The following is a 144,179-nucleotide window of genomic DNA, read 5'->3' on the forward strand; positions in this document are numbered from 1 at the left end:
TGCATAATATGCATGTACATTGGACAGGAATGAATTGAATGACCAGATAAAAGCCTTTTATTATTTATATAGAGGGCACTAATGAAAGAGATTTCACATAAATATAATCAATAAAGGCTAAATTTAGTATAAGTAATCAAGACAAAACACAGAATACACACAGAAAATAATATAACTAAAAATGCTTTAAAAGTTGTTTTTTGCTTTACTTTGGCAGAAAGCACATCATTGTGTATCTCAGCACATTTAATACATTAATATATGTATGCGTGAATAGATCAATATCCAGAAGACTCTTGTTCTTAATGCATTACAGATGGCTCTCCTCTAATTATTTACATATTGCTATATGGAGGCTATGATGCTTACTGCTTTGATGGTACTTTCAGTTACTGTTTTGATGACTCTGGATAACTTTGAAGCACTTCAAGGTGATTCTTTGTTCCACTTACAAATCCTCTCTTGTCCTTATAGGTGTGCTTAGCATACAAATTGGTGGGTTTCTATTTACAGATCAGAAACTCAGTTAACAGCATTTTGTATCAGATAAAGAGCATACTAACACGTGTTTCTTGTTCATTGTTTCTATAGTTGACCATTCAGCCTAGTGATTTGAAATTTTGGATTAATTTCCCTGCTTGGAATGTTCATATTCCTTTTTTACACCTTTTTTTTTTACTTATTTTCAAAATCCTTTCAGAGTGCTTCAGAAATAAACCTCTAATCTATGTCATTCTTCTGGAATGACTTTAAAAATGCATCAGTAAGGTTTCTTCCCTATCCTATATATGTATATATATAATATCAAAAGATACTTCAGAAGATAAATATAATTCAATGACTAAAAATATTATAATAATCAATAAAAATACAAATAACTAATTTCAACATTCAGAATAATCTTCCAAGCACATACATTTAGACATACAGTATATAGAGCTTCCATTGTTAAGATTTAGTTTGACTATGAAGTCTATTTAGGTTTACATACTCGTTTTTGATCTTCCTGAAGGCAGAATGATACAAATCAGAAGAGCGAAGCACCTCAGAAATGGCCTTGCAGGAGTGGAAGAGGACAGTTTTTGTAGTCTGAAGGTGGAAGAAGGCTTCTGCAAAAAGTCTTCCAAATTACTTTGTTCCTCTGAGTCAATTTAATCCCTTGGAGAGAATAACTTCTGGAGTGACCTCCTTGAACCTTTGCAACTAATGCAATGAAACACTAAAAGACTGAGAGATTAGAAAGGAGAGGCTTGAAACTAAAAAGACTGTTCCTTGGGGCTATAAGTTACACCAACAGAGTGAGAATGAATCCCAGTGGGAAGGGAAGATCCTGTATCTGTACCATAATTATCTGCCTCGTAATCTACTCCCATTATAATTGTAATACTTTCCAAATACAGCTCTCCTTTCTCATGCCTGCAGCAATACATATTGTTCCCTATCTGACAAAATCCCTTTGTTTGGGAATCACAAGCTATGTAAGCTATATAATAGTCTTTAAGAAAAGAATCGGATCTTTGTTGTGTTTATGTTACACATTTCTCTTGCACATTTTATACAAATGATTTACCCGCAGAAATGGCAAGGACATTCAAGTAGCATGGGATCTGAAATACTGATCTACATGTTTAGATACTGTTTTCTTTAGCACACAGCTGTACTCCCTATATGTGTTTTCATTAATTATGTGTTTCCTCTTTCTTGTTATTTAAAAATAAAAATACATATATTTTATTCTTGGATACAACTAAGGACGCCAAAGGCTTGTTCTGAATTATCCACAAGAAGTAGTCATTTAGAAGATAGACAAATACAGGATATGAGTTTCAAAAACGAGGACTGTGTTTATTCACATAGAACATAAAATTTACCTCAAACCCATACTGGAAGCATCATTCCTTACAGCAAAACAAGTAGTAAACTCTACACTTATGCACAAGCTGGTCAGAGTCACTACAGACATGCCCCTTGGTTTACTGCCTGGCCATCCCATACTGTTCTCTGCCTGAAGCCAGAAGCCAGGCTCCTGGAGCAGAGATAAAACTTTGTGGTCTTCAGTAGCAGAAGACCTTCCTGGTCCTGCCAAGGTTGCTCTGGTTCTGTTACCACACACACACTGATAAACATATCACTTCCCATTTCCTTGTGGTCTTGGGATCAGAAAATTACAGGACAAGGGAGTCCTTATCAAGGAATATAATAGAACATGAAATGTACACCTGTAATTTGACAACAAAGACAAATTATATTTAAAACTACACGTCTACATATATATATATATATATATATGCTTATACTAATTTTATAGGTGTTTGTTATTTTTGCTTCTTCCAGGAGCACAAAATTACCAGAGCACTGACTCCCTCAGTTAGCTTTGCCAAGTAGAATCTTTGAAAAGCCTTATTCCTGATTGTATAAAAACAATTCAGCAATAGTTCAGTTGTTAATTAAATGCAAGAAAGGTCCCTAAAAAACACAATGAGGTCTATATTTTATGAAAGGATTTGTGGGAATTGGCGAACAATTATCATTCACCAAAACATTTGCTTTGCCAGCTGCGAGCATGTATTCTATCTCTGAGAACACCCTAATCCACAAAGCAGAAACAAACTTTCCAGGAAGGCCAATATTTTGAGGGCTTCATTGTAACAAAGGCAAGCAAGAAATCAAGAACTAACCATTTATAGCAAGAGTTTTTAATAATAGATATATTATTATCTATTATTAAAATACATTGTTTTGAATAAGAAATATTTCTAAATTATTTCCAGATATTCGGTATCTTTTTTCTTCTTTGCCTTGATTTTTTTTTTTTTTTTAATATTTTCATCATATTTTATCTTAAGCATTTACTGCTTAATTTTCTAATACTTATAAAACATAGAAGAAAAGTGGCAATAGAGTAATCATTTTACATTAAGGAACAGCAGAAGAGTAATGAAGTGGAATCGCAGTGTTCAAGTTTTTCATTTACAAAACACTCTTTTATCCCGAACACCTGCATCTTTCCCCAGGCCGAGGAAGCATTTTGACTTGAAACAGAATGTTTAGCTCCAGTGCATTATCGCTTCAGATCACCTACAGCCAACTGATTCTGGGTGTCAATTAATGTTATTACCACCTAATCAAATGCTACTTAATGCAAACTGTGGGCTATAGCTTCGGCTTTGCATACAGCTTGGGATTCACAGCTGAAGAAAAGAAGCTGTTTGCAAGGAGCTGTTCGCAGAAACCTGAAATATTAAAGAAGTTTCTAAGCTAGACAAAGATTTTAAAAGAGTCATATGTATTTCAGCAGGAAAAATTTAGTCTAATTACTCTCAATTTATTATTTGCAAAGGTCACTCTGTCAAGAGTAATACAAATTCAAAGGTTTCAAAAGCATAAATGTTTTATTTTCAAGTGAAATATTCTTTGCTCTGTAAAAATATTCTCTGAATTGGAGTTGGGATCAAGGTGGACAAGATGATTTCCAGAGACACCTTCCAACCCTGGCCATTCTGTGATTCTATAATAAGAAGGGTTAGGTTGTCATGATATACAACCAGCAATGATATAGAACCATGCACCTTCTCACAATTATGTGAGTGGTAGCTTACATATTAAACCCAAGGCATCTTCCTTTTATCCTCATCTTCCTGAAAAAAAAACACTGCAGTCAGCAGTTTGTAATCTAAGGTGACATCTTCTGAATTCTCCCCATATTTATTGAAAATATTAATGAAATATTGATAAGAAAGAGAACATTAATGCAAGCACAGAAACATTACTGTTTTCTACTATTATAACCTCACATGAAGCACCAAAATATGCACTGCAGCATGGTTTGGAACTCAGGAAATGCTAAAGTTCAGAAAAAACTTTCTGACAAACATTGATGCCATGTTCTTTGCCCTGAAAGAGGAAGCATGAAGCTAGCATAAAATATTAAGTCTAAACTCTGTGTTGCGTGCTTTGGCAAATTTAGTAGAAATATTCACATACTTGTTTTAGATTTAGATTAGATCTGATTTCAGTAACAGACTGGTTCACCTACCATGCAGCCACCATCGCAGTGCAGAGTAGACACTTCTTTACTTTCCCAACAGCCACCAACCTATCAACCCTTTGGTCAGTTTTTTTGGTTCAGCACAACAGTGCACTTCTCCTCTTGCATTGCAATATTAGAACATACTGCAAATGAAAGTACCTGAATGCAGATGCAACTCTTTCTGCCCTCCCTTGACGTTGGATGGGAGCTGAGCTGCTATATCTGGGTAGTATAGTGTGTTGGGTTAGTTATAATCCTGTTATACAATATGTGATCACTAGCTGATAAATTATTTGAAATCTTGTCAAAACTTACTTGAAAAGTAAGTTATCTTACAAATGATTTCTGAAGAATTTATTTTCTATTATAATTAAAAGCCCACTTTATATACAGTAGGCATCTTATTTCCTTAATTATTTTCAAACAGTTCCTGAATGGTTTATGCAGTCATCCCCGAACACACCAGCCTGTTATTCCCCACTGGAATATAACATATGCTGACAATTAATTCTTTGAATATCTAAATGATAAATATTCTTTTCCAATATCTGTTTGCTGACCAAAGTTTCCATTGTGAATTAAGCATGAATAGGAAAGTTGCCTATTATAGAAAGAAAATAGTACTGACGTAACACAGACAAAAACTAGTTTATATGAACTATGTCATTGCTCAGGTATAAAAACCCTTCAGACCATACGTGCTCAATAGCAGCTGATTTCCACTTGAGATTATTGCCCAGGGTTCTCCAGCTGGAAGTGTATGTCCATCACTCAACAGTATTCGTGCTCCATGCAGGATCCTTTCTCTCAGAACTGCTTCATAAAGTCTGTCATGCCCAATTCTTCTACCACCCTCCTAGTCTCTGTGGTCTTTGTTCGCCTTTGAGATGCACCTCGAACAATTTCTCTCAGCAGTGATCTCACCATGTCCTGAGTTTTAATGCCTACTACTTTTATTTTTCTGTTTGTTTGTTTGTTTTTCTCATTCCCCCGGGAAATAATAATTAAGAGACTACCTTTTACAATTAATTAACATCATCATTATTGTCTTTTGAAGAAATTTCAAAAAGCTGTACATTTAATGGCATTCAGTCTCTGTATATCACATTTCTGCAGACTTGCACACGGCAAAGAAACATTTTGAGGTTGAAGTTTTAATTGCCAGGGTTTTGTTACTATGTTGCATACAACAACAAACGATGAAATAGGAAAATAGATTTTTATTACATAATATTTTCAATTTTTGACAAATCAAATCCTCATTGGTAAATGATCATGCACCTACCAGGAATCCTAACACTTACTTTGAGTTGCATATAAAATGCAGGAATTACTGCTTATATAAAAAGGCAATAAAAATGCTGGGAAGGCTGTCTGTGCTCCAAACTTACACAGAATGATACAATCATTGGAATTAAAGTTATCTAGTTCAACTCCCCTGCAATGAACAGGTATATCTACAGCTCAGTCAGGTTGCTCAGAGCCCCTCCAGACTGACCTTGAACGTCTACTGACGTCTCCACATCTGGATGCAGTACTCCAGGTGAGGCCTCATCAGCACAGAGTAGGATCACCTCTCTCACCCTGCTGGCCACATTACTTTTGATGCAGCCCAGGACCTAGTTGGCTTTCTGGGCTGCAAGGGCACATCGTTTGCTTCTGTCCAGCTTGCCATCCACCAGTACCCCTCAAGTGATTTTCAGCAGGGCTGTACTCTATCATTTCATCCTCCAGTATGTACTGATAACAGAGGTTGCCACAACCCAGGTGCAAGACTTTGCACTTGGATTTGTTGAACCTCATGATGTTCACCCAGGCCCACTTCTTGAACCAGTCTAAGTCTCTCTGCATGACATCCTGTCCCTGAGGTATGTTGATTACACCACAGATGGTGTCATCTGTAAATTTGCTGAGGGTTCCCAATTTCATTGCATGAAGTCAGTGCCTTGATTTGATTCTTCAAAGAGGACAACAGTCATTTTCAAATTAATTTCTTTCTAAGCAGAAACCACCAATGTACCTGTGCTACCATTCATTAAAACTCGCTGTAAATGGATGTTGCTATAATGAAGGTTTCTGAAATGTGAATTCTGAATGAAGAGAAGAAGAAGAAATGTGAAGAGAAATGAAGAATTTGTGGAACAAACTCCCAGAAAACGAACAAATGTTTTTGAGCATTCAAGGACTTTTTGGCTCAAGCCAGCCATTTTGAAATGATTTGAGAGGCATCTATATGAAAGATTTGAGCCAGGAAAACAGAACTGGACAGTATGACTGATTAAGAAAAAAAAGGGAAAGTGAAAAAATGGTTCTTTATATGGCCTATATTTCAAACAAACAGTATGTTGGTAATGCAAACCATAAAGCAAATTTTCCAGTGTTGCAAACCATTTTTTTAAGACTCAAGTTGCAGCCTATTGAGGAAGAATGGGCTTGCTCTAATTTTACATTAAATTCTAAACCAACTGCTTTTTAAAGTAATATAAAAGACAGGCCTATGAAAAAAAAATACCATACTTTTATGTAATAGAGTATTGGCTGCAGCATTTTTAAGAGAATGCTCAAAAGCAAAGAAAATCACTTGGAATTTGAATTTATTTTAATGAGCTTCCAGAAACATTTATGACATAGCTACCCAGTGACCACAGGTGGATATCCCTGCTGGGTAACACTCAGCTGCTCCTGAATAAAACAGGAGAGAGAAAACAAACAGAAGAAAGCAAATAAAAAAGGAAGATATTTATGTCAGGGTACACTTAGTGAACACCTGCACTTCACAAGCCTGGGTAATTATTTACCAACTTCTTCCCTTCAGATAAATATCTACTAAGAAATTGCTTCTCTTCCTCGATCACTGACAAGTTGAAAGAAACTCCTGAAGAGGGATTGAAAGCAAGGTACGCATAGGTTAATTTTCCTTTTTTGTATGGCAGGAAAATAATAATCATGGGAAGACCTAATTAAAAAGGACTCAACCCTTTGTGCATGGTCATGCTGCTTGCCTCCTAACAGAATGACTATTGATCCGGACATAGAGAATGCAGAGTTAAACAGAGCTTCTAATTTCAGTGCTCCAGCTGCTGGAGATCAGGAGTGCCCTAGCAATTATCCACCAGGGCTTCACCTGTATAAACTTCAAGCTTGCCACAGTGAGAGAAAGCACAAGGTACTCTTAGCCATTGTGGAAAGGTCTCAATGTCATTTGATTCATTGCCAGCTTAGGAACTTGTCCCATTTGTCCAGATATGTCTTCTCTCCTCTCTTCATTTGTGATTAGGAATTGATCACGGTCATGCTGAACCTGTACAAGACATTTATAAGCCTAAGGTGAGGTATCCAAAGGGGCAAGAAACCTGCAGTCAGTCTGTGGCACTTGGTAACATATGTACAAGTGGTATTTGCAGTTCACATGCCACAGCTGAAAGGAACCCTGATGCGCAAACAACCCACTAGTAAGAGCGCTCAAAAGCTAGTTCTGCAGGAGGTATAGATGGGAAGCAAAATATGTTGTACCTGTAATGTGCCTAAAGAACCCTGCTTTCAGCGTGGTAAAACCACCATTCTCCATTGCATATTGTAAATCAACCAGTAGCAATTCAGGAAGGTCATGATGGCAATTCCTCTGGAGACGACTGTTCCTGTTCAATGAGCATAATTGAAATTAAACATCAGTTTGGAATAGCCGTGGAATGACAGACCTTTTTAGATTTGTTTTAGATTAAGACATTTGTATTCAGGCACTTAAATGTGCATGTCTTATCTCAGACTGACTCCTGCCCTGAAATTCTTGTGCAGCCCAGGAAAATACTGTCCTCACAGGCTGAGAATAAGATACACCAGGAAGAATGTTCTGCAAGAAGTGCAATCAAACAGAAGTGTGTGCAGTAATAGTTAAGATCTTCCTCATGTGTCGAACTCCTAATAATTTTGGTTTTCCTTTAAACTATCCCAGAAGAAACGATTTATTTCTGGCAATGTTAATGCTCTTTCCTTCATTTCTTCTATGTTTTTAGTCCCCACTTCACTTTCTGCTTCACTGAGAATGATATCATTTTCCTTTATCTTCTCTTCTAGATTCATAGCCTCAAATAGCTTGTTTTATAAGTGGTTACACAACCTGCTGCTACATTGCCCTGGATGTGAAGGAAACAGACTTTGTATTCTTCATTTTAAATGCTAAGTGAGGAGAAAAAGGATCTAAAATCAATATGCAAAATATTCCTTACTCAGATTCTGAATTCTAACTACTGAACATGCCTTTTTTTTTTTTTTTGCATTCACAGCTTTTGGCTGCATAGGGCTGGGAGTCAGAGCACAATACTAAGAGAAAATACCAGTTCTAGTATTATCACATTAATGTCAAAACAAATGTTCCATGCTCCGATGGCAAGAAAGTTAGTCCATCACCAAGGGTCAATTGCTTTTGCTAAAGGTGGATTAGTTGTCATTAAAACAAATACACTGTTGTGACAAAAGCATCATAGGAATTATGCTCTGTGCCCCTTACAAAAGGAGCCTTGACATCCTACAACAAAACTGGACCTTTAGCACAAAAGGCCAAAAACTTCAAATACTCTGTGTATGACAGTAGAGAACAGGAGAGGTCAAAGTGCACCTCCTGGTGTCTTATGTCCTCATAATAGCAGCTAGTGAAGAAATGGATTATCCTAGGAAATGGACCATATACTACAAAGAAAAAGAGCTCTCAGTGTTATTTGCCAGCCAGGGGAAACCTTGATCCCAAGTCCTGAGTGAGCAGCCACTATCTCCTGTGCCCGGCCCAACATCCCAGCACTGCCTGTAGTCAAATGCCAATGCTGCCGGAAAGTGCGTTTTGGAATGTGAGATTCTGTCTCATTTGGGCAGTGCAAATTTACAGATTCTTAGCAGACATACTGCACGATGTTTGTCTTACAGTATACCAGAAGATACCAGCTGCACTATAGTCTTCATAAACAAAACAATATATTGCTGCAAACAGAAAATAAGACAGTAATTCAATAGAGAAATTTATAGACAACATACAGCACTTCAATTCATTTTAAAGAGTGCGCTTACAGTCCCCTTGGGTTAAAGCTTTTCTAACACGTTGGGGAGAATCAAGCAAACAAAGTCTCTATTTTTGCATAGTTTGTTTTATGTTCAATACTTCAATATTTATGTGTGGCATTATTTACCCTAAACAAAAATATAGGCTTTGTGGCTTTCATTTATTCAACACTTCAGAACTGCCAATACCCATGGGTATATTACACCCACAGGTTTATTCCTCTGACAATCCTTACCTCAAGAAAATGAAATTTTTTACATTTTAAATTAAAGCTAGTTCTAATTTGCAATTGTAATGTACAGTAAGGGATTATTATACAGCATGTGTGCCAAAGGATCTGCCTTATGCTGGTAAGGTGCATTATAGTAAGGGCTGCTATGAATGAATGTGGCACACGAGAACAGGAAAAAAATAAACCAGTAACTGAGGTTACTGACTAACAATTCTGCACTGCTGAAGTAATTTTAGATGTGGCTGATAATCTGCTGGAACCCACTAATCTCTCGAGCCTGGCAAGGAAACTTCACTTACATGCTGCTCACCTGCAAAACAAACATTGCCTTTGGAACTATGCAGGAAAAGTTATATCTGCAGAATATCCTCCCCTTTTTTCTTGCCTTGACATGAGTTCTTCTATTGTAGGCTGTCTTATCTAGGAATCTTTAGGGATATACTGAGTAACAGAAAATCCTCAGTGCATTGGTCACAAATGTCCACCTTGCTACAGAGCCTAAATCTATTCTAGGCGTTGGTGAAGGAGTCACTCTGAAACAAAGCTGCTAATGGTCTTCCCAGATCCATCTGACATGGTAGCCTACCATGCAGTCTTTGTTTAATTCCTCTACCTCATAAGGACAGTCCTCCTCTTCCTTCAGAGCCATAAGCAGGGGAGACATGTGCAGCTTGGTTGTACCATCTTCGGGACACAATTTTATACCGAGTGGTGAAAAAAGGAAAGATTCACTCAGTACAGATGATGCTGTACTACCTTATGTAGAGCTGACTGGTAAGTATTAAACCTAAGTTACTTGCTCCCTGCATCCCATAGATCACCTCTATAGCTCTACTACAGGACACAGGTTAATAAATCTTCCAAGTCCTACCATTTCTCAAGGTGCAGTTTGTTGCCTGTAAGGCAGCAGGAATGTCAGAGCTCATGCTCCCTGACAGCTTTAGGTGCCCTGCAGACAGGGACTGCACATCCCTCATGAACAATGCCCAAAAGCCCATAGGGTCTGTATTCTGAGGGAAGCCAGATGCTCACCAGAGTACTTCCAGGGGCTGGAGAAGGATGCCAAGTGCCCTCTTACACTGGGCATCAGCTGCTCTTGCAATAAAAGAGTCTAAAAACCAATGTGAAAGCAGATCCTTTTGCCATCCTACATTTTTTTGACAGCCATTGACTGTGCTTGTGAATTACTCTCCCTGATGTGGTCTATCAAGTGCTCACTGCTTAAAACCAATAAGCTGTGAGAGTGTTATTTGTTCCCCCACCTCCCACTTTTTTAATTTTCACTGCAAACACAGCTTATTTACACTCTGTCTCTTTTAAAAATCAAGTGTCAACCGAGTGCTAAACTGCTGCTATTTGCCAATGTTTCATTAACACCTTATTAGCTTCCAACAGCTGAAGGTGACTGGACCCTCACCTCTGTTTATTTCCTTGAAGTAACAGTTAACTGAAGCATCAGGATGGAGGCACCCCTGTAAATATGACTGAAAACAAATATGCACATGGGATATAATCACACACCATTTCAGCCAGATCTGCTAACAGACACATCCAGTTAATTTTATGCACAGTCACAAACTATGAAGTTTGGAGCTCAGATTCGAATTAGAGATGACAATAAAGATCTCTGTACTTTTTTTTTTTTTTTTTTTTTTTTTTTTTTGGTCCATATCAGGCTCTGGCAACAATAGGAATAAAAAAACTGTGCAAAATTATGCCTCTCATTGTTTCAGTCTCAATGCCAGGTAGGAAGGTGATGTTCTTGTCATGCAAATCAGCACAGCTCCACCAATTTGCATAACACTGTAGCGGTTTACACTGATAGAACTGAAAAATCAGAGAAAAGAAATCAGAAAGAAGGGAAAAAAAGCAACACTCCAAAAATGGGACTCCCAGAGAAGGGAGACTGGAAACAGCCCCCTCCAGAGGGATGCTGGCAGTTAAAATCTTCCTTCAGTTTTCCCATATTCCCTGGACCTACTCTCTCCTTCCTTCCTTCCTTCCTTCCTTACTTCCTTACTTCCTTACTTCCTTACTTCCTTACTTCCTTTTCCTACCCAATTTGAAAGGAAAGGGACAGGACAATGTAGATATCTCCTGCTATTCATTTTATGAAAAATCTTGTCTGCTCTTTTTCTCCCACACTCACAGTGCAGCATTCTGTACACTTGGAAAAAGGAGCCATCTTGGTGGAAGGCCATTTATGTAGGTTTCTGTTCCCTTGACCCAGAGGGCAGTGTCTTTTGAGCTACAGACTGTCCCATTTTGCAGGTGCTGAAGGAGCTAGAGCTCTTGCTGTTCTCTAGTTCATGCTTCTATTTTTGATGGCACGTTTGTGCTATACAGCTGCATTGCACTTACGTTAACTTACACCATGAGCTTGACTATCAGAGTGGTAATTACCACTTTTCATCATCCAACAGGAAGAATTCTGATGTTTCCAATGAATAAGAAGGTGGGAGATCTCCTCAGTTATAAGTAGCGTTCAAAAATAACTCAAACCAATATTTTTGGATTTTTGTAATCATTATCATATCAGCTATAATTTTTTTCATAATCTTTTTCATGGGCATAATGAAAAAAAAAACCTCCTTTTTGAAATATTTTCTTAAATACAAAGAAGAGACAATGGAGATAGTAAAATGAAAGGTATTGCCAGGTATTTGGGAATACAAATAGTCTTATAGGTGATCAAAAACATGAATAATGTAAATGAGATTGTTACTACCACTAACAAAATTAATGTACTCCAGTTTTTGCAAGGCTTGGACTTTGCATTATCCTTCTCATCTGAAAATATTGTGTTAATCTAGACATTTAAAAAATAATTGTTAAGTCATAACCAGAACATTCATGTAGTTTATCTGAAGTAATCAGCATTTTTTGCATCTGCCCAGGAACGTTCCCAGGATTTACTATCAGTTAGAGGATAAATTTTAGACTAATTCCTTTGATATGACTTCTGTTTATTCTTCTTGTTATAGAAAGTTCAAAGATTTAAAAAAGGCTGCAGGGTGATATATTTTACTTGAGGAATGAAATGAAGGCTTTGCTCTCTGTTCTTTCTCTGCAAGCGTATTGGACCAGATTTTGGCCTCATTAGCACCAATATAAATCTGGAAGAGTTCCACTAGTCTGTAATGTTACTTCCAATACATGTTGATTTAACTGAGATCACAAGCTGGTCCATTGACCTAAGTGGTGTCAGTGGGGATGTACTGAGAAGAAAATTTGATCTACTAAATTCAAATCCTTGAGGTGTTGTTTGAGCAGCCAAGTTATTTAGAAAGAAAACACTGAACTTGAATGTTGACCCTCCATCCCAGCTGGATGTCCGTGTAAACTGTGCTCCTGCTGTACCTTTTAAATAGATCAGCAATTTACATTCTAAATAGATGAGCAATTCAAATTAGTGAAATGCCAGAATGTAGGCAGTGTGTAGGGTTGGGGGTGGACATGACACCTAGTACTACCTGAAATTTCATTAGCATTCAGTAGTGTAAGTCTCCTCACATTTTCTGAGAACAGAAACTGGATGAGTTGTAAGGATTCAATTACTTCATTTCTGTACAAATCCTGACTTTAGAAGTGGCTGCTATGTACAAGAAAAGCAGAAGAGGTTCAGAGTGACCAGTTCAACTTTGGACGCTTGATTTAGTTGTTATAGCATCTAAAAATAAGCCCTCTCCTTGCTACCCTCAGCCTGTCAATCACCCAGCAGCAAGAGAGTTGGTTTGAATACTATTTTACTTTATTTGATTTGGTTAGATTTAGGTTAGATGTTAGGAAGAAATTCCTTACTCAGAAAGCAATGAGGCCTGGCACAGCTGCCCAAAGAGGCTGTGGGTGCCCCATCCTTGGAGGCATTCAAAGACAGGTTGGATAGGGCCTTGGGGAGCCTGAGCTGGTGGTGGCAGCCCTGCCACAGCAAAGGGTTGGAACTGGATGATCTTTAAGTCTCCTTCAACATATACCATTCTACGACTGAAAGAAATTTCTATGACCTTGTTCCTTCCTGTATCACCTGTTGCCTCACTGGAGTGACTGAGTGACACCTGAAGCGATATCAATGGGAGAGGTTACTAGGACAGGGAGAGGAGAGCTGTCTGAGGTGAAGGTGAGGACAGGGAAAAGGAAAGAGAACGGGGAAGGAGGGATGGGGAAGGGGGAAGAGCGAAGAGGGAAAAGAGAAGGGAAGGGAAAAGCTGTTTTCCCTAAATATTTAAACGTTTTTTTGGTGGTTTGTTTTTTTGTGTTTCTGTTTTTTTTTTTTTTTGTTCCACAATATTTGAATCAGTAATTGAATATTTAAAGTAAATTAAATTCTCCAAGTCATGTCTGTTTTCCCTGTAGCAATAATTGGTAACTTCCTTGTCTTTATTTTGGCCCAGGAGTTCTTGCCATAATTTTCTCTCCTAACCCATGGGGGAAGCAGGAGAAGCAAGCAGCTGGGTGAGTTCTTGGCTGCTGGCCAGGTCCAGCCCCCCATGGGGCCATCACAGAAAGCAGAGAGCAGCACTAAAGCAGAAGCTGGGCAGGAGAGGGATGGATGCACCTGCGCTGTCAAGAGTACAAATTGAAGGATCATCTCCACACTTTCAGGCTTCTCTGAAGCTTTACAACAGGCTGTATTTCAGGCACCTCTATGAGTTCACTGCTTTAAAAGTAATCCAGCAGTTATAGATGATGTTCTTGTATTAAAAAGGTATAATTGGGATTACTTAAATAAATCAAGACATCAAGACTTTGTCCTGAGAGCAAGCATGCTGTAGCTCATGTCCAATATAACTCATCCCTCTTCCCATCTGAAAATGCTACCTCAGCTGCTGCATCTGCTGGACAGAAAGTCTGACCAGTGCTCTTCCCAGGCCTCAATCAGACTTTGTCTGGCCTTAAATGGTGGGCTTAGGCCAAATATTTCTGGGTAGTGACCTGCAAGGAATCAGTTCAAACAACTGAGGGAGAGACTATCCTGTTCTGGCCTGGTGTGAGTAATGAGTACAGGTGTGGCCCTTGCATCCCCTTCAAAAAGCAGGGTAACCTGCAGGGAGCCCACACAGACCCATAGTTACTTGTGCTTCAGCTTCCTCTTGGCTGCTGTGCCCAAATACAGGATGATGTTTTGTGCTCTGATTCTTGCTCCTCTAGTTGCATGAATGTTTCTGAGCAGGAGCTGCTTGATCCAGGGGATTTCTGGCCTCTAGCATGAATAAAAGTGCCCCTAGGATTAAGCAGTGACAGACTGTAGGGTTCTAAATCATATTCTTGGACTTTAGCACCAAAGTAGGTGGTCTGAATCTCACTGAAGATAAATTATTGGCTGTGTGAGCAAAGAATAAACAGAGGAAGATAAAAAGGCTCATGTAAACCTGTAGGACTGTATGGCATTTTCTTCTTTAGGCTCTGGTGTAAATCGGTCTGTCGCACACTCATCAGGCACTGTCAAACAGTTGTCTATCCTTCCATCTTCCTTTGGAACCAGAAACACAATGAGAGTGTTATTTGTTAATGTGTGTCTCAAATATGCTAGTTACAATAGGACTGTGGGACCATTGAGGTGCTGGAAGCACCCATTCCTGAACTGGTTGCAGGAATGTACCAGACCAACACAGTGAGTGAGATTTTAATCAGAGCTTTTGTTTGTTTGCTTCTTTTTGCCTCTTTATTCAGTCATTTAACTAATGGCACAGGGTGCTGATGTGACTTTGATACATAATTTCCACCTTCAACCTTCAGAGCTGATCTTACTTCAAAAGGCTTTTGAGCAATACAGCCCTGTTGCAGTTCCCCTGCGTGGGATCATTTCCCTCTCAAGCAGCAGCAAAGCTTCAATGCTTATGTTCATCTACAAGTGTACATCAGTCATTTCACACACATAAACATCCTTTAATTGCTGCCACCAATTAAAAACATGTAACACAGGCGTGCACACCTTGTCCCCCTGTGCTGGGCTCAGCCTCCCATTCAGCTGCAGTCTGAAGGAATAGCACTTTATTCATCTCCCTGACACACAGCAAATGGCAGTGTCACGCACTTCAGTGCATGCGCAAAAAGGCATCCACGCTGATTGCAGTACAATGCCTCTTCATCTCACCAGCCCTGACACTGGTTCACGTCACACCAGGAGGAAGAATAGGGGGCAGTTGTTCTGGATAAACAGGAAAAGCTGTGGGAGATTCCCTCAGGAGGAGCTCTGTCACCTCAGGCCTTTCCCTGCTGACCGTGCAGCCTGTCACTCCCTGCAAGGGGAATGGCAGCGGTGCAGGCTGCTCAGGTGTGACTGATGGGGGCTGGCAGTCCCTACCTGTCACCTCATCGCACCGGTGAGGGTGAGCTGCCCCCTGGGAGATAGACTGACACAGTGCAGCCCACCCATCTCCTGCAGTGAGGCTATAATAAGCTGCTGCACCGCTCCTCGCAGGTGGCAGCCTGCTCTGCGGGCTGGGGAAGGGCAGGCAACGGGCTGGAAGCCCTGTTTTTATTGGCAAGGGCAGTGACACATCTCTCAGAAGTACCTGGAGAGTCCAGAAGAGTGCTAGCTGCTGCCGAGAGGCGGTTCAGCCCGGGGTTAGGAGATATTCAGCCACAGCTGCAGGGACGTCAGTGGGAGAACTCGTGGGATGCTGGCACGGCTCCATGGCTGTGCATGTGCGATGCTGAACACGTGCAGAGGGCTTCAGTGTCTGCTGTGAGCCCAAGGGATGACAGAGGTGACACAACCGTTCACCCCTGCCTGGGGCAGTCCCCTGTGTGTGCACGTGGCCATGCTGGCACACGCAGGTGTGAATTCCTCACCCAGAAGGAGCCAGCTTGACTGCCATCTGACTGTTGCTCTGGTCTTGCAGCAACCTAAATGAAAGCGTCCAGGCAGAATAACAATTCAGCCTAAGAATCAGGGATTTTTTTCTATTTTGTGTTTGCTAGCAGGAGACTTAAGGCATTTTTTTCAACATTGCTGCCTTCCAGCAGCCCCCCTCGCTTCCCTCCCCTTCCCCCCCACCTCCTGCTGCCCCCAGTCCCCAGCCACACCGACATCTGGGCAACTCCTTGCAGCTGCTCCCCGCAGCTCCCTTGCTGGAGCTGTCAGCAGGACATGGGGCCATGAAACCCCACTGATGTCAGTGGAAACACTCCAATGGGAGACTCTGGTTGAAGCAGAGCTGTCCTCCCTTCCAAACTTTCCCTTGGCAGCTCACAGCCCAGCACTATGTTTGAAGACTTTGGGGAAGAGCGTGTGCTGCTGCACCACCAGTGAGCAGGGCACTGATGCCTTTGCTGGATCTCTCCTTTCATCCAATGTCTCCAATACATCTCACAGTTTTCCTTTACCCTCCAAATCAAAGGCAATGACTGCAGCTGCACAGACCGGCCGCCTGTTTAGTTTCTGTGGGCCAACACCCACCAGCTGTAGAGGCTGCTGTGCTTTTTGCTAGATGGGCGTTTTTAATTGCAATAGACAATGTGTACAAATATTTCTCATATCAAAATTGTTCCATATCTTCCTAAGTTAATTAAATGCTAATTTTCTAATGAGGTGACAACAATGGCAACAACCTGTTATCTGTGTGCTAGCTAGTGTCCGTAACCAGCGGGCAAGCACAAAAACCTCGTGCTCTTATTAAACTTAATTCCTATATTAATTAATTACTTTCACAGCTGTATTATTCTGAAGCTGGTCAGAAATGTGGATAGCAATTAAATGTAAAAAACATTTACATTGTGTGGAGATTTAGAGTTCCCTTGTGGGATTTATTATTTCACAGTGTTGTTATAGAAATCCCTCACATGTTTTCATGCCCATCACCTGTCAGTATATCACAGAATCACAGAATTGCAGGGTTGGAGGTGACCTCAAGAGATCACCAAGTCCAATCCCCCTGCTAAAGCAGGTATTGCACAATAGATTGCATAGGTAGGTGTCCAGATGGTCTTGACTATCTCCAGAGAAGGAGACTCCTCAACCTCTATGGGCAAATTTGTTTCAGTGCTACATCACCTTTACTGTAAAGAAGTTCTTCCACATGTTTCTATGGAACTTTCTATGTTCAAGTTTTAGACCACTACTCCTTTTTCTATCGCTACACATCACTGAGAAGTGATGTGATCACTGGCCTCATCCAAATCTGGTAAGAGATGGAATTCATGCGCCTACATCTATCCCAGAGATTCTGCTGTCTAATCCAGGAGGTTTCTGCACCTCCACCAGTTCAGCTGCCATCACAGAAGATCTCCAGACATCTTGAATCCTGCTGATATCTAAGAGCTCTTCAGTCTTAAAAAGGTCAAGTTGCCCAACATTCAGTTCATGCACCAGCTTGACTGACGTGAGGCTCCATGCTCTGTCCTCATGCACCTGACATTCCCTGTGCGGTGTTCATGGAGTGTGGGCACCCAACCAAAGATAAGGAAACCAGGAAACTGCATAGTTGCAATGCCAGATTGTGGTGGTAGATAAAACCTACTTCTTAAAATCTGTGTTTCGTATATTGGAGCTTCCAGATGTTTTTCTGCCATCAGCCAATATGGTTCAAAGTTACAAAGGATGCATTTCCCCCTATTGTTGGGGAGCAGGTTACACTGATAAAGACTGCTCTGGATTTTATTAGGAATAAATGGTATATACCATGTTCAGATAAACAGACAGCAGATTTCCATGTAGAGCATTTTGCAGCATTTTATTTAATGCTATGGAGTTTCGTCACGATGAGCAACACGTGTGATGCACTTGTAAACCATTTCTCTGAGTGCTTCACACAGCATAAGAATGTCCAAAAACTGCATGAAAAAGCCTGCCAGGAAAATGAAGCCATAACATGAAATTCATGTTCAAAAGTGTTTAAAACTATTTGTTTATTGAATTCAGACAACTACCTCCGAACTGTTTTCATTACATTTAGTGCTAGCTGAGCCAAGACAAAAAATAGAACGCTGATAATAAACTATGTGTCCATTCACATTAAGTATTAGGTAGACAAATAACTTTTCTGTCTTCTGCGGGCTCCTATTCCAAATGCAGGTAAGTAAATCTTTATTATCCATTCCTAGTATTAGATGGTGATGATGACGATGATGATGATAATAGCAGAATAATCCACATTTGAGTATTTCTTCACAAGTAATTCAACAAAATTTGCAAAATGATGCTGTGGGACCATTTTACCCAGTTACTGAAATGCAGTCACCTCTGGAACGAATCGTAACATCTGCTTAAACCAAAACAATATCAACACCGTGTGATAGATTAGGATCAGGAGAAGGGGAAAATGCTGTAACTAAGTAACAATAAAAGGAAAATTATTTGAGTTGCAGTTTGTAGGAAAGCAACATTTAAAAAAACCTAGTCTTTGTTGAAAATTTCTACGGGGTATTTAGTAATAATTGGTTTCTGAGATTTGCCTCACCCTAAAGGCAAAACCTTAATCAGTACAGATATTCTCATACCTAACTTGAGGAGGAACCTGGGAAGGAGAACTTTGCCTGTGATGGGCCCAGATGGGCTGCAGTTTCTTGATGGCTGTGTAATAGGGTCTGAGCAAGTCTCGGGCTGGAGCATGCTGGCATCACACCATCAGAGAAGTGAACTGCTGCTTAAGATGCCTATTTCATCCCAACCTATCACGTTTATTTTAATGAATTTAGTAGTATTCCAAATCAGGGATTTAATTAAAATATTTTGAAGTATTTTAATTATTAAAACATTTAAAAGTCTTTTAATTATTAATGAGTTAATCATTAGAAATAAGTACCTTAGGCTGTGACTGAAGAATGTATACAGCTATTCAATTATTTTTTGGAAATGAGAGTCTAGAGTTTTTACCTCCCCTCTACATTTTCATTTCAGAACTATGTTGGGAAGTTGCAGCTCTGCCATGATGGCTTTCTACAAAACATAGCAAATGCTCACCACTTGTTTAGTGCAAAACCACACATGCGTGAAGCAAAAAATAATCCTTCTTCCCAAGGGGAAAAGTACTTGTCTTCTGATTTAACCAAAAAGCCCTTATTGGCCTAGTCTGATCTAAATGTAGGCATGTTCTGAGTTATTGTTTCCAGTGTAAATTGGAGCACAGGAGGTCCCTCTGAGCAGCAGGTAGCAGTGCTGTGCTGGGCAGTGCTGGAAGTGGCACTGGCACAGGTCGCACTTCAGAAGCCACCTGGCCATGGGCCTGGGCTCCCTGCTCTGGGTGTCCCCATTCAGGGGTGGGCCTGAGGGACCCAAGGGCCCTGCCTACCTTGTCCATTCTGATTCTGTTTTGTCATAACCTTAAGTTTACAGAAAATGAATTTGTACAAGAACATAGTGGGCTTTGGTCTGCTCATTTACTACAAAGCTAGTGATCCAGAGAGTCAATGAACACACTGGGTCTACAGTACATGCTACCCACATCTATGTTGCAGTGTTTTGCTTCAGTTTCTTAAGATCTTCATAAGTTGTAAACAAAGAGGATAAATCGATGCTACAGCAAGCTTAGAACATTATATAAAAAGCTGAATTTGTCATGCACGTCAACCCTTCATATACAACAAACATTGAGTAACCTTTGTGTCCCTTATGAAGCCCCATATCGAATACTCTGGGGTCCCCAGAATGAGGATGTGGAGCTGTTGGAGTGGGTTCAGAGAAGGCCACAAAACTGGTCAGAGGTCACTGCTCTTATGAAGAAAAGTTGAGGGAGTTGGGCTTGTTCAGCTTGGAGAAGAGAAGGCTCAAAGGAGACCTCATTGTGGCCTTCCAGTACATAAAGGGGGCTGATAAATAGGATGTAGACCGACTTTTTAATCAGGCAGAAAGTGATAGGACAAGGGTGAAAGTTGTAAAATAAAAGAGGGAAGATTTTGATTAGATATTAGAATGAAATTTTTTAATCAGAGGGTGGTGAGGCAGTGGAACAGGTTACCTAGAGAAACTGTGGATGCCCCATCCCCCATCCCTGGAGGTGTTCAAGGCCAGGTTGGATGAGGCCCTGGGCAGCCTGGTCTAGTGGCTGGCAACCCTACCCATGGCTGGGGATTGAAACCAGAGGAACTTTAAGGTCCCTTCCAACCCAAGCCATTCTATGACTCTATGGCTCTATCCTACGCACAGCTGGGGACATGGTTCTACAGATCATGGTCCCCAAACCTGAACACACACAAATTTAGTACTAGTGTGTCATGAAATGGCTCAGCCTGTCATCTGGTTGTTGCAGAAGTTACCTACAAGGTTCCTTTGTGGACAGGACAGACGAGCCAGTAGGACAGCACCCTCCAAAGGCATGGTCACACATGCAACTCCAGATTGCTTTCTGCTCACTAGTAACTTCTAGTGTGAACAGTTGTTTATTATACAGGATCAGCCAAAAAACAACTGTAAGTCAGCCCAACCTAAATTCCCTTCATTTATGACTAGATCTGGATTCAGACACTATCCTCCTGACAACCTAACATATAGGTTCTGTGTCCCCTGAGGCTTCTGCTCATCCTTACACCTGCATTCCTGCCCTGGTTTTGCCTTGAGGATATCTCTTGCTCAGTACTGCTTCCTGGATAAGCCATGTCAATGTTCACAGCCACCTTGGCCCTGCAGGGACTCCAGACTCCTGGAGCAGACAATTCTGTGGGGAGAAGTGTCCCATGAGGGTGTAACTGAGAGCAGACTGGGGTCTTCTCCAGCATGAGGTGCCTTGCTGGACATGTTGCACCCATCTCAGTGACCAAGGGCAATCTGTGCCAGCCAGAGTGAATCAAATCACCATCTGTGTGGGCTTTTTTTTTCTTTTTTCATTCTATTTTTTTTTTTTTTTAATGGATTCAGCTACCATATATCCAAAAAAAAAACCCATGTAATTAGGGTCATTAAAATATTAGTCAAATCAACTTTGTTATGCAGAGGGATGAATGCCAGCAAAATAATTCAGAAATAGCGGGTGTCGATAGCATTACACAGAAGCTTTCAAGTTCTCTTCTCCTATGTGAGCATTTTCATTCTTGGGTAGACATCATGACTAACTGCTGTTGAGTGGCCACCACACAAGGTTTCATTTTCCAGGCTCCCAGGTAGGGTGAGCTGGCCAAACATTTGGGTTTTGGATGCAGAGGCAGAGCCTCTCCATTAGCCAGCTCCTTCGGGCTGTGGATTTGAGGTTCTGGAAGAAGGGACTGCACTGTTTGCTGTTTGCTACCCTCATTTTAGGACCTTACATTCAGCCTTCCACATCACTGATTATTTGTCTGCTGGGACATACAAGGCCCAAAGATTGTTCTATTGTGGATTCCAAAGAGGTACAACAGTGTCTTTCCTGGAGTACTTTACCCCAGTTTCATCTCCAAGGACATCTGTGATATCTGCTTCTAAACGATTAAGCATAAAGCGGAGGTTTTACAGAATATCATCCTTTTCTTCCTGATTAGCCTGCCAACTTCAGCTCACAGCCTATGCTAAGGTCAGAGAACACCTTATGAGAGGAGCAATATAAGACAGAAATTCTCACACATGTGCTAGTCTCTGTATTCCTTAAGACACAGAAGATCTTCACAGCACATGCCACCAGCACTTGCTGGTGGATTTGTTTTTGGTATTTGTCTGCGAGGCCCATAATAGTGGGGTATCTATGCAAGTTATAATTTAATGAACTTTATTAATAGTATTTATATTTATAACGAAGCTTTATTTCTGCGGCTCTCTAAAGTGGGGCAGTTAGGTAGCTTGGTGTCTTGTAATCCTGTTAATTAAAGTATTTGTGTTGGCTGGGTGGAGAGATGTGTAATACTGTTACTTGCAGACGATGAAAGAAGGCAGTCATCATTAGTGTGAATGACTCCTCTTCAGTTTCCATCAGAGATGGGCTTCTATAGTTCCTCGGGAACAGAATTGTAGTATTTCTCGTTGAAATGTTTTTTCTTTTTCAGCTGCATACATTCCCCATTACAAGTATTATAAACTGTTTGGTTATCTGTAAGGTGCCCAGACTTTTGCAAAGATTCATTCACAAATGAACCCCTGCTGTTAGGTCAAGGAAGGTTTATTTTAGCACTTGCAGATCCTATAATATTAAGCTGTTACTGAAGTGACCAACTTTTCATCATACTTAGCATGAGAGATGCTTCTCGTGGTCTCAACTCTGACTCCTGGAGAGACAGATTTCACAAGAGTCCTGTTGTAAGTTTTCTTGGGTCTATGCCATCGTAGGAGGGAGTGCATAAGAAGCAGCATCTGGCAGTGCATCTGCATCCAGTCCCTGATGATGTCCTGGGATCCATCTGCCTGGGCTCCCTCCTCCCTTCATATGGAGCTTGACATATCTGGTACCTCACTGCCAAACAACCTCAGCAAATACTTCTCGCTCCAAGGGACACCGAGTCACTTTTTCAGCATCTTCATCTTTTGTTATCTCTGTGCTAACCTGACGCAAGAGTACACGGTGTCTTTTCACATAGCTCTAGGCTCTAGTCTCAGTTGCATTGCCTCTCCATCACCCTGTAACATCAATATAGCCCAGTCACTGCAGTGTGAATACAAGAGGTGGAGAGTCTCTTAAGCATTTATTTTCTTTGTTTTCAGCTGCCCTTCAGGAATTACCCACTTCATCACAGTATCAACTTGAAAATTTCCAAATATGGAAAGTAAAACTAGCTGACAAGGAAAAATGGCAAAACCTTTGCTTTTATTAGTCATAGACCTGAGGTTTCTAAGAATTTATCAGATTTCAGCATCAGTCTTTGAAGAAATTCATATATACAATAAGTAATTCCTGTTTTAATGCAATCAAAAGGGGTAAATTATCGTTCTGTAACATTTCAGATGAGATGGTACATTTGACCAAATGGTATCACCTACAAACACAGCGTTTCTATTAATTATGAGCAGTTGCTGACTGTCTATGAGAAGAAAAATCTGAAGTGCCGTCATGATTAACACACGTTTTTAACTCATTTCAATGCCACATATCTTCATGTATAAGGGCAAAGACTGTCAAATGGCATTTATGGGAATACAGTAGGTTTTAAAGGGCTGTTCTTCATACTCAAAATCTGCATAGCACTCTTGGAAATCTTTTCTGACATATATTGCCCAACTTTAAATGAATTTGTGGCTTTGGTAATGATCTGAAGAAGCCCCTCTACTGTTTTATCTTTTCAGTACATTGTGTTATTATTCAAAGGGCAGAGAAACAGTGGCACAAAGGTAAGTAGTGCCTGAGAAGAGCAGATTGAGAATAGCTACAATTAATGAACAGACAAACACAGATATGATCATCTACCTTTTAAGAAGGAACAGTCACGAGCTCATTAGGGCAGCAAGAACCCATGATACAGTTGTTAAAACAGCCCTTCTTTAAGTAGAAAACCATAGCACCTTAGCTGTCTTTCAGAATGAAAAGCTGAAGGAAGTCATCAAAAGACACAAAAGCACATAAGGACATAAAAACTCTCACCATGTGGGCCGGTGTGAAGGCTCCCTGAGGTAAGAAAGCTAAATAAAACCTTCCTGACTTCAGATTTTGCTGTCCTTCCCAAAGCAGAGTATGTCTTTCTGTATCATAAAGTAATAGTTACATGAGACAACTTCAGCTTCTGCCCTGCAAGAGCAAGGCAGATGGAAGGGCATCCCCTCTTGCAAAAGGATAATGCCTATAGCTTCCTACCAATAACAGTAGGCAGCCCTACAGACACCAGGCAAAGGAAACAACTACGTAGAAACAATTTTCAAAAGGACAACAAAAAACAATTATTCTGGCACCTCCCTGAGAAGATAATAAATAAAATTAAAAAGCCTCAACATCTCAGCTTCTATTTATTTGTGGTAAGAAATCAGGCACCAGTGATGGTAGGAGACTCACCCTGTAGGTTAAGCGCTGCTCTGTTCTCTTTTGTAGCCTGTCCAAAGCAATGCAGGCACGCAGTCCTACTCTAAACACCAACAGCTCCCCTCTGAGTGAGGGTGATGCTTTAGGACTGCAGAATCAGCAAAAGGGCTCCCCTGCCACTTCCCTCCCCATCTGTCCTCTCTGCTGTTCGTGTCACAGGAGAAAGTGTCTCCAGAGAAATGAAGATATTGCCAATATCTGTAAGAACATTTACATTTAACTCAACAACACACACACAAAGCTATTCTCGCTTGCAATAATGTGAATTTTTTACTTGAAAGTAGCAACCATTAGCCAGACCTATGCTTTGTATAACTACCCCAAACCCAGTTTATTCCTTAATTACATAAATGAATCATTGATTTACAGAGAAGCCGCTTTTTTTTTTTCTCCCAGACATCTTTATCATTTTGCCACATGAAAAATAAAAAATTCGAGGGAGCTCTGATTTGACGTCAGAATTCAGCTTTCTTCCACTCTCTTCTCCAGCAACGCGACGAGTTGCAAGGCAGCTGTCTGCTGTAAGAATTGGCCATTTAAATTCTGTTCCTTCCACTCTCATTACCAGGCAGAATGTGATCAGTTGGTCACCGTGTTCCATACTCACCTCCTGTGGCTCTTACAGAATTGTAAGTTCTTACAATTTCTTTGCGACATGGCAAGCACTCAAAGATCTATATGCTGCTTAGTTATTCTACAGTTCATCAAAGTGAAGTTCTTCATATCATTCACTTCTATTACTGACCTGAACGAACACCTTTTTGGGAGACTGAGATTTGAGAGAACTGAGGCTCTTCAGCCTGGAGAAGAGAAGGCTGCGAGGAGACCTGCTAGTGGCCTTTCAGTATCTAAAGGGCAGCTACAGGAAAGAAGGGGACAGGCTTTTTAGCAGGGTCTGTGATGATAGAACAAGGGGAAATGGCTTCAAACTCAACGAGGGTAGATTTCAGTTAGATATAAGAAAGAAGACTTTTATGGTGAAGGTGATGAGGCACTGGAACAGGTTGCCCAGAAATGTGGTTGATGCCTGTCATGGTTTCATGATTTTTCATTATCTGTATTCCACATCATAACATCATGCAATGTACTGGGGGTTTGACTGCTGATGCTCAAGTTCCGGGTGCCTGTCCAGCGGAGAAGAGCAGCTACGTTTCCCCAGGGGGCTTTGCGGTCAGCGAGGAGATATAACTCCCGGCAAGGTCACCTGATGCTCTCTTCTCTGCCTGCGCTGCTTCGCTTGCGCTTCTCTGCCTGCGCTGCTTCGCTTGCGCTTCTCTGCCTGCGCTTCTCGCCTGCGCTTCTCTGCCTGCGCTTCTCATCTCAGCGTTGTGGTAAGGCCGATCCACCATCAATTTCACATTCTCTCTCCTTATAAAATTCTGTTGATATCATATTTAGTAAATTACTTTGTTTTACCTCAGATTGTTGCCACTGTTTTCAATTATTTCGGGGTCCCTTATTTTTTTTTTTTTTTTTTCCGGGGGCGCGGATCCGCGGATCCCTCCGCCCTTCTAGTCACGGAACCGGGCCGAACCAGCCCGTAAACCGTTGACATTCTTGGTGGAGAATGCGGGCAACAGTTGCTTTTTAGCTTTTTGAACAAATCTCTCTCTCCGCTCTCAGACAGCTTCATTGGGAAAGTTTATCTGTTTCACCAGTACTGTCTGAAAGCGTGACCTTGAAAAGTCCAGGCGGACGGCCAATACTCTAGGATATTTGTAAACTTTGAGCCTTGCTATCTTGTTTCTGTAAAAGAAAAAAAAAAAAAGAGAAAAAATGCTTTCTCTACTGAAACTGCCTTTTAAGGGGCTGCATGCCACTGTCTCTTCTTTCTTAATGCTAAAAACATACTGGGCCTTAATTAAGTTCACCACTTTGCTCTATGGAGCAATAGGTATATATAGCCAATTGAAAACATGGATGGAAATAACTATGTGGCATCTGCATATTATGTGGCATACCATTCCAGAGGGAGCTGCTAATTTTACAGGGTTGGGGATTTTTAAGCAGGTTTCCAGCCTCTCCTTTGAATTCTTTATGCGGATTTTCAATGCTCACCTGATCACGTTATTAATCTCCGTGAATGTACTGCTCACCATTTCACTTATTATTAGTATTTATTATATTTTGAGGAAGTCTGCCCCAAAACCAGTAAATACTGAGTGGCAGGGAATGTGGAGAGGCCTGGGTGAGACTTTAGAGAGATGGAAATCTTCGGTGTCATGGAACTTTACTCCAGAACACCTGAAAGACCCTGAAAATTTAAACAGATATTTGAGACAGGAATGTCGCGGCTCAGGAAGATCTGAGGAGGCCCAAATTATTTGGGGCCTGGCTAATGCTTACCGGGCCTTATTCAATACTATCCTGGAGAGGGAGAGAGTTTGTGAAATTGAAAAGGAGAGTCTCAGGGAAACAGTGCAAAATGAGCGAGAGAGTCTCCTGGTCGAGAGAAACAGCCTCCAATCTGAGAGAGATGCCCTCCGAATTGAGAGAGACTCCCTGCAATCCAAACTCAACAGTCTTCAATCTCAACAAGACACCCTCCAATCTGAGCTAGATACTCTCATAATCGAACGAGACAGGCTCCGAGCTGAACTGGAGGATGAGAGCATTGGAACTGACCAACCTGATCAACTACAAGAAGCACCACAATTGATGTCACTTGCCCCTGTAAGAGGACGGAAAATGAAACGAATCTCGACTCAGTTAGAAGAGAAGAAAGAAGAGGAGAGAGGTCCAGAGGAGTGGCTCCAAGATCCACAAGAAGCACCCCTAAGTCCAGGGGAGGGGCCCTCAGTAAGACCACGGTCACCGGCGCCAATGAGGGCAACAAGAAGTCCCGAAAGAGTAAGAGGTGAGCAAGATATCGTTACTATTGTTGATCGATCTCTGAAAATGAATGAAATTCGAAGTCTGAGAAAAGACTTTTCACGTCACCCAAATGAGCCTATTGCCACTTGGTTACTTCGATGTTGGGACAATGGGGCCAACAGTGTGTGGCTGGATAGTAGAGAAGCTCGCCAACTGGGTGGCATTGCTAGGGACTCAGCCATTGACAGAGGTATTAGTACATGCCAGAACCAGGCCTTTACCCTCTGGAAGCGGATGTTGTTAGCTGTAAAAGAAAGATACCCCTTCAAAGATGATCTGATGCCTGAGAAAAAGAAATGGGCTGATATGGAAGAAGGCATCTGTTATTTAAGAGAATATGCTGTGGTGGAAATGCTACATAGCCCCGATTTCATTCCTGACGAGCCAGACCAAGAGCATGATCCCGAGAGAGTCAGGTGTACACCAAACATGTGGCGTACATTCACAAAGACCGCACCAGAAAGGTACGCCAGCACATTTGCAGCAATGTATGGCAGAGGGGAAAGAAGACCCCTTATAAGTGAATTGGTTAATAAACTTCAAGACTTTGAGTTACATTTAAGCCCTCTGCGAGCTTGTGTTTCAGCCATTACAAAGGTAGCTGAAAAGCTGGACAGAATGGAAAACAAACAAGAAGATATAATAGACAAACTATCAACCGTGCCTGAAGCTGATAAATCCATGAAGGTAACAAATAGAGGGGCCCTGCCCCCAGCCAGGGGGGGGAAAGGGATAATAGAGTTTATTGGACTGTGTGGATTAGATGGCCTGGCACATCAGAATCACGAAAATATAAGGCCCTGGTGGATACTGGTGCACAGTGCACTCTAATGCCCTCGAGTCACCAAGGGACAAAATCAATTTATATTCATGGGGTGACTGGAGGTTCCCAAGAGCTAACTATGTTGGAGGCCGAAATCAGCCTCACTGGTAAAGACTGGCAAAAGCACCCTATTGTGACTGGCCCAGGGGCTCCATGCATACTTGGTATTGATTACCTCAGAAGGGGATATTTTAAGGATCCCAAAGGGTATCGATGGGCCTTTGGAATAGCTGCTGTAGACACAGAAGGTGTTAAGCAGTTGTCTATTTTGCCTGGCCTGTCAGAAGATCCATCTGCCGTGGGGTTGCTACGAGTGAAAGAGCAACAAGTACCGATTGCTACAAAAACGGTGCACAGACGGCAGTACCGCACCAACAGGGATTCCTTGCTCCCCATTCAGAAGCTGATTCACCAACTAGAGAATCAGGGAGTGATTAGCAAGACTCACTCACCTTTTAACAGCCCCATATGGCCAGTGCGTAAAGCCAGTGGAGAATGGAGGCTGACGGTGGACTACCGTGGCCTGAATGAAGTCACACCCCCATTGAGTGCTGCTGTGCCAGATATGTTAGAACTCCAATATGAATTGGAGTCAAAGGCAGCCAAATGGTACGCCACCATTGATATTGCTAACGCCTTTTTCTCCATTCCTTTGACCAAAGAATCTAGGCCACAGTTTGCTTTCACCTGGAGGGGCATTCAGTATACCTGGAATCGTTTGCCCCAGGGGTGGAAACATAGCCCAACCATTTGCCATGGGTTGATCCAAGCTGCACTGGAACAGGGAGGTGCTCCTGAGCACTTACAGTATATTGATGACATCATCGTGTGGGGCAACACAGCAAAGGAAGTTTTTGAGAAAGGAGAGCAAATAATCCAGATCCTTCTGCGTGCTGGTTTCGCTATTAAGCGAAGCAAAGTGAAAGGGCCTGCCCAGGAAATTCAGTTCCTAGGTATAAAGTGGCAAGATGGCCGTCGTCACATCCCAACAGATGTGATCAACAAAATCAGTGCCATGTCTCCACCCACTAATAAGAAAGAGACACAATCGTTCCTGGGTGTAGTGGGTTTTTGGAGAATGCATGTTCCAAACTACAGCCTCATTGTAAGCCCCCTTTATCAGGTGACACGGAAGAAGAATGATTTTATGTGGGGTCCTGAGCAGCAGCAGGCTTTTGAGCAGATTAAACAAGCCAAGAGAATGAAACCTCTCTGGGAGGAAGGGCGATGGCAAAAGTACAAATATGGGGAGGCATGGCAGGTTGATTATATCACCTTGCCACGATCTCGTAATGGTAAGCGTTATGTGCTCACCATGGTGGAGGCAACAACTGGGTGGCTTGAAACCTATGCAGTACCCCACGCTACCGCCCGAAATACCATACTAGGTCTTGAGACACAAGTCCTGTGGCGACATGGTACCCCAGAAAGAATTGAGTCAGATAATGGGACTCATTTTAAAAATTCTCTTGTAGGTACCTGGGCTAAAGGTCATGGTATTGAGTGGATTTACCATATTCCCTACCATGCACCGGCCTCAGGTAAGATTGAACGATACAATGGGTTGTTAAAAACTATGCTGAAAGCAATGGGAGGCGGTACATTTAAGCACTGGGAGAAGCATTTGGCAGAAGCCACCTGGTTAGTCAATACCAGAGGATCTATCAATCGTGGTGGTCCAACCCAGTCCAGCTCCCTACATACCGTAGAGGGAGATAAAGTCCCTGTTGTACATGTAAAGAATATGTTGGGAAAGGCAGTTTGGGTTATTCCAGCCTCTGAGAAGGACAAACCTCTTCGTGGAACTGTTTTTGCCCAGGGACCTGGGTCCACTTGGTGGGTGATGCAGGAAAACGGGGATGTTCAATGTGTACCGCAAGGGAACTTGATGTTGAGGGAGTGCAGTCAGTAATTCCTAGTGCGTGTGTTTATATTTTGTTTGTCTATATTAAGCATGATGTAGTGATGTGGAATAAGGGGTGGAATGTCATGGTTTCATGATTTTTCATTATCTGTATTCCACATCATAACATCATGCAATGTACTGGGGGTTTGACTGCTGATGCTCAAGTTCCGGGTGCCTGTCCAGCGGAGAAGAGCAGCTACGTTTCCCCAGGGGGCTTTGCGGTCAGCGAGGAGATATAACTCCCGGCAAGGTCACCTGATGCTCTCTTCTCTGCCTGCGCTGCTTCGCTTGCGCTTCTCTGCCTGCGCTGCTTCGCTTGCGCTTCTCTGCCTGCGCTGCTTCGCTTGCGCTTCTCTGCCTGCGCTTCTCATCTCAGCGTTGTGGTAAGGCCGATCCACCATCAATTTCACATTCTCTCTCCTTATAAAATTCTGTTGATATCATATTTAGTAAATTACTTTGTTTTACCTCAGATTGTTGCCACTGTTTTCAATTATTTCGGGGTCCCTTATTTTTTTTTTTTTTTTTTCCGGGGGCGCGGATCCGCGGATCCCTCCGCCCTTCTAGTCACGGAACCGGGCCGAACCAGCCCGTAAACCGTTGACAATGCCCCATCAAGGCAAGGCTGAATAAGGCCTGGGCAACCTGATCTAGCTGTGGCATCCTTGTTCATTACAGAGGAGTTGGACTAGATAGCCTTTAGAGGTCCCTTCCAACTCTAAGGATTCTATCATTCTATGATTTTGGGCAAGACATGAACTGTGCTGCAGGGCCGCCAGCTTTTATCTGCTTTTCAGTGATTAAAAATAAGACAAAGGAATCAACTATTGTTTGATTGGTCATGTATTTATTTGTGGCTTTAGCACTCAAAACCAGTGTAAATTATTTAAGTTAGAAAAAATACAGCAATGCAAAAAAGTAGGCACGCAAAATGAGGCTTCCACTTGAACTTTTCTTCACAATCACCGGTTAGTTGATTTGTCCCAATATTTATAGTTCATCGTTAAAACTGTCAAAACTGGCAGCCACCAGGATTGTTGTCTCAATTAAGGACAGTAAACAGATTGTCCCTTTTTTTTTTTTTTAATGAAAAAAATCTAAAATTTAATACTTCACAGTTTTACATGTTTATTCATTTAAACGAGCTAAAAAATAGCGGTGTGACATCTGCTTGAGAGACACTTGTACCTAACATTTTGGCTGTCTCCCCACCAATTTGGTTGTGATTAAGGGAGGGGGGAAGAAAAGCAGAGGATTCTACAACTTAAATGCAATCATAAAGTACAAAAAAACCCCTATTTTCTGTTCCTGGAAAAGTGTAGAAATATATCCACAAAAGTTTGTAACACAGCAAACAAAGAGGACGGTGAGGAAAAGTGATGCAAAATATCGGCATGGGCCCTTTCAGGGAAAAATACTGTAACTATATAATCACAGAGCATCTTTGCCAGTTTATTCATCTCATGGATTAATTTCCCAAAGCGTGGGCATAATCCACTACAAAATCTTTTAAGAAGCAGTTCCAACATCACATTTCAGCTGTCTTATTGATGTGCCATAGTGTTATTTTCTTAGTCATAAACATCACTAATTATTATGCTACTGTAAAACTTGAAATGTGATCAAGACCTGTAATAACCTGTTTGTTGGCACCCTAACTTGCATAGTCTGCATTTCAAGTTCAGTACTTTACAGAGAATTGTCCTGAATGCATTTGACCATCACCAGTTGGCTCAGTTGTGCCTTTTATAGGCACAATTCCATATCAAAGCAAAATGAATCATCACTCTACTGGGAGCTGCTAGCAATGTTTTCATCCCTGAATGGGCAGCATTTACAACTTCTTAAGTCAGCAGATTAACTTGTTCCTACATAGCAATTTTCCTGGAAATGGGATGGGTAGTTTGGTAGGACTTTCACTGTGCCTTCATTTGATTGGGTTTAAAAGCTGTTTTCAAACACGACTTGTTAGGTCAACTATTCTGGAGTACACCTAAATGAACATCTGAGTTTGTTCATGTTGTGTATCTCTGCAGTTATGTATGTACATGTTGTCCCTGCTGCAGCTGGTCTGATGAATGGAAGGAGCAACGACACATCCCGAATCATATGACATCTGTATGATACGCAGCAGTGAACGTTAAATACAGTGTTCTTCAACAACAGTTTAAATATATCTCTGGGGTCCATTAGGGAAATGCTTAACATGCTTCCTAAACTTCCAGTAAAATGTATTTATGGACTCTAGGAAATAAGAGTTAAAGCCTTTCCTTGGCAATTTTCACCAGTGGCACAAGTAAAATTAGTTTGAGGCTTCTGTCCTGAGATGGTCAGTGTCCTAGTTCTGCTTCTAAGGGAAAAGCAGAACTGCTGAGGAAATATTTACTGAGCAAAATCACTGCTGGAATGCTGTAGTGCCTTCCTAGCCAGAGCCATTTCCAGATGGGACATCCACTCCTGTCCAGTGCAGGAGAGCCCTGCACAGGCATCTCCTGCGCAGCCTCTGCCTCAAAGAAATTCCATGTACTCCACAAGCAGCCTGAATTCCACTCTGTCCCCAAAGGTGAATTTCCTTGAAAAAAACTACCCAGTCATGCCAGAGCTCCTTTGTAAATGATTTGATCAGCAATCTGTCTTTGAAACAACAGTATAAAAGCATTATTTTTATAATAAAACCAATCCATCTGAAGTTGATGGTAGGTACACAGAACAACTTCATCTGCAGAAAAAGATCTGCTGTACTGATAGGATGCCAAGGAAAGCTCTCTTTTACTGTCTTTTAAGTATTCATAGGCGACACTTAGTTTTAATATGAGCTCAGGGGTTAGAAATGCTTAGAATAATCCAAATATTCTAAAACTGGCGAGTATCACTGCTCAGATTGGAACACTGTGCTACCTAGATTGCCTTAATGTCTTTTATAATTTATATATAATTCAGTGCGACACATCCAACATTAACAAGAGCACAAAGAGAGTAAAAATCCATTTATTATTAAAACAAGCACTAAGCAACTCATACAAAGATAGATGGCCCCAAAAAAATGCGGAGGCATGTTTCAATCTGAGATATAAGCAAGGTAAAATAAACCATATATTTGCAAGACATACCTACAGCTATGGACACAACAGTGCTCTAGAAAACAGAAATAACTTCAGGCTGGATTATGATCCCCTTGGAGTAAATCAGATCCTGAACTCAGGATACTCATGAATGAGAAAGCTCACAATGTAACTTCAATTCTAATATTGTTGTGTCTGTGCCTTTTAGAACACCAAGGATGAAGAATTTGATGAGAGGTAGAGGCTTTTAGCTTTAAAAAAATATTGACATGGTCCCATTAGAAATTATTGTACTGATAAGAGAATCACTGTATTTGCTGCAATATTTACCAGGTATTTCTATGTACACTGAACAGAAATTTATCCAGTTTATCTAAGCAACAGAAAAATTTCTCATTATATTTATCTTTCATGTAAATGAAAAGGTCTAACTGAAATGAAGCCAACAGTGCAAACTATGGCACTTGTGGGCACTGTGGATTGATACGCCACAAATCAGGAAAGCTGCTTCAGTCACACACATACGCACACTGATTTTGTCTATGAGTCATAATTATGGGAAATCAGATCTTCTAAGAACATCATGTTCATAAATTTGACAGTTGGAATAGCATGCTTTTTAATATGACTGATTCAGAAAGCAAGTTACAAGACAACCTGTGTGATGGTGATAACCACGCGTCATTCTCAGACCACATATCACCCAGGGAGCTACACACAAACATTAACATAGCAATCCTTCCAGTATTTTATGGAGCAGGAAAATTGCTCATGCAAAGTAAAAGGAGAGGTCTGTAGCTTCTATGACATGTGGTGTGCCATTGGTGAAACAAACAGCATGTCACATCCAAGAAGACAGTTTGTGACGAGCATTTCTCTCCACTGAAAAGAGGGCCATGTGTCAGAAAATGCTTCGCCATAAATGCAACATGTCGGTAAGAGTTTGGTCATCTATAGGAGCATTAGCAGACTATCAGGCACATGAATATCTGTAAGAGTCATAATTAGAAAATAAGAAATAATTGCATGTATGTATTTCTTTTTCATATTCTTCTTGGAAGATGGTGTACTCTATATTTCTAGAGGAGCTGCTTTGCACTGCATAAAGTGAATGAGGAGTATGACAGAGAAGTGTATCCTTAGAGACTCATGGCATATAAGGTCATAGTTACTGTATGGTTTAAAAACTAACTGTATTGAGCTAAGTTCCTTAAGTGGTGATAATGGGACTGTGTCAATTTAAAATAAACATACTTTCCATTACAATAGTTGCTAGACTTTGGTATGCCCTTGTCTCCAGAATCACTATATGGAAACTCAGTGAAGTGTTTCCAGAACAAGTCAGTAAATGCCACAGTTGCAACTAAAACTGAAATGGGTACCTAAGATTAAGAGAAGCTGGTTTGCTAATAAAATTTCAAAATTACATCAACTTTTCCGGAAGTCAAACTGCCTAACTCCCTTACACATTCAGCAGCAGTGGGTCCATGCTTTTCTTGGTTTCAAAAATAAAAGAAACTAGAGAAAATCTGACCAGATTTTTGAAGGATCAGAAGAAATCCTTTACAACCACAAGCTCAGTAATATGCCAAAACTGAAGCAGAACAGGGTAAAGCCAAAATTTTAAAGCTCCCTGCAGCTGCTTTGACATACCAACTTCTTTAAGTTACTTTTGGTTATCAAAGGCATCAGAAATGATATCCACACTGCATATTCCAAAAGATACTTTGCAAGAACTAAAGGATGACGTGGAGCCAAGATTTTCCCACTTACAAGAAGTATACGTGAAAGGATTCTTAATACTCACAACTTCATACATTAGTTTGATGATAAAAATGATTTTATAACTGGAAATACACATTTTTTTTTACAATACCCTCCAAACAGGTAGAACAAGTTGATATCACAACCAGCAGGAAGATTATAATTAAAATACAACTTTGACTTTATATTAATAATAGAGCAATATACTAATTAAGCCCAACATCGATTGAACTTTCTATTTACACTAGTTCAGACAGCACAGGAGGCAAAGAACTGTGTTTCAGAGGCATATGCGAATGTTAGAGCTTCTGTCATCCAGGTGCCATTTCTGACAGAACACATGTGTGCTGAACAGTTGGCAAAAGAATGAAAAAGATTACTGTAGATATATGGGCACACAGAATCTGGGATGACATAAAATTAAGTCCATATAGGAGGTGACAGACTGCTTCTAAAAAGATAATTTTTTCCTACAATTTCTTCCATCTTTGGGAGCGCATTTGTGCATACATGTTTAAAAGAAAGATAAAAAGGGAGATAAAGAAAGAGGGGGGTTTGATATACTTTAAATACAAATCAATAAAAGATTTTTTTTTTTTTGTATGATATTTCCGCTTTCTTTTGGGAAAAGAAAAAGAACGTAATTCAGCTATTAGGAAGCTTTGATTCCTAAATTTAGTCAAGGCAGATTCTTCTCCTGTGAAGTCAGCATCAATACCCAAGATAATAATAGCACCTGTCTTTTGACATCAAAGTTCTCTGCCTGAGAAAATATAATGTAAACAATAAACTTCCTGTATTGTGCTGCAGCTCCTGGTTTTGGCGTTAACCAAATATGCTTGCAGGGCATGAGTGTGCTTCCTTTCTTCTGGAGATCTGGAATGTAGAAGTAACGTGTTGCAAAACTTACAAATTTGGACTGCAAGAAATGGCATTGTTTACTGTCTCCCGGGAAGGGACTGTGTGTTCCTACGTAGTCTTGTTCAAGCTGAAGAAATCTTGATAATAGATTCATTGCATCTGCTAGTTTTCATCTGGATCCAGATCAAGGTCAACTTCATTGGAAATGTTAAGATAAAAGAAAGCATAAAAAGCCAACAGAAGTACCAATATAGCTGCAAGGACAAGGGCAACTTCCTGTAGAAGTAAGAGAAAAAAATTAAGACCGAAACTGTTAGACACAGTATCATAATTTAAAATAAACCAAGTTTAAATGTTATGTCCCTTCTACACTGCACAGCAAAATAACATCAGACTTTGTGTAATGATTTCTTCTTGATTAGATTTCAGAGTGTTATAAAATCCATTTTACTTAGTAAACATTTCTTTAAGTTTGATACACTTCCAGAAATATTTGGCCTAAAGATCTTTGGCTTGACCTAGAAATGGGAGCTTTTATCCTTTTATTATTTCATCCCTTCCTTTTTAAAAGAAAACACGGAACTCATGAACCACAGTTTTGAACACAAATTTAAGTTATGAATTTACACTGTGAATTTTGATGTTTTCTAGCAATATGTTACTGCTTTTTGCCAACAAATTTGTAATTTTTTAATGAAGCAAACACAGTATGTTGGAAGTCAATGAAAATTGCTACCTCTACCTCCCAACCTCCTGGCATGCATCACAATATGGATCTACAAAATCCTTCAGAATTGGATGAAACTTTTCTTCCTTCCCCTCTGCAATAAGGCAAAAAGCACAACAATTCGCACTTGCACTTGCCTCTCTTCCCATAAAATATTACAAATCGCTGCATCTTCCTTAATTAATATAAAAATGTCTTCCAAAGTATACATGATTTCAGCAGCTTTCAGAATCAGAAAAATGTTTTTGTACTAAACATCATACTCATTATGTGAATGCCTATCATCATATTCTAACTTAAGGCTGGACTCAGTTAAAACTTCAACTTTACATCTAAGATATAACAAATCAGAGTGTGAACATCCTCTTTTTAACACTATTTCCAATGTCACAGTGTTTCACATTTTTAAGTTTTTATTTTCCAGTAAAGCACCACACTCTCCTTATAGTGTTGACTGTCATTTTGTTAGACAATAAAAGCAGAAATATAGATTTGGGAAAAAAACCTTATGTTCCTTCAGATGAGTTTGCTCACTTCCACAAACTATCCTCCTTCTTCAAAAAAGAAATAATAATCATCTCTCAAAATCTCAGCTTCATGCTAACCTACAAATCATCTGCATCAGAACAACACACCCATACACTTAAAAAGAGAGGAGTAAAACAGTTCAATGCATTTATAGTAAGTAACCTGAATTGGTATAGAAAATGGTGTGTCAACCTTACTCTGCGAGTGGGACTGAATGGAGACAGCTGTAGTTCATCTAGACTATCAGACAACCTTTTCAGTTACAGGAGAGCATCTGACCCTGTCCAGTGTAAGATTCCTTGTGTCCTAAACAAGACGTCAAAAAGAAGTCACACAAATACTCTTTAAAAATGCCTTAGACTATGAGTGGAGTACAGATCATCATCACAGGTCAGGTGTAGAGGTCTATACCACAGGATGGACTCCTTCAGGATCTCCCAGTTTGTGGTTGCTTTGTGACTGACTTTGCACATCTACTGCCATGAAAGAGTTAAAAGTGTGTTAGTTTCACTTCTTAAAGTCTAGCCCATTATCTGGCATTCTTCTAGAGAACAGCATTTCATTTGCATTTACATAAATGCATTATATAGTTTATCAGAATGTTGGATCAATAATTCAACATATGCCATCTAATAAACTTTGAAATACTACTGCCTTGGTGTATGCTCTATGGGAGTCTTTGTTCTATAGAAACTTTTGCTTTACATTTTATGTGGATGATTAATTGATGTGCACTTGGAATTTATTTTACATGAAAATTGTTCCTGTAAATTGGCTGAGGCTGTTTGCTGGAGATTTCAACAACATTTTCCTCTTAGAGTTATACCATCCTCTGAGCCTTCCTTTCCTGTTTTCATATGATTTGATTAAAGAAAATGCATCTAATTCACTAAAATATTAAAGAAAGTGATTTTGCTTTGTTGCAGTTGCAACACGTCAGTATCTCACAAAAGGGCACGGCAGCATCAGACAGGTTTCATTTATTTCCTTGTATCCACAGCTGTGCTCCCAGACCCATCTGGCCACACAGCTACTAATCTTAAGAGGATGTAATAAACAAGTGACATACAACTGCAAGCTCCATCTGCTCAGCAGAGTGGACAACAAAACCATGCAATGCAGGCACTGTTCACACTTGACACAGAGAGCAAATTCATTCCGGTATTAAAAAGTTTTTCCCTCGTTTGGATGCCATACTTGCTGTCCTTTCTGCTTTACAGTAAGTCCTCTGCCCCTCTCCCTTCTGTCCTCTTTCCCCTGCGGAATTTTGTGGTAGCAGCAGCAAAATTCTGGGAACGTCTGCACTAAAGATTTGTATTCTGGGAAGTGGAACAGGGACAATTTTGATTTTATTCTCTGTATCTGCTTTGATGAGATTCCTCTCTGCCTAAGTTTTGCAGCGAATAATGTGAGAGAACATTACTTTCTTCAAACAGGCATTAGGAAGGAGGTGCCTGGAACAGTATTTACTAACCCTGGGAATGACAGGCCTTATTGAAATTCCTAGTCCAGAACTATGCAAGCACCCTAATTCTGAGTTACTGAAGAAGGCCAAGAAACAAAAATCTAAAATAAATAGTCCAACAAAAGATGCCTGGCTCTCAGATAGGGATATACAGTCTCCTAAGAATTGTATCCAGTTTATGAACTTTTAGAAACATAAATTTTGCAATGTAAGTAGCAAATGAGATGCTACACCACTGCACTGTATTTGCAACAACAGTACATATTGTCATTCTAATTTGTTTTATACTTATCAGGCTTTGCTATTTGTATTTTAAGCCATGCATAGAAATGAAATGTTAAAATACTCCCTGCTCAGCATATATAGTTCCCATTCTCTTGCACGTTATGGATCATCCCTATCACCGCTCTGCAAAATCCATTTACTCAGAGGATTTCAACATGAATAATTAACCAATACAGAAAAAAGTCCAATATAAATAAACTTAAAATGATCACAGGGCTTTTTCTCCCTCTTTTTTTTTCTTCCATAAGAATGTTAGGAAATAACATCCCTGCTCTCAAACTCCAAAATACGCTCAGACACCTGTAAAAGGAACACAATTTTCTACTATATTTTCTCATACTTTGAATATTTTCTGTAGAACTCTTTGTCAGAAACTTTTTCCATAAAGGAAACACGTGCCATTATGGGATACCATAGTTCTCCTATCATTTTTTGTCAGTTTTATGTCTCTCATGCCAAAATGCTCAGATAATGTCCTCAGATTTGCTTTGATGGAATAAGTTGCAGAACTGGGATCTAAATGAGAATAAAAAGGTATGAAAAAAATGAAGGACCTGATGTGGAAAAAAATGCTATGGCAATGCAAACCTGGATGCTGTGTATGACACTATCATATACCACAAGAAAAGAGTAGTGCCACACTCAGGAAATTTTGGAGTTTTTACATCTTAACTTACATTTTATTGTCCTCCAAAGAGAAACATACCTTTTTTAACTGACACCATCTTAAATCCAGGTGAAAGATTACCACAGATTTCTGTCTCTGAAATGTTTAACTATCCCAATTAATTTCTGAAAAGGGATAAGAGGAAAAGCATTCGGACCAAGGATACTTATATAGAAGTAAAAAAATGGTACCTGGATTTGAAAATAAATCTTGTTATTATTTCTAAGTGGAAGGATTTATTTGGGCATTCACTGTAAATATTTTTACAAGGTTAAAAATAATAACTAACAATAATTGTTGACATTGATGACATGGCAGCTTCAGAATCATAGAATGGCCTGAGTTGAAAAGGACTACAATGATCATCTAATTTCAACCTCCCTGCTACATGCAGGGTAGCCAACCACCAGACCAGGCTGCCCAGAAAACCCAGGACCTACATCCTGAATGCAGGAGATTCTACATCTAATACAAGGTAGCAAAAATTAACTTTTATCAGTAATTTTGATCATTAAAATTTTCAGACGGCACAAAGATCATTATGGCCTCAAATAATGAAGACAAACTACTATTGCAAAGTCACCTAAAACATCTGGCTATGTGATCACAAAGCAGCAGGATTCATTTTAACACAGCTAAATAAAGGCAATATATAAAGTTATCGAAGATGTAGGCAGTACACATAGAGTGAAGGATTCTGCCTTGAAAACCTCTGACTCTAAAATGGTCTTATAATTTAAGGGGTAACCACTCCTTCGGTGTGATTCTCTAGATGTGGAACGGGATTTCCAATAGGGAGATGACTGGTATTTATTTTATTATAGAGAAGAATGAGAGGTAGCTTGGTTACAACATATAACTATATATTCCATATACCTGTATTTAAGTAAGATGCTTCACAGTGTGAGGTCTTTCTACCTTGTTTATAAGAACCTCTCAAGGTCCAGCTGAGGTTAGATAAGCTCTGAAGCTAAGTCTTGAAATAAGATGCCGTTTCCTAGGAAAAGGAATGATTGAACATTTGAGTTGCCTCTTTGGGAGAATATTGGACTTCTATGGCTGTACATCTTTTATAATATTTCTCAACAAAATAAAATAGCATGAAATATATATTCTTTAGCTATTGGGAAGAATACTTCAACTTGGACAAATGCTAAAGGAAATCCCTGCTGCTAGTCTTGGGAGCTGACTGCTTTCCTCCTTCAGGGTCATGGAATGACTGGGATTGCTGACATGGTCAGTGCTGTATTTGCAGCTTCTGGAGTACTAGACTGTTCAAAATAATGATAGTTCATGCTTCTGTGCTTCAGACTTTTCTATACAAGATCAGTTTCCTTCTCTTCCAAGAAATTTAGACCTGATGGAGAGGATCCAGAGGAGGGCCATGAAGATGATCAGGGTGCTGGAGCACATCAGTATTAAAAAGGAGATCATAAAAATGAGGGGAAATCAACTTTTTATAAGGGTAGACAGTGATAGGACAAGGAGGAATGGTTTTAAACTCAAGGAGGTTTAGATTGGATGTTGGGGGAAGTTCTTTACAGAAAGAGTGGTGAGGTGCTGGAACAGGCTGCCCAGACAGGCTGTGGATGAATTGAATGGGGCCCTGGGCAGCCTGGTCTAGTACCAGACTGGAGGTTGGTGGCCCTGCGTGGCAGGGGGACTGGAATTTGATGCTTAGGATCCCTTCCAATCCAAGCCATTCTGTGATTCTATGATTTCCCTTTAATTGTACCGATTTCATTCCTGAGATATGAAGTTTTTCTGGTTTTCCTTTCAGTTATCCTTTGAAGGGTTAGAGATTGATCATAACTGAGGCCAAAGCCTGAGAAAGATAGACCACTGCTCCGAGACAGTACAGAAAATCCTCCTAAGCTTCTGCCTGATGCATCTTGTTCAAAGTTGAAAGCCACCATGATTACTGTGCTTAAGTGTACAGGTCAGGCCAGGGTCAGATGGGAGCAATCTGATTTTTCTTTTCACTTTGCGCATTTTTCCTCTCTGTCCCTTCCATTTCAAGGTCAAGGATCAAAGTCTGACTGCTGGGATCACTGGGACTATCACGCTTTGTTCACTGGTGGCACATTATGCTGCCCTGCTCTTTATGTGAGACACATAAACCAGTTTGGAGACACAGCATTTTGGCCATACAAAAGTGCTTGGATTTCCTTGAAGGTATCTGGATGAAATTTTATGATCTGTAGCACATAGAAGCCAGATCAAATGATCTAATAGTCCCTCGTGCCCTTAATTTCTGCAAAGCTATGAAACTGTATTCCCAACATATCTTGGCAAATGTAGTCCACTAACTTAGCAGATTATGAACAGCGTGAAATTAGAGAACACCCTTTGCCAAAATACACTAGGAATGTTTTGTTATCTGTTCGTACATAACTTATGCCAGATGAGATAAACTCTTAATAGTGAGCTAGCTAGATAAACAATAGATTAAGCATATATGCAAAAGAATGACAGACAGTAAGCTCACACTTTGCTAGGAAGTATTTTTTCCTTAGTGCAATCAATGTACTGTATTGCTAATAATTCTCTATGGAGTGCTATTCTGCAGTTGATTATGTCTTTGCAAGTGGGTGTAACACACTACTGTTCAGATTTGTGTCTGCTTTTCACCAAGAGAGAAAACTTCATCATTTATCCCATGGACCACTGATTCATTCTTGCAGCCTGTGAAAACAATCTTCCCTCAAGAATTCCCATTACTACTGGCTTCTGCCTACAAAACCCCAGCTATTTAGGGCTGAACTTGCACATTCCTCAAACTATTTTCTTCTCACCACCCTCCTGCTGGCACCTCTTCACTCACAAAAAGCAGAGTTAGCATTGACAATGTAGAGCCCTTGCTGGTTCGCCTGGGCAGCACGCCCAGGTGGGCTTCTACCAGCACCAGCTGAAGGACAACAAAACACCCACATAGAGAAGGCCTAGAGGCTTTTTTTGTGTTTTTTTTACTGCTACAAAGAATTTTGCCATATGCTAACACCAGGAGACATCCAGCATACCGCTTTCCCTCCAAGTTGTTTCTTGAGACAGGGTCTCTTTTCCAAGAGACACCATACATTTGGAACCATCTGCAATTAGCATCATACATACAAACAGAGCTTGTACAATAGCTCTGTTACAATATCCAATTTTTAAACATGTTTAAAGAACAAACATTATACACCACATGATAGCGTGGTCACCTTGCTTGAACTAACTTTTGATAGTTATTAGTGCTTAGCTACTTCTTTGACATTATCAACATGTATAAAATCTCTCATTGGGGAAATTAAAAAGTACTAAATGGCAGTGACTGAAAGAAACTTTGTTACTTTAAACCTTGCATTAAAATGACAAGGCAATCAAAGTTTGACAAGACAAGCTAATTAGTATGCCAGCAATGAAATGTGAAGGATCTCCAGGGGATTGGTTCTCGAAAGTTTTATGTCATTTATAGGGACTTCTTAAAGCAAATGTTGTCAGCTCTTGTGGTGAAATACACAACAGCTGAATTTCATTATCCTGATAAATATTGAGGACTGCATTCCTCTGTTTTCCAGTCCTCTTCTCTTTCTCCCTAAATACTTGTGCTTACAACTAGTGGTTGTTCTCCCCGTGAATTAAATCCTAGTGGAAAACAGTGCTAGAGGTATCAATGGTGTAAATGTTGTAAGTGGAATTTTCAAAGATTTGTAAAAATATCCCTCTTTCCTAGAGAGCGTCTACTTCTACATATCGTATGACAAACATATATTTCCTTTACAGTAACTTAAAAAGCAACTTAGGTTTTTCTATGAAAGTGTTAATATATTTTGAACTGCTGCATATTGCATAGTGTAGCAAATACAGATAAACAATAAAAGGTGAATACACAAATATGTGTTTTTTCAAACATTTAACAAGAACCTTGGACATTTCTATTTAAAGTGCTGCCTACTTATTACATTGCTCTGTAATTATATCACTTTTCTTTCCTCAACACAGACTGAAGTTAATCAACTGTCACAGAATCACAGTCTGCATCACATAAAAATACAAAATTCTCACCCTTAGGAAGGTGAACCATGCTAACTTTGCTAACGTGAAGCGACAGCTATGACAGTATCTTCCCAAATGAAGAGCTCAGGCACACTCAAAGCTTGGAATATTAGGAAACAAACAATTAAAGTAACATGCATCTAGCCTCAAAATAGTTTCACAAATGTATATACCATGAGACCTCAAATCTTCTGCTTTTTCTAGTTGTCAGAGGCATAAGAATGGTTTAACACCAAGGAGATTTCAAGAAATTCTCATTTCCAAATTTATCCAGATGACAAAATAGCAGTATTTTGGATTGGTGTGGAGGATGAAAATATCTGCCATAAGATTGCTCTTGGGCAGAGAGAGGAACTCAAGGATGGATGGAGCAAAGCAATCCTTATCTGAGAGAGGGTCAGCTTGGGAGGGTGCTCCCCAGGGACACAGAAGCCACATCACCAAGCAGCCTCTCCCAGCTGAAGGGATAAAGCAAGCTGAAGTGTTGTCACTGAGAAACGGAAAGAGCTGTGAGTTTACCTAATTGCTGCGCTGAGCACCATACGTTGGGTCAGTGGAAGGGCAGCGTTTTAATCTACAGGGACTCTCATTATTCTGGTGAAAGTATTTTAATACTTAGCAAGTCTAAGGCTGTTTGCATTAAGGCTCAGTGAGAAGGTCTTGCCTTCCTTCCCCATAAGCACATCCCTGGTGTCCACCTTCCCTTCCCTTTTGCTTAAGCTCTGTCAGCTTTTCTCAGCAATTAGGAAGCAAGGCAAATGACTGTGATCTGTTTGAGGATGATCAATCACATTTTAAGGCCCACGTGTGCAAGAGACTTTACAGTCAGAAGACATCATCTTAAACAATCTTTTTTCTTCCTCTCTTCCATTCTTTCTCCCTTTCTCTCTTTTCCATCCTTCCTTCCTTTCACAGAGGCAGAATTGCAAACCTAAGACATTTCAACTAGGATAACCCCAAGAACACAACACCCCACATACTGGAGAGCATGTTGATGGCAAAAGTCATTCGTAACTGCAACAAAGCTGGCATTCTACTAAAATATGCCGGAACACATTTGTACAGAATAAACAATTCTTGTTCTTCTTATTCACTAATGTTTCAGTTTCACTATACATATGATTACACATATGCTTTTCCATTCTCCCTCAATTTGCTTTCAAGAATTAAGAACAAAGGAAATAAACATGTTTTGAGGACTAAGGCTCCTACTTTTCTCACTTGTATGACATATGCATAAAACTTGTATATTTCTAAAGAACTAAGCTGTACCGTAAAAGTCTCCAAGTAGAACATCACTTTTAAAAGGTCAATGTATTGAAAGTAAAATGAAAAGAAAAAGCAAAATTTAATAAGAGAAGGAAAAAAACATCAAACACAAAAGGTTAATAATCTATCCTTTAAACAAAAAAGGCAATCTACTTTTTCTCATTAAAACCTGACACACAGCACTAACTGAGGAGATTATGTTGTGAAAACATACTGCATCGCACGGTAATGCTTGATCGAGATCAGCAATCAGGAGCAAAAAGAAAGCACTGTTTCATGATTATAATAGCAAATTCTGGAAGACAACCAAATACATCATCTGGCAGCTCAACAGCTGTTACAGCTTGGTAGTAATACCTTGGCATTTGCTATAACTTGAAAAAACTGATTTCTCATCTGCCAGATACAAGAAAATGTCCTCCTTTTAACATTTCTTTACTTTCTTTCACTAGAAAACCCAGCTATCTAATCTTTTTTAATAATTATTTTACACTTTTTTTATCCTTGCTGCTAAGTTAATTGGGCATCACTTTGATTTAAAAAAAAAAAAGTTGGATGGAAAAATATCAAATGCAACCTAGATAAAACAACGTTTTACGTTCAGCAAAATTCAATTTTGATGATATAGGATAGTAGATAGCATAGAGTATTCCTATTTGTCCTCCTTGTTCACATTCACAGTCATGATCAATTGGCCATTATTATACCTCATAACTTCCTGAAAAAGAGACATTTCCAAAATAAAGCTCAGTATCTCTCCAGGTGTTTTGTTCTTACTTAAGCCTATTGTTTCCAAGTCAGAGGCATTACACACGGATGTAGACTAAAATAATGATGCTGTGAATTTACAACATGTGTCTTTAAACCTTGTCTTTAAATTACTCCTGGGTATAGGGAAGGAAGAGGAAGAAAGAAGACATTTACTGTTAATTTTGTAACAATATGAACTAGTCAAAGCATTTGTTTTGTGTGTACAGTGGCACCCCAAAAAGATCAATTTTCTAAGTGCACAATATTTTGGCATTTAAGTAAATACGCATCATAACAAGAACTTGGACTATCTTTTAGTGTTTCCAGTTTTCTAGTTATTTCAGGGTTAAGTAAAAGCAATTCATCATAAATATTTTAGATTCTGGCATTCCACTTAGATTTTGAAGTGTCATAAACAATATCTCTCAGAAATCAATATTCATGCAGCACATCTATGGGGAAAAGAAACAACAAATACACAAAGGTGGAATAAGCTATCAAAGAGAATTCTACCTTCACGCCTAGTGCAGTTTTCTTGGCCTCTGCTTTTAATCTTGTTGCTCTTAACATAGGTCTGGTTTTCTTATAATCTTGCTTTCCTAGAGCAGAAGAACACATTTATTGAAAATGATGCCAAAAAAGATAAAGAACGTCAGCAATTATCTCAGTTTGAAAGTCAGCTCTCACATTTGCAAACATCTCACAGTTCAGCACTTTAAACAGAAGCCGCTTTATAGGACAGGGGCCCAATCAGAAGAACAATGTTCCTAAACTCAGATGATGATAGCAACAAGCTGATAAATCAGTATAGAACCTATTACTTCAGAGATATCCAAATACACATACTGACAGCCATCCACTAGTACAATGCTTATTAAATTGTTCAGTAAGCATCAGACTGCAAGTAAGTAGATTAAAGGAGGATGACGTTTTACCCCTTGCTTTTCAATCAAAGCAAAATTTTCATTATAATTTTTGTTGGTTAGCCACCTCTAATGCATTTATAAATGTGTAATACGTGACATTATGGAGAGCGTAAATGTTTCATCATTCTGAACTGGAACATTATTTGTGAGCAGCAGAACTCAGAGACATGCAGGTCAATCCAAGTAAGCATTAATAAAACCATCGTTTCACACCATCTGTTTATAGAAACATGTTACACGGAAACTTCTAGAAGTGTCTTAGATGCGCTTTTAAAAAATTATGAGAACCACCTCTTACAGCCACTACATTGTGCAGCCAAGTGCTTCAGGACTGAGTCCATATGAAGTGAGTTCAGAGGAGGACATGAGAGTACTTAGAAATGGTATAAATCATTTATCTCAATTTAATAATAAAGCATAAAATGCTCGATACCTCTCAGGGATATTTTTGCTATTTAAAGGACATGCTACCGCTGTATTGCACACTATTAACCAGAGCCTCTCTAAGCTGCCAGAAGTCAAGGTACTGATACAGTCAGAAAAGGAGGAAAAGAAAAAGGGAAATCCGTGAAGAAATAGCTGAGAGGGGTAGAGTCCTAGCACAACTCTTTCCTTTTTTTTCCCCCAGTGCATGCCTGAATTTTGTACTTTTTGTCTATTTTCAAACCGTATCCACATTGCTTAAAGAAGAAATCCTATATTTTTTTTCACCACTAGTTTTACATCTAGGTTTCACCATTATCACATTCAAATCATTTAACCTTTTGTCTAGAGCTGTGCCCAGTATTTCTGTGCATGTATCACTTCCATTTAATCAGCCAGATGGGGGACTTGCATTTATAAACAATAGAGCAATCTTCAGACTGAGATCTTACAATGCAGTGGTGGAATTCTGCAACATTAGTTGGAAAAGAAAGATCTTCTCCAGTGATACCCTGGATTCACACTTGTATCATTGTCCAGACTTTCTGTTTCATTTCTCTGCTCTTATTCAATGCAGAGCTCCTCTCTGTGTAGCATATGCTGTTTGCTCTCATAGTCTAATCTCTCCTCAACCCTAGGGATTATACACTGCAAAGGTCTCCGTATTATCCGTTGGTCAGATATTATTTATTGAAGACCTGAAATAACTTAGAAAATACTCATTGACAAAGGGAAAAATAACTGATATCATTTGAAAAAAGCATACATCAAATGGAGCGAAGAAAAGATGACAAAATGATTATTTATGTCTTACATTCCAATATATTCATCCAGTCAACATATCTCGTTTACAGGAGGGGATGACTGCAGCATTATTCTTCAGAAGTGAATGATATCTGATAATAGGATGCATCAGAGAGTTGACTGCTGTAACAGTCCAAACAATTATGGAGAGATATGCAGTAACAACCAATACAGCGAAGTCATGACATGAAGCCAGACTGAAAGAGAATTGTTCCCCCCTTAAAGTACTGCAGACGTACTTTTGCAATGAAATAGTTAAAGAGCTGTCAGAATTTCCATTATAAATGGCAGGAGTTTATAACTCATAAAAATTCACTCCAGGGTGAAATTTGGCATTAGATATACCCCAGCCTTGAATTTTTTTTTGTTTTGTTTGTTTGGAGCCAACTTTCAATAAAATGATACAGCTGTTCTTACTTACTCATGAACAAACTATAGAAATTTATCCATTTGGGATGTTTTAAGTACGACAAAAACTTTCATTTAGAAGTATAAAGCTGACAAGGACTAGGTTCAATTTCAGTTCCCATAATTCACATTCGCTGTTCTCCCGTCTGGGGTAAATAAAGCAGGATAGTCAGAGTTTTCCCTTCCAGTGATGCAATGGCATTAGGTAATGAAAACTAGGAAGGACTGCAAGGCCCATTAGGGATGAGAAAAAATAGTTAGATGCTGTCCCCCACCTACCTTTCCTCTCATTGCCCATTCTCCCTCTTCTTCTCCAAGGACTAACTGCGAAGGTTACTAGAGCAGAGGTAAATACTGCACAGGAGACAGTCTCCCAAAGAAATTAATCAGGAGTACCAAGCCTATTTCTAGCAAAGAGTAGCTGACTGGTGTGATTTCCCTCAGTTTTAAGCACTCCAGTTATGGTTAAGACTGGATTGTAATTTAGAGAATACTTCCAGATTTATATTAAATCTGATATGAACAACTACCCCAACCTTTATAACGAATAGGCTATTTAAATAACTACTCCGGAGCTGATGCTTCTCCAAATCAATGTACCTGTCATTAATCCACCATTCTTCTTTCAAATACAAAAGCCAGAGAAAAAAACATATGGGAGAGAAACAGTCTGAGTCTACCAAGTGCAAAAGTTTAAAAAGGGCATCTGTGGAGTCCTTCCTAATGAAAACCAGATTTAGCAATTGCACTAAAGGACTCTTAAAACATATGAACTTTCTGAGGCCTTGGGAAAAACATCTGCAATACAGGACTATAAAGAACTCTGAAATGCAAAGCCCCAGCCACGTGAACACTGATCATTACCACCTGGAACACAAGCAGAAATAACTAGTTCTAGCTCCCTATGTTCTCTCTGAGCCTTCAAATTCAACCAGTTGGAGTATGTATATTCACACTTCCAATTTCTTACAGTTTTATCTCACTTATCCTGGAAAGCTTTGTACATTTATCCATCAGAGTCCTCAGCTAAAGCTGTTTCTTCATCCCAAGAAGTGATCATCAAAACCAGTTAAGATGGACTCAGCAAACAAAGCCCCATTTGTCTGCTCTACCCAATGTCTATTCAAGACAGTTACTGAGTTTTCCTGGGGGAACTCAGGAAGGCAAGAAAAGAAGCCAAAATCATATCACTGGAAAATTTCCAGACCAAATCCTACTTTGTGTATTACCTAAGCAAAATCCTTTCCTTTTTTTTTTTTTTACTTTTTTTCTCATTGTCATTACCATCAATTCTTCATTTTGTCTGTCAAACTCGAGTACCAGCTTTCCTTTCTTTTCTTCTTTTTCTAACTACCTCACTTTTATTTATTTTTTTTTTACAAACTCAGTACTTCTATCTCTACAACTTATCCAAATTCCATCATTTTCGTGCCATTTTTAAGTCCAAAGCACTAGTCCATGATAAGAAAGCTATTCTTATCGTCTATTGCCATATCCTCCCTTGATTGGAGGAACTGGCCATAGGCAAGACAAAGACCAGCTGCAAAGACTACCCATCTTTTCATTTCAGCACTTGAGGTTGCCCTAGCCCTTCAGAAGTTCTCCAGAGCTCATCCTTCATCCCATCTCTTTATCCCATCCTTGTTTGCCCAGTTTTTTTTCTACTGTTTTGGTTGCAATGGGATCTCAGTGCCAGCTGAACAGAGCTGCCCCTATTTACAATCCTGTTTTGAAAACTCCCCAGAAGTGGAAATGAAAACTCCTCTATTAGCAGTAGAATAAGTAAAGCATGAAGATAAGAGTGAAAGATAGGGACTTTTTCAACTACTAAACTGCTGTATTGTGAAAAATGTTGGCACCTCCCATAGAGCAAGCGTTAGGAATTCATACAGTAGGCAGGATAAAGTTGTTTCTTTTCAAGATATTAGGATTAAAAAGCTATTGATTTCCAAAAAAATTTACTTCTATTAATATTGGAGAAAGGGATTCTATATATCTTCTATTCAATAATTTTAATAACAGATTAGATATGATCTGATCTGGGATGTTCTGTATTCTTTTTAACTAAGCCTGAAATGGTATCACTGTTAATGCAAAACTTAAACTAAATAGCAACTATGGGCTAGACAAGTTCATCAAGGTCTGGGTGACCTTTCCTATTTACTCTGCAGAAACGTGGTGACATTACCAGGTAGTATGTTAGTATGCAACCGTGCTTTGCATACATACCAAGCTCTGCAACACCAATAATGCAACATGTTGAACACTGTATTTTAAGAAAACTGACTACATCTCAGATTTTGTTTAAAGATGCTGCCAGTTACCACACAATCTGAACCTATATCATAACTTCTTAAAAAAAAAAAAAAAATTAGATTCCTGACCTTTCTAGATGTCTATTTTGTCATTCTAACAATTGCTCATTACTGGATTTGAATAACTGACTAAAGACTGCCTCTCTGTTTTTCAATTCATCAGGCTTAAGCAGAAACAGGACTGCATCTTTGGCCTTTGTTGATACTGTTGTCCAAGCTTATTATCATATGAATATCTGGTTATTGTTTTATAAATGTTCACATTTCGGGAGCTCACTGCCTTCTTTTCTCTCAGTAGACTTTACAATATCCACCTTCATTATCATCATGCGGCAGCACTGCTCTTCGTCTGCATTTTCTACTTTAAAAATTAATGCACTGCTATTTTCTGAATACTGTACTGTGTAAGCTGCTTATGAGTACATTATGCTATCAAGCGAGCACATGCAGAAAAGCTTCCTAAACTGTTATTCTTTCAATGAAAATACAGCTGGTTCTGCTTCAAAGGCACTTCTTTTCACCTGCAAATGGACTTGCTCCTACACTTATTCCTCAATTCATTGTCTTTTATTTGTGTCTGCAAATCTTTAATTGCCTTTAATTAGAAAAAAGTAAATTCAGTGCTTTAATCTTGCAAATACATTCAATCATAATTCTGTCTGGGATGAATACCAAGTTCTATTCACTGACTGATCTTTATAACAAAGGTATATAAATTTATTGTCCGTTTATATAGACCACAGCAATTAAGCCACAATGGAAAAACAAATAGATAAGAGTCAAAATATTTGAAACGAGAAATGTGCAATCTAAATTTAATTACTCAGACAAATTATTTGAAGATGAGTTATTTACAGCATGCCAAAAAACCTGGCAGATAGTAAAATTTGCTAATCAACATTACAAATTTAAAATTCCTTTCAACACTTTCAGCATAATTCGTAGCAACCAACAAACTACTGTCTTGAATCTTTCTCTGTTAGTGTTATAATCAAAACATTAGTCAGATGTTTTCCACGTAGTAGCAATCCATTTCATATGTTAAAAGTATTGTTTGAAGCAAAATAAAACCACAACTCCTGGGTAAATTTTAGTTACTGGTAGTTGTTTAACTAAAATATATTAATGTACCTCATGTTGAAACCCAGACTAAAATGTATAAATATCTAATTAGAAACTAGAAAAACTAGAAACAGGCTAAGACAAGCTTTGCTGTCTAGCTGGTAGTGTGAAATTGTACACCTAGTTAAGCTGAAATTAATGTTCTTATTATTAATTTGAATTATTGAAGGTTCCAGTTAAATCCTACTGAGCAAGCACAGAAGAATAAAATAGTCTTCTGGATTTTTTAGGGTTTCTGTAGTCTGACTCGGAGCAGGACCTTGATTTCCCCACTGTAACAGGTAGAGAGAAGCTGGTCTTTCTAGCAGGGGCAAGGATTCAATACAGAGGAATGCCCAGTCACACTATTCTCCACAATCTACAAGACACATTACAGTCATAAGATTTTTAGGAGCTTGCCTGCTGTAAGTCTCTTTGCATCCCATAGAGAGACTTCTACAAAAAGTGAGTGGCAGCCATGTAAGACAACCAAAACTGCCCTTTGGCAGTACCTATTTTACTGTTAACAACAACAGAGAGATCATAGAGTTGTTCAGCACCCAGATCATGAGCTTTGGTTTAACCTAAAGTTAGGTGTAACAAATCAAGTCCAAAGAGACTACATCTAAAAGAGAAGCAGAGAAACAGAAGAAGTGTCCTACATGTTTTTATTTGGATGCTTGAGACATTTCCAGACACGGTCAAATTACCTTTTAAGTATTAGGTAATATTAATATTATTAGCTTAGGTATGACTAGTACCATACAGATCCACAGAGAAACTGCAAGCTTAACTGGTGGTTCCTAGTGAATTCCATCCATGATCAGCTATTCCATGACAGTTCCCAAGCCATTTAAGCTATGTCTGTAATACAGAGACAATACTGTGCTGATGTACCGTAATTGTTACAGTGCTTCATCAGAACTTCTCTTGTGTACCAGCTACGTTCCTTGGAGTTTCAAGCTACAGAGTCACAGGATAATTAAGTTAGAAGGGATTTCTGGAGGTCATCTGGTCCAACCCTCTACCCACAACAAAGCCAGTTTCGAAAATAGATCCAGCTTGAAAGTTAATTCTGGTTGCTCAAGTCTTTGTCACGCTAAATTTTGAATATTTCCCAAGGAGGAGATTCCAAAACCTCTCTGAGTAACCTTTTCCAACATTTTACCATTTTAATGGTAAGAACAGTTTTCTCCTTCCTAATTAGAATTTCCATGTTCTACTCTGAGTGTGTTGCATCTTGCATTCTTGAGAAAAGTTAGGCTTCGCCATATATGAACATATGCCAGCAGTGTAACCTTGCTGCTAAAAAGGCTAACAGTAATTTGGGCTGCATTAGGCAAAATACCACTAGCAGGTCAAGGGAGATGATTCTGTCCCTCTATTTGGAACTGATGAGGCCACATCTGGAGTTAGCGCTGCGCCTAATTCTGTCCTTTCTAATACAAGAGAGACTTGAACATACTGAAGACAGTCCAACAGAGAGCTATAAAGACGTTTAAGGGCCTGGAGCACCTCTCCTAAGAGGAGAGGGCTGAGAGACCTAGGCCTGCTCAGATTAGAGAATGGTACACTCAGGGTGATCTCATTCTTAAATACCGGAGGGAAGGCTGCAGAGAGGACAGAGCCAGACTCTTTTTCAGGAAAGGTGACAACTGGCACAAACTGGAACACAGAAGATTCTTACCGACTGCCAGGCAGCACTGCTGTGCTGTGCAGATGCCAGAGAACTGGCACAGGTTTCCCAGAAAGGTTGTGGAATCTCCTCCTAGGAGATCTTCAGAATTTGGCTGCACATGGGTCTGCGTCCCCTGCTCTTTGTGTCCCTGCTGGAGCAAGGGTTGGGCCAGGCAGACCTGAGACCCTGCCCGCCTCAGCCACTCTGAAATTCTGTGAAACAGAAACTAATGGAATTCAGTAATGGGCTGTAAAAACAGTTAGTTTGTACTTTCAGCAGTTCTATAATGTTACAACAGTTTACTTCTGATTGGGAGGGAATAAAATTTATTTTTTTCCAACATGCTCTGGAACTCCTGAAAACCAGGCTTTCTCATACACTATAGCAGAATTTTTCTTTACCTGTCTTTACTAATGTCAGGAAGCTACGTGTCTGGCATGCAGAAGCAAGTGTTTTCTTAAGCACTTTGTAACATCACACAGCTCCACAGAGGAACCAATTGCACCCATATCCTAAGATATGCATACCAAAGAGCATGTTTAAATCTCTTTGAGAGATCTTAAACCAGTGACTGCAATTCATTGAGTAACAGAATCTGAATTCAGTGAAACTCTAATCATACCTGACATCTACATTTTAAATATGCATGCATCATCTATAACATTACAACTTGGCAACTGGAAATAACTGTTGGTCTAGGATGTTAAAGGAACCCCAGAAAAGGAAATTTGAAAAAAAAATTCTGGCCCACCCTCAGCTAAAATTAGAGAGCACATCAATTATCAGTAGTAATGGTTAGGGTAATCTACCTTTGAGAATTGGTGCAAGAACTCTAGTACACGAGCATGAAAAACAAGACTAAGCCCTCAAGAATTTACTATTATTTTTTTTGCTTTTATTATCACATGGACATATTCAAAGGCCATTCTTTTCCAGAGAAACAGAAGACAGGCTTTCTTGTTTTTAATTGCTGTGATTACAAATGGAGGTTTTGGAGTCTTAGGTTAACAGAAACACTTTGTTATGTTTTAAGCATACTCAAGAACATGTCTGTAATCATAAAAAGCATGAAAACCCCCCACAGTCGCTGTCTTTTTTATTCAGGTTTAATGGCAGCTCAAATCACTGACCATTTTTCAATCTTGAGAGACAGAACAGCTTGACACTAATAATACATTTGTAAAGGACACATCATCATTTAACACAACATTAAGTGCTCAGGGACAACTTTTTACTGTAGACACAATGTGCTCTAAGCTCAGGGTTGACATTTAATGCTACAAAGATAATCCAACCAGTCATTCATGAGGGGTAAATTAATTTTCAAGCAACTATATTTCAGCTCTAAGCCAACTAGAAGGACGCATTAAAATGAATAAGTTTCTTCTACAAGATTAAAAAAAAAATGCCTGCAAGATTAAAAAAAAAATAAAATCAAAATATAAAGCATCCTTAAGTATGCCAAAATATAAGCATTTAATTATTCCTATCTTTCTTGACTCCAGAACTCAAGTCTGGTAATATTTGTTAAATATAATATTCTGACAGGAAACAAAATCCTTCAGAAAATTTTCTATGAGTTGCCATGAAAAGCCGTAATTCATTAAAGAAACATTTTATATTTAAAGTCTCTACTAGGCATAGGTTGATTGTAACAGACAATTAAAAGGGTTTGAATTAGCACCTTTTCTGAGACTTGTTTTAAGGAATCTTTCAATGAAATATATTAACAATATAGAAAAGGATTTCAGAAAATAGGTTGTCAATAATGAAAAAAGATTTTAAATCAGTTAATGCAGTCGTGAAATTTCATTATTTTCAACACCTGTGGGACACAATTAATTGCAAGATCATAATAAAAAGTATGAAGAACAGCAGTAAAAATATTCACGCTTACTAGACACTGTTCGATGAGCATTTTTCTTCATACATTTCAAAATTAAATTATCTTTTAAAAACTTTTGTTCAAGCCCAACACATGCATGCCAGCAGGCATTAAAAAGTAATAGCTCCATCTAAAAAGGAGTATCTTAAATGATGACAGTTCTTCAATTAACCTTTCCAAGAATCTCTTTAACATTTCATACTCAAACAGACAACTACAAGAAACATTAAATACCTTTCTTAAAAAGAAATTAACAGAATTAATTTGAAACAGATCACTGAGTGAGTGTTCCACTTCTCCTCCATCTACATAATATACACATGCATGAATGTGCACATGTAGTTTCGAGCAATTTTTTGTTACTTTGCTATGAAGCAATTTCCAGCATTTGCACTTCCTTATAAACAATTATGTTTTAATATAAATTCTGAAACAGGAAATAAAAGACAAATTTGACTGCATAGGAGTGACATACCACATTAATGCAAGTACAAGCTATAGCTTTTATCAAAAATTTGATTACACTTGGAAAGGATTTGATTTTTTTTTTTGGACAATGGAAACTATCATACTCTTTCTTGGATGATAAAAGGTGTGAAAAAGGCAGCTCAGTGCATGGCACAAGGGCTGTACAGCTCACAAAGAGCCTTTCTGCCTTTTTGAGACAGGCTGAGCCTAGCTCCAACTTGGCTTACACTGATTTTATTAACTTTGCTGGCTGCAAGCAGAGGAAAATGTGATATACCTTGAAATAAGTGGAAACAGACACATGGATTCTTGGTCAAAGCTTCCTAGGCAGACGGACAGAGCATGCAGCATGGTCATTCCAGAACTGCACTAGGTCTGTGTCTGCTCTTTAGAATCTCAATCTCTTGCAGTTTCAGACTTTAACATATGCTATTCAAAAGTAAAGTCATAGTTCACTTCATAGGTAAAAATCTAAGCAGAGGAGGATCTACAAGTATAAGATGTGTAGCAAAGGTGAGAGAGTGTCATTATCACCACAGATTCTGATAATACCTGGAAGACCATCTAAGAATCATGATAGACACAGTAAGTAAAGAATCACAGAAGAAAGGGTTTAGAAGGGACCTTGAAAAGTTACTTTGCCCTAAGAGAGGATGAAGTTTACCTACATAATTCTTGATGGACTTTTGTCTATGTAGTCATTGCTAAAAAAATGGGACTGTAACCTAGCTTTCCCCTAGTGCGGCACAAGCTTTATCATTAAAGATTTCTTCAGGTCCAATGTCTAATTTAAATGTCCCTTAACAAACTGTTAAAGCATTACTTTTCGTCATATCCACCATGAACTCAGAAGTCAGTTGATTTTATCACTTGCTTTGTTGCATAAGGCTTTTGTAGATTTAATGATGTCATTGTATCTCTCTAGACTTCTGTTCTAAACATTGAAAAACACCAGTTCCTCAGTCCTCTCTGGGTCCCAGTTGCTCTCTTTGGATCTTTCTTCTGATCTTTGTACAATATTGCTAGATTCTCTACCTAGGATGGGACTAACCTTGGATAAATGTTGGAAGCCACAACAGAAGAAGGACATAAGAGAGTATCCAAAGGAGGGCAATAGAGATGGGGGAAATCTGGAGGGCAAGATGTACGAGGAGCACTGACGACCCTTGGTTTGTGCAGCCCTGAGGAGAAAACTCATAGTGGCTGCAGCTAGGGTAAAAAAGATAACCCTTGGAACTACCGAAACATCAGTCTCACCTCTGTGCCAGGAAAGATCACAGAATAGATCCTCCTGGAAGCAATGCTAGGGCACACGGAGGACAGGGAGCTGATATGGGAGAAGCAGCATGGCTTCACCAAGGGCAAATCCTGTTTGACCAACCTGGTGGCCTTCTATGATCCTGCTCATGACTGCATCAATGGACAAAGGAAAAGCCACTGATGTCATCTATCTCGACTTCAGTAAGGCATTTGACATGGTACTCCATAACATCCTTCTCTCCACATTGTGAAGATATGGATATGATGGATGGACTGTTGAATGGACAAAGAACTGGCTGCGGGATTGAGACCAGAGAATGGTGGTCAATGGCTCAATGTCTGGATGGAGACTGGGGACAAGTGGTGTTCCCCAGGGGTCAGTGCTGGGGCTGATACTCTTCAGTATCTTCATCAGAGACGTCGATAGTGGGGTTGAGTGCACCCTCAGCAAGTTTGCTGATGACACCAACCTGTGAGGTGTGGTAGACACACAAGAGGGATGGGATGCCTGAGCGGTGGGCCCAGGTGAACCTCATGAAATTCAAGAAATCCAACTGCAAGGTCTTACACCTGAGTCAAAGTAACACTACCAACACAAACTGGGGGGTGGAAGGACTGACAACAGCCTTACCGAAAAATGAGGGTAATGGTGGATTGCAAGCTGGATGTGAGCCAGCAACGTGCCCCCACAAGCCAACTGCATCCTGGGCTGCATCAAAAAATGCATGACCAACAGGTCAAGGGAGGTGATCCTGTCCCTCTATTCTGCAGTGGTGAGGCCCCTCCTGGAACACTGCATCTAGATGTGGTCCTCAATACAGGAGAAACATAGACCTGTTGGAGCACATCCAGAGAGCCGCAAAAAAAAATCCATGGAATGGAACACCTCTCCTACGAGGACAGGCTGAGAGAGCTGGGGCTGTTCAGCCTGGAGAAGAGAAGGTGACCTGATAATGGCCTTTCAGTATCTAAAGAGGAGCTACAGGAAAGTAGGGGACAGACTCTTTAGCCGGGTCCATTGTGACAAAACAAGGAGAAATGGCTTCAAGCTCAAAGAGGGTATATTTAGGTTAGATATAAGGAAAAAATCTTTTACAGTGAGGGTTCTGAGGCACTTGAACAGGTTACCTAGTGTTGTGCTTGATGCCCTGTCCTCTGAGACTTTCAAGATGAGGCTGGACAATGTCATGGGCAACCTGATCTAGCTGTGGTGTTCCTGTTCATTGCAGGAGAGTTGGACTAGATAGCCTGCAGAGGTCCCTTCCAACTCTAAGGATTCTAAGATTCTATATTCACATATCTCTATTTATCAGAATATATGGTCAAAAAGACTTGAAAGAGTCAAAGTGTATGGCACCTGTTCCTCTTCTGGAACAGTTTCTTGTTTCTCTGTCACAGAAGAAAATCAGATGGGACTGACAAAGTACATTGGCTACTACTTTCCTCCTCACTGTACTGTAGGTGCTTACAAGACACTAAGTGTCCCTGTCCTGAAGGGTGCAAAAGATGAGGCAACTGCATTCAATAATTTATGAATATTATATGCCCCATCTGTTTGACTGCTATTGTGATGTTGGCTCCTGTTACTACAGATTAGCTCCATTAAAAGCTAGCTCATCCATACGCAGGAAGATGGAAAACTACTGCAAGCAGTTATCCACTGAGAGCACTTAAAGATAATAAAAAAAAAAATATGGAGACTGATGAGCAAGTCACCCAATTCAGCTGCCCACAGTAAAACATATCCATGTTACAGATCCTCCACAAAACATCTTCTCTGTTCTCCTCATTCCCATGACTACATAGCCACAGATTCCCCCCACTGTCTTACATAAAGTTACATTATTTTGAACTTTACATAAAACAAGAGTGATCGAGGTCATACCAGAAGTTAAAGATTCCCTATTGTGGACTTTCCCCCCGCTCCTCCCAAAAAAACAACCACCAATACACATGCAAATGATTTTGAGATCCCAATTCAAAGGAAAGCAATATTCCATTCCTTCTTTCCCCACTGAAGGAAATCTATTCAACACTCTAAACCAGAAAGAAACATCCAGATCACGACTCTGGCAATAAGTTTAATCTTGGAACATGTGAACAGGATCAAAGAAACCACTGCCTAAAAATTGTTTTCAATACTGGTAATTTGAAATGTACTCCCAGTTATTCTCCTGTATATCACACTAGTGTCAGACAACGTCAATGAATCACTTACTATAGTGGTTGCTGAATAAGCACTGCAACATCACCACACGCTGTAATACCAAACCATCCGCACAAAGGGTCAGTGGTGCTTCAAAAGGTCAGCAGTGTTTTTCTCTCCTGCTACAGTTAACTCCTCACTACCTGACATGCTCAACCTTACCAGTCAGTCCCCTCTCCCTGGGGGACATTGCAGTGAGACTAAGGCACCACATGGATCTGGAGTCACCCCTTCACCCCATGCCCTTGCCACTTCCACAAGCACTCTCATAGGAGCCGCAGACCTCCCTAGCCATGCCTGACCAGACATTTGCTTAGAGGATGGGGATGACGATCGACAAAGGAAGGACATAATCTGTCACCCACAGCTTTCTTTTCCCCTGCTGGAACAGAAATGGCTTGGAGTGGCACAGAAAACCTAGCAACTCGGGGAACAGATCAGGTCATATGATAAAGAGTACAGGAATCTATTGAAGATACCACAGTTGCATTCTTGCCTAATTTAGTTTTAGTTTTTGTTTCTCACACACAATATTTGAGCAGTATTAATACATTAAGCTATCATTCAATCATATTTCTGATTTTACGAAAAACAAAAAAAGCCTTGTGGCAAACAAAGAACTTTGTAAATAAAGTCACAGTATAGGCCAGGAACTGAGACTCAGAGACTATGCAGCTAAGGAGATGCTTCTCTCTAATCCCTGCTCGGTGGAAATCTCTTTTAAACTTAGCTTGTGCCATGGTTGCCAAGATTAAAAGCATTCTTTGCTTCAGACTGACTCGCTGTTAACTCATCACTTGTCACAACCTGATAAAGAAAAGCTTCCCATTTCTGAACCAAACAATACCTGGATTCGGAAGCAGAACTTGTGGGTAATGGATTAAATTTAGAGATTTAGTTCAAGATTCATGGATTTTATGTAAGAGAGGAGAAGCTGCAAGGTCAGAAGGAGACATTCTATGAACACTCGCAGCCAGATCACACACCAAGGACAACAACCCAGCCTATAAAGGGACAGAGTAGAGAAAGGAACTAAAGGCATCTGAGTGAAGAGACTTGCACAAGATCAGGCACCAGAAGAATGTCTTAACTCTTGATCCACTCTCTTATCCAGTGGATAATGCTTTTCTCAGAATTGAAACTAAATTGGATGCTGTCTGCCAAGATGCAGTAATTCCTAACTAGTAAGTCCTATCATTCTGGACCAGCTGCATATTACAAGACCATTCCAAAATACAAGTTGCAATTTATTAATTCTGCCTAAGAAAAAGGTTTCCAGTAATACTGTCAGCATTTGCAGTTCTCACTTCAGTGAAGCATACAGCAAAGGATGCTTTGTCAGACCTATATATCACTGTCACTCCAGGAGTCAATGCACTGACAGTCTTAGCAGAGGTGGATGTTACCGTGAAAATGATTATGTAAGATGGAAAAGCAGGTTTTTCGAGTCTCACTCCAGCAATGCAGAAATCAGAGGCTTTTAATGGAATTAGTGGAAAAGGGAACATCTCTTGTATACATCACCATTATCCCCTGGGATCCTAAAATTACTTGTGAGGAATAATCTCTCTAACTCACTCATAATTTTAGCACTCGTAAGAACTATGTACCTTCAGTTCACCCATAATTTAAAATTCTTCCCTTCAACAGAAATATCACCTGACAGGTCTTAACTTAAAGTGAATGACAGCAATAGCAGCTTACTTATAAATGTAAAGGAAATGCATATTTATGAGCACCCAGAGTAATGGTTTACGGACTTCAGAACTAGAAGTGTAGTAACGTCTCGAAGGCATATTAGGAGGCACAATTTTACCTTCCAAAGCCAAACCGGGCTATAGACAGTGATGAGATCCATCTCTGTGTTAAGATACTAAAGTTTGCTAATACAGAACGAAACGGTAGAGAAGTCTGGCTGACTTTTACATTTAATTTTATTTTTCCAGACTTACTATTCCAACCTTTTCATTCCCTTTACGAAAGCTTGTGGAAGAGGAACTATAGGTTAGTGTGCAGCGTATTAAAACATGTAAAAACAATGGCATGTTATTCCTGCCTTATAGGAGAATATCTTCTATCTGTTTACAAACACTGCAGTCCTCGATATATGAAACAGAGATTTTACTTCACACCTTCTCTTCAGGCATAAAAATTTGTCAATTAACTGAAATTATTCAGCTGTATTTTTTCCAATCATTTTGCCATCAGAGTGATGTCAATGAGTTTATATGAAAACTTTTGATTTTGTTTCATCATTATCAGCAGAATCAGCCTTCTGTTGGTCTTTTCACGAATCAAGTCTGTTTCAACAATGGTTTTATTTTGAACCTGATTACACTATGAACAATTTAAATAGTGAAAGGCATGTGTTAGGCCAGTTTATTCAAAGCATCATATTTTTCAAAAACTTGATTCCATAAGAAGATCTTTTGTATGTTGTCCTTTGTAGGAAACATAAAAGCTGGAATGAGCGCTGAGGAAAAGAGAGTACTGTCTGGAAAAGTATTGTGTCAGAGCAAATAAAGCATGAAGCTGCTTTCCACTCCGGGATCTTCCATAAAATTATTGTATAACCCTGGGAAATCTTTTTGCCTTGCAAGACTTTGGTATTCATCAAAATCGCTGAGATTCTGATGTAGAAGTGTAATAGGAGTGAAAAGCACTTAGGACTGTTATCTATTAGGGATGATTCTCTGATGGCCTATATTAATTTATTTTAAAATATTTTAAAATTACATTTACAAATATAATGAGAAACAATTAAAATGTACCTGAAAAAGTAACCAAATCTTCTACTGACCCTTAAAGTCAATTTCTTATTCATTAAGAATGCATGATAAATATTTATAAACCCACGCACAAAGCAATTTCAGTTTCTGGAATTAAAAGCATACAAAAATACTCTAAATTGAAGAGAAAATTAACTTTTAGCTATGCTTGCTTCCTCTCAAACTCTTAATATTGACAGTGGTCTCATCACAAAGGTCCTATAGAACTACCCCTCCCTTTCTTTTTCTTTACTGAATAAGTCCTCTCATGTAGAGTCACTCCGTCTAGTGGGTGACATAGGATGCAGAATTTCACTGCAGCACCATTACCTACCACCCAGCAACTCCATTCATTTATCTTTTCAGGGTTAGTCCTGACATGCAGCATCAGCAGAGACTCCTTCACTTCCCATGACAGGGTGCTCCCTACAGAGAGGACAAGGCACTGCTCAAGACAGATGAAAGAGGTTATTTGTAAAGTACCAGAACAGTTCTCTATTAACATTCCTCCTCTGATTGATTCTTTAAACATACCAGTAGGGACACATTTATTATACATAGCATGCAGAGTGAGAAACAGTCAATGCATTTTTTTTTTCATAGTCATTTTTCAGTTCCTCACAGTTTAGAGGTTTGTCTCACACTCAGTGAATTGTTTTTGTGAACATCTTGTTTCATAGATAGATACAGATACACAGAAGAAAACAAAGCCACACACCCTCCCATGGCCTGTTTTTGAACAGTTCAGTTCTTCAGAAGAAAAGAGACACAACTTCACTTTCAGTAACAATGCAATCCTTATGACAGGCATGCTTTTCCTAGGCCGAGGGAAAAGCCAGTGGATCTGATTATGCCAGGCTGTAAGAATTTAGCAAAGCAATTTTGCATATGCCGAATTGAGGCCACTAAATTATTAAAATTACTGCAACTCAAATTTGACTCAAACACACATGAAATGGAGATTTTCATCGAATTAACTCCTAGTTCTCTTGATGCAAAATCCAAAGGCTTGTCAGAAATACAATGCTAATTTTATGCTCGTGTTCTAACCACTATAAAAGGACTACAAAACGTAGCAAAAGGATTCACTGACAATTCACTCAGTGGTGTGCTTTATTTTCTATTGTTTTGTTTTTCCCACAGAAATAACACAGAAAAAATTCATTAGCTACTCACCTAACTGTATTTTTAATATAGATAGATACTAACAAGTGCAAAAGCAGGCACTGAAAAGTCAAGGAATAAACATAAAGTTGTCTGCTTCTGACACAAACCAGAACACAGAATTCCATTTTATGATAACGTATGCCCTTCCCCTCTCAGTAGCTAAGTAAATACGAACGATAAGACTCATTGATCAAGACATGTGATGTGCAGCAAATGAGGCAAGGGACCAATGGAAGATGACAAATGTCTTTATGGTTAGGATAATAGATGAGGACCAGAATGTCTCTTCCTCTCTCAGCCACATGTTTTGTGTATCACCTTCTACAAGATATTTACATACCAGTGTAGTCTTCCTTCTTCTTTGCTAGTAGAAGTGCAGAAATTTTACAAAGCAAATCATGACAACAGCTTTCCCTCACTATTCTGAGGCCAACATTCCCTTCCTCCATCAAACAGCAGCCCTATCTGATATGTTAGTGACCAACAGTTCAAGCAAATACATGCACCTTAATCTCTTCCCACTCCGGGGATTTACCCAACTATAATCTATTTCAGTCAATAATATCTACCTATTCTAGACATACTAGGAGTGAAGTTTTGCAGTTACTGGTGTGCAGTTCCATGATCAGAGTAATCTTATGCTGAAGATTTCACCAATGCTTAGTGCTGCACACCCACATGAATTTCATTTAAAACATGATTAACTAGGTTAAAATTATTCTTGGGAAACAGCCGATTTTGCATATGCTGTTCAATAAATAAATTGATGATTTTAATTCAGAAGGAAAACTTTACCTAAAAAAGGACTTTAGTCAATAATGTATGCAATGAATATATGAATGCCTTTGTATTGCCATGCCCTGATTCTACAACCTTCAGACTCTTTCCAAACTCTTCCTATTTACTTACTGAAAGAAATAAATTCTCAGCTTCCTTAAGAACTTACAAATACTATCTGCTTTTCTCCTCTATCCCCTTGGAGATGAGCTATTTGCTGTAAGTATTTGGTATAAACCATTTTTTTTTTGTGTCTCCTGCTGACATTCTGTGATGACAAGAATGCCTGAGTCACATCCTATTCCTGCAGTTGGACATGACACAACGGTTAGGGCCAAGGGGTTACATACAAAAGTCTAGTCAAAGATGTATCTTGGGACCTACCAAGAAACTGCATACTGTAATGACTAATAGATTCAGTCTCTCTCTCTCAGCACTGCCCTTCTATAAAATAAAGAACAAAAGAAGCATCAATAGCAAATGCACCCAGTGGCTATTAAAAAAACAAACAACAATCAGTAAAGATGATGCTGTGGAGATGCTTTAATAGTTTCACTAGATTATGTTGAGAGTACAAGTACTAAAAATAAAAGGTAACGATACCACAGAAATGTGTCCTTTTCCTTCGTTTCTCTTTTTCCATCCCAGATTTTCAGCATAGATTTCATATTCACTCCAACAAGAAGAAAAAAAGCTTGTGAAATTCAAGATTATCTTTGCAGAAATTTTGATTTTGGTTAAAATAACCAGTATTAATTTTTCCATAAGTAAAACTACAGGCAGAAAGTTATGGTAATCCTTCCAAATGCATTTTCTAGCTATAAATATCTCAGAAAGCTGCTCCACTTCACAGTGAAACTTTGTCCATATGGAACATATGACTAGAAAGGACTTTGTGAACTACAGAAATCCAGTACTCTGTTACTGAAAGTACTCATATCATTCAGTCTTGTTCCAAACTGATCACAGGAAGCAATCAGTTAGAAAAAAATCTAGAGCTTTTGTTTGGTTGTTTTCATTGTCCGAGTAGGACATCAATCAAGAACTTCAGTCTCCTGTTGCCTTCTGATTTCTAGCTGTATTTCTTTATGGAAAATTTGTATTCACTATAGACTGAGTGTATACAGACTTGTCTTCTCCTAGTGTTTACTCCCAAAGCATTCACTGCAAGTAATCATATTTGTTTCAGCTTGTGTTTGGTTAGGCTAAGCATGTAAACTTAAAAATTGGTTTCATTTTCTTGATCACCTAGTAGATCTTTCAGCACCTCTCTTTCTTTCAATTCAGCATGGACAATCAAAACAGTATTCAATACTTCAAATGCCCCACCACCAGTGTCCTATCCAATAGCTTCAATATTTCTTTTCTCTACTTTAAATAAACATGCCATATCATGAGCTTTCTGTTTCTTTATCTGTTCAAGCAAAGGAGCTCTGAGAACGTTTTCTGTGCTGAATTTTATGCCAGCACCATTCTAAGTAAATAGTCCCTGCATTTTAGAAGCAAACAAGAATAATCACAGAGAATGTCAGAATAATTCAGTTTGGAGGGGACCTCTGCTACAGCTAACTGTTCAAAGTCAGGCTTTGTTAAGTTAGTTCTTGTGGATAAGGCCTTTACATGTGCTGAAAAATCTCCAAAGATGGAAATTCCACAGTTTGTCTGAGCAACCTCTACCGGGGTTTAGCTTCTTTTATCACAAAACTTTTCCAAAATCATTACTAAGTTATCAACACGCACAGTTCTTTGACACTATTGTGACAACAGACAATAAACAAATCATTGAGCAACATAACAAGCCTTTCCAGTCTCTTCACACTCATGGACCAGATTTTCCTCTCACTTACAAGGAAGAACATCTGAAATAACTTTCCTCAGTTCGGTAGTTCAATATCTGTCCCAAACTTCCATCATAGTAAAATCCAGCCCTCTAACCATGGCCTCTTGACTGCTGGAAGAGTTTCTCTTTCATCTAAAAAAACTGCTTAAAAATTATTTGGATAAAGCAAAAGGGGAAGACGATTCTTCACGAACAGTTTTTTTCTTTTAGCCTTTGTCCACAGTCAAACATTTTATTCTCCCTCTCTGAAGGGAACATAAAATCACTTCCCTTTTTGACCCTTTCACGATGATTACTCATTAGAATCTGATAGCTTTCTCTAAAGAAACACAACAGGTCAAATTTGCTTTTTCCATTAAGCTATTTGGGCAAGAAATCTTCCACATAATATATGCTACGTGGTCTGTGGCTTTCCAAGCTCCCTATCAAGATACACAGAGCCTCCTCTGCTGCAGACAGGAGTCTGATTTTCTTGTACTTCTACCAATTATTTCCATCTGGTATTGTACTTAACAGGTTGAATTTCTGAGACACTTCACACTATGAAGTATGTTAAGGACTGTAACTTCAGTTCTATTTGATCTGCAATTTATTCGATGTTTCTGCCTGTGCACTTCATTCTAGTTTGTACTGTTCCTATCTATTCCAGAAAAGACACATATGACTGTAGTTTAGCTTTTCTGGAAAAGTATTTCTTCAGAGATATCTTACTAATCATTTCATTCTGTTTCTTTTTCATCTGTACCGTACCTGAACATTATGAAAAAGGCTGTGCCAAAAAAGAATGCATTTAGGTCTGATGGTGTGACTTTCACATCTTTGAAAGACAGTATCACTGTGCTCAGTTTAAAATACCTCAAAAAAACAGATGGACTAAAATTATAGTATTTATTATTCATAATATAATTCACCAAGATCTAACCTACAGACATCCTCAGATTGAAATAAAAAATGATTCCAAGAAAACCGAGGACAGCCTACATGGAAAGCAAATTTTTCTTACACTGCTTCCTGATCTGCTTAATATGCATGTTGAATGGAGTAAAGGCTCTCACTAGACTGACTCGAGCTGTGGTTTGGCTTTACAGTGTGTTCAACAGCAGTGCTGGTTTATGGCATTTGTTGGCCGGAGTTCTGGCATGTGTCTCAGTCCCTGCAGATTGCCACCCTGCTCTTCAATGCACACGAGCATAGTTGCATTCAGCCAGATGACAAAGCTGATCAGGGAATTGATTCAACTGAAAAACTGTTCAGCACATCTTTTTCTTTGAGCTGGGTCAAAACAGCACTCAAACAGCTGCACAAATGATGGTAGAGTATACAAAGTGATCTGGGAACAGGAACAACTAGCACCTTAGGTAGGTGTTGCTAAAGGTCACTTTGTAGTGTTAAACTGTACCCTCTGGCTATCTGTTTGCAGGTGTACTGATATATTATATAATGCCAGTAGGAGCAGGAATTCAATTGTCTGCACTACCAAATTGCTATGACAGCCCATGGTGCAGTTTGCACCCAAGGAAATAGCTCCCAAGCAATTCTTGTAAATGGCTCAAGAGTCAAGATCAGCCTTAAGCAACTTCCAGGAAGCAGCCTGCATACTGCCATTCCATTTTAGGGATAAAACAGTTTAACAGTATGCTCAGGGGTGTTTGATGCCAGTTGGCATCTGTGGCAGATAGCAGTCCCAGGTTTGTTTAACTTGTAACTGCAGACACAAATCACCAGCCCAAACTTAGGCTTTTCACCTTTTAGAATAAAAGCCCCACATAGATAATTCTCATGATTCTTCAGTCAATAACTCAAAAACTGTTAGGAGGACACATTTGTATTCTACCTTAACTTAAAACTTCCTCCATCTCTATCTATAGCGATATCAACTGAAGGCTCCTTAGGCAAGGTCTACATGTTCTGTCTATCCTCTGAACTGGCTTGGTACAAGCCAACCTCAAACAAGGTGATGCGCTGCCTCAATTCAGAGCATCATGGCTCAGTTAATTAGAATCACAGAATCATGTTATTTTGAGGATCATTTAGGTTGGAAAACACCTTCAAGATCACAAAGTCCAATCATCAACCCAATCTGCCAAGTCCCAACACTAAATTGCATCCCTCAGTGCCAGATTCGCGTCTCTTAGATACCTCCAGTGACGAAGACTCTGCTACAGACACCCTGTTCCAATGCCTAACAAGCTTTTCAGTGAAGAAATTCTTCCTGACAACCAATCTAAACCTCTCCTGGTACAAGTTGAGACTATCTCCTCTTGTCCTATCTCTTGTCAACTAAAAAATGAGACCAAAATTCTCCTTGTTGCAACCTCCTTTCAGGTAATTGTAGAGAGCAATGAGATCTCAACTTAGCCTCCACATTTCCAGACTGAACAGCACCAGTTCCCTCAGCTGCTCCACATAGCATTTGTTTGCTAGTCCTTTTACCAGCTCCATTGCTCTTCTCTGCACAATCAGCATTGCTAACAGGCAGGCCAGCACATGCAAAATGTTCAAAGGGTCCAAACTTCAGAGATTTAACACACACTTGAATACAAATGAATACAGTGAAACTGGGTTGCTCTCATCACTATGCCATAACCTTGAGCTGAAGGGACCATGCCTAATGCTGAGATACACTGCTTCCCTCCATATGCTAGTTCATTATCCAGCTCCTTGCTGTTTTGACTGCCAACAAATAATGATGTTTTTCAACACTTCTCCGCTAGGAACTGAATGCACAAACATCGCATCATAAATGCCACCCAACATCTGCCAGGCAGTTACCATCTTCCCAGGACTATCACCTAGGCTGAACCTAGGAAAGTGATTTAGTGAGGAGCTGTGTCACATCCTGTTACCTATTACCCCCTAGATCATCCAAACCCCAATTCTGACAAACATGACAGCCCTCAGGCATTTGTTTAAAATATCATATGGAAAATTAATTCTAACAAACAAAACATGCATTCTAAATTCACATTTACTTTTCAGTGAAAAATCAGAAGTCACAAATCAGGGTATCAGTGCTGCTACAAATCTTTTAGCACTATTGCAGACCTTGTGATAAAGACATCTACAGAATATAAGCTAAGGAAGAGGCGGACTTTTTAAAACTTTTGCTATTTAACAAGATTAGATTGGATGTAAGGAAGAAGTTTTTTACAATTAGGGTGGTGAGGCACTGGAACAGGCTGCCAAGAAATGTTGTGGCAGACATTCAAGGTCAGGCTGGATGGGACTCTGAGCAACGTGATCTAGCTGTAGGTGTCCCTGCTTACTGCAGGGCAGTTGGACTAGATGACCTTTAATGGTCCCTTCCAACTCAAATGGTTCTACGATCCTCTGATTCTAGGAACAAGCAATCAATACTTTTGAAAATATTATTTGATACATGAGTTATTTTAGAAGAGTATCAATAACTTTGCAGAGCAAAATACATCCAGTTGGTCCTGTGGTCAATAGGTCATCTATGTAGCTGGGAAAATTGATTGTAAGATTTCAAGCAAAATATTTCAGAGATTATTTCAGATATTAAACAACAGATTAGTGACTTGCCTTATATATTATCTATAAATTTATTAATTGCAATCAGAGCATTCAGAGCAGAGTATTTGAATTCCTACATTCCACTTCTCACTGTATAACTGTTTGTTCACTTCATGGTGCTTTGCTGTACTGATCCAACTGCTATACGACTGAAACATCTCAAAATAACTTCGAATGTGTGAATATTTTCAATAGTGCTTATTTTTGATCGGCCTTTACCATCAAGTAAAAGATAGTTGCAATTTCTGTATCTCTAACTCAAATCAAGCAACTGCCTTTTTATATTTTCATTCGAGCAGTTTGAGATCACTTAGATGATTCTCCTGCTGCCTTGCTATTTCATTTCCCGTCCAACACTCAAAGCCTGCAAGTTATATGTAGAACTTAGCAAGCCCATAAATAGTTCAAGACTTTAAAAACTGAAATAAAGCTAGTTCCCAATTTCTTTCTTTCAATATAAGGAATAATATAGAAGCAAGAACTCCCACTGAAATAAAATTTTAATACAAATAAGCTACACAAATCCCTGTCAACATACAATTAATGAACCACTTCACAAACGTCACCAATATGTAAAAAATCATTACAAATTCATCTTGTAGAAGCCAGTTAACAGTTCTGAGGTCATGCCTACTCAGAACACAGACATCTACCACATTTTTTTATGGTCATAAATAGGTGTGATACCTGCTGAAGTACAGAGAGCACATGCTGACATCCTGAAGTCAGACAAACCTCTTGAAAGGAACAGAATTGAACCAAGGGGATTTTAGGTACGTCTTCTCCCTCCAGTGCCCACTGTAAAGTTCACCAGCCCCCTTGCAGTCTTCATTTCTGCTAGTTCAGACAAAGCAGCAGAGATTTAATGGACCCTCCATTCTGGGACAATGGCTGGGCAAAATCTATCTGCACTAAATAAAAGAGCACAACTTGTGGTGTTATAACTGAAGACAACTACTACTCATTATGTACACCTTAAATATCTAGTAAGAGCATCTGTGCAAGAGCGTGCACTGACCATTTCATTCTTACATCTTCTGCACTGCTGCCTCAAGACGAAATAAGAGGAAATCGGGTTTGCAGTTCATTGCTCAACTCACCTTGCATTTATATTGACATATTATTACTTGGAAATTTAAGCACATGCACCAAATGTAGAGAATGCATACATAATGCTGTACACATCGAAAAACGATGTCTGAAACCTTTTTTTAAAATGTGTGTCTCAGTTAGATTTACAGATTCACATTCACATATGAGTACTTTGAAGTCTAACCTTCATGAATATGAGCTAAGATTTTCCAAGACTGAAACAAGAATTTCTAAAACTGTTAAACTACTCTGCTTTTAAATGTAATATATATGCACTTATGTGTCTGCAGAATTTTTTTAATGTATTTTCGAGAGGATGCAGAAAGGTTGTTTTAGGATGGTTTTTGACTGCAAAAATGAATTCACTGAAGAATGGATGAAGCAGCTCAGAGTAAGTACAAAAACAAATATGCACCACTGCAAGATTCCTGTAGACACTGGATACCTTAAGGAACTGCAAGTGCTTGAAATAACACTGAACTGAAATGCAGCTCATCAGTAAGATCAAATTTTCACTCTCATTTGCACCTACAAAAAAAATAAAATTGTAGCGACTCCACTGAGTGAAATGGTGATATGGTTCATGAGCTCAAAATAAGAGTAGACTAGGAGCCTTTACCTTATAAAATGAAGCAACTGTAGTATGAATGTATACTAGAAGTAGTATAATCAAACAAGTTCAAAGAAACAACAGGGATTTACTGTGGAGATAGGATAGGAGCCAAGTGAGTTGGATTCTCCTCTGAAGACAGGCTGAGAGAGTTGGAGTTGTTCAGCCTGAAGAAGAAATTGCCCTGGGGAGACCTCATTACCGCCTTTCAGTACCTAAAGTGAAAGAGCAACGAATAATAGTTGTAAAATAAAAGAGGGCAGGTTTAGATTAGATATAAGAAAGAAATCTTTTATTCAGAAAGCAATGAGGCATTGGCACAGGCTGCCCAGAGAAGTTGTGGACGCCCCACCCCTAGAGGCATTTGAGGCCAGATTGGATTAAGCTTAAAGCAACATGGTCTAGAGGGTGGTATCTCTGCCCATGGCTGAAAAGGGGTGGAACTAGATTTTCTATACAGTCCCTTCCAATCCAAACCATTCTATAATTCTATGTTTCTATCTTCCACCTTCGCAGCACGCTCCACAGCACACATTGTGTTGCCACCTCCCCTCCAGTCCCTGCTCAGTAATATCCACACAAACACAACTACATATCCAGATTTACAGTCACCTTCTATGCTCTCAGCCAAGGCAATAAAATATAGCTTTACTGCTTTGGACTTTAAAAAATAAGTGATTGCATGCCATATGTGCATAAAATCCATCATCAGCCTTCACAGAACATGTTTAAAAACATCCCAATCGACACAAAATGCAGATTACGTTTGTGCAGCCAGCCTAAGTTTCACTTCATATCAGTGTTTCCCTGAGCTGCTTTTTAGTTTCCAAGAAGTTACACCACTGGCACAAAACTGAAACGAAAGATGCCATCAGTGACCAACAGATCTAGCTTAGTTTTCATGACATAGAAATTCATTTTCTGTAGCATCCCCTCCCAAACCAAACACTACATATGGTATCCAGAGCATATCACCATAATGTATGAAACTCAGAATAAGAAAAGAATCCAAAACTTTCCATAGTCCTGCATAATAGTAAAAAGAGAGGGTTTTTTTCTTCTTCTCTTAATTCTGTGCTTAATAGTATGCTTTTATCAGAAAAATTTGAAAGATTAAATGTAATATTCCATATTCAAGAAAAAAGATGGAAACTATCAATTTCTAGGTGGTTTTTCCATCCTAAATAAACTCTAGAAGAGGTCTTCTCCTTAAAATCAGTCAAAACAGCATGCACTTATTTCTCTGTCTTTTCCCCAGCAAATAGTTGACTGATAGCAAATATGGGGAAAAAAAAGACTATTTAAAAACGCACGTTGTTCCGTTGACAACAGCCCTGCCACATATCTGCCTGTCAAAAGCAAGAGTATTCTCAATTATCAAAATGCTGCCTTCCAGTCCTGTGCCTTCTCCTAGCAGATAAAAGAGACAGGAATTACTGTTTTGTGACAAACAGTGCAATTTTAAAATTTTCAGCACAAATTCAATCCAAACATTTTATTTTATTTTTATTTTTTTGCTGCTGCTGCTGCTCTTGTTTCAGAAGAGAAATCTAAAATTTTGATGCTGGTAACAAACATCTCCTGATCCAAAACAAAACAAAAAAAGAAAACAAGAATTTACACTTCAAAATATGTAATATATTTCAGAGGAAAATATCAAAACATAAATGTTTTTTCTTTTTGAGTTGAAAAGGAAGGCAATCAGATTTGAGAATGTAAGGCACAATTCATGGTAAGGAAGGCAGGGGAACACTAATGCTATTAAAAATATAGAAAGTGAACAATAATGGAGAACAAGGTGACATGGTATACAGTAAAGGGAGAGAATTCCTTTTAGTAGTAGGGCAGCTGGATATGGCAAGCTGAGAAGGACTTCTCTCTGCAGACAGAGAGGTAACAGGCCCATGCTTAGATCTAAGCTGGTGCCTTGAGGTGGGAGAAATTCAGAGGTGTCCATGCTGTTGCTACTCTGCTACTCCCATTTTGCTTATCCATCTCTCTATAATCTGCTCCTTCATGTCATCAGTACAACCATGTTACCAGAAATAATGCCTGGGGGAACTCCCAGGGAGGCTGGGACCACCCTCTTTGCAGTCACAGAACTGAGGTATTCTGTGCAGGAACCTGGTCTCACCTCAGGTATTCAAGTGGCTCTTCTCCATCCTATCAAGAATGTGACCCTCAACACTTGGAGAAGGTACCTTTTTTCTGGACACGTCTCCAGTTCCCCATACTTGGGATTTTAGAAAAGGGGCCACTTCACCCACTAAGCTGTAGTTGTGGAGGTTGACAGCCTCTCTCCACACCAGAGTCTCCTGACCTCCCACCCTTCTCCCTTCATCACTGCATGGTTCTGTGTGTGTTAAACCACAGAGCACCACCACAACAAAGCCGCCCTGCTTCGTCTAGCACCTCGTGCTTTCCAAGACAAAATTTATTTTCATTCATAAATTTCACTCCTTCCCAGGGGCCGTGCAGGGCCTGGCTTACCCCAGAGCTCTGTGCCTACACGTGTTACAGCCGTGTAGGATCAAGACAGCAAGTCCATGGATACAGAACAGACAATAAGCAGACCTCTCAGTCTACAAATTGGAAGTTGAATGATTGGCAAACAACCTCTCCTTATGAAAAATTATGTTACAGCAACACAATAGTACTGTGAGCCAAAAGTATGTCTATTCCTGATTTGTAGACCAGGTTTTAGTTATACTATAATCCTCTCAGTATGCCTGCTTAGGATCCCGCAATCACACGAGTCATGAACACTACCCACAAATCCTGCGGTTCCTATGCCGAGCAAGTTACACACCAGATGAAGAGGGATAGAAAATATACATGTGGAATTGTTCTGGGAACTTAAAGCACACATAACAGTAAACAAAGCAAATATGGTACAAAACCTGTTGCTATTTTCACAGCATTTGTGAAGCAAAGCTACATAGATGCCGAAAGATGCATGCTTCTTCACACCTCCCCTCCAATCCCATCAAATTAAGCACAGCAGCACAAACAGCAGCAGGGATAAATACATGTTATGCACTGTTTGCTGCTGCATCACAGGATGTATACCTGCATGCTCAGGTATATGTTTGAATAAGGCAGAGACAGATGAAAAAAGAGCATTAAAATGATTTTTCCTCGTGACACCCCTAGAGCCTGGGCTGCCAAAGACTGAGCACACAGTCACTCCCATGGTGTTGTTGTTCTTCCTCCTCCCTATTTTCTCCAAGCACAGTCAGAAAAGGATGCTGCCATCCTCTGCCCCACTTAGGGACAGTCTTCAAGCAGCCAGCGCCAGTTTGGTCTGATAGGAAAAAACCTCCCTCTTCTCCCTGCACTGTTGACCACAGGAGCACTTGCTGAACAAGAGGCACTACAGTCAAATTTTGGCCGATGGAGGGAAAAGTGGTTGGAACCAGCTGATGAAGACAAGCTGTGTCAGCCTTTATTCTGGGCGAATCCTCAGAAAGCAAAAAGCAACTGCTGAAGACGCATCAGGAAAGAAAACACAAGCAATCCTGCACTCATGAAGAAGATAGAACTGAGGAGATCAACATGAACTTAAACTGTGGCATAGGGCAAGCATGTGGCATGCCGTATGGAAACTCAGAACAAAACAGAAAGCTTGGAACAAAACGAAATTAAAAACCTGTTTTTAGTTCAAATTACTTTACTACAAATCTAATTGAAAATTATGTTGAAGTTGACATGAATTTTTTACATGCTGTTCCTTCAAGACTGCATTTTCCATCCAAAAAGAAGGTATTAAGAATGTTTCAATCTGGCTACCACCCATTCAGCAAGGTTAGGAAATAGTAAATTGTGAGTTAAAATTAACATGATATCGTTAGTCAGCAAGAACTAGTTGTGTAGCCAGCAGCTATCACAGTATTTCCAAGAATCCATACACAGTGAACACCTGGAAAGGGAGGATGACAACTACTAATATGTGGGTTTAGAACTGTAAATGGGCTTGATAAATCAAGATTTTAAAGACAGGCACAATGCAGCTACCCTTTGCTCATTTTTTGCCCTATTTTCAGCTGAGGCAATAGCACACCACTGTTCTGGTTGATCACTCTGGCTGAGTGATAGGAGTGCACCCAGAGTCTAGCTGAGCCACTGGGCAGGGAGGAGTTGCTGCCTTTATGACACAGCAGCAGGTGTTGGGACAGAGCCAGGACAGGTGGCCTGGATTGGCCAAGGGGTTATTCCATCCATGTGACATAATGCAGAGGGCTATAACACAGTGGGGAGCTGGCAAGAGCCTGGCCTATGCTCGAGGGTTGCCGGGCATCAGTTGGTGGGCAGTGAGATGTTGTGTTGGTAGCGGGGTGTCAGTCAGCAGGTAGTTGTATTGTTAGCTAGGTGTCAGCCAGCAAGTAATTGCATTGGGGATATACACATATACATACACACATACACACACACACACACACACACACACACACACACACACACACACACATATATATATTTTTTTTGTTATAGTCACATTTTTTGTCTCCATTTTCCTCTTCTCTCTTAGTAAATAGCTTTTAACTCAAACCAAGAGTTCTATTTCGTTTCCAGTTCTCTCCTTCATGCCACTCAGGAGTGAGCAAACAGCTGTATGGTGCTGAGCTGCTTGCCAAGTTAAACTACACTGCCGTTTCTAGATTGTAGTCTACTCAGGAAAGGGCAAGCAAATACTCTTCTCCAAAACACATAATTTTCTGTTTCTTCTCCTGTCAAAAAGGTTGACCATCCCAGAAGCTACACAGTCCTGGAGAGTGACAGCATTCTGTACACTGGAGGGTCTTCCACAGAGCAGCTTCACACTAACGCATCCTTGCAAAGGGATCTAGATTTGGTAGCTCAGAATGTATTTGAAGACTGAATTTTAAAAGAAAATTGAAATTCCTCTTGTATGATTTTATAATAAGTATGTCAATGAAATCAGATAATGAAGAGTTAGATCAAGAGGAATTAAAATTAAGAGACTGGAGCACCTCTCCTATGAGGAAAAACAGAGTTGGGACTGTTCAGCCTGGAGAAGAGGATGCTCTGGGAGGAGGGGGGGAGAGGGGAGAGGATCTCATAAATATCTGTAAATATTTCAAGGGGAGCGCTGAGAACATGGAGACAGGTTCTGCTCAGTGGTGCCCAGTGCCAGGACAAGAAGCGCAGAAAATTCAATTTAAATACAGGAAAAAAACTCTTGAAAGTGGTCAAACACGGGAAGAGATTGCTCAGAAAGAATCCCTGATTCCTGGAGATGTTCAGAAGCCATCTGGACATGTGGCCCCTGCTCTGGGTCTCCCTGATGAAGCAGGGGTTGGGTCAGATGGAGCCAGAGGGCCCTGTAAACCTCAATTACTCTGTGATACTGTGACAAACAGATAAATTATCATCACTTGCACAGAACTAAATTAAAAATATATACATATATCAAGAAGTAATGGTAAAAAAAAGGAAAAGAAAGAATTCTTCCATATTCACTATGACAAGAAAAGCTGTTTATTGTATTATATTTGTATTTACTTTAGTAGAACACCTGAGAGCATAGGGAGAATAGAGAAATAGCTCCACTAAACTTGGTTTCCAGGTCTAAAGCTTGCCCAAACTACCTATATGTAAAACTCAAACACCTTTGCATCACTAAAGTATAAAAACATACCCATAAATTCTCAGCTCCCCCGTTACATTCATTAAATTCAACAGAAAGAGTAGAAAAGTAATTTCCATTGACAAACTCTACAGTGTATCAGTGAAGAACCAGAATATAAGCTGAAACAATTGTCAGAGCAAGAGGCAATGGATAGCCTATTTTAGTTCTTGCTCTGTCCTCTAAGGAATAATACAATCGCAGAAACTGGAGACAGAAAAACACCTCATAGGTTATACAGTTTATTTGCCTGCCAGTGTGAGATTCTTCCCTATAATAATTTTTAACGCTTGCTTTTGCCAAGCTAAAAGCAATGCGTCACCTCTAAGGAAAATGAGCTTGTTATGAAACCCCTTGGACATTGCACTTTGAAGTACCTAATAGATCATGGTGCTGCATCATATAACAAGGAAGGTGCCAAATTGTTCAGACAACATACTGTACAAGCCTAGTCTGAAACAAAAGTGTCAGCTACATAACAGCATCCCTCTGAGCGCTGGACCCTGATTTATACTCTCTTGCCTCCTTGCTACAGCAATGTCATCTCCCCAACTTAAGACACCACAGATCAGTCCTGGCACACAGGTGTGAGACGTGCAACCACAGTGCCAAGTGCTGTTAATATGCAAGAAATAGCTCAAGCTCTGAAATGTGAGGTCATTTTGTGAGTCTCATATACTGCAGCAGCTTTACCATCCCTCTGGTCCTTCAGTGGCCCAGCATGGTCCCAGGGGTCCCTGCAGAAAAATTTCCTGCTGAAATGAGAGAAACTTCACGCACCACAATCCTACCCTGCTGAGCAGCCCTCTCAAAATCATTGGTCTCTTCTGCTCTGCAGAGAACTTCAAAAAACATGACTCCAACAGCAGTCACTTGGAAGTGTTTGCAAAGGGAAGAAAAGCAGCCCTCAAGGAGGTAGCTAGAAAAGCACAGACCACAATGAGAAGCTGAGAAAATGTCAGAAAGTCGACACTATAGGCCTCTCTCTGAATTCCCAATTTCATGTGAAGCACTGTCCTCACATGAAGGAGCTCCCACTTGCCTAGCCCATCCTGATGAAATATCTGTGGTGCCATCTTCTCCTCATGAGATTCTCTACACCAAGACTAAATTGCACAAACATTTTCCAGTATATTCGCTGCCCATCTGTAAAGATAGTTGGAGATTTTCAACCACACTTTTAGCTATCTCAGAGACTCAATCACTGAGGAAGTCTGACACAGTAATTGCCCAACATTAGGAAATACAAGTCCATTAAAACAATTATATCAAAAATAGTAAGGTAGCACTGAAAACATTAAGGCACAATAAAATTATGACTGTTCACATAATTTTAGCTCCTTCACCATGAGAATGTATGTTATAAACAGCCTTTTCTTCCCAGACAATTACAGTTTTTCTGCATATTTAAACACAGATGTGGCTGCTTAGCAACTGTAAAACAAAATCATTTACTTAAGTAATTGAGTACAGGTTAAGATATTTTAAAATACTGTATCTGCTTTATAATATTATTTTACACCTGGAGTGACAGGTGTCTAAAAATAAGTTATTTACCTATGTATTTAAACTATGGAAGAAGGATTTGGGTCTGCTGTGGGTGCATCTCCGTTAACATGTGTGTATGTGTTTGCATACTTCCACTCAAGTTACCTACATTTACAATGGGTAAAGAGCAAGAAAAAAATTGGGAAAAGAAATTTCAAAAATGTTAAAACAATCTAGTAACGTGAAAGTAAACGTAAAATCCTATCTTCATTCAGTATATCAAAAATTGTTATGAGAATCAACGATATTCCTTTTTAGAAACATTCATATTTAAAACTGGAGACAAACAGAAAAATACTGAAAATTCCAATAGTTTGAAATATCACATTGCTACCCAACTGCAGCATTTCACTACCAGTTCTAAACACAGACTGAGGACTTTAAATAAATAAATAAATACACAAAACAATGCCTGCATGAAAGGTTTTGCTGAATGGACTAGTCAACATATATAAAAATTGTTTTCCTGAAGCATGCATTACCTTGTATCACTTGCAAACAACACAAAGCCTTTGAGAAGAAATAATACATTTTGTTAAACCAACTTAGTCCAGCAGCACAAAACAGATCTTTTTTCAGCACACAAATTTTTTTTCAGATATCTTACCTATTTGTTTCCTGTATTGGTCAACAGGAGTTCTTGCTGTAGAGGCATCTTTCTTACCCATTGTTTTCAATTCCAAAATCACTGTCAGTACCAGAAAGAAAAAAAAAAAGTCATTACTCCTAAGTGACTCATTAAGGAAATCAATGACTTCTAACATCAGAAAAAGAAAACTGTAGCAAAAAACAATTCCTAAATTGTCCACAATTGCACATGACAGAAGCCTACTCAGAGTACAGTGAGATTCTGGATTTTATCATAACCATTGTAAAAGCTATTAGATAAATTCTAAATATACCTTTTCCTCGTGGCATGAACTATTAGCATTACAGAATGCCTGTTACTTTAAATTAAAAAGATTTAAACTGATGGTACTGTAATTCACCACTCAGTACCATTGAATTTCATTCACTTTTTTTTTTTCTTTAGTAAATCACACAGTGAAAGCGGTACTGTGAACTTCTCCTGTTGATGGCAAACACAGCTACAGCTGGCCAGGAACCTGAGGCAGGACCAGGCGGTGCATGCACCCCCAACTGGGTGCACCCACTCAAGAAACCTATCAGGTTTCCCCCAGGCCACCTTGAACACAAGATCAGAGCAGATACCTAAAGTAGAGCAATAACCCCCGCTCTCCCACATTCTTGCCATGGCCTCAAGGGATCCACAAGTGGAAAGCAAGTGAAGACTGGAGGTCAAAACTGGGTCTGTGCCCATTTTATGCCACTCTGCAAAAGCACTAACATTTTAAGCCACCCTCAAAGTATTTCAGTAACAACCACAAGTGAAAGGACTTCTTACATCTCTCAGCACAGATGCTTGGCATTACGATTGCAGAAGGGACTGCACAATCAAGCTGCTTAAAGGCAGCAGCAGGAACAAACTTTGGTCAAATGACCTTGTGTAGCCACAAACTGACCACAGATTGTGCACATATGGCCTTGAGGCATACATAGTGGTTTCACAGTAGGCAGAACCAGCTAGAGAAGGATGTACAATCAAAGGAGGTTCTCCAGGCCCTGCCAAGGCTGCTTGGGAAGGGTGGCAGCTGAAGGCCCTGCAGTGCCAAACCTAACACAGAAATGCAGGATGAGTCCCTGCTGAGTGGGCTGCGAAGCGTCACAGCCTTCAGCAGCCCCAGGTATTCCATTCATACTCAGAGATGAGGATCAAAGTAGAGGATAACACCAGTGATGTGTGCTTTTAAAACCACAACACTTCTTTTTTTGTGTGTTTACCTATTTTATTAGCACATACCTATTTATTTTAATCTGTTTATTAACATACAATGCCAAATGACAAAACTGAAGCAAAGGAGATTGAATGCTCCTTAATTTAAGGGGTAAGACACAGGACTATCAGTAATCATTTCAAAGGCATGCAGGAGTAATAAAAAGGTCTAAAAGAATATTATTATTTTTTTAATCAGAACCAAAAACTCAATTACAGCCTTCTAACATTTCCACACATCATTGTGGTTTGATTCAGAGAATATTCCCATTTCATCTAAAATGTACAAGCAGTCAGCTGTAACCAATTGGTATTTTTCCCCCTCTATTATGTTTCCCAGCTACTTTCTTGTCTGATATTCTCACATAAGGTTCCCATCATAATAACAGGAATGGAAAAATCAAGGTAACATTCCAACTTGCAGCTAGTTGAGGAGATAACAGATACGCTTTACACAGCAAAACTAGTTCTTGGCTTATTTTATGCCACTGCAAGAAACTGTTTTTGACTTTCCTCTTGCAATTTCAATAGCCTAAAAATGTTTTGTAACAAAATGTCATCTGTGAAAGATGTTTGCAGTCTTTGCAATGTCAACAAAGCAGAAGAAGAAACCGCAGACAAAAAGCAATAATTCCCATTATTTGGAACAAGGGAAGCCTACTTTGCAGAGTCTCAGCTCGTGTGACTCAGTGCTGCAGACCCCAGCACCCAGAACCTGCAAACGCTGCAGATCTCCTTTGTTCTTCAAGGCCACGCAGCCAGCATCCCCTCACTGCCACCTGTTTGATGACTGGATAGCAAACTCCTGAGAAACCCATGGAGATATTAGTACATACAGCCACAACACCTAATAAGATAGCTATTTGCATAAAAGATCAGCCACCATTTAAAAGGGGCTGATAGATGTGGAAGGGGAATAACAGACCTACGTTAGCATGTACGAAGTCAAGCCTGTTTTCACAACGTGATTACTCAGGGACCATGGCTCCTCATGTTCTCCTATGAAGATTCCTATGTTCCCTGAGGAAGTAACTTTCTACAAGCCAGAACTAAACTGAAGTATGGATTAATAAGAGATTATGTACTAATCTTACTGTAGGAACAGCTTTGAATACAACTTTCTGGTCAGATTTCTGTACTGGAAAAGCCTGGAATTCACAAAGCAATCTGAAAAGCTCCATTCCCCTCTTTAAAGTAGCAATAATCATCCACAGTTATCAGCCACCTTCACTTTGCTGAAGGAAATGGTTGGACTGATTTCAGATCATTTAAAGTCAACATGAGCTCTCGAGGTTCTTCAAAAGAGAATTCTAAGAAAATGAAGCAAGGTTCACTGGAATGTTTTCTTGTTTATTGCTATTTCACAGATATTACAATGTCAAAGGATCTCTTTGTTGTGGTTTCCTTAATTGTTTTTCACCATCTTTCCTCCTGTCTAGTATTTCACTTTTGAAGGCTTACACTCTCAGAAGATTCTGTTCCTCCTATTCTATTCATTAGCAGTAACTGATAATAATTAATACAGAAAATAAATTGCCTATTATCACATCTATCTTTTGATAGCATTTTCTGAGTTATAAAACAGTTCTGAATGTCCATCCAAGGTCTGACCACAAGAGCATTTAAATCTCAGTGCACGATTCTTGAAGAAAACACAGCCTGTTTCATCATTAACAACAAAGTAAAGCTATTACATTACTGAAACAGATATATACCATGATGTACTTTAAAACCAACTTTAAAAAAAATATAAAAACAATTAAGTACAGGGACTGTAGCACAAAAACATCACTTTATGCGTTCATGATACTCATTATTGCCCCCCTACTCTGCTTTTCTGCCCACCTAAAATGGTCTTGTGAGATTCCACCTAGAGTACTGCATCCAGTTCTGGGACCCTCAACACAAGAAGGACATTGATATGCTGGACTGGGTCCAGAGGGGAGCCACAAATATGATCCTCCCGTATGAGGACAGGCTGAGAGAGCTGGGGCTCTTCAGCTTGGAAAACTGAAGGGCTCAGCAGGACCTTATAGCAGCCTTCCAGTACCTGAAGGGGCCTACAGGAAAGCTGGAGAGGGACTTTTTATAAGGACATGTAGTGGCAGGACGAGGGGAAACAGCTTTAAACTGGAAGAAGGTAGATCTAGTCTAGATATTAAAAAGAAATTCTTTACTGAGGGTGTTGGCAACTGGAACAGGTTGCCCAGCAAGGTTGTAGATGCCCCCTCTTTGGAAGCATTTGAGGCCAGGCTGGATGGGGCTGTGAGCAACCTGGTGTAGAGGGAGGTGTCCCTGCCTATAGCAGGGGGTTGGAACTAGGTGATCTTAATGATCCCTTCCAACCCAAACCATTCTATGATTCCATGGTGCAAAACAAATCGTTAATAAAGCTTAAAATGTCTACCAGTGAACACACAATGACCTAAACACATGTATATGTACAAACTGTCTTGGCAGTGATATCTGACAGCCCACTTTGTCTGTATACTTCAACAAGCTGCCCTCATATTAAAAGAGGGTACCTTAAAACAATAAAAATAATCAACAGAATAACTATTTTTGTAGTTGAAATACAGTCAGTTGAGAGAAACACTAATAAAGAACCATTACAGAATGTAAAAGCACTGCAGTAAGTCATAATTGAAAATGTAGTTGAATATACTATATCTGCATATATTAAGAAACATGTTATCTTTAATTAAAAATGGATATCAAAGTTAAAAAGACTTTTTCCCCCCCCATTGGAAGCAAGGCAGGTTAACAACTTCACCCATAACTCAAACCATTTTTTAATATGACTCAAAGCTTACTATCAGTGAAAGAACTGATTTCCATTAGTTACTTCCATAGATGATAGCTTAATAAATAATTCTACGTCCCTTACAAGTTACAAGAGAAAAAAAAATAGCATTTTATTTTCCTCAGATTAAAATAAATAAATAAATCTAAGGAAAACCTTCAATTCTTTAGGAACATCAAGTTATTTCAAGGAACGGCTAGCATTGCATCTAAAGCAAGAAGCTGACTGCAAATCCATATTTTAGATGTTATTACCATTGGTTATTTTAACTGGATTTTTGTGTACTAACTAAGCACAGCAACTGAGATCTGTGCAACTCAATAGAAGAAATTTAATGAAAGTAACCAGCATATCAAATTGCAGGAATAATACAGCTGAATACTTAAATCACACTTTGGTCAGGAATAAAAGTTTTAAAAGCTTTACTAGTACCTAAAAATCATTCACTGACTGATCTAAACATGTCTTATGAATAAGTCTTTCAGTATTCCTTACTCTTCCTCTGGAAAGTTCCTCTCCAAGGTTGGGAGTATTTCAAAGGAAACAGTCCTTGCCCCTAGCTTCTTGTAGAATCCAGCTTTGTAAAGATTATTTTTTTAATAAAAGGATTTAACACATTTTTAGTTTAAGCTTGGAAGTAGAGGAGGTCACTTTAAGTCCAGCTAATTTTGGAAAATTAAACAACAAATAAACCCAAACAGGATTGTATAAATTCAGGTGGAAAAAGTGTTGCTCAAACAATCCTAACAGTGTAGATGAGTATGACAAACACTTATACATCCCAGGATTACATCCATCTGGGAATTACAACCTTTTTTCTGCCATATGTCAGGATGTTTGCTTCATGTAAAAGTAGGACCAAAACCTCCCCTAGGTACCTAGCATTTGGTGGGTTCAATTAGGCCCAAATATTTGCATTTGCTCATTTAGCAGGAGGTCTACTTACTTTTGCAAGGTGCAAGATGTTTTTGAATATCTGAAGAGTTGAAAAGATTGTCATTAAATGTGTTCAAGACAGCAAGGAAAAATAGTGAAAATGTTCAAGATCGCAAAACTCAACTAAGATTTTTTGAAAGACTTCACACTGATGTAAATTTTTTAAGCAAAAAGACTTAAAATTGTCAGAGGTTCTTTTGTCACCCACAGGAGTCTGCCACAGCTTCTGCAACAACCAGCTTTTTAAAACATGACTCAGGCAGAAGATATTTGCATAGGAATTGGTTTTACAGTATTTCTCATTAAAAGCACGACATTTTGTAGAAGTTATTAGAGAAGTTATCTCTATTTGGAGAGATGCTATACGCCTTACACTTACTTTTCATTATTAGAACTTGTTCTCTCTTTTCAGAACCAAAAATCCCTACCCATTTCAGAGCTGAACAACCCATACCATCTGTGAAACACTATGCACATTTTCATATGAAGGCAGATCTTCACCTGAACAAATTTAAAACTACAAACTTTCAAAGCTGAAAGTTTGTTTGTTTGTTTGTTTTTTGTGCTAAGAATATGACAGTACTGGTGCATCAAGGAATTCCCATGAAAAAGTTCAACAAGGAAAAAAAAAGCATACATGTAGTTACTTCCCCCTTGCCAGACAGTTCAAAACACAGTATTTCCAAGAGGAAAAAGTAATCCCTGCTAAAGGGAAAATTATACAATAAATTACACCATATGTAGCTTCTCAGAACTAACATTCTTCAAAATACCATAATCTGTTTAAACTTTCTGGGGTGAATTCTGGTAGAACTCTGAGGTCAAAGGGTGGGAAGACATCCAGGCAGGCACCCAGCCCACCCTTAACTCTGCCAATAGAGCTAAAACTTCATTGAGCCACAAGTAACCACAGGAAACAATTATTTGTTGTGTTTCAGTGAGGCAGCGGCAGCAGAAGTTTGGAGGTACTGCTAAATACAGGCAGCTTGATTGTTCCTTTGATCGCCACACGCATACCTTCAGCATTCGTTTCCTTTGATGAAGTAGGGAATAATTTACAGAACAGGTATAAAGCGAGAGGTCAAAGACCTTAAATTTAAAAATCAGCTAAGTCTGTCTAAGTACTTCACTCTTAATTTGTTATGAAGTTAAAAATCTTGCATTTCATAGAGCACCATGTGGCAACACTAAGCTCATATTCCTACAGACCTCAGAAATTCTGTTTTGCTCTGCTGGATGGTAGAGAAAGGGAAGAACAGTTTCTTCTTCCTCTTTAAACCAGAAAATAATCCTCTATTGCCTATTTCGTTGCTTTTGGGAAGTGACACAAATATATTTTTCCAGATGTTACCAATTTCCTGGATTTGCCAGAAGTCACCACTTCTCAGTGCTTTAATAATATACACTTGCTAATTTCTCATTTGAAGATTTTAACCTTAGGCTCATCTTCGATGGAAGTAAAATTCTTATTTCTTCCTTAAATTAGAAGAAATATTTAGTGAGAAATCATACTTTAGCATATTCACCTTACACTTGATGTCACAACCACTCAGAGGACAGAATGTCTGATTCACAATCTTTGCAATATAGCAAAGTGGGATACGATCTTCAGTGAGAATAAAAGTAGTAACTTCTTGAAGCTATACATACAGGAAAAGAATCCATATCAGTTAATTTTTTTTTTCCTTACCTTTTTATGTTCTTCTGGTACACATTTCACTGCAGTGTAATATGTCTCATCACACATGACTTACCATATCATAAAATGGCCTGGATTGAAAAGGACCACAATGATCATCTAGTTTCAACCCCCTGCTATGTGCAGGGTCGCCAACCAGCAGACCAGGCTGCCCAGAGCCACATCCAGCCTGGCCTTGAATGCCTCCGGGGATGGGGCATCCACAACCTCCTTGGGCAACCTGTTCCAGTGTGTCACCACCCTCTGAGTGAAAAACTTCCTCCTAATATCTAACCTAAATCTCCTCTGTCTCAGCTTAAGACCATTCCCCCTCACCCTATCACTGTCCACCCTCGTAAACAGCTATTCCCCCTCCTGTTTATAAGCTCCCCTCAAATATTGGAAGGCCACAATGAGGTCTCCCCGGAGCCTTCTCTTCTCCAAGCTAAACCATCCCAGTTCCCTCAACTTTCCCTCACTGAGAGGCACTCCAGCCCTCTGATCATCTTAGTGGCCCTCCTCTGAACTCGTTCCAAGAGCTCCATGTCCTTCCTGTACTGGGGGCCTCAGGCCTGGATGCAGTACTCCAGTTGGAGCCTCCCAAGAGCCAAGCAGAGGGGGACGATCACCTCCCTCTTCCTGCTGGCCACCCATTTTTTAATGCAGCCCATGGCTTCATGCCATGATAATTTCTAAAACTGTACAATCTAATGATTGTCTCACTTCTTACCTTGAGCAAGCACACAAAAGTTGAAAGCAGGCTACACATAGCAGCAGCAAATAAAATTTCAGCCCACGTAGATCTAATTGTAACACTTCAGCCAAACTGAATTATTAGCTCTATTACAAAACCCAGTATTCGAAAGGACTTAAGAGGTAATCTTTCCATCCACTGTTCAGAATGAATTTTTCTTTCCTTTTCTGAAACTACTGCAGCTCAATAAGTACTAAATAGACTGATCCATGAAGGAAGAAAAATTGTTTGATGGCCCTTTTGTTGTCTCACATGCTGTAATAGGCATTCAGGAAAGCAGCTTCAAAAAAAATAACCTATTCTAGTCACCAGGTGAAAGAAATGTTAAGTGTAGAGTCCTAATTTGGTGGCTTTAGCATCATCATTTTCTACTACTTTTCAATAACTTATTAAAGACAGAATAACCTGCTCATCTTCTTCACAAAGACCAGAAGATGAAGCTGACATGCATCTCCTTAGCTTATTGCAATACATCATTTTTGTATTTTTCTTTAAAATTTCAGAGGTGTAAAACAACAGCAAAGCAGAAACTATAGGATTTAGCACTAACACAGCAAATGTAAAGTTCAGCCCTTCAGCGCTTTCTAATGAGCTTAATAGTCAGCCTTAGTGAACAGACCCGCAGATGTTAGAGGCAGCATTTTCAAAAACAAGCCCTATTCTACTGGTTTTTAAGGATTAGTCCACAATTGGGTGAAGAGTTTAATAGCTTAAATAGCATCGGTTCAGTAGTTTCCAAAGTAGTTTGAAACAGCCCAAGCACGCTCTCGGCAGATTACATCTAAATTACTCAAGTGTTGGCTCTCACGAAACCTACCTAGAGAGTCCATCTAAGGCAATGATTTTTAAGATAAATAGCGTATAAGATATCATTGCTTGAAGAGGCTTATGTTCTATTTGGGAAAAAAAAAAAAAAAAAAAAAGTGAACATAAAATCATTGATAACCATAAAAAAATCTGAATCTTGAAGAAAAAAAACTGAATTAGAACTGTATCAGAAGCAGGATAAAACCTTCATATAAGGAAATTTTGACAGATATCAGAAAACGTGGTAAACTTTTGTTGCCACATTTTAAGGCAGAGAGAGAACACGCATGGACAAGAATAAGCTGGGGAGAAAAGGCAGCAAAAAGAAAAGATCATCATGCAGTAGAACACATCAGTTGGAATTATGAGAATTATGGGAAGTTGCCTGGTACAAACATTTGTGCACAGCTGCCTGGGTCCTTTCCACAACTTTCCCTGTAAGAACACAAGATGGGAGAAGACTGGGAACAAATGGAGATACAAACTCCTTAAGTTGTGTTTGTGTCAAAGAAAAAATAAATTTTTGCTCATTGACCAGAAGAAGGTCAAAGTAGAGGATGGCACCAGTGGAGATGAACATGCAAAGAAAATGTAGTCATTTAGATGACTGAAGTCACGTGATCACATGAAATTGTACATACCATAAATATATTTGTGTAATATAATATTAAAAAGAGAGACATATGCTGCCTGAAGTAGAGCGTCGTAGACTGCATACAACCAACAAAAACCACGGGAGCATGCAGTAAGACAACATCAGGCTGGCTTTCATGCAGACAAACAGATTCAACACCAATCAGCATAAGAAACTGCAGATTGGTTCTCTGTCTGGAACAACTGCTCAGTTCAACTTCCACCGTAAAACTGTACCACTGTGCCTACCACACACTGCACACTGTCACAACCAGACTCATGAAGTTTAAGGAGAGCTGGATCAATGTTGAGAAGGAATCTGGTTTGCTTGTTTCTACTTTAAAATACGAAAATATTTTCATTATTCGCACTAAGCTCGACTGTCATTCTGGCTGTTTCCATACTGATTTTTCTTTTTAATAAGGTGAGTTAATGCAATTCTATATTAATGTTGTACATCACAAACATCTTTCCAGCTCTTGGCTCTTCCCGGTACTGACAGTGTTCAGGTCAGGATGCTCAAAACCAGACAAGTTTGCCCAGAGAGCAGCTTCTCTGAACATTTTCTTACAACCCCATTCCCCCCTCTTGTCAGCCTCCTCAAGATACAGCACAGATTCTACAGACTCCTTCTATGGTCAGGATACAGAATTGAACAGAGTCTATACAATATGCACAACTTGTGTGCAATAAATGACAGAATGCAAGTGCTTTGGATTCTTCACTCTGCTTATATGGCTATGTTTTAGTACTGTACCCACATTTAGATCATAATGTCCATGGGTATATATAAACATACATGAAGATAAACAGAGTCTCTTCTCATGTAGAACTGGAAGAATGTATTCAGAAGCTTTGCTTTGTAAATCATTTCAGATGTATTTTACTGAAGCCATAAAGGATATTAGCAAGTGCACTGGGACCTTTTGTTTTAAATTATTATGATGTGTTACTTTAACAGAAGTTACAAATATTATTTAACCCCACTGGTGTACTTAAAATGAAAATACTTTGAAGCTTTTTTTAAAATAGGTTTTGTCTCTGTAATAATAATTTTTTCCAGAATACCCTCTTCCTACTTTGCCTGTTAGTCTGTTGCTCTGTATAGTCTGTAAGACACTGAAATAACTCAGACTTTCAAATTATCCTGTTTTTCAGAATAAGGTTAATACTAAACTAAGAATGCTCCCTTAACCTTTTTACTCCAAATTGCAGAAAGATTCATTCACAAATTACATGGCATATGTCAAAAAATTCCAAAGAAAGCAACATCCACTCTTGCTTCGACCATTTTATGAATGCAGAGTGAAAAAACTCAGATTATCAGCTGCTAAATTCTTTGTGCGTCCACTAAAATCATACTTAAATTTAATCACACCTAAGTCTAAGGTTGGAAAAAAAAAAAAAAAATTATATGAAGCTTTTCATGAGGCATTCATACAACAAAAAGGAAACAATACCTTCCACACTCCACCTAATGAAAAGAAATAACAAAATCACAGGGGTGCCGAGCACAGGCTCGCTGAGCACTTCCACACCACTTACATAGGAGGGCCTCTGCCACAGCCTGCAGAACAGCCATCTAAGAGACCTTGCTGAAGCCCTGCATGGTAAGGTAGACACGTACTCAGAAGCGTTACAGCAACCTTCAGTCCACTTTCAAGTACCACTGCCATTAGCAGCAGTAAGCCTGCATCTTCAAAGTTTTTTTCAGGAGGTGATTTTTTGAGAAATTAGAACTAGATACAGCATCCCAGCATTGGTACTACCAAAGGGATTTGGTTTGCTTTCTCATCTCCACCCTGATGTATATCAGCCCCTTTTGTCACTGCTCTCTACCAGAACCACCTCTGGCTTTACAAGCACACTCAAAGGTAACACTGGTAGAAGTCCCCATGAGCACTCACCCGCTGGCAGTGACCTCCAGCCACTGCTTTTGAGTGTTGGCAGCTACTCAGCTCTTTATCCATTTTATTATTACTCATTTTTAAATTAATTTTAGTCTAATAACAGTCAATCAATGGCCTAATCAAATTTCACTGTTAGTTATACAAGTAGTGTACTTTCAATTTGACAGCCAAGACACAAAACCAAAACAAATAATCCACTGCTCCAGGTTAACTGTTTCCTTTTGGCAAGGACGTCAGTAATACACAACTGGTCTTGCAATAAAGTGATGCAATCTTAATTGCAGGCATCTTAATCAGCTCCACACACAATGAGTTCAACACTAGAACTGCCTACTGGACAATTTCAATGGCATACTCACTACACGACAGAAGGATTTATGAGCTTTTAGGCATGACCATTTCTAAGCAGACAAAACCAGGAGAAGATGGCAATAGGTAAAGCAAAGCAGTGAAACGTCCTCCATGCTGATTCAGTAGAGTAAAAGGTGGGAAACACAGGTTATCAAAAACAAAGTCAAGAACACGTTCACCTGAAACTACAGTGGAGTCTCATCAGCAAACTGAGTGTACCCCAGAGGCTTTCCAATGCTGCTGCCCACCGTCTCTAAGACATGGAAGAAAGATGGGAGCCCCGTTCACAGTCTGTGCATCAGCTCCATCTACTGAAAAGTAGATTTGGGTTAAGGAGAAAGGAAGCAGACTCTAGTGACTGAGATACAGGGATCGTGGGCTCTTCCCTACAGACTGCAGCTGGAGTTGGGAAGAAGGCAACCAGCTGGCAGCATCTTAAACCTAGCATACCAAAGGCTTCCAGAGCACATCTGTCAGAGCCAATAATGAATAAATTTGAGCATATGAGTTTGTAGAATTGAGAACTTCATATGTACAGATTACAATGAAAACACAATACATGAAAGCACGAAAAGCTACAAAGGCTGACTGATAATGTAAATGTGAAAGAGAATTACCATGGGTAAACTTAACCTTTTTTTCATTTACATCACACAGCACAGGCAGAAAGAAAACAATTCAAACTTTAAGATCTACTACACCTCCAACCCAATTTGTTTCCCCCTCTACAGAACAGAGTTCACAACATAAAAGGCACTTAAAGGCACTCTGTTTCTTTTATTTTTTTTTATTTTCAGTGGGAAAAACATGAGGAACAATGTAGTTTTCTGACTAAAGGCAACCAACTACAGGCAATACAACGTAGTCTTTTACTTCATTGTCTTACTTAAGAATAGAAATAACAGCATTAGCAGCTGGCAACAAAGTGGCCTGGTGTACAGAACGATGTGCTTCAACTTGCCCTCTGGAATTTAACTTCCCAGTTCTACTCTCGGCATCGACTTAGTGCTAACCTTTGCTCTTCTACTCATGCTCATTGTCATTTCTGGTATAAGCACCTTCTCCACTTTAAGCTTCTGCTGTCGGAAGTTTTTTCCCCATTTATTCATTTCACCAGCTCAACAGCTATTTCTGGATTTCTATTGTAGCCTTCCTTTCCTGCTATCCATTTTCCCTCTTGACTGGGCTTGCATCCACTAATTCAACACAGTATATCTTGGTTTTGATGGCAAACAACTGGGGCCCCACTACAAAAAAGATATAGAGCTGTTGGAGTGGGACTAGAAGAAGGCCAGTCAGATAACCAGAAGGCTGGAGAACCTCTCCTATGAAGAAAGGTTGAGGGACTTGAGCTTGTTTAGCTTGGAGAAGGCTCTGTAGAGATCTCATTGCAGCCTTCCAGTACTTAAAGGGAGCTTATAAGTAGGAGGAGAACCAACTTTTTACATGCTCTAAATAATGATAGAACAACAATGAATGGCTTTAAACTAAAAGAGAGGAAATTTATTTACCTGGACTGGTGAGGCACTAGCACTGCCTAGAGAAGCTGTGGATGCCCCATTCCTGGCGTTCAAGGTCAGGTTGGATGGGGAAGCCTGATCTGGTGGGTGGCAGCCTTGCCCACAACAGGGCACTGGAGCTAGGTGGTCTTTAAGGTCCCTTCCAACCCAAGCCATTCTATGATTCAATGATTCTATGAAGGATATGCAAAGAACAATCACAACACACGAATGAACAATAATAATAAAGTTACCTGCTTCTTCTGTGTCAAAAAATACTCCAAGACCACAACTGATTATTAATGAGCCACAACATAAATTGTGTTTCTTTATCTCTTCTACCAACAACATCATGATGTTTATGTTATGCATAATACTGCAATGATATATGAGTTCATCAGCTTGCTAACTAAAAACAGTTTCACTGTGTCTGTGATTGATAAACTACGGAAGTATTAAAACATTAAAAATGTTAATCTTTGTAATAATCCCCTGAAAAGTTCTTATATTAATTTAAACCATCGATCATTTTAATATTTAATCATCGCAGACTTCATTTGAAATGAGAATCGCCATTGCACTGAGAAGCACTTCATTCTTTATTTTAAAATATGATCAGCTTATATGTATTCTGTAACTCTCTTTAATGTTTCTTTCGCAATGAAAAATAAACCTGCAAGAAGCAAGTGAAAAAAAAAAAAATTACAGTAGAATTTGTGGCAGAGAATATACACTTCTATAGTCCTGCTTCCCAGGTGTAAGTATATTAAAATACTAGTATTGAAAGAAAGTCAGAAAATTGACGGAGAATTGTGTCACGTTTGCTACGTACCTCCTAACATAAAAACATATCAATTTACTTTGGTCTTAGCAGATGATCTTAACCGAGACAATGGTAACCTGTTTTTTATTTTTAAATAAACTTTTAATCTCATTGTGTAAAATTAGCCTGCTTCAGGAATACATAAAGACTTGCCAAAGTATTACAACCTTTCCTGCAATTCAGTTTGTTTTGTCCAATTAAAAAATTCAGATTAATATGAAAATATCAGGAAGTAAAAAAAAAAACAAAAAACAACAGCAAGAACTTCGTAGTTATGAGAAAAATCTCAAGGAAACTATAATTAATTGGAATTCTAACTAATCTCATCTGGTTTATTCCAAAAGATTTTTAAGATGTCCTAAGAAAAATTCATAGTACCAAGAAACAAACTTCACAAGAAAACCCAATCTAAAAGTCTTCGCTGCACAGAGAATAAAGCAAACAACAAAAGAAAACACACCAGTTATCCTGTTTGCTGGAGGTACTGCCATTTAGTGCTCCGAACTTCAGCCCTCCTTCAACACTCAGCTGCAAATTTCACTCAAATATTCAAACAAAGCAAATCCTAGATACACACTGGGTAGTATAAGAGGCTGATACATTAGCTTAATTGACCAGGTCTTCACTTCCTATTTGTGACTAATATTGGGTTAGAAGATTTTCTCATACCTGGCATAAAACTTGGCACGCAAATTAGTTCCCTTATCTTAAAAAGCTGCACAGTGTAACAGCAAGAGCTGTGAAGAAGTCATAAGCTGGCAGAAGCGCACGTGGACTCTTTCAGCATGCAGTTCAAGTTAATAAAAATTTTAAAGGAAAACAGTATTTATGTATGATTTTACAAAGAAATAATATACATGTCTGCATATTTCATTTCACTGAAGTCTGTTTTTACGGAAAGAGGTTTGGAAAAATCTTGTTCATTAAATATGATGCAGTAATTGAATTCAGCAACTCAACTGTTTGCATCTGAAGCTGAAGGGTAATCCTGTTTTATGGAACTTAACAGACAAATATATACAGACATGTATGTCCCAGCACATATACAGATACAAGATTCAATTCAGAAAGTTTTGCCAGTGAGCAGAAATCTCCATTTCAATAATTTGTTATAATTTTCCCAATCCTAGATATTTGAAGAACCCCCAAATCTGCGGAGAAACAAGGGCTATCGGGTTAGTTTTTTTGTTTTTTTTTTTACTATATTGCCTCTGCTGATACTAAATTGGTTTCTTTGTCTGAAACAGTATTGCAGAATCTTGTTGTAAACTCCACTTGATTAAATGAAGCAACAGAACCAGTGATTTTGGAAGGGACCTCTTGAGGTTATCCAGTCAATGCCCGTGCTCAAGCAGATCGAGATAGAAGACTATTTTATATTATTTTATATTATTTATAATATATTACTATTATATTAGTATATTATTTATAGTAATTTATATTATAAATTACTAAGAGGATTTACATACTGAAACAAATAACAAAGTGAGCAACTGATGTGATAACTCTCTGTATTGGTGTGATTAATTTCTTTAAAAGCTAACCCTTCTTTATTTTCTGTTTGCACTTAGTTCACTGGCCTATGTATGCTTATATCTTCATGCCTTCCATAAAGACAAAAAAAAAAAAAAAAAAAAAAAAAAAAAAAGCAAGTCCTAGAAGGATAAATATGTACTATTTCAAGAGTAAAGATAACCATGTCGATAGAAGTATCACAAAGGAAAAATTTGGCAGAACACACAACCAAGCTTGTTCCTAGCCCATTTTGCACCAACAAGTGATTCCACCCAGTAAAATACACCAAATAGTGCTAGTTAAGAAATAATTCAAATTTCATCATAATTGCAGATGTTCTGCAACTGTTAAACATCACTTTCTGCAGTTTTCTACCACAGAATACCCAGACTGGTAGCAAAGGCTGAAAGAATTGTTTTTTTACTAGCAGGTACCTTGCATTCTGATCAGTATGAGACAGCTCTCAACTTAAGGAGCCTGATTCTTAACAGTAAAGAACTTCAGGCCCAAATGAAACGTCATTAATGTGTGTGCCATACAACCAGCCGAGTTACACCGTGAGCTCTTTTAAACAGATTTTCTGGCACAACACGCTGTCCCCATCGCTTAGCCTGATGAAGCACAAAGCAGTTTCAGAGCCACACGGTTGCATTTATAGAAAACTCTGTCAGCACTTCACATTCAGAAACACTGAGGTTCCCATATTCCCACACAGGATTTTCTGATCTTAAGTATGACCAATTCACTCTGCAGAAAACACAAAGGAGTCCAATGTCCCCAGAACACTTCACACCCAAAAGGTAAACTCCTTGAGCTCTACAAGGCAGGGCTCGCCCAGCCTGCCGGTCACAACGGCCCCTCCACAGCCCGCACCTGCGGTGAATCTGGCACGGCTACAAAAGGCTCTCCAGGGAAAGCCGTGGGGCTGCACGGACGAATGGAAGACCTGCTACCAGCTCCCTAAGCTCAGCCGGACCTGTCCTCATCTACCACCCGCACTAAAGAGACCCCTGGCAAGGGATTTATCAAGAGCAGCGAGGGAGGTCCGCGTCCATGGCGAGGTGAAGGGTCACGGCCAGACCCCGACTCGTCTGAGCCCCCCCAGGAGCCGCACGCTCTGCCCTCCAGACCCCGCGCTCCCTCCCACACCCAAGATGGCAACGCTCGCTGCGGCCGCTGCCCCCTCCCGCCCCCTCAGCACACGTTCCGAAGGCGGCACTCAGGCGCCGCCCCGATTGGCAGCGCGTTCCAGCCAATGGCGGTGGCGAGCGCTTCCTGCCGGCCAATGGCGGCGGAACTCCTCGGGGGCAGCGGGCCGGCCAAGTGCGCCGCCGGCGGGGCGCGTCCGTCCGCAGGCCAATGGTGGCGCCGGAGGAGCGGCGGGGCAGCGCGCCCACGGCGCCCGGCGGCTGGGGGGGGAGCGGTTGCCGTGGCGACGGCAGGCCTGGCGGCGAAGGCCCGTTCCGCCACCCGCCGCCCCTTGCCCAGCCCGGGACGCGGAGCGGTACCTGGGGCCGAGCGGCAGAGCTCCGCCTCCTCCGTCCTCCAGCGGCGGGGCGGTGTCCTGTGCCGGCGGGGCTGCAGCCTCCGCCCCGCCTCCCGTTGCCGCCCGCCCCGCCGGGAAGCGGCCTGCGAGAGGCTAGGGGTAGGGCCCGCCCCGCCGCAGCTGTGACTGCAGATGGGATGGAGAAGGTGCCCTGGTAGCCTGTACTCTACCCATGGAACCCCTCGGCGATGGCAGAGCGGTGCTGCGGGTTGGGGGTGCTGCAGATGTGGCCGGGCAGAGTGCCTGCGGCCCCGCTTCCTAGAGCCGTAGAGTCATTAAGGTTGGAAAACAGCTGTGAGGTCACCTAGTCTAACCATCAACCCATCAGCACCATACACGCCAACCACATCCAGTGCCATTAAGTTCTAACAGCTCTTTGCCTACCTGTGTGAGAAATGTTATGCTAAGCGGGTAAAATTCAAAGCAATTGGATACTAGTTTCATAATAGAAGCCCACCCGAGTCAGGATTTACATTTAAGGACCTAAAACCATACATATGGTGAATTACTAACCCTGTCAGGTAATCTTCCACCACCAGGTCCTCTGCAACATAATTCATTACTTTGGCACAGGCAGTCAGCCCTCAGCTCTTCGGACTCTCACTGATTAGTATGGCAGGGATGTGCCTCGCCTCCTGCAAAATGGCAGCTGATGATTAGTAACACTCCTCTGGAGTAAAGATACACAACAAGAAATATTTGCATTTGTTTACCTCTGCAACTCGGGAAGTGAAAGCCCTACCCAGCTGAACTTTCCCATCTAGAAGGATGACATGAATACAGAGTGGAGAATGAGTCTAGAGAAAAGTTGATTCGTCAGAGTTTCTGCCTGGCCTGTGTACCAAACCGCAGGGTTTTCTCCAGTTGTTTCTGTATCAGGCTTAGTGAAGGGCTGAAATGAAAAAGATTTCTTAGAAATACAGCCAATCCTGAATTCAGCATGCTGTTTTTTGTATCTTTTCTGCAGAAAGTACTCATACTGAACAATATGTAACTCTTTGGAATCAATCAGCTCATTGAACACATTTGCTTCTCAAGGTACCTGCCCCATGGGACAGAGAGTGTCGCACCCACAGAAGGCTTTCTCTCTGGTTTTTCTAATTTCTGTGTGTTCAGAATTTGAAATGACAATTTGTTTATACTCATACCAAGAACCATATACAGTTAAATATTCTGTTCGCTTGTTTTAATGCAATTCAGTTAAACCCAATTAATTATTATGCTCAATGATATTTGAATTTAATATGTGTAGAAGAGCTATCATGGCTATTACACTTCTTTTTGGACTAGGTAATCACAACCAAAGAAACAAAAAGAAACCACAAAAACAAACAAAAACACGCATGAAGATATGTCAGAATAAGTGTAGTCAGATACTTGGTTACCCAAATAACTGCTGAGGAATTTGTCCTTGTGAGATGTTGTAGCAAAATACACTCCGTGCAGTTTCAATTCCATGTAATTTCACCTGCTGATGATACTCATTCCATCCCCAATTTATTATTCTAAATTTGTACGGGACCAGAAATCTTAAACAGTTAATCTGTGTTATGAATTATGACTTCTTGAAAAAGATCTCTACTACCACTGAAAAATCTTCACAATTTTTAGTTGCACTAGTTGCACTGTCCTGAATTTCTTCAATATTAATCTTTGCTCTATAGAAAAGAAAAAGAAAAAAAAAAAAAAAAAAGCATGCTTACTTCCCATCTCAAGGCTTCTGCAGAGAAAGCATGCATGTTGGTCAAATGGTTAGAGGCAGCTGACATCCAGATGACAGCAAGTACTGCTTACAGACTTGTGAAATTTTGAAGGATAAGAAGAGGCCTGTGTGGAGTATATTCATCCTAGGATATTTGTAAGCTGTCAAGGATATAAATACACGAGGAATAGAATTACTGAATATGTAACTATAACTGAAATGTATATCAATCAGGGAGGTACCATTTATTAATCTTGGCACACCCATCACTTTGTTGCCGTATCTCTTGGGCATATGAATTTTAAAATCTAAATGTTTTTTTTTTAAGTAACATGGTTTTATTTTTTCTTACAAAATTTCAAAGAAAATGCATGGGTTGCTGTTTTCACTGACTGTCTCTTCCTGTTTCTCTCACCTTTCATTTATTCACAAAATCTTCAGGTTACTCTGACAATTTGACAGGAGTCCGTTTGTTTTTATTCTTCTATGCAGTGGTTTTCAACTTTAAGATTTGTGAAAAATTTTTCAATAGAAGTTGAGCTAAGTCAGTCAAAGTTAAGTGAAAATAGGCTTCCTTTTTTTAAGAAAAATAATATTTTGTAGTCTTTTTTTTTCTTTTTTTTTTTTTTTCTCAGCAATTCATGAGCCTTCTGAGCTCAGTAGATCAAAGGCTGAAAAATGATGCTCAACATCTTTGTTCCAAGTTGACAACATTAACTGCATAAAACTACCTCCCTAAAATGCAATAACTTGTCTACAGTCTAATCTGGTATCTCCTTGTGTATGTCTAAGCATCAGGTCAAGCTCAAAGATGTAAGAGAATGTTAATTCTTTGTGGTACATTCATTTTGCTCTCATTATCAATTAAAGGTATGTCTCATCTCTCACTCAGGAGAGTCCAAATGTTGCCAATAAGCAATTTAATTGATGCTAACATTCAGGCTATATTAAGGTAACATCTTTCTCCAGAACCCAAAAGGTACAGTATTGCCCATCCAACCTAAAACTGTCTTTATGCTCCTGTCACTTCATAACAATGTCATTTTTGGCGGCTTTGACAGATACAGTCTTGCTCTGCTCATATCCAAGCAGAACTGCTGCTGAAAGAAATAATCCCCTTATCTCATTCCTTTGTCTGTCACTTCCCCCCTTTGCATCTCTCCAACATTTCACTTCTGTATACTGACTCTGTAAGCACCTTGCCTTCATTTTGAAGGCCTTTGTTCCCATCTTATCTTGTTCCTCACTTAGCTTTAATATGGTACTTCTCACTACTGCCTTACCCAGTGTACTTGATTTCACTGCATTCATTTTTTTTTTTTAAAGCAAATTCTGTTGTGCTGTTTCCTGTGTAGCAAATCCATCCAAAAACACAAGTATGGCAGTGTATGTACTGCAACCTGATGCTGCTGGTGTGCTGAACCTATTTCTGTCATGCTAATTGGTACTGCCTGATTACTTATCTCATTTTTACCATTTCTGTCTGCCAGTTCACGTCTTCCCTTACATTTCAATTGCGATCTCTTCAGCACAGTACCTTTCTCTTGCTCTTCAGTTGGTTAGTATTTAGCACCATGGTCACTAAAATCTCATGTTCCTAAAACCTCTGCAGCACAGCCCAGGACAGAGCAAGCCACAAAAACAGTGTTCACCCTCCACTACACCCCAGGTGAAGGAACTGCAGAGCCCATCCTCTCTCATTCCAGCCTTCCAGCTGGAAATCTCAACACAGTGTCAGTCATGATAGATGGTGCATTTTGTGATAGATGGTGCATTTTGTGACACAGACAGCCTGCCATTAGGACAAACTCTTCACTGAAGATCCACCTGATGGTAATGACTTTCAGTCACAGACTGACCTGGCCTGGTTTGAATCAGTGTGCTGGAGATGAAAGGCTCCATATTCCATTACCAGTCCTCTGAGCCACCAAGTCTGTTCCATCCGTTCCCTGCTTAATCTGTATTGATATATTTGGTTGCATTTTCCTGACTGCTCGCATCCATACAGATGTCTGCCGTCATTTTGTTGATATAGTCAATCAATACTACATTAAATGTTACCTTCAGTTTACCCTTAATTGTCTAAAGTAGATGTGGTATTTTCATTATTTATATGGCTATGCCATTAAATTATGCATTCCAGATTAAAAGAATAAAAGACTTGTTTACATTATTATTATTGCTCTGGCATCAAATTTTGGATTTCTGTGTAAAGAAATTAATCTCCTATCGGAGGGGGAAATGGGGACTGACAAGCACTAGCTCCTGTTGCCTCTGGGACATAATTATGCTTGCAAATACAAAAACAGAAAAATCATAAGCTTAACACAGCAGAGACTCTTGAAAGTTTCATCTCAGCATGAAGCTATGTTTTAATTATTATTTTTGTCTGCATTGTTCAGATCGACAGCGCACCAACTAGAGTAAGTGCTTATCCTAGTTAATTCTTCATGAGGCTTATGTCATTGGAAGATGTATTTAATTTATTTTCATTTTCTTTTCTTAAGCCAGTACTGACTAAATGGTTATCTATAAACATTCAACATAGATTTTACTACTTTAGGGCCAGATCCAAAGCCTGTTGAGTCATTTAGAAACTTCAAAGATCTTTGGAACAGATCCTATTGCAAGGCAGAATTAAGCTGTGACTTGTTTGGGAACCTTGTAGAATGAAAACAACCTTTTAAAATGTATATATATATTCTGCAGTATTAAGAGATTTTCTATACGGTAGAGATTCTCTATTCTTATTTATATTGTTTGGACTCTCTAACTTATAGTCCTCCCCTCCCAGTACAATAATTTTGTGTGCATAGATTAAAGTTTAACCTAGACAAAGTGAGAATAGAAATCATACACTTCTTTTCTAAGCACTGTATTGAATTCTCATTTTCTTTTCTGAATAGATCTCGTTTTGTTTTGTTTTGTTTTGTTTTGTTTTGTTTTGTTTTCCTGAGAGGAGATGGAGATGTCTCTTGGCTCTGGAGAAGCTAAAGAACAAACTTGGGGAGCAATAATCTTCCTTTTCAGCTTTACATTTTATACCCCTATTTAGCACACAAATTGTTCAGTAGTTCAGTATTTTATTTATTGCTGTTCATTGTTTAGTCTCCCTTTTTATTTACTGCTTTGTAGACAAGCCCTTCTCCGAATCGTTTAAATGCCTTATAGCCATTCATATTACTCATATTTGAGTGATTCAGAAACATACATTAATTAGTCTTCATTGCAAGCCCATTAGTTTGTGAACTAGCAGCATCACAGTTTTACAGATGGAGAATTGAGGCATAAAGACCATCTGGGAAGAGCTGGGAAACTACAGACCAGCACATCTGAATTCTCTACCATTGTCTACCAGGGAAATGGTTGAAGATGCAATAGCAAATGGAAGTGGACGGATGTCCCGTATAGAGGAAGATATCCCATAAATTCTGTAGATGAGGATCATGCCTCCTGTATCTATTAGTTTTTTGAAAGATTCAACTAAAAATGTGGATAAAGGTAGTTATCAAAATATTACAACCAGAAAACCAAAACAGCCAAGTTACTGTGGGATAAATGGGCTGTTACTCCTCAGGAAGAAAAATAGAAACAATAGCTCTGTTTCATACCAGAAGGAGAGTGATACAGTCCTAAATGACTCAGTAGTAAAGGAAGTTAATTTTCTGATGATACAAAATCATTTGAAGTCATCAGAAGTAAAACTGTCTTCAAAGGTTATCAAATCCCATGATATTCGGGTATTACATTTTAAAATGGCTGGCGAAATCCAACAATAAGATGCAATTATGCCATGGAAAAAGTGTCTACACGTTCTACTGATAGATGATAACACAATGCGAGTACTTGTATGTTAGTGTACTTAGGACTGGTCTTTGACACCAAGGTCACACATGCCCACTGTCATATTCTCTTCAGTCTTCTCAAACAGTGTGGCTACATTTAGGCTACTTCTTAGAAGTCATTCCTGCCAGATGATGACTTGTGCTTTAAGAATCTTGAACCACATTTGGGAATAGTTTGGTAGAGAGCTAGCTGGCATAGACAGTACTGCACTGGGAACAGTTGTAGCTATTTAGTAGCGCAAGTGAAATGCAAGTGCCCAAGATCAGTTCTCTGGCAAAATTCATGTGTCTGTCCTAGGCATGGTCTTAGTGGGCTATTACCAGTGAAGGGAGAAATCCTAGAATCACTGCAGATAGTTCTCTGAAAATATCAGCTTGGGTTTGGCAGAGGTAAAAACATCAAAATAGCTTAGTCAAAATTTCTTAGCGAACAGAGAGAAAGACAAAAGTCATCATTATACAGACATCTTGTATGTAAGAGCAGAGTTTTTGTGTCTCAGGCAATGTGTCTCATCTCCCTGTCTCAGGGAAGATGTGTAGAACCAGGAAAAACTAAGGAGGTGGATAACAGGGATGATAAGATTTGGCTACTTTACAAGAGAAGGCTGTATAGGTTAAATAAAATTCTGCATCCTGGAAAGGAGAAAAGATGAGATAGCACACTAAGTCATTACTTGCAGAGAGAGTGTAAATAAGGAGCAACTATTTGCTGTTTCCCAAAAATCAAAATTAAGAGGGCACTGAATAAAATGATCAGGCAGCATGATTAAAACAAATAGGAGGACTTTCCTTTCTGGGCAGCATGCTGTTAAACAGTGGGATTCATTTGCGAAGATTATTTTGGTTTGCACTCCTAAAGCAGTCATGAGAGAGGTATCTATTAAAGCCTGCTAAGAAATGGATATAGCTACAAGTGCAAACTGATGAAAGCTGAGGGGATTTTGCTGGGGAAAAAAATGGTTCTATATTTGTCCCATTCTTACACTGTATTCACTGTATTCCCGAGAATTTAGCAACAATTCCCAAAGGATGTTTAAATAAGCGAATCCTTTGTCTAACTCTATCCTGTTCACAATCAAGAGATTTTGCATATATCTGCATGCCTCTTAGGACCTAGATCAGACATCTTGGGTACTGCTTGCATACACAAAACCTCCACTCAGCTTCAGCAGAGCCACTGAGCAGACCTGAGCAGAGTTACTGACTGGAAGCACCATTTTTTGAAGGAATACCTGAACTGACCCTCAGGATAGATATGTAACAGGGTCCTGAGCAGCCTCCATGCAGAGCCAATCCCTCACATCTGGCCAGAGATGTATGGGGTACCTCCACGTTAAGCCCTGTCTTCTGCATGTCTGTAGACCCATGCTGTAGACTTGTCTCCAGCTAATTCTACTTTCACATTTGAATGTGTTCAATTTCCTCCTTCAGCCATTGGTTCTCACGAAGTCCTTATCTACCAGCAAAGCTGTCAGTACCTTCTCACTATGAAGGTGCTTATATGCTGCTATCAGAGCACAGTCTAACCCTCTTTTTAATAAACGGTACTTGCTGAGATTTTGGCTGAGATCCCATTTTGTTATGAGTTTCTTTCAACGTTCTAGAAAGTAATTTTTATATTTTGCAAAATCCTTTCTAAAATGCATATGATAGCACTGAATTAATTATTCCAAACAGTGATCAACAAATTCAGAGATCAGCGATGTCATTACACGACCATTACACGATTCTATGTGCAACAATTTGGTTATGTGCTTCATCAAGACTTTGTTTTTGCAAACTGCACTGAATCATTTGAAATTAGTGATCATAATAGTTTCAAATATTGTTTTTCAGGATAAGACCATCTTTGCAGGTATCATTTGTAATTATTTGCTTGACTTCAGTAAGAAAACTGTTTAAGAGCCCCAGATTAGCAACAGATTCTTGTCAGTCTGTATATTAATTCCATCCTCAATGTTATTTACTACCCGCCAACCTTTTTGACCTCCTCATTTTTTATCAGACTGAATTTATTCTGTTATTGTGCCACTGGCAAAAATCTTAACTCATGAATAGTCTGCTATCCCTCCCTGCAAAAGTTTGGCAGAAATCTATCTTCAATAACTAGTAGTTTTTTGCTTCACCACCTATTTCCTTAGCCTCTTTAACGCACGCTCCAATGTGCTCTACCTCTTCTTCCCATAAATGCAAGAGGAATGCCAGCGCTTCTCCATTAGCTGAGTGACAAATCCGGCTGCCTCCTGGCTGGAGGAGCATTCTCCCAGGTATCCTTGGGCCATGGCTGCTGCAGGAGGGGCAGCAGCAGCTCCAAGCATCCTCTGGGGATGCCTCCCTGGTGCCTTTTCCTTTCAGAAATGGCAGGTCGTTTACACAAAGCAGAAAGAACCTTCCTGGGAAGATCCTGGATAGGAAAAGCAGATGGGATTTTTACCCAGCCTGAATACAACAATAATGTGGAGACTTTCTCTGTCAGCACTTCAGACTACTTAAGTAAATATAGATATATTTCCTGGCTAGCCACAAGTCCAAATACATAAGGTAATTAGGTCCTTAATTCCCCTTGACTGCGATAAGGCTTGTGAGTTTCATTCTCCCCAGTAAAATCTGTATCTAAGTGTCATCACAACCAGATTTTAGATGCTCGCCCCTAAATCTTAAGCTCTTAATGACAGGCAGCATTCATGAAGAACATCCCCTCTCTTCTTGTCTTGCAGGAAGGGAATAAGAGGGGAGCGGTAACAAGTTGGAGCTCCTGAAACCACAAATAACTGCCAAGAAGTGCTCCATTTAACTCAGAAGATACTGAACCAAAATGATGCATCTTGCTGCTCTAGTGTTTTATCCCAGCTACTTCATACTGTCTCCTTTTGATGCTGCTTTAATGGTTGTGTGAATTCTATCTTTTAAATGAAATAATAGAAGCTAAAATCACCTAAAAGAATATTCTCATGGTTAGTACATTCAACATGAGCCAAGTTGTCATGTTCATGTTTAGAACATCCACTGATTCAGTATCTTTATTCAGAGAAAATACCCAAACGAAGGGCACACACATCTGACTGCAGCTGTTTTGCCACATTCTGTAAATGTGTTCTTACTAATACTGCTAATACTAATGATATGTTGAACTATGCACCATTTAAATACACAACTCTCTGCCTGAAAGTTTCTGAAAATGTTCCTCTTGTAACACTAATGAGCTGCACTGCAACAACAAAATAATGGGCACAGTTTGAGAAGGGATTCATTAGCTTCCAAGGAGCTGTTGAAAATGCCATCATCAGTTTAGGATGATGTTTGTTTTTAAAAAATGCCCAATAACATTATGAGAAGCTACTTCTTCAATGTCATGTGTAAAACATGTCTGAGGAACTGGAAATAGCTCTTTTTTTTTTCTTTCTTCAAGCCCAACCTGTATTCATACATAAACACCAGAACAGTTTCACAAAACATCAGGAGTTAGGATTAACCTTCTACTGGGAAATCTGTTGCAGGATAATCAAATTCTGTAGTGACAAAGAGGAATATGTGAATAATTAATTAGCAATAATTCAGCATGGAGAATTAATACCCTACATAACAAGGCAAAAGGTATTATAGCTGAAAAACATTATTCTTAGTTATGAATATTTCTGTACTTTTTTTTTTTTACTCCAATATCTAGTTTATTCATTCTTACTGATAATATTTATTCCTTAGTTATATGCAAAAATCCTCCTTCTGCAGGCATTTATATACATGTTTGATTTTCTACAGTCCAGCTCTAAGTTAGAAAAACTTCTGGCTTCTAGAGACTTTAGTTTTCAAGCACTTCATTTTCAAAATCAGCTTAAAAAAAAATATTTCCACCTCCTTAATACACTACATTTTCATGTTAGCAGAACAAATGGCAAATTAAAGGAGGCAGAATAAGTCCGATGGCTGAAATGCCGCAGTTACCACTCTAACTTGTTTTGAGAAAAATCTACTCAAAAGCATTTCTTGAACAGAAATTTTCCATTTCTGTTCTGGGGAAATTGTCTTTACTGTGTGCAGAGGAGCACTACTGGGAACAGAGAATCTTGTTTTGAAATCTGCTTTCCTGTAATGAGTGTTTTACTTTTGCAGTTTCGTAGCCGTTAGTCTTCTTCCTGCGCTAATCATGCAAGTGATGTCATAAAAAGAAACTTTTATAAGTTTTAATCACATATATTTCAAATCTCAAATAGGCTGTTCAGACAATACGCTGCTTAGAAGACCCTATTATACTATGCAGTAGTGTGTGATGAGGAGATGCTACATTTATTTTAGGAGAGAAAGAAATCTGTATTTCATTTGTTACACTGCTAACTTCACTTTAGGTAATTGCATTCAGCTTTATTATTGCCCAGAGCAATAACTGATTGTTAGTTATTGAAGTCTGAAATGATTTTCTCATTTCCCAGGGGAATCTGGAGATTTACATGGTGCACAGCAGTAACTAATAGATATAATCTGGTCATAATGTAGCCCTATAATGTGTTATTTACTTGTTGAGAACACGGATGTTGAACGTTTTAACATTTCCTCAAGAAGTGTGGCAGATTTTACTCATGATATGTGAGCTTTAAGTGTGCACCACTCTTAGTTGCACACAGCTTTAAATGCCAGATTTGAAAGATATATAAAACAACACCAGAGATCACGCTTCTACTTACCCATCTGAACTCAACATTGGACATATTTTATCATTTTTTCTAAAATGCATAGAAATGAGTCAAACACAATCAATGATAAGTAATAGTTCATCAGATATAGATAATCATTACTTTGGCCTGGAATCATAGAATCATAGAATCATTTAGAGACCTTAAAGATCACCTAGTTCCAACCTTCCTGCCATGAGCAGGATTGCCACCCACTAGATTAGGCTGCCCAGGATCCATCCAACCTGGGAAATATTCTTATTGCATGAAGATAATTGCATCCAGACAGAGAAAGGCTTTTATGGATCAGAGTTTTCTTTTCTTGCTCACTCTGAATTGTTTGCATCTATTACAGTACTTGTGTATGTGCAACCCTGAGTGTTTTCAGTAGCTGTGTGCCTTGCTTTATGGACATCCTGTGGTATTCTGTAGTTAAAGGACATTAAGGATACTTCATAATGAGCAAAATGTTCTTGGTTGCATTCTGGAAGCAGCAGACATTTTGAAGATTAAATTAAGTTGCTTTAGCATTTTCCATGCTGTGGTGTATTAAAGGCTTCTCCCTAGCGCTGGCACACAAGACACAAATCCTGCAGGGCCTTTTGGCCTTCTAAAGCAGCCAAGTGGGATACCTTAGGGCATGTCAGGTGCCTCATGACACCCCTGTTTCATCAGTTGACTTCCTCTCTGGGTGCCTGCCACATCTACTGCTACATTTATCAGCACAATGGACTCCAATTTCACTTCAACCTTCTGCTAATACAAGAAAATAAACCCTAAATAGCAAACAACGAAAATTCAGCTGTTTTCTGGTGCAGATATCTGCTTTTCAAGTTTAGAAATGGGATCTTAAAGAAAAAAAAAAAAAAAAAAAGATGCTCTGTAAAACTAGGGTTAATTCTGACTTATTTAGTTAATACGCTTCATTTCAAGGTTATAGTAAACTGTTAATGTTTGGTAAACAAACCACTAATAAGAAACAAAGTGATCTTGGCCTTATAATATATATTAGCAATGCAAGTATGTTATACATGATACCCACGTAGATAAAATACCAATCATATGGTACCAATTGCACTGTATGACAACTGTACATGTTCTATTAAAGTAGGTTTTCCTTTCCATCAAATATGAATGTTTTATGAATGTTTCAAAGTATTCCTTATGGAAACATGAACGAATCTGTTCTCTTCTCATCCCACAGGGGATGTGTGACTGTTATTCACATTAACCTAATGAGAATTACTGACATAAATACCAGGTGCACCAAGACACAACAAGGTATTGTGTTCTTCGTCCTTAGCGTCTTCATTACCCTTACTACACAGGCTCCACCTCTTCGCAGGCTTTTTTTTTCTTCTTCTATTCCTACAGCTCATCTCTTTGTACAAAATCATTCCTGCTAGCATGAGAGCACCTTCTTTAGTGTGGAAGATTGCTTGAGGAAAGTCCTTCTTCACTAATAGCTCTGAGTCTCTTTGTCCTTCTGCAGAGACAGATCCTCTACCATGCAGCTATGGTCTGAATGCTGCTTTAAAGTTTCATTGGAATTGACAAGGGATGGAATCAGAAGCTTTTCTGCTCTCTGGATTCAGCTCCAGACTGTTTACTGTCTAGATGGAAGATGAAAGGAAAGCGAGAAGGAAGAAAGCAGTAAAGCAAGGACTGCAGGACAAAAATGGGGAGTGAGAAAGGACAGGATGGGTCTGGACTGATAAAAATAAAGCATATAATTAAGAGTTAAAAGCCATCCCTTCCCTAACAACAATCAGAAAGAGCAAAGTCAATGCAGTCCAAACAACACAACCCTGCCTTGAAAGCCCCTCTCCAAAACCAGAGCAAACAGCCAGACCCATGCCGCAGAGCTGAGTGACTCCTTAAAGCTCACAATAGCTTTTCCAGAATGAAGATACTTTGTTTGCCCAGCTCTTCCCATGCTAGCCTACACTCGCTGCCTCGGCTGCACCTGCACAAACTATAAATAAAACCACGTGAAGCAAAAGACTGGGTTCCAGTGGATAATCTTGCATATTACACCATGATGGATCACTGCCGATAACACATACTAAAAACGTCACTTCTCACACTGAAACCATATATCAGGTAACTTCTGCTGGACTATCAGCCAAGACCACACATTTAATCACTAACAGATTATGACTTGAATTTCTTTTTTAAAAGGATTTTAATCAAAATTAAAATATCTCCATCTCCTCAGATCCTGTGGCACTGGGCATTTTCCTGTATCTTCGTTGTGATCTCTGCTGCCTCCAGTTGTGCTACATGCTCTTCTGATTCTTTTTTCCCACCTCGACCACCTCCTTAAAACTCTTTCCCTTGCTTTTGTTCCTGCACTTGCAAATTATAGAGAGTTTCTTTGTAACAGAACCTTTCTAGCTTTTCTATGGACTTTTGATTAGCTTCCAGTGGTAGCTGTCACTACAATATCTCAGCCCTTTTACTAATCCTAACAGCCTCAGATAGTCTATTTAAAATTATATTGGTTTATTTTTTTTCTATAGCATTTTTTCTGATAGCTAAGAAGTCTGTATGTAGCCAGAAGATAAACATTTGAGAACTTGGCATACAATAGTTCATCTTGTGAGTTTACTTTCTCTAATTGCCATCCTTATGAAATTTCTCCTGTATCCCACACTGTATGTAGTTCTTACATATGTATGTAGTTCCACACAGCAGCTCTTCCTCTTTTCCAGACTAATGACAGCTCCACAATCCCACTGTGCTTTTGTCATAATTCTGTGCACCCTGATATTCATTTATCTACTTGAGCCCACTGCTTCTGGGCTCATCATCCACATTCCAGAAGAATTAGATGATCTGAAACAGACACTGAAAAGCTTTGGATACTCCAGTGAATGAGAAATATTTCCTATGGAAGTGAATTAGAGTTAGTTTGATGGTTACACGCCAAGGGAATGAAAATGCTTGGTAGGAAAATATTTAAGCTAAATTACAGAAATCACAGAAATCATAGAATGGCCCAGGTTGGAAGGGATCTCAAGGATCATGAACCTCCAACATCCCCCTGCCACAGGCAGGGCCACCAACTTCCACATTTAATACTAGACCAGGCTGCCCAGGGCCCCATCCAGTCTGGCCTTGAACACCTCCAGAGACGGAACATCCACAACCTCCCTGGGCAACCTGTTCCAGCACCTCACCACTCTGTCTGTAAAGAACTTCTCCCTGATATCCAGCCTAAATCTTCCCTCCCTCAACTTAAAACCATTTCCCCTTGTCCTGCAGTTATCAACCCTTTCAAAGAGTTGATTTCCCTCCTGTTTGCAGGCTCCCTTTAGGTACTGGAAGGCTGCAATGAGGTCACCCTGCAGCCTTCTTTTCTCCAGGCTCAATAAGCCCAGCTCCCTCAGCCTGTCTTTGTAGGGGAGGTGCTCCAGCCCTCTGATCATCTTCGTGGCTCTCCTCTGGACCCTCTCCAACAGCTCTCCACCCCTCTTCTGATGGAGCCCAGGATACCATTTGCTTTCTGAGCTGCAAGAGCACAGTGCTGGCTCATGTTAAGCTTTTCATCCATCAGGACCCCCAGGTCCTTCTCTGCAGGGCTGCTCTCAAGGACCGCTACTTCCAGTCTGTATTTATATATATAAGTGGTAATGTTGGTCAAATAACAAAATAGCATGGTAATGCATTTACAAAAATAATAATATAATAACAAAAATCATCAATGGCAACTTTTTTTCTGATAATTTAGATGATTTCTAACCGTCTGAGAACAGAAAGACTGGAACAGATTTTCTGTGGAAGTATTTATAACAAAAATAAATAAAATAAAATGCCTTTAAGACAGGCATTGTGAATTATTTGAAGGAGAATGCCTGGTGTGGTGCTTGTGATCACCAGGACTTAGGACTGAGTGTTCCAGGGGTACTTACTGTTGCTTTTTTTTCCCTTAACTTGAAAACATGTCTGGGAATGCGACATCCCTTTCTCAGATGCTACATAAGCAATCACGTCTGCTGTGGAGCTTTGTTGATCATTTCCAGTCTACCCAAAATACTGTTAGCATTTCTTTGTCTAAAGACATCTGTCTGATAAGATCAAAGTCACTCTTTTTTTCGTAATTCCACATATATTAGAAAGACAGACTAAAATTTAGTGGACTTTGTTATCTGCATTAGTAAACAAAATGTATGCCCCTTGCTAATGTCTTAAAGACCTGACACTCCAACTTGGTAAGCTTGATTTTATTGAAGTCCCAGCAACTATTGAATAAATATGTCAATACCATACATATCCTCTTTGGCTTGCTACCATTTTCCTGTTTTGGACAGATTAACTCATCAAATAAACTAAGCACACATTAACTGTATTGACTGTCAGGTGAATAACTTATCCATTATATATACCTATCTTAGATTGCATTATCAATAAAGAAACCAAGACCTATTAAAATCAACACTTAAAATAACTCTTCAGTGCTATGTGTGCTATGCGCTGTTTGGCATTCTCAGACTATGCATTAAATCTATTACTTGTTCCTTCATTTCCAAAAGATACTTCATTAGGAATAGTGCTTCCAGTTGGAGGAAGCAGTAGAAGTTTCCGCCATTCTGCTATCCATCAAAACCTGACAAGCAGGTCGTCAGCTGAATGAGTCTTGGTTCACAGATTTTTAGGATACCAATAATTATTGCTGCCGTCTTAATTTCTCAGAAATTATCTTTATGTCTTCTCATACTTCCTGCTCGCATCTTTCTTCTTTCTAGCTTTCTAAGCATAAGAAAAGAAATATTTTAGCAGTCAGAGATTTGCCAGGCAAAGGACCATTTAATCATACCTAGACCTCCTAAACCTTTGCACTAAAACATGACCATGTTTCCAACCACATACTCAATAGAGACATAAGGTTGTAAAAATTTTCCTAAACCTTGAGACACAAATTCTAATACCTGATCTACTAACCCTCCACAAGGACTTGTGGTAGATGAATCACCAGTGGGCTACAAAGCCATTGGTATTATTTATAATGTATTCCATCAGACTACCAAAACTTTACTCAGGAAACAAGATATTTTGAAAGAAAGGAACAATATTTTTGGCAATAACAGGGAAGATACTGCAGTATTCTTGTAATGCTTTGTGGAGTTTAGTCTTTATTAGTAATTAGTGGTGCACTCATCAAGGTGGGAACCATCACCAAGGAACGTGGTAGTGCTTTCAGAAAGGAAGCGTTGCTGTCCCTGGATACATCAGACAAATATTCTGAACAACAGCACCCATTCCTAAATGGATTTCTACGAAGTATTCCTCCCAGATTTTGTATTTTAGGCTGCCACTGCTTTGCTTACAGCAAAGGATTGCAATTCTTCTGACTATATCATTTGTAATTGACCAAATTAAGAATAAAGCTGAACTACACAAAAAATGTTGTTTTTCTAAGCTTTGGGGGATTATTAAATGACCTTGTCAACTCCTGGAGGATGATAAAACCAACATTTTGCAGTTAAAGTGAGAGATTTTCCCTGTTGAAAATTGCCCATTGTTTTTATTATTGTAAGAACTGGTCCACTGAACTTAGCACAGCCTCTGAGGTCTCAGTGAGAATCTATGATTAATGTGGTAGCCATTAATGTCAGTAGATTGAACAACTGAAATCTGATTATATTAAAGTGCTTCCCAAACATTAGGGTCACATTAACAGTTTATTGAAACAAGCTGATAAAATTTAAAATGGTCATCTAATTCCCTGGGGTTCCTAATTGTTGCATGATAAATCACTCTGTAGAGAAATCTATTACAATGTTCCAAATGAGAAAATGTAATTTACTGTACCATTAGTGGGGTGTTTGAAGCATATCAGTTCTTTCATAGGCGAGTTTTGCCGGAGTAAGTCAAAACTCTGTACATGGAGATACTGTTTTTTTCTTTTAGGTCATGATAATGTTCATGCATTGAGCAGTCTGAATTATGTAAGAAAAATGAAGCATTTCATGGAAACAAATCATCTGACAGTGACTTGCAAGTCTATTACTAAAGGTCCAGCATGAATGAGCATTCATCCACGTTCATGGCATTACTCTACTTACAAGCATATTTTGCAGAGATTAAAAAGTTTTCATGACTCAATTACATTAGCTTCTTAAGAAGAAAGAATGAGCTGGGTTACTCATGTCAGTGTCTGCAGGTCAGTGCCACTCTTTATAGTTTTTTCTCCTTCTGGTGTCAAAAACTTCCACATAATCACCTTTGGTGTCAAAGCTGATCATTCCTGTTGGGTTTGCACCTTTCCCATGTTCATGAAAACAGAAGAAAAAAAAGGAAAAAAGAAAAAAGCATTGTAAGTAGAAAGAGCTTTCATAATCACAACTGACTAAGGTAGGTAGGCAGATATCCCTTTGTCTCAAACATAGGCATCATACAGAAAAGCAAAATTGAACCTTTCTAGAGATAAAGACATTTGCCCACTGAACAGTGGAAGAGAGTTGCTGAGGGACTGGAGACCCACTGCTGGGCTAAGCAACGTCATGTTTTCTTCGTTCACACTGGAGTGAAAATGGCCCATACATGCACTAATCCAGACTCCTGAATTAGTGAGATCACTTCAGTTCTGCATTCCCAACTACCGTGCCATTATCTTGCAGCAAGAATGAAAAATGTGTTTAGTTCTTAACAAAAATATTAGTGTAAACGTAACCTCAACTTCTCACTTCCTCTCCTTTAATAAAACAGAATGCTGAAATTTTGTAAAAAGTAGTGAGATAAATTTCTGACACTTATACCTGGCATCATACCAACAGATACCTGGATTTTTTTTTTTTTTTTATGTTTCATTCTATTGGTGAAAAAAACAATAAAATAATATCCACATTGGATATGAAAAGGAAATTTGTACATGTTCCACATCCAAAAAAGCCCACCCAGAATTTGGAGTTACGAGTACTGCTTGAAGATTTGTAGAATTTGGGAATCTCATTGACACAAGAGTTGTGTGTTCAAGGAGATGCACCAACACAGGACAGAAAGACATGTTTCAGTAAGTTTCAGAGGATAAAAGTATGTATGGTAGATTGATGTGAGTAATTTAAAAGAAACACTAAAGGAAGCAGCAGTCTCAGCATTGTTTACTGCACATTTCACAGAAAAGGAGAATTCTAGGCTGGTTGTGCAGAGAATAATAGGGTTCAGCTTTGTGGAAATCTGCTTTTCCCAGAGAAAGCACATCTGGAAGAGAAATTACTGCCACTGCTTTTGTTTTATGCAGTGCCTCGATGGTCAGAATGGCCTCATGGGAATCTCATGCGCCATTTGCCAGCCTTAGTGGTATGGAAGTCAGGTTGAAGAGGATTCAAAATTGTTTTTGAGCAGAACATTTTCAAAATAGAAGAGACAAGAAAAGAAACAGAGTTGCAATTGAAGGGATGTCTTGTTTAAAATGGGAAAATAATTGTTTTTATAGTGAGAGAAAGGAGGAAGTTGAGATTAAACAAATGCAAGAAGTACCAGTGACTTTCAAGTCACTATCTTGAGGAGGCCCAAAGATGGTCAGGAAGAAGACTTAAAAAACATATTTAAACTGTGGAACTCATTTCTGCAAGACATTGTGGAGATAAAAAAAAGTTGTTTTTTTCCAAGGAAGTGATCAGACTTTTAAGATAAGTTCATTAGTCTCTATTAAACATCACTGAGTAGAAGAAAAGCTTTTGACTCAAGAAGTCACTAAAAAAAATGTCTGATCTTATTTTCTTTTTCTTACCACTTGCTTTGCTTTCAGAAATAAGACATTAAGGTACAGGACTGTAAGCCACAAGCAAAAAAGTGTCACTAAAAATAATGAGCATGTTGATATTTAGGTGATGGTGAAGAAAATATCAGAATTTCAATGGCCTTTTGAAATGCCTGCACTGATTTTACCTGTTCTTTCTGAGAGAATCCAGCCTGCCCAAACTTTGAGTTGGGAATGATAGTATGAAGCACAGTTCCTTTTAAATATCTCAGATCTTCTGATGACCTGATGGCCCACAGGAATCTATCTGCTTTTCCGTAATTACTGAACCCAGGTCTGAACCTGCATGAGAGCCAAAACACTAGATTGGGGTGGATGGTGAGGAAGGTGGTTTTAGTTTGCTTTTAGCTCTCACATCTCTAGTCTATCGTAATAGGCAAGAAAATATGCTAATCTCCCTACACAGAGGCTGATTTGCCCATGATGGCAATTGGTTAGCAATTCTCCTTGTCCTTATCTCAACCCTTGAGCCTTTTCCCCCACCACATTTTCTCCCCCTCTTCCTTTAAAGAAGGAATTAAGGAAAAAGGTTGTGGTGGAATGTAGCTGCCCATCAGGGTGAAACCAGAAAGTCATCTCCATTCATCTAATCTCCTATCAACTTGTTCCTTCCAGTGGATCAGTCATCTGGCCACATTGAAAAATGGGGAAGAAAGGATAGTACCAGAGGCAGTAAATGGTGCCCTGTAATACTTGATAGAATAAAGCACTTCTTTGGTTTGTTTTCTGAGATGAAGAGATGGCATTGAAAGGTGAAAGAAAATATGTAGGAGATAAGATGAAGAATTGCACCTGAGGAAGAAAGCTAAGTTCAGTGAAGGAAGGAAAGGAGAAAAATCAAGGAATATGAATCAGCGTACTTCTGGTTCAGGGTCAGCTGTGACTGAACTCATTTCAATATAGTTCTCATTCAGGTTAACGTCAATTCATTATTCATTTTGTGATGCCCATGATAGTTTGGATGAGTTTGGAAAATTAATCACTGAAAAATATAGAGAGAGGTGTGATACAAACTAGGGTACATGGGAGGGTTTCTATCAGACAGAAGCTTATTCTATCCATGTTCTCTCTTCTCTCTTCTCCCATCTCCCTTCTCCCCTTTGTGCACTGTTTTTGTCTATCTTCTCACGTCTGACACATAGGATGGAGGATTTGGAAAGCAGTAGAACAGCACATGGGGCAATCAACTTGCTATCCCCATAACAGCACCAGCAGTGGGGGAAGAGAAGAAAGAAGAGAGAAGGTGAAAGTCCCTACTGAATGTATCAATTTAGTGAATAGGAGGGCTCATGCTATACCACTGAACATAAAAAAGTTTCCTTTTTCTGGAAGCAGTACTGAAGGCACACATTGAGGCACAGTCTGGATGGTCCACCTGGAGGATCCTCCACCAGATTGTTCTTTGCACAAAGAGGGTATGTGCACGGGACCTGTATCTTGACCAAACCTCCTCACAGTTGAAGTCACAATGGACACACAGTACCAGAGTCATACAAGTCCCAGAAAATCAGTCCCAAAGCATTCCACATTCTCTGTGCCACACCAGTTGGTAACGTCAACCTAGACATAGTGTTCTCTCTTTTCTTTGTGTTATTCTGTATCTGTCAAAAAGCAGCACAGAGAAAAACAAACAAACCCATAATAGAAGGTCTGAGCCCAGGCAGTTATCAATGGAAGTACCAGCACACAGCTCTCTGCCTGGAGTACAAGGCTGAAGCCACTGTCCCCATCATCTCAGTCCAGTTTTCTCTCCTATACAGACTTAACAACAAGCAGGAAGAGGGAGAGGGAAAGGCTGAGGAGTTGCCTCATGTAGAGTTTTATTACATTGGATTGCCATACTGGTCCTCTAAAAAGCCATGTTTCTAAGTCCAAAATTACATTGCTGAGATTTGCATTATTCCAGCATAGCAGAGTTTTCTGAGGAATAATAAATAAATAAATTGGGAAATAAGGTAAGAACAAATTAATAAATTAGCAGACATTTCTCTGACAGTAACTGATTTCCTAGTCCATGGGTTGTTAATTCACTGTGCAGCAGTTGGTTTGGAAGGCACAAAACTGCACATTGCTCACATGCTCTCTCTCCCCTTTTTTATTCTTCAGGAGCTGGCTGACTTTGAATTGAAGACTGCAGAGTCACAGTGGCTGTGGATGTGCCCCCACAGAGTTTTTTTAATACACTATTTTACTGGGAAAAGGTTCTTCAGATGTAACTTGTCTGTCAATTTTTCTCAAATTATTATTATTACTGCAATCTATGAATGATATCTATGAATTTCTGTGGATCTGTGATAACTATGGATTTCTAGGCTTTGGCATTAGAAGTGTGAACATTGCCTAATGTGCAATTCAGCTCCTCTGCAGCTGCTGAAGGGTTCCATGCTGGTTTGCAGGGACTGCTTGCATACAACACATAAATTGGCCCTTTGAATGATTAGCAGTAGAGTTTTTTTGTGGTACCCTTTGTGTGAAATTGCCTTCTTAGTTTTAGTAAAACCCAACTGAAGTCAATAGAACTACTGCAGAGACGAATTTGGACCCTTGTATTTTGTTTATTCTTACAAAGAAAAAAGAAAATAAATTGCCTTTATGGAATAAGAAAACATACATGGTATTTACCTGAAAGCTCTCAAAAGCTTTTCATAAATGCATGTTGTATTTCCATTCCTGTAAATGCGTATTTATATTTTTACAAAAAACCTACTTATTAGTAGCACAGTTAAATAAATGTTTGGGATTTGTAGTAAGAGTTTCTTAGCTCAAGCATGATTTACCTCATTGGCTATAATGAATACCAGGGTAAATGCATATTTTGCTGTAACTAAAAATGCATATTATTAATATTTTTATAATAGTTTACATTTATGTAGAGCTTTTCATCCCAAATACCATAGGGTATTATGTATATGAATAATTCCATTGAACCAGCATGAATAATCCATTGAAACCAATGGGACTATTCACACAAACAAGACGACTCACATGAATTAGAGCTATAGAATCTGGCCCTCATTCTGTAATGTATTTTTTTCTCCACAAAATTGACACCGTACATGTTAGTTTTAAATAAATTAATTGGAGAGGAGATGAAACTGCAAATGCTGCTCCTTCCAATATATTTTCAGAAATTATGAATTTATGAATAAGGGTAGGAGGCCAAATAATTTAATCTCTCTCCCTCTCCCTCTCTCTCTGGAGTATATTAATGTGATAGTTTAGTGCTGATTTAAAATGAAGATGTCCTTTATTAATGGCTTATCCCCAAACAACTTACTACAAATAAAGGGCTTAACCTTAGAAATTTTTACTTAAGGAAGCAGTTTTTAATCACACCAAAAATCTTATTTCACTCAGTGGGATAACTCACATGAGTTAGGATGCCAGGATCAAATCACTGGCCAGATGAACCAGTGATTAATGTAATTGATTACATTTTGATCTATATTAGTTAAACATTTTACACTGAAACAGTCATTCAAGGAATCAGATTTGGGTGATGAAATCTTGGTTCTCAACAAAATTTTTCATTTCTGGGTGGGGCTCTGAGCAACCTGATGTTGCTGTAGGTATCCCTGTTCGCTGTGGGGGAGTTGGACCAGATGATCTTTCAGAGTCCCTTCCAACTCAAATGATTCTATAATCTGCAGCTAGATGAGGAGCTCAGAACCCCATCCAGCCTGACATTGAATATCTCCAGGGATGGGGCATCCACCAAATCTCTGGGTCTTGCAAATCTTGCAAAAAGCAAATATACCCTCAAAAGTATTTAAAATCTCTGAAGGTCACACTTAAAAACGGGGCAAAGGATTTTTCAAGAAAATCTTTAAGAAAGTGTATTTAATACTCTGTTTTCCTAAATACTTATTTCAAGTACTTCAGATTCACTATGCTTTTAATACTAATGTCATACTTAAAATAAATCACAATGTGTACTTCCTGTGATCTTTTCAGAATGCAATAAAACAGATTGTTTTTAATGGCTGTTCCAGCAATGAAAAATATCTGTGTTAGGTGCAAACAACAAATTGATGCTTTTTCAATTCCTTTTAATGGCATGAGGATCTTTGCAACATGCTGTGAAAAATATTCTCTTAATGATAGGCCTGTGGCACAACTTAAGGAGTCATCAAGAAATAAATGCTCTGCTGTCTGGCTGGCAGCTTGGTGTCCCTTAATTGAAGTATTATAAGATTCTGTGCAGAGTAAAGCCTCCAGGGTTTTGTAGCTAAATGGCACGGACACCTCTGATGAGACATGCAGATGAAGATGTGTCAATACAATCTTCACCAATTTGCTGTAATACCAGAGACTGATTAATTTTATAACCACGGGTGCTTCTATTAGCTAACCTAAGGAATGATTTAGACTTTATTAAGTGACTTATTTCTATCTTTTTTCGAGTGACTTCTCCAGCATACTTTATCTCCAAGTGCTAGACAACATCACTTTTTCTAATAAGGATTCTAAATTTATTATTGAAGGAGGGATCATGATTGTGACAGTTATGTGCAGCTTGGTGGGGGTGAATCTTTGCGACTTGGCAATTCAACTGTACTTAAGTTGATTTCTCAAAAAATAAAGTGGCTTCATATCCTATGCAACCGAGTTGGCAGCTCTTCTATACATTTTTAATGTACAAAAAGGGAAATCGAACCAACTAAATCAAAAGTATGTGGCTGTGTATTTTTATATGTTTTTTTCTGCTAGTCTATAAAACTCTTTTAATATTTTATAATAATTGCTTATGGACAATGAACGTAATTTGGTTACTCATCATCAACCAATAATTTATATTTTAGGGCTTTCTTCAATAAAATGTAGACTACCACGTGGACAATGCATTCATGCTTGCTCTGCACAGTGCTGGCTGTGCAGTCATGCTGCGCTTTCTCCCAGGTACAGTGAATCCAAAATGATTCTTGTACATTCTGGACACAGCAGATAGTTTGGAAAATGGTCTTTCTTGTCTGGGTAGAAAAAACACAAATTGATCGCTGTCGTCAGTTTTCTTACCCTTTCAGCAGGAAGACTGATGACCATGTTTTTTCCATTGCAAATGACAGCATGTCCTCCCATTGCGGAAATGGTGTGTTCCACATTGTACCCAACTGCTGCATCCCGACATGGGACTGCATCCTTAATGCTGAAGGCAAATATTTTGCTATTGAGTGGAGACAAGTCTCCCTCCTCGTGGATGTGAAAGTATTATGTATGAAGAGCACTGAAGACAAACCAACCTTGTCATTTTTAAATTTTATTTTTAAGTTAACCAGCTCACATATAAACTAATAAAAAATAGGTTGTTCACTAAAGCCAAATCCACACATCACAAATTACAGCCATCAGCATGAATGTGGAGTAAACCACTTCCAGACCGTGGGGCAAAGTTGTACTTACACACAAATGGCAGAGAAAACATTTATTCTTCACTTATCAGGGTCACAGGATCTGGATGCAATATAATTCAGACTTGTGCTTGTTTACTTAAAATTTTAAATTCTGATTCTGGGATGGATTTTTACTGCATGAACTCATTTACTGCATGTTAGGAGAGCTGCACATACAATCTGAGATTTACATTTTTTTTCCCACCAGCAGAAATGTGAACATGGGCGGTTTTTCTTTGGATAAGGTCTTCTTTCTCTTTTTCCCTCTGCCCTACTTCTGTGTATATTATTTATTTTGTGATTTGACATTTTAATGTATTCATTTCTCATTTATGGCTGAATTCAAAAACATATTTCAATTTGTTTGTTTTCAAATTGGTCTCATTACTTGTTTCATACAGTTTCTGTTCCTTGGCCAGCTGATAAAATTATGATTTGGCAAAAAATAACCCTTCAGCACTGAACAACAAATTCCACTTGTTCTTACGCACGTGTGCATATGTGTGACTCTGTCTAATTGCAAGATTCTCAATAAACATAATACTTTCATACTCGGTCAGGTCAGACTGCAAAGTTTACGAGAATCCCTGCTTTGAGACTTGTCTGAAGGTCAAATTATTGCCTCTGGTAAGCTCCTCATACATTTTTCTAATGTATCTGGTGCTAGCCATGTACTAGTGATTGTCTATTCTTGCGTAGCAATTTAAAAGCTTCTCTCTTTTGATACATTCAGAGAAATCAGTCTCCAACTAGCCTGTGAAGAACAGAAAAACAACAACCCTTTACAATTCAAGCAAACACTGCTGATCACTTTTTTGGTCATATTCACTTTGCTTTTCTGCTCTTTTCTACATGCACAGACTTCATCTTTTTCCCTTTCCCAAGTAGGCTTACTACCATCCCCATAATTTCAGAGTTCAAGCTGACTTGGAGCTGGAGCAGTATGTGAGATCTGGCAAGGCTGCTTGCCCACTACATCAAGACTGTTTCTCTCAGTGTTTCAGGGGATAAATTCCTCTTGCAAAAATGAAGCATAGTGCCACTGATTGAAGTTGTATTTTTGTTAAAGTGAGACTGAGGGCAGCTGAGAAAACCATACTGGAGCATTTACTGAAGATCCTTTCCCCTGTGCTGGAATTGACAGCATGGAGACACTGGACAAGGGAGACACGGCTAAGTAATGTCTTAAAAAAGTATATTTATGTATGTATGTCTGTGTGTGTTTGCATTTACACATTCATCCTCACAAGTACGCCTTTAAGAAGAATTATGTATGGATAGATCACTTTCTGAATTAAAGCACAGGCTTGTAATTCATGCAGTGCCACTAGCCCACTGCCCTTGGCATCCTCAGAGTGAGGCAGGAAAGAGAGCTAAGCTCAGATAGTCTCATTGGCACCATATTAGCCACCATATAACCCCTGGAACGGTGCTGCACCTCGTGCTGATTGAATCACTGAGCACGATTGATTTCAGCTTTCTAGAGAAGCCATTCATCGAGCCCACAGTGTATAAAAGAGCTTCTATTCTCCTTGAAAATGATTTAATATAAATAACTAAAATAAATGTCAGTGGGAGATCTGCGAACTTATTAAGAAGAGAGAGACCTCTTGATGTGTTGCACGTCGACTGAATGTGCATGCATAGCGATTTGAATAACGATACGTGTATTTTCAGTCCAAGTCTGGCACAGCTGCAGAATGGACCTCAGAGCGAGTGCAAATACACTGGACAGATTACGTAATGTGCATCTGCGTAGGGGAACAGAGACCACAGACACACCATGCAGGTTAATCCTCCTCCAGAGACTGCTAAAGCTGGAGAAGGCATGCTCATAAACATGGCCTGCATCCCTTGGCTCTCCCAAGAGACCCATTTGTGCCAGAACTGTCGAGGTGTGGTTGTGTCCTTGGGGACAACCAGCACTGGGGAGCAATTTCTGCCCGCCTTACAAAAAGGCCTCATTTCTCCCAAAGAGGGACTTTATTCCATTTCTGTCCCCATTGGGCAGAGGAAGGTGACGGCCATACAGCCTCCGCTCCACGTCCCCATGAGCTGTGTGTCTGTGCAGCAGGAGGGAAAAAAGAGCCACCGCCCTGCAGAGAAGCGAAGATTTTCCCCAGCATCTCCCCATCTTTACATAGCCTTGTTTGTTTGTGCTTTGTGGAGGCCAGGCACAGAAAACGCAATGCCACACCAGATCCAGGAACTTCAAGTTAACATGCAAACTCTGATTCATAATGTGCCGCAGGCAGTAAAATCTCTCAATCACCTCTGATAGTCTCTAGATCAGGGACATATTGAGACCTATCAAAATCCACAATTACATATGTGCACACACACAGTGTTCACACAGTTCACGCCCGTATGCACAGCTTTAAATTTTCAAGATAACCTAAGGTAATACTCAAACACAGAGCAGGCCATTGCTCCATGTGCTTTTGAAAATCTCCCCTACAAATGGGCACGATTTTTTATATTGCATGTTTTTAAGACACGACAACCATCGAAAGAGCTATTTAGTGTGTTACATGGTTTAATAAAAATAACTCGTCTGGCAATGTCTGAAAGCTTTTGCAGCTGCAGGGGTACTTCTTGGAAATAAATTTGTGTTTACACAGGTGCAGCCATATTTAACAAAATTTTTATATGCAATGCAAACAGCTGCCTGTCTGTTTTCTTTGGCAGAACTCCTTCCAACTGAAACAATTTGTATCAAACATCTCTCCGCGATACCTGTATAAACAATAGATAGAATTCTTGTAAAAGGAAAAGGTTTGCAATAATGTGTCTTAGATAAACTGGGAAGCAGAAGCAGCCTGAAAAGCTTGGACCTTCATGAAATATTTTACATTTGGGAAGATGTCGGCAAGCCACTGAGGAATTATTAAGCGCTCAGTAGGGTAACTCAGAGGGTTTCATCAAGTTACAGTCAAACTGAAGGATACCATGACTAGTAAAGGATGCTTGGGAAACTGGATACTTGGCTTAACAACAGAGCAGTAAATACTGAGGTACACTGTATTATTCAACTTTTGCCATACTTTTGTATAGAATGAAGTCTTTGCTAAAATATTTAGCCTTAGATCAATTATTATTATTTTACTTTATTATATATTTTTTCTTTTTTTCCCCACTGTAAATAATTTATTTTCATTCAGAAAACTCTCTGTAACTTATGAGAGTCCTAGTAACCCTGTGTTATTTCAGTTCTTTGCAAATATTCATGCTTTTTAAAGGCTGCTTTATCACTAGCTTTCATACCTTCAGCCAAGATTCAGTAGATGAAATGAAATGTGTGCAGGTATTGAATGGCAGTACAGAATTTGAGTTTCAAATACACCTTCCTCAGCCTCCCCTGCTCCAAACCAAAACAACAGATGAGCAAAAATGATTTCTCCACTTAATTCACCTTGATCTTTTTACTATTCCACTATTTTTTCAGGAACAATCAGTTTCATTTGCAGCAAAAGAAATATTTGCGTTAGTATTTATTGCTTCAAATTGCATTAAAAGAATATTTTACACATACACAAAACATAGCTTTAATTTAATTTAATTAGTAATTTTCTGTCCACAGAGGAAGTGCTAACTCTCTGATGTTATATTCTTGTGAGTGCTTTTTCTTTCTTCTATAAGCAGGCTCTACTGTGTGCAATATATTTGATCAGTCTTTCTGCTTCATCAGATTGTAGAGAGAGTGACAATGTTCCTTGTATCCTCTCTGCAATAGAAATCAAGTTTCTAGATCAAGACTTTAATAAATAATATTTTATATAACACCACAGACTTGAACAGGGGATCTAATAAATGACCTTTTCCTAACCATAGGCAAGGCATTTTCAAATCTCTCCATAAGAGATATTCACATATATGTAGGTCTCTCTAAAAGTAATGCCTCCTATTTATTTCCATGGAAACTACAACAGATACAAAGAGCACAATAACACCGTTCAGTAGAGCAAATCCGCAGCTACAAAATACTTTTTCAACACAGCCACCACCACTAGCTATGCATTTTTTCCAGCAATGAACAAAAGTCTACATGCCATGCTTGTAAAAATCGGCACTAGCAGAGGTAACCCGCTGTTGCTGTCACCACCACTGAAACGCTGCACCCACTGCCATGTTCACATCTACTGTTTGGTCTCCATAAGCATTCAGCCTCTCTGCTGCTGCCACACGGCAACAAAAGGTAGTGGAATATTGGTGAGAAGGTTCATTTGCTATTGCCATGCCACCACCATCCACATTAGATGTCATGGGCCAACATCATAATACAGGAGGCATTACTTTCGGAGCAGCCCATACATATGTATCCCCTCATAGAATGACACACCACACTGCTGCTGATCGGAATTATGGACAGAAAGAAAAGATTCAGTGATTGTGCATTTTCTGCACTTTCTGAGTTGTTTTGTCTTTCTGCTTGAACTTTGTTTTGATGAGTTGAGAACCCAAAGGATGTGTTAAAAAATTTTGCTCTATGTGTAAATGCTGCTTTATCTTTATATGTCTGCATTTGCTGCTAGAAGCAATTAGAAAATGAAATTTCGTTGTGGACATTTAGCTCTCTTTCCCATCTAAATGGCATTTAAAGCACTAACTACAGTGTGATTATTTGTTTCTAAGTTTAAGAGACATGCTTCTATCATCAGGCATGCCTGCACATTTGGTAATTGTGTAAGCTCTGTGGTTTCTGTAGGAATAGATTTACTGAGTGAATGAGGACTACACATACCCTTTAAGCTCTTAAATTTTCGGAGTGAAAGATTTTGCTCTGGTGCTTTTAGCAGAACTGTCCCCTAGGCTAAATTAGGAACACTACTCACTGACAGCCAAGCAGTTGGAAAATCCAGTATGTATGTTTGTGATAATAATCTTTTTCCTAATAAATGAACAATTAGATACAAGAGGATATTACACTGAAGTGAAATTAAAAACATTAATAAAAAAGAGATGGAGAAATTTTTGACTGAATGGAGAGAATTTATTTACACATTAACATGGGACCCTGTGCTATGATCTCACCAGACGTTACAACAGAAACAGAGCAGAGCCTGAGACAGTGAAAAAAAAAAGTGTTGAAAATGGCACCCCTTTATTTCAGAAAGTACCAACCAGCATTTCTCAGCACTGCTGGAAATGCTTTCTTCCGGACCATGATGCCTTTATGAACAACCTATCCTAATATCTCAGTCAGATTCTAATTTTCTTTCCACAAAAACACCCTGTTAAGATGCACAACCACCATCTCCCCGTTCATCCCCAGAATAAAAAATATTTACCAGAACATATAATGGTACAAAGCCTATGAATGCTTGAAGAACCTCCTGGGCAAAATGCATTTTGCAGACACAATTATTATTATTTGTATAAGCAACCTATTCATGTAAGTTATTTTAAATAAACCATGTCTAAACCACTGTGATAAGATTCATATTCTTTCTGTTATTTGAATATGGCCTCTTTGTGTGATACAGCCCACGCTTGTGTCAGGACACTAAAAGACAAACTGAAATGCTACAGAAGCTGAGTGTGTAGTCCTGGATCTGCCTATGAAGATGCATCAAATTGAAGATATATTTCAAAGGGGTAGTCAACATGTAATTTGAGTCATGCAAAGTCTCTGAGGAAATCATATTTTTAACATCGGTACATCTAATGAAGACTTACTACTGAGACCCTCCCAGTGAAAGCAATTCTAGGGCAACCACCGTGAAAGTAAAGAACAAGAATGCAACAACAGCAGTAATACTGACTGCAAATTTAACGAGGCTGAGAGAAAATGGAGATAGCATTAAAATCAGACACTAATATTAAGAAGATGAGAGTAAACCTATCTCAAATCTACCAGATAACAATCTTAAAGATGAACATGAGCACAACTATGCAGCTTAATTTCATTCTCTGGTATAAACTGCATTTTGAGTTATGTCTGGAGAACAGAAAACCATACTGTTCTACAGTGAGTGATTGACGAGGGGGGCCTTGTTCCTTCTTTTGTCATTAGCTTATAAATCACCCTTCTTTTCTTTCATGCTTTCCTCTGCCTTCCTCTCCTTGAAGGTCCAACATTAATTTAGGTTTGCTGCTATGAGACTATTCTGAGAAACTCAGTGCATGTCAGTGCATCAGCATCTAGAGCAGACATTGTCAGCAGGGCATCTTGGCCAGCATTCATGGATGCGCGTTTCCGTACTGTTCATCCTACACCACTCTGATCCAGCAAGTAATAGTATTGTTCATTTACTGACAGAAGCAAGTATTGTTACCGCTGGTAACTGAAGATGAATTTAAGTTATGGGGAATACATTCTCCCAAGATATTGTGGTGAAACAGCGGTAAAAATATACTATTGCATCACTCAGATTAATCAAACGCAGAAAAAATTAGGTTGCTTTTGATTATGCTAGCTGAAATAAATTATCATATAGATAATAGGAAATAAAATGTGTCAAGGACTGTTTTTTAGCTTTCAAAGCAATTGGCACATCTCATATCCATATGATTAAATTTAATTCATATCTTCGCCTATTCCCCAAAAAGAAAACAAACATGGTCTTGTCCTACATAAACTCTTCTGGGGACAATCTTAGTCCTGCTCGGTCTCTCTTGGCATACCAATGTAAAATCTACTACTTTTTTATTAAACATCTCTGGATGTTTTGGAGGGTGACATGACAATAAAGATTCCTATTCCGTACATGGCAAGTGAAGCTTGTGATTAAAAAGAGTGCTGTGTCTTAGAACTTGACTCAGAAGTCCCTTGAAGCAAATAAAACCTGTGATAGAAAAGAAAATCTTTTTGCAAAACAGTATGGTCTCATCAGCCAAGTGATTCTTGAGCTACTAAGAAATGTGCCATCTTTGATCTCCAGAAGGATAATTTAGTTGGTTTTTGTTTTATTTTCAGATGGGATGGAATTCTTTTCCTCAGAGTGTCTGGCAGGATACTATGTTTTGGTTCTAGGCAGAAAACAATGCTGATAACACACTGATGTTTATAGTTGCTGCTAAGCAGTGCTGTACAGAGCCAACGCCATTCTCAGTGAAGGGACCAAGGAGCTGGGAGGGAATAAAATGAGGTCAACTGACTTAAACTGGGCAAAGGGATATTCCTTGTCATATGACATCATGTGAAAGGAGTTTTGAAGGGGATGAGAGTTCATCTAACTCTCTTCCACTGATTGGAGGATGAGCTGGGCATCGGTCAGGGGACAGTGAGCAATTACTTGAGCATCACTTGTTATATTCATTCACATATATACATATGTAGTCATATTGTTTTTTCCTTTTCTCTATCTTAGTAAATAGTCTTATCTCAACCCACAAGTTCTATTTTGTTGTTTGTTTTTTTTCCTGATTCTCTTCCATCCCACTGGGCAGTGGGGGTGAACCAACAACTGTGTAGTGCTGAGCCACCTGCTGAGCTGAACCTCAACAGTCATTTTAGAGCCCAGCATGGGGCCCAAAGTACTGAGAGAAGAGTAGATCTGACCAGACAGTGTTAGCATAGGGTGATTTGATAGTTTGATAATTGCTGGTCACTATGTTGATTTTTTCTCTGTTTATGGAGCTCTTTGAGAATCTTCTGATGAAACAATATTGTATAGCACCTTGCTTGCTCTTTATTTTCCCTGCTGCATTGTTTTTCATCTCGGGGATTGGAATTAGGTTTTTATTTTGCTATACTGTGTAGCTTATATCATGATAAAATTGGCAGCCAAGAAACAAATGTATATTCAGCATCGCAGTCATTTTTGGTCTTTGAAAGCCATACTGTTGATATGACTAGTAGTTACACTCTTTGCTTTGTCTCAGTAGCCCAGCTATGGAGGAGACAGGGGAGGACACTTCCCAGCAGTTCCTCAGCTTCCTTCTCACTTTTCCTTCTTTTCCTAGAGCTTGAGAACTAGTTACAACAGCTCTTGAGAATTTTGAATATCCATTGGATGTACAAACCAGTGTGCTACTATTGCTATGTGTTGTGAATGTGTTTCAGGTTACGTTTAAGATTAAACAATTATTTAAGAATATCACCCAGAGATCTGTCCCAAGTCAGGGTAGTTCTGAGTGGCAGGGAGTGTGGGACTGTATGGCCAAGTGCCCAGAGCAGTAAGCATCCCAGCAGTTTGGAACTTCACCTCTGAACAACTGCAGAATCCTGAAAAACTACTAAAATATTTGGAAAAGGTCTGCTCTCTCCCTGGCAATCCTAAAAAGGCACAAATCACTGCAGTGTGCTGGGGCCTCACCTCTTTATGTCTACCGAGCTCTATTCAATACCACTCAGCATCCTTAAGGGGAAGAGAATACCTTTGGATCTGATAACAATGCAGTGGACTCTCCAACTCGCATGACAGACCCTGCAGCAGCTCCAAATCCTGCATCAAAACACCCTCTTGGTGCCCCTGCCCAGGCCTCATAGTGCTGCCACTGCTGTGCCCATGCCAGACGCACCACTCCCCACCACCACCGCCATCCGTTCACACAGTGGTGGCTGCGCCATCCCATCTATAGCAAAAGCAACGTTTTTAGGGGACATCTGACCAATTTCATCCTTACTCTGAATGGAGTTACTGGGGTGCATGGCAAGCACAGCCTTCTTATTACTGTCATCACTTGACTTTAGAAAACAAGCCCGTAACTGCAGCTCTAAATCCCCGCTGCCTCTGTCTTTTATTATGTAACCAAAGTTATAATATTATGGCGTCCTCATTCTGCCTGTGATCACAACGCCACTTCATTGTTCTGGTCTTTTCTGTTTGAAACAGATGTTTAAAAACATTTGAATAAGATATTTCAGTTTGTAGACTTCTTGTCATCATCCTGCAAATTTACAAGAGTCAGCAATGTAAACATGTACTTGACAAACTCCAGCAGCTTGTAGACTTCAGAGTTCATCCACTCATTTCAGTGAGGCAGATGTTTCATTTTAATACTTTTCATACTATAGATTGGGATTATGTCTTTTCTTTCTCTCTCTTTTTTTTTTTTTTTTTTTTTTTTTTTTGGAAAAGGGAATAAACCTGACATGCTACTAATGTCATTTCACACTGCGAGCCAGATGGCAAAAAATGCAAAGGCTGCAACTCTGTTTATGTATGGGGAAAAAAGGAATTTTGTTCCTGAAAGACTTTCCGCTCAATCATTTGTTACTTTAAACTAAACACTAGATGATGAATAAAGTAGAACTATCTGAACTTCAAAAAGGTCCTTGAGATTAAGTGCTTAACAATGTAATGCATCTGGAGGAAGAGTATTCCTGCTCACTGCATTGGAAAGATGTTGGGAATGTTTTCATATTGCGGCTGCCTAAACACAGGGTGCTTTGAGACAACATTTGGCAGTCCCTTGGAAATCTGGGGAGACACAAATCATTTTTCCATCTCTTTTTAGTGTTTTTACCAAAAGAGGACACTTGAGCAGGGGACCTTCAAACTGTCTGTGCTACAATAGCTTGTTTCATCTGTCATTTCAAAGCAAAGAAATGGTACACTCATCAGGAGCTTTGCGAAATATTTGCAAAGAAATTCAGCATTATTCCAGGTAATATTTCAGTACAGATTGTGAAATTTACGAAGGGGAAAAAAGGGATATAATTTCTACCTCTTCCCTGCTCCACAGAAGACTTGAATTTGTAATCACAGAATTCATCTAAAATTGTTGATTTTAAGACAAAGGCTGAGAAAACTCTGTGCTCACATTTGTTTAGACATGAAGCAAGTGTTTCAGAGCAGGAGAAGTTTCAGTTTAGGAATCAAACTGTTTTGCTTTGGGTTTTTTTTGTTGTTGTTTGTTTGTTTTGTTGTTTATTTGTTTTGTTTTGTTTGTTTGTTTGTTTCCATTCAGTTTTTGTAGTATGTTATGTTTATTTATGTTTGTGTAGGATCTTTTGTTTCAAACACCTTGTTTTGCTGTGTAAGTTGGTGGGACGGTGTTTTCCATGAAGTACCATCACTTCTCAATGGTTGCACTAGGATGATTTTAGTTTTTTCCAACCTTAATGATTCTTTGATTCTCAAGTATAGAAGTGGTTCTCGTGCACTGGTGGAGGTGCGTGAGTTTGCCAGATTTAACCCTCAGACAATAGTGGGAACAGAAGGGAAGCAAGCTACAATTCACCGTAGGAGTGCATCACAAAATCACAAAATCTCAAAATCACAGAACTGCAGGGGCTGGAAGGGACCTCAAGAGATCATTGAGTCCAACCCTTCTGTTAAAGCAGGAACCCTACAATAGGTCCCAGATGTAGGTGTCCCCACAGAAGGAGGCTCCGCAACCTCTCTGAGCAATCTGTTCCAGTGCTCCATCACCCTTACCACAAAGAAGTTATTCTGCATTTTAGTATGGGACACTTGTCTCCCACCTCCCTTTACATTTTTCTAAACATTTATCAGATCTCCTCTCAGTCTGCTTTTCTTCAGGAAGACCCAGGTTACTCAGCCTCTCCTCATGTAGGAGATGCTCCAGGCCCTTTATCATCCTTGTGTCACACTGCTAGATGCCTAGGAGATCCCTGTCCTTTATGAACAGGGGAGCAGGGTACAGGGGAAGGATAACCTCCCTCGACCTGCTGGCCACACTCTTTTTAATGCACCCCATCATCATATTCAACTCTAAAACTCCACATTTGAAATAAATTATCTCAGGTCCTGAGTTTTTCCTTTTTTATTAAAAGGTGTCTAACCGTTCTTTTGTTTTTTTTTGTTAGTGTTAATTTCATGGGAATTTGCTAGTTGCAGTAATTCCAAAATAAAGAAGTGAGCAAGTTTCAAAACTATGCAAAAATACTTTGCTCCCTTTTTCATGATGTTTTATTTTCATGAGCTTTCCCGTGATCATGTCATCACAGCCATTGTTATGTCTGACACCGGTCTGTGTCTGGAAGAAGAAACTCCTAGGCAGCTTTTCTTAAATGAGTTATGTCACATTTATAGAGAAAGGAATTATCTATGTAAAGAAGAGGAACAACCTTTTGAGATGAAAATTTTCTGGATGAACCTAGGAAAAACTCAAATAGAAGAGCATTGACCAACCTGTGACCTCACAAAATTGCTTCCTTCACTCTTGGCTGCACACGGTGATGATATATCACAGCACACATGAGAATCTGCTCAGATTTGTTAGTATATCAGACCTTAGTTAAGACTGAAAGGAAAGAAAAGGAAATGCTGCATCTTTCCCACAAACATTTGCTGGTGCTAAGTGCTACCATGCAAATATTCTTCAGCATCTAAGTGATCAGTAATGAGAAATGAAATAAATAAAAGTAGTTAAAAGAATTAATCAGCAGTATCTTTCGTTGTTCTACTGAGTCCAAAGAAAATTATTAAAAACATTTGGCAAAACCAGGTAAAGAAAATGCAATAATAATGAAATAACATCAGGTGTCTGTGGACAAGGTTTCAATTTAAGGTATTATCAAATAAAATAAACTGTTCCTTTCATGAATAGAGTCCTGAAGGTTATTGTCATAACAACAAAGTATTTCCATTTTTTAAAGCAATCTTTCTGTCCAAATATGAATACCTAAGAGATGTGAAGTTAAAAACTAACTTGAATTCTTCTTATGTCTTTATGTCACCCAAAATGCATCTTAAATTTTAAAATTACAATGCAGACCAGGATTAGATGAGTACTGAAAGCTGTCTGATTGAATTTCTTCAAATGCCTGAACTGCTTGAATGTGCTTAAGTCTAACCCTTCCCCATACGTTTTTGAATCTTAGCCAAACTTCAATTCAAAATAGGGTCTTACTTATCATTTTAGATACAACTGAACTTTTCATGTGAGGAACAGACCTCAGAAGTGTTCCGGCATTCATACTGCTAGAAATTTCTGAAAAAAAAAATTATGGTGAAAGCTTTCTTCTAACTACCAAATTCTAATATAGGCTCTAATGTTGTTATAGCTTCCAGTCTACAATCAAATTGCACTCTACATCTAAACAAGTGCCAAGCTCTTGCTGAACCAAATTTGGCTAAAAATTTTGAAGTCCTAAATATCTTAGAATTAATCTACTATCATTCTTGCATCAATCTTTTCCATTGTCTAGCAAAACTGAAATTTAAGTATTTTCATATATAAAGATTCAATTACAGAAACAATACTCTGCAGTATGACTAGGAAGGTCTTGTAAAATCTCTCTGTGTTACTTAATTAAAAGATAATAGGCAGAAGGGATAATAGGTTGTTTCTCAAATTTTAATGAATTTTATCATCATAATAATGATTACCAAATGTCTATATTTGCAAAAGAACAGCAGTTCATAAATATCAAATTTGTGCTATTATTAACATGCAGAATGTGCCAGTTTTTATCAGTATAGGAATCTGGTAATTATCACTACAGCTATTCATTAAAATTAAGAACTACATAAGGAATAGAAATGCTACTTACTTTTTAACATCCAAAGAGCAGAAATGTCTACCTATTATCCTTTTCTGGCATCTGACACTGTGACAGTGGAAGAGAAGGTTGTCACAGTATAATAGTCCCCAGCTGCTGGGTGGATGTGAGCTGAAGCTGAGGCATTTAACAAAAAAATACACCAAGAGAACTTGGAGACATCGATCTCAGGGCAACTCTCTTAAAATGATGGCATTTATGCATTTATATTCTGACAAAAAGAGATGCAAATGCTTGTTCTGATAGGTGTCGTTATGACACTGGCTTATGGTCCCCTTCCAGAAATGCACATAGTAGGGCCAACAGCAAGGAGTATGTGAGGCTGGAGAGACCTCACCCACCATGAGCTTTCCCCAGTTTCACCATCTTTGCTTTGGGAAAAATGAATGGTATGTTGAGAAGCAACCAGAAAGAGATCTGTCAGCCACACAGGCTGAGTGTCTGAAGCTCTGCAAGAAAGCCCATCCATAAAGCAAACTCGTACTGCCAAGCCAAAGACTAGGGCACACCTCCAGGAGGACACCTTTGAATCCACTGTACTCACTCCAAGCCAAATGATACCTGAGTCACGGGACAGGGCTAGAAGGATCTATCATGATCCTTACATAGATATTTTCACTGACCAGCAAATCTCAATTGAATTGAACACTAAAGATTTTGAGACGTCTTCAAAGTCAGTGAAAGAGGAGGTTGAAAGAATGCACTTTTGAAAGGCAAATACCAGTTATCTCCTTTTCAGAAAGGGCTTTCTACTCTTCTGGTGTTGTGTTATACATCTCTCACTCACTGCCCCCTCCTGTGTAAAATTTACACAAGCATTGAAAGATTGTGGAATACCCAAGGAAATCATTTTTCAGTCGATTGAGTTCTTAATGGAAAAACCTCCCTGAATGCTATCTTACAAATTAGAAGATCCCCTGCTTTCTAAATAGTTCAATTGAAATCAGCTTTTGTATTTATCCTTCAGGTCATTCAGGCTCAAATGTTGTTAGCTCTGAGTCAAAAAGTCAGATTTTTAAAGGGAAAATGTCAAGTCCTTTTAGGCTTCGACTGACCTTTTAAACCAGATTAGGGATTTGAAGCATTACACATGGATTTCTACATTTTATATCACAGTATTTAACAAATGATCAAATGCAACTCCCAAGAATACTATTTTTACAAGCTTGACATTTCAGGCCTTAAAGGATGCTGCTGGTCTTTCTTTTACATAAAATTACCCTGGAGAAATTCAGCCTGTTTTCCGCTCTTCCATTCCTCTTTCATAGGAAGTGAAGTTCTGTGGATTTTATTTCATACTGTTGTTCTTTCTCTGGCATCGAAGCAGCAAAATATCATGATGAAATCCCTGATATATGCTCAAAGTGATTGCTACAATAAATTCACTCAGTGGGTGTCATATGTGGTTAGAATACATCTAGTGTAGGGCCCAACAGGGCCCTAGGAACTGATCTGACCTTACGTTCGTGCCTGGAATGACAGAGAGTGCCATGAAAAATGCACTAAATATGTCTAGGAGGAGATACTGGAAAACCTCTTTTGTTTCCAAGGCTTCCCACACACAGGTGGGACAAACAAGATAGGAGGCACAATGAAATCATGGATGCATGAGATAACACTCATAAGGTGGAAAAGCACTGTCCTGAGCCTGTGGAAACAGCAGCAGAGATAGGAGGAGTTCAATTCTTGGCTACTGGGATGGTAACAAATTTCTGACAAGTCATATCTAAAGATCTGGAACCATTTGGGACATCTATAAGATTATGCTCATGGAGAAGATAGAGAAAGAATAAATTTCTGCCCTATGAACTGTCAGGAGAGGTAGATCCTAATTCAAAGATATTGTGTCAGAGGGCTCAGTTCTCTCTTACTGCTCAGCCCCTGTCCTCTCTTCCGAGATTGCCTTCTTACTGCTAATCATGATGCTGGAGTTAGCAGCTGGACCATTTCTCTGATCATAACTGGAAAGAGAAACGAAGATGATTTCATGTAGACTAAATGCGCATCAGATAGGAATGAGTTTTCACCCTGTGACCCCAAGGTTGAAAGGCTGTACGTTAAACCACCAGAGCAACCAGCTTCGGTCTGCAGTGGGCATGCGGTTTGTCATTTGGACAGGTCTTATTTTCATAGCAGATTAAGACCCACAGGTTCCCAGAAAAGTTTTCCTGGTAATTCCAATATCATCTCTGAGGTTACTAATATTACGAAGTGTAGAGGCCTTACATGGCTTTACACATAGCCCCTGCTTGGGTTCTTTCCAGTGATTCAAATCCAATAAAGCCAAACACAGCACAACATTCTGCAACACACTGCAGTCCAAAGGGATGGAAGCACAAGAGGTTGTTCCCAGTCAAGTATTCTCCATCCTTTGATAAACAAAAGGATTGAGAAGAATAATGTTTTAGAAGAAGAGTGGAAATTGCCTTGAAGTTGAAGCCTTGTGTTGGTAGTGTTTAACACAAGTGTTCTTGTATTTTCTTTGCCTAGCAGGCAGTCACTGTGTCTACACATTTAAGTAGATTTGTAAAATAGAATTTCAAAGTTTCAGTTACATAAGCTAGTGTTGTGTTGGAAGACAATGAAGTGATAAGTTTTGTTATATCCAGAAATCGTGCTGATTTTGAGTCACTTCTGGTAGTAGCCAACAATAAAGAAAACACTGTTCCTTGTATAAAGCAAGTGTATCCTTTTGTATGCTTTAATACTTCCTGCATCATGATGCTAATACTGTCAGTATAAGATCAGGATGACTCATTTTTTCTCAAATCCTACATCTGAAGGGAAATATATAAAAGGAACAATCAGCAACTCTGTGCTTGGGATACAACATAGTCTGAAGATAAGGCATCAGAACTGGTTGAAGCAATTATTTACAGTCCTTAACATTAGTTTTGCTGATGATTTAACTATTTTCTACTCTCTTTCTGGGCTGGTTTAGAAAGAATTCTAAGTTATTCAAAACAATATTTACAACACAGAAATAAATGTTTTTTTCTTATAGCCAGATGTAGAAAGTCATGACAACATGTAATGATAAAATTACCAAAGACATCTGACAGATGTCATCTTTCTGATGCGATTGTTTTTCTTTAAGTAAAATAAGCAGCTATGCAGCTGTTTTAAAATCTTTGTCAGACTTTATCAAAATCATTTACCTATCACCATATATTTGTATCTCATAATGAAAAATACCTGTAGTATGACAAGAAGATGAGGTTAATCAGAAGCAAATCAGCATGATAGTTTTCCATTACTGGAACTCAAACAGGCTTGTCAACAAAGGATGACACAGAATAACAATGCTGCTGCCAATGTACAAACAGCCATTCACAAAACAAAGACTACTGAGATGTTTTTTCTTATTATTTGGCAATATTATATCACGAAAATTAGGCTATTCTTTTAAAACTCAGGAAGTTAAGCCCTTTTGAAATGACACGTTCCTCTCAAAGCTTTTTACTTTGGTTGAGTTTGTCTTCTTTCCTGCCACATGAAAGAGATTTTCATTGCAGTAGTCATTATTAAACAGAATTAAGAGGACCCTGCCAGAAACACTGGGATTCACCATGTACTCTGGTGTTAGTGAGGAGCAGTTAACTTCTGATACAAAAGTTGTATTTCCTTACGTTGCAGATTTTGTAGGATAGATCTTATAGTCATTTGTATATCTTTGGAAGCAATTATATACAGAGTCTTGTTGGACTCTCTGTCTGACCAGAGACCCTTTTGTTTATGCCAGTCAGCTCCGTGCATTGCCAATTAGATGTTCATGTGAGATATGCTGAAGTGCTCACAAGATAAGACTCCCAAAGAAAAGGATATTGCCCCCGTAAGTCTCATTCACAGTGCTCTGGGGCTTCCTTTCTTTATTAACCAGATATGGAAGGAAACACCACCACGCAACTGAAATAGCTAATTACTACTGATTACTTAATGATTACAGCATCTCACCTTATTCACAATCTGGGCAGCATGTTGTCCCTTCATATCAGGGGACAGGAGTCAGTGAATTTTGCAGAACCTAAGGAGCATCATATCTTTGGAGTTACCAACCAACAAGACAATCATTTGGAAACACTAAGACTGGAACAGAGAAGGAAGCTTGATAACGTTAAACACCCTACAATTTTGTTGTTCATCACTTTTAAAAATGGCAGAACCTTCAACTCTTATTTCAGAGAATCTGTTTTCTCTCTTAAGCATACTGCTTCTCTCTTAAGCATGCTGCAGGAATAGTTTTTAGCAAGTTGCTCCAGGAACGGCCTAACTAATGAGAAACTCAGCTAGCTTTCTGAATGTATATCTGAACTGAACTAGCAGAGCTACTGGTAAATAGTAACCGGTCCTGCCTGCCCCGTGCAGCTGAGTGTGATGTAGGGATCTCTGAACTGGTGCAAAATATGATGGTAGGCCTGGCACTGTGTTAGTGGGGCCTAGGCAACCTTAGGATGATATTTCTGCATTGGGATCTCAGCTGACACCTGAACAACCTGTTCAATAGCAGCATAAACTACCTTTCTTGAGTACCTCTAACATAGTCCCTTGTGGAGGCAGGTTTTTAAGCCAAAAGAGAGTGAGATATGGTACAAAGTTAGAATTATTTCCTTTTCTAACCCAGAGGACATCCGTAGAGCTGTACATCAGCAGAAAGGCCATAATGATATTTTCAGAAGGACGTTTCCCTCACTTCCATTTAATATCTATCTTTACTAGACTAAACTAGCCAGAAAGGAAGATCTGGCAGCACTTCTTCAACATTCAGTGCTGTTTTCCCACCACACTGGCTCCTTTATTGCACCATTCTGTGCATATTTTCTCCCTTCCATTTCACTCCTTATCCCCAGTCACCCACTTTTCCCTTCCTTTGTGTTAAAGCAGCCTCGTTTTTTCCCCTAAACTCTTGCTTGGGTTGTACACTCCAGTTGGCAGCTCAGTGATGCAGGTCAATGCAGAACTCTTCCCAGTATCCATGGATTTAGGCATAAAGCCTTTTTTTTTTGTCTGAAAACAACTTCCCTTGCCTTTGACTTGCAGGAAAAAAAGCTTTGCTATTACTTTACATTTATATCAGTTCTATCTCCTCAAAGTACCCTAAAGCACTTTACATACTCTATGCAGGAATCAGTGGAGGGTGACTATACTGGGGCTCTCTTGTTATTTCTGTATTTTTAGTTACAGCACTCTGTGTCATGGAAACTGACTTGTTGACTGACAAGGTTAATTCTGCTTTGCCTAATTCGTTCCAGTAGAAAAGCCATGAGAAAAGTAGAATTTAAGTGTATAGCATTTTAGAGGGAATATCAAGCACACTTCCTACACTGTTTTAATCTTTCTCTAAGGGAATGTATGAGAAGCATTGTTGATAGGAGAGAATTATGTAAATACATAATTTAGATTACTCCAGAGTACTTCATTATAATATCTAGAAAGAATGGAAAGCACAAGTCTTTTGGAACTCTGTGTCAGGCATAAGAACCATCCTTAGACAATGAAACAAATCAACCATTTCAGCAGTCAAGTGGTTTCAGGTGTTTCAAATGTCAGGTGTTGTACATCAGAAAAGTATAAAATATGTGAGTAAGAATAAACTGCTTTATATTTCCAAGGGCGTGCCTCTAATATATTTCAGCAATTGAATAAAAAAACAAACATAAGTTCTGCAAAATGAGATTCTGCTAGCATTGCTTACTGGGAAAATATATGTTGGCATAATGGTCATCTTACAGGAACAAAATATAGTCATATATTTTAAGGCTTTACAGCCTCGAAACAACAGTGATTTCCACACTCACATCAGAACAGAGGAGGAAGCACGAGCATATTTAAGCTTAAGAGAACAATACTTCACAACACTCAATGCAGATAGAAATATGGCATTTCATATTAACAAGCAAATTTCTTTTTGGCTTAATAAAAGAAATACGACATATTCTGAAGGTGACTTTTGGAACACAACTGATCTTAGTGCTATTACATGTGGAAAGTGTTACAGAGCAACTATAGGATATGACAGTGAATATTTGCACTGTACATTCACCATGTGTTTCAAGCAGTCCCACTGATTTCAAATGACTTTGTAAAAGGACTTGGGTTTTAACCAACCCACTGCATTTTCTTTATCATGGAATCACAGAACTGTGAGATCTAGAAGGGATCTCTGGAGATCATCTAGCCTAAACCCTCTCTCTCCTATTATTCTCCTTTTTCTTGAACTGAGAGAAGCCCAGATTTGGGCTCAACAAACCAGATATGGCCTCACAGGGCAGAGTAGAGGGTGAGGATCTCCTCCACTGACTTGCTGGCCGCGTTCCTTTTAATGTACCGCAGGATACAAGTGGTCACACAGCCTTCTGGTGTGTCAGCCACTCCTCCCAGCTTAATATCATCAGCAAACTTGATGAGAGCACATTCTATCCCCTCATCCAGGTCTCTGATGAAGATGTTGAACGAGACTGAACGCAGTACCAACCCCTGGGGAAAACTGCCAGGTACAGGCCTCCAATCAGGCTCTGACCAACTAACCACAACCTTCCAACCTCTGCCAGTCAGCCAGTTCTCAATCCACCTCATTGTCAGCTTGTCCATCCCATGCTTCCTAAGCTTACTTTTGAGAATGTTAGGGGAGACAGTGTCAAAAGCCTTCTGAAGTCAAGGTAGACAACATCCGCTGTTCTCTCCTTATCTGCGTAGTCGTGATATCAGAGAAAACTACCAGACTGGGTAAGCATGATTACCCCTTGGTGAATCCATATTCAGTACACCTGATAAAACTCTTCTACTTGCTTGGCAATGATTTCTTTAGCATAGTCCATGCGACTGTCCTCAGACTCCCTTATTCCTGGTCAGGGTGTAACATCTTGTACCCAGTTCCACCCATTTGCTTCTAGCTGGACAATTACAGAACAGCTCCAGATCCAAACTGCCATTCATATTACTGACAGTGGAAGGGGTGCTGCCCACAGCATTTTTCAGTCATCTGGACAAAACTAAATGCCTCAGAAGTAGAAACTTTAGGAAGATCCCTCTGTCAGTACGAGCATTTCAGCCAAAGGTCTTCTTCCAAAATGCCTCTTGCTGGTTTCATACTGAATCCAAACTTCTCTAGGCTGGAGCTGCTTTAAAATGTGGCCTACATTTATAGTAAATGTTGTGGACTTGTTGACAGCAGTGTTCCCAGGAATTCTGAAGGAACTCATTTTGAGCAAGCTTGTGCCAGAGGGCCCCTGGACTTGTGGAAATCAGTACGTCTTGATGCCTGGTTCTACCCATAAAGTACAGCATCTCCATGGCAGAAATGAGGATGGCAGGAAATCATGCAGCTCAGTGCATCATTCTTCGTTATTAAAAAAGACTGTTCCTTGAGGTGCATTGCATGGTTCTGTTATTTTAGGGGAGGTCACTAAGTCTGGCCTACTGGCTTCTGCTTACAGTTATGCTCAGCTGAACAAACATGATGATGATTACAAGTTCACTGAGCCCTGTACCTCAGATATCCAAGAATAACCAGTGAATTTGGAAGGAAAGATGATCACGTTCCATATTAGTTACTCTTTCCTGTTCCCACCAGCCTGCACCTAAAAATCCCTTTTATAAAGCCTAATTCCCTGTGCAAATGAGAAATGAAGGTGGTGGATGGAATACCTGCAAGGGACCTCTGACCATCTGTCATTATCTCCTGATGGCAAACCAATTGTGCTTGTCTAGAATTAAAAGTAATTCTTACTCTTCATAAATGGTTACTGTATTCCAAAATCGACCATCATTAAAAAAAAATAAAATCTATTATTGATTCTAATTAGTGAATTACTAGAAAAGAAATGAAAACAACGCATATTTATGTAATCTCATATTTTTCTTTATGCTTGTAAGGGGATCATTATACAATAGTTTGCGTATATGTTATGGATTACAATACAGTTCTTTCTCTCTGGTTTATCTAATGTTCCATACATGCTCTAGCATCTCAAATAACACTGTCAGGAATAGATAAGCTCATGGTTATGAATTCTGATAACTGTTTTTCTGAATCTGAACTTCTTTCTGACTAATATATTCCTATGCTGCTGAAGCATTTCAATATGAACCCCTAATGACATTCAATAATAATAATGTGAAGCTCCTTTTCTACGTCACTCACTTGAATTATTGCAATAAAGAGAAAAAAGAAGTATATGCCTTCATGGCATGGGCAACTCTTAAGTATTCACAAGTACACTGATTTTGATTTTGCTAAGTCTCCTCAAGGCAATTCAACAAAGAGTTTTCAAAGGGAATGCTTTAGTATTCTTCAAAAAACAACAAAATTCTCTCGATAAATGAAGCAGTGTCTGCCTTTAACCAGTTTAAAGAGCTCTCATTATCTTTCTGTGTTCAGATTGAACAAAGCCCTTCTTTGTAAAGATGAATATATAGAATTATAAAGTTGGACCTGACCTTTAGCAACACAAGAACCTCCAACACTGTTTGTCCATGTTCAATTCCCACAGCGAGAAGTGAATATGAAAATGGCAAGGAAAGGCACCAAGAAGCCCTTCAGGCAACAGCATTGTCATTCAGAAGGTGAACAATGTCTGATTCAGATTTTCATAAGACTAAAGAATCTCAAAAACCTCCAGAGAGCCTTGATCCAGTACCAAATTCAAGGGTCATTTTTCTCCTTTAGGTTCGATTTCACACTAACTGTTGCCCTAATCCAATCACAGTAGCCCGAGACCCAGAAAGCAGCACCTTTCAACAACTTGGAACTGTCTTGTGATTCTACCATTTTGTCAGTATCTCCATGATCCATAATGCAATGTCCTGTATTAAGGCCAGTTCACACCAAGATTTGTTTTCACAGTCACAGAATATCCTGAGTTGGAAGGGACCTACAAGGATCATTGAATCCAACTCCTGGCTCCACACAGGACCACCCAAAATTCAATCCACGTCTGACAGCACTGTCCAAACGCTCCCTGAACTCTGGCACCCGGGGCCGTGCCCACTGCCCTGGGCAGCCCGTTCCATGCCCACCGCCCTCTGTTGCAGACCCTGTACCTGACCCCCACCCGCCCCTCCCTGACGCAGCTCCATGCCGTTCCCTTGGGCCCTGTCGCTGTCACACAGAGCAGAGCTCAGCGCTGCCCCTCCGCTCCCTGTGAAGAGCTGCAGCCGCCATCAGGCCTCCCCTCAGCTCCTCTGCTCTGTGCTGAGCAACAGAGGGACCTCAGCCACTCCACATACATCTTCTCTTCTAGACCTTCACCATCTTCATAGCCCTCTTCTGGATGTTCTCTAATAGTTTCATATCATTCTCCTACTGTTGTGCCTAGAACTTCCCAGAGCACTCAAGTTGAGGATGTGCCAGCACAGAGCAAAGGGGGAAATTTTCAGTTGAAACTAAATGTGCCAAGAATATTCATTCAATATTTTCAATCAAAAATGGTCTTGCATTCTTCAAAAACTAATTTTAAACTTAGGACAAATAACCTCACGGAGTTCCTGAAGCAATGCCACAGTCCTGTTGGAAGCAATCACCTTGGGCATTTCAAATACATGAGCACCTATCTCCCCAGGTTGTTTTTCAAACTTCATTGAGTGTGGCCCAGTGTTCATCACAGAGCTCATGCTGCACCTCCACCCTGGCAGGCAGAGATGACAATGAGTCAGCCCATGGCTCCAGCCCTTCCTGGGACACTCTTTGCTCCTACGTGAGAAGTGCACATCTCTTCAAATATCATGGGAGAAACTGAGGGACCCTGTAGGACACAGAGTGACTAAGAATGAGCAGCAGCAATCCAATTCTTTTTCTTTGCTGAACAGCTCCTGGGAAAGAGGGAAACAAAAGCAAAAGGTCGAGGTCCTACCCAAGGGATGTGCCACTTTGTGTCATTTTGCATCAAATGAAGGAAGGGATCCGTGTGGCCCACCCAGTGGAGAAGGTTGAGAACCCCTGGCCCACAGTTGGCATTAGGGAAACATTTGGACTTCAAGTGCTGCAATCACTTGTCCTCGCATCACAACTTCAGACCCTCGCCCCTCACCTTCAATTACTTTCATGTAGCTTTGCCTCTGTTGTGTCCTTACCCAAGCAGGAGGGCTCCTATGCTTTCCTCTGATGCCCATGGGAGCTGCCACTGTGCAGCCTCAGCCCCAGCCCTGTTTCCTGATGGTGCAGGGCCACCAACTCCCTGCAAGTGGGGAAGCTTTGTTGTACTGCTGTCTCTGGCTGATTGGCTCACTGAGACCTGATACTTTCCAGGACTCTCTACGCAGCCACAGAAACTTAGGGAGACAGAAAGGGCCTGGGGGTGAAGTACTTGCTTTATTGAAGTAAGAGGCAAAACTCCCTTTGACCTCAGCAGAGTCAGAGTTTTCCCTTGTAGCTTTAATTAGCTTGCACTGTCGTAATTGTCTTGTGTCTCTCTACATGTGGAATGTAAAGAATGGTATGTTCAGTAGTGGTGTATACATAAATGATTTAAAAGGATATTAAAGCAGAGGAGTACATTTAAATGGAATGAAGTTACAGGAGTGGGCTTGTTTAAACACTGCCTACTTCATGCTTCATGATGAAACAGAAACCTGTGAAGCCCCTGTAATTTAACAAAACAAACCAGCTCCCCAAAAACCCCTACCTGGGAACCACTGGGAAAAATGTCAGAGAAAAATGATCTGACAGAAAATCACCTATCTATCACTCAGAGAGCACCTATACAGATTTTCCAGTTTGAAGAAGGATGAGATGACTGCCCTGCTGGGGAGAGGAAAAAAGCAAAACCTCAGCTGTCTGCAAAAGGGAAGAGTGCCTGCCTACAGGATGCTTGGCATGTTGGAGCACAGGGGGCAATGGGGATGTGTGTCAATGCACTTGTTGTGCATGATGGCCAGAGAGCCCAGGTTGGAGTCTGACTGATATTTTGACAAGAGGCAGTGTGTGAAGTGTTCTATGCAAATGGTGTGCCTGGGATAATGAATAGGATAATTTTTTCCTCTTCTGAGAGTTTCAATGGAAAGGACACCTGGATTTCACAGAAAAGCCCCCACAGAGGAATTAAAAAAATGTTTTATTCATTCATGATGCAGACTCTGTCTTATGTGCAGATTTTATCATTTCATTGTCTCTGCTATCTCAAAGAAGAACAAACAGCTGGGTCCTCACTGGATGCCTCCATAGAGGATTTCTTTTATTTCATTATTTTCTCTCTCTCTCCTTTTTTTTTTTTTCCCTGCAGGAAAATGCTAACCTATTTGTATGGGAAAGAACCGGGCAATTCTTCATATTCCCCATGTCTTACCCATGCTAAGGGAAGGATCAATCCAGCTTTGGAGAGTGCAGTAGTGAGAGCCACATCCTTTTCTGATATATTGGGGTTCTTCCTCATCTCTTTAGTCTTCCAAGTGCTGGAGCAAGGAACGGTGAGAACCAAACACTGCCCTCAGAAGGCGGCTCATGATCAGGGCTTCAGCTCAGACAATCTATTGTTCAGGATGGGTCACTACTGTGTGTTCAGCCATGGTTTCTGTGACACAGCTCCATGCAAGATAACTGAAGTGAATTATCTCATTTTTCTTTAGCCTCTTCCATAATTTCAGTCTTTGGAAATTTGCTTTTAGGTATTCTTTTGAAGTGGGATGATATCAGGCATGCTTCAGTTAGTAAAAGTCTGTGAAGTACAGTTGGATTTGCTTCTCCATTTGCATGGGGTCATTCTGCTCTGTGCTTCAGTTGCAGAGATTTGATCTGGATTTCATTTACACTAACAAATTTCAATGTCCTAATGGTCTGTACATCATAAATTTAACACTAACAATTCTGATTAATTTGTACTGTATTTATAATTGCTTACATGATAGCTGTGAGAACAAAATATAACTCAGTGTGCTCCATATTCTCTAAAGGGAAGGAAAAGTTCTTTCTCCTTTGTTATTACTATAACTATGTTATTTGCTAATGCTATTTAATTTTATTTATGCTATTTATTTATAATGCTATTTAAAATTAAATTTAAAGTTTTCAGTTATAATTTTCTCTGGAATTTACATTGTGACTCTTTTTCCTTTTAGGAAACTCTGGGGAGACAGCATGTCTCTATCACGAGAATCCCCTACATAAGGGAATTTAAAAAACAACTTGTAATGAAATATGCTAGCAATTGTATAAAAATACACTGTGTGGGACTTTTGCCTGTGGCAGTATGTACACACATGAATGACAGCATTGTGTGAGACAGAGCATTGTGTTGTTCAGTGCCAGTGTATAAGCTACACTCATTTTGCATAAATATTTGACTGCTTTCTGGGATGTCTGAGATTTTTTTTTTTTTTAAAGTAATGTTCCTTTTTTTTTTTCTCTACATCAACTCCTTGGATGTGCATGGCTGTCACAATGGGGAAATGTTCATGTATCGCTTCAGTAAATCTGATCAAATTGGGGAAGGGGAAAAGAGGGAAGGCAAAATGGATAGCTTGCAAATCAACAAAATATCACCTATTTTTTTCTGTATTAACTACAAAATGACAACAACATAAAACATGATTTTAGGCAGGAACTTCTTTAAATTTTTATTTATTTTGGCTTTTCAATGATCCACATACTTGTGGACAACCTGTATGCCTTCATGAAGATGTCCAGAGATAAGATGTCAGCTGAGGATGTGGTACACGTATATCTATCTACACATTTGTGTTCGGTGTTTCAATCACACATAGACTTATGCAATAAAGTATTTTCACTACTCTGATGCCTCAAAACAGTTATTTTCTATGCAGTTCATGTGATGATGAGAATAAGGCCCACAGACTGACCTGAGTTACTTATTTGAATCCACTGTTCTGCAGCCTACCAAAAATACATACATTTAATAGGCAGGAAGGTTACTTCTGCAGTATAAGAGATGACACCTTGGAAACAAGGGGGCTCAGAAAAGCATTCAAGGGTACGAAAGAACAAGAAATTCAACATGATCTTCCACTGCAATGCCACAAGCAAGATTGTTTCTGCTTTGTAAATAGGGCCAAATAAGTGATATCAGCACACTGGAAAGGTTAATGTGGGACAGTGTGTTCAGGTTCCATGCTCATAGTTTTAACTAATAAATTTGGAATTTGAAAAAAAAAACCAACTTTATGTGAAGGCTAGAGAAATTGAAAAGAAATGTGACTCATTTCAATTCTTTAATGGAGTAAAATGTAGAAAGAGAGATGGCTTGACTGCAGTAGAGAAATGATTGGAGGGTGAATTGCAACGAGCTGTAAAGTCTCCTTTAATGCAACAGAAAATTATAACTAAAGTAAAGATAAACGTTATAGATGATGCAAATGAAACAATGTTTAACAGCGTAAATTATCAAATTATCCCAGCAAATTCTCCAACTCATGGACACGGAGTCAACACTGGCTGCTTGGAAGATGCTGGCTACCATCCGAAAATTACGTTTTGTTTCAGAAATGGTGGTCAGGGTTACCCTGAATCAGGGTAACTGAGTAAGTGATAACAGAACATGTTGTATAGGAGAGCCAGTGAGATAACCTGGTAAGCTCAAAGGAAGCTTTTGCAAGGATGGATCAGGAGTCCTCCAAGTGTTCCTATTTTGCTGCTGTTACTTCCTGTTTTATTCACTTGGGAGTTCCAGATGTCAACTCTGACACTTCCCATAGACATCAGTGTAACCAAAACTGAAGGGAAGGC

The 144,179-nt window shown here is 39.3% G+C and overlaps 1 protein-coding gene across 5 annotated transcripts; it reads right to left on the reverse strand.

Moving 5' to 3' along the window:
• Window positions 1-32,733: 32,733 nt before the first annotated feature.
• On the reverse strand, window positions 32,734-94,809 carry TRIQK (triple QxxK/R motif containing). 5 transcript variants are annotated; one of them, XM_085221410.1, is made up of 6 exons: window positions 92,123-94,043; window positions 90,852-91,033; window positions 89,520-89,651; window positions 78,242-78,322; window positions 45,691-45,776; window positions 32,734-35,724 (listed from the first exon to the last, which is right to left on the reverse strand). In XM_085221410.1, exons 4-6 carry the CDS (start codon window positions 78,300-78,302, stop codon window positions 35,611-35,613), a joined length of 261 nt encoding a protein of 86 aa, XP_085077536.1. In that variant the 5' UTR covers window positions 78,303-78,322; window positions 89,520-89,651; window positions 90,852-91,033; window positions 92,123-94,043; the 3' UTR covers window positions 32,734-35,610. The 5 variants fall into 5 exon arrangements, with proteins under 5 accessions (XP_085077536.1, XP_085077535.1, XP_085077534.1 ...); XM_085221409.1 differs by lacking the exon at window positions 89,520-89,651; XM_085221408.1 differs by lacking the exons at window positions 89,520-89,651; window positions 90,852-91,033; window positions 92,123-94,043 and adding an exon at window positions 94,686-94,809.
• Between the last annotated feature and the right edge of the window lie 49,370 nt (window positions 94,810-144,179).

This window comes from Meleagris gallopavo, chromosome 3 (genome assembly GCF_905368555.1).
Source record: "Meleagris gallopavo chromosome 3, MGAL_WU_HG_1.1, whole genome shotgun sequence".
Lineage (NCBI taxonomy): Eukaryota > Metazoa > Chordata > Aves > Galliformes > Phasianidae > Meleagris > Meleagris gallopavo.

What these genes read in the sequence shown, in the direction of transcription:
- TRIQK (XM_085221407.1), bottom strand. Translation starts at nt 92,153, where the DNA reads ATGGCAGTACCTCCAGCAAACAGGATAACTG. An exon ending in TCCAGCAAACAGGATAACTG is followed by an intron (nt 78,323 to 92,122) that starts GTGTGTTTTCTT and finishes TGGTACTGACAG; the next exon opens with TGATTTTGGAATTGAAAACA. An exon ending in CCAATACAGGAAACAAATAG is followed by an intron (nt 45,777 to 78,241) that starts GTAAGATATCTG and finishes CTTCTGCTCTAG; the next exon opens with GAAAGCAAGATTATAAGAAA.